Source organism: Anabas testudineus, chromosome 7 (assembly GCF_900324465.2).
Source record: "Anabas testudineus chromosome 7, fAnaTes1.2, whole genome shotgun sequence".
NCBI classification, from domain to species: Eukaryota; Metazoa; Chordata; class Actinopteri; order Anabantiformes; family Anabantidae; genus Anabas; species Anabas testudineus.
In genome coordinates, this window is record NC_046616.1 from 816252 (window position 1) to 960430 (window position 144179).

General features: G+C 42.4%; 4 protein-coding genes across 8 annotated transcripts; 2 read left to right on the forward strand and 2 right to left on the reverse strand.

The window, feature by feature from the left end:
* Nucleotides 1–16277: 16277 nt before the first annotated feature.
* On the reverse strand, nucleotides 16278–43947 carry ptpn18 (protein tyrosine phosphatase non-receptor type 18). The gene is made up of 16 exons (XM_026367953.1): nucleotides 43597–43947; nucleotides 34197–34305; nucleotides 33708–33784; nucleotides 32137–32232; nucleotides 31622–31660; nucleotides 31324–31392; nucleotides 28946–28959; nucleotides 28061–28252; nucleotides 27573–27639; nucleotides 26945–27022; nucleotides 26544–26636; nucleotides 22456–22502; nucleotides 17454–17570; nucleotides 17133–17335; nucleotides 16913–17002; nucleotides 16278–16576 (listed from the first exon to the last, which is right to left on the reverse strand). The coding sequence occupies exons 1-16, from the start codon at nucleotides 43666–43668 to the stop codon at nucleotides 16503–16505; spliced, it is 1437 nt and encodes a 478-aa protein (XP_026223738.1). The 5' UTR covers nucleotides 43669–43947; the 3' UTR covers nucleotides 16278–16502.
* Nucleotides 43948–44957: 1010 nt separating this feature from the next.
* gripap1 (GRIP1 associated protein 1) lies at nucleotides 44958–71896 on the forward strand. 3 transcript variants are annotated; one of them, XM_026367431.1, is made up of 29 exons: nucleotides 44958–45103; nucleotides 47407–47473; nucleotides 49624–49685; nucleotides 49845–49871; nucleotides 50512–50619; nucleotides 50820–50982; nucleotides 51175–51341; nucleotides 51786–51825; nucleotides 54162–54328; nucleotides 55296–55343; nucleotides 55457–55488; nucleotides 55761–55808; nucleotides 56203–56302; nucleotides 56461–56538; nucleotides 57241–57333; nucleotides 58376–58510; nucleotides 59027–59122; nucleotides 59889–59999; nucleotides 60357–60458; nucleotides 60536–60649; nucleotides 61043–61120; nucleotides 62901–62996; nucleotides 63562–63618; nucleotides 63854–63953; nucleotides 65760–65890; nucleotides 67093–67209; nucleotides 67503–67596; nucleotides 68967–69130; nucleotides 69564–71896. In XM_026367431.1, the coding sequence occupies exons 1-29, from the start codon at nucleotides 45056–45058 to the stop codon at nucleotides 69639–69641; spliced, it is 2721 nt and encodes a 906-aa protein (XP_026223216.1). In that variant the 5' UTR covers nucleotides 44958–45055; the 3' UTR covers nucleotides 69642–71896. The 3 variants fall into 3 exon arrangements, with proteins under 3 accessions (XP_026223216.1, XP_026223218.1, XP_026223217.1); XM_026367433.1 differs by having other exon boundaries at nucleotides 54258–54328; XM_026367432.1 differs by lacking the exon at nucleotides 57241–57333.
* Nucleotides 71897–89273: 17377 nt separating this feature from the next.
* Nucleotides 89274–137899, forward strand: kcnd1 (potassium voltage-gated channel, Shal-related subfamily, member 1). Of its 2 annotated transcripts, none has more exons than XM_026368961.2 (10): nucleotides 89274–89466; nucleotides 95068–95137; nucleotides 95919–97086; nucleotides 100348–100593; nucleotides 102609–103321; nucleotides 127214–127376; nucleotides 128762–128845; nucleotides 131083–131178; nucleotides 131612–131862; nucleotides 132785–137899. In XM_026368961.2, exons 3-10 carry the CDS (start codon nucleotides 96931–96933, stop codon nucleotides 132990–132992), a joined length of 1917 nt encoding a protein of 638 aa, XP_026224746.1. In that variant the 5' UTR covers nucleotides 89274–89466; nucleotides 95068–95137; nucleotides 95919–96930; the 3' UTR covers nucleotides 132993–137899. The 2 variants fall into 2 exon arrangements, with proteins under 2 accessions (XP_026224746.1, XP_026224747.1); XM_026368962.2 differs by having other exon boundaries at nucleotides 95924–97086.
* A 3632-nt stretch (nucleotides 137900–141531) lies between these two features.
* On the reverse strand, nucleotides 141532–143275 carry LOC113166862. Of its 2 annotated transcripts, XM_026367043.1 has the most exons (4): nucleotides 142950–143275; nucleotides 142673–142901; nucleotides 142062–142363; nucleotides 141532–141969 (listed from the first exon to the last, which is right to left on the reverse strand). In XM_026367043.1, the coding sequence occupies exons 1-4, from the start codon at nucleotides 143192–143194 to the stop codon at nucleotides 141858–141860; spliced, it is 888 nt and encodes a 295-aa protein (XP_026222828.1). In that variant the 5' UTR covers nucleotides 143195–143275; the 3' UTR covers nucleotides 141532–141857. The 2 variants fall into 2 exon arrangements, with proteins under 2 accessions (XP_026222828.1, XP_026222827.1); XM_026367042.1 differs by having other exon boundaries at nucleotides 142673–143275.
* Between the last annotated feature and the right edge of the window lie 904 nt (nucleotides 143276–144179).

Below are 144179 nucleotides of genomic sequence, written 5' to 3' on the forward strand. Positions count from 1 at the left end.
AGTCTACTGTACTCTATTGTAGTCTATTGTACTCTACTGTAGTCTACTGTAGTCTATTGTACTCTATTGTAGTCTACTGTACTCTACTGTAGTATATTGTACTCTACTGTAGTCTCTACTGTAGTCTACTGTACTCTACTGTATTCTATTGTAGTCTCTACTGTAGTCTATTGTAGTCTACTGTACTCTACTGTAGTCTATTGTACTCCACCGTAGTCTATTGTACTCTATTGTAGTCTACTGTACTCTACTGTAGTCTATTGTACTCTACCGTAGTCTCTACTGTAGTCTATTGTACTCTATTGTAGTCTACTGTACTCTACTGTAGTCTATTGTACTCTACCGTAGTCTATACTGTAGTCTATTGTACTCTATTGTAGTCTACTGTACTCTATTGTAGTCTACTGTACTCTACTGTAGTCTACTGTAGTCTATTGTACTCTACCGTAGTCTACTGTACTCTACTGTAGTCTACTGTAGTCTATTGTACTCTACCGTAGTCTATTGTACTCTATTGTAGTCTACTGTACTTTACTATAGTCTATTGTACTCTATTGTACTCTACTGTACTCTACTGTACTCTACTGTGCTCTACTGTAGTCGAGACAATTTTCACCTCCCTTTTAAAACTGTCACATGATTTATTTTTACTCTCAAATACTTTTTCTTTTTTTTAGATTTCAGATTCAGGATTTTCTTTTTTCAGATTTGAGGACGTTGTTTCATCGATACTTTAACTTCACTATAAAACAGACCGGGCTGAACAACCTGAGTCCAGACTGATGAGGAACACGTAAAACGTCCAACGTGAAATCATAGATTAGACGCAGTAACAGTGGGGGGGGTCAGTGCTGGCAGATGGACTCAGGTCAAAGGTCAAGCACAGACACACAAAACTGAACACGCTGATATCAGTAAAATAGACGAAGAACAAGGAAATAGGAAGCAAGGAAATGAGGAGAGAAAAGAAACTGTTGTTATGGTGCTGTGGAGCATCATCATGGTAACGTTGTCTAGCAGCTATCTGTCAGTGATGTTGTGAAACGTTTGTCACCTGTCAAGAGGTTGAAAAGGTCGATGTCTTCATGAGTGAAGAGTCACGGCTTTAAGTCTGTTTCTGAGATCAGCCACAGGCCTAGTTACCATGTGAACAGTTGTTGTGTGTCCAGAAAAAACATGATGAAACATGATTAAGGTACGATTGAGACTATCAGTCCTGATGCTGCGACCAGCAAAGAGAATCAGTGAGACTAACACAGGACCTCGGAATCTCCAATGTGACGCGACTTAGTTCGAGTCTGGATCCTGTTAATATGAAGCACTAGTAAAAGGTCGTCAGCACTTTGTTCCTCCATTGATTCATTCTGATGTGTGATGGAGAGACATCACTGTGTACAGCATCACATTAAACTATGAAGCTCCTTGAAGAGCAGAAGGATCAGATCTCAGTCCGAGGATCGTTCTAGTGAAACGAACTCAGCTGAACTCAGCTGAGCTGGTTGTTCTGCGGTGGAACCAGTAATCCAGCTGTTGACTGAACAGCAGCCTGCATTTAGACAGAGCAGCTCGGAGGCAGCACACTCAGTGTTTCCAGCAGCTGGAGCCTAAAATAACTTGTTCGTTCTCAGGGCTGGGTTCAGGTTCAGGTTTAGACTGGGATCTGGGCTGCAGGCGGAGGGTTCACCCTGTAATCAGCTCTGAGTTTGACAGTTCTGGTTTGGCCTTCCCTCCCTCTCTCTCTCTCCCTCTCGCTCAGTTTCTCTCTGTAATTTTCCTAATTGAAGCCACTCGAGGGGTCGGACCCTCGCTCCTCTTTTCATCTTCTCGTCTTCTTTTCTTTTAACTTTATTCCTTTTACTCGATCTCATACGTGACTGAACACTGCAGGGATGGATGTCAGATCAGCTGAACTCTGATGATTCTTTCTTCTCTCGTTTACTGATCCCTCGCTCTCTGATGAGGTTTCTTCCCCCCTTGAATACACCACAATCTCCTCCTCTCTTTTCTCCCCCTCCACTTCACCGTCTTCACCTCCTTTCCATCCACGGGCCCCACTTCTCTGTTTGACCCTTTGCACTTCCTTCTCCTTTATCTGCCCTTCTCTCCTCTCTGTTCTTCCCCCCTCCCTCTGACTGTTGAGTCTCCCTCCACACGAGGAGAGGAACTAAACTAAATTAAAGGAAATGAAAGCAAAGGACCGAAGAGTCTTTTATCCATTCGTGCTGAGTACGAGCTGCTCAGCAGTACGTCGTCTGATTGTCCTTTACACGATGTTTCCACTGTGTATTCTCCACCTGACACGAGAACCTGGCTGTGTTTCTGCACAGAGTGGATGTTTGGCTTCCTTCTTACCTACCTAACAGAGTGTCAGCCGCAGACCGTGTTACATGACTATTCTCCAAACTTTTCCTGAACCCATGTGTCTCTGTTCATCACAGTAGGTTGGTGGATGGTTTCCTGAGCAGTTCCACCCGAGGGCTCGAACATTCACCAGTTTCCATTTGTCCTTAGGATTCTTAAAGGAGCTTATGTCACAAAATGAGTTAGTTCTGTGAAAACAAGGTGAAAATCTTGTTTAAAGTCGTCTGATAGATGAAGGTTCCAGAGAATAAACAAATCACAGACGATAGCTTTTAATGAATTTTTCCATTCTTAAGAACATTCTCTGCACTCGTGCTGCTGATCGTGTGAAATCCTCAGTCATAGATCCAAAAAGACCTTTTTTATTCTGCAGTCTTTCTCCTCAGTGTTCGTTCCCTTCCAACCAAACCACAACTGCAAAATACGTTTTGTAGGAAACATGAAACATGATCACTGGATGGATTTTGTTCTGATCCAACATATTATTTGTTTTTATCAAAGAAACATGAATCACACAGACGCGGTGGACTGGAGATTCTCTACTAAAACATATTTGCAGTTATAAAGGAGTCAGAGTCAGATTCAGAGCAGGCAGTTAACAACAGAAGCAGTTGAAACAAAGTCTAAACCACATCCACCTCCCGTTCTCCACCAACTGTTTTTGTTCTCCACCTTCTCTCAGACCTCACCTCCCCCTCTGCCTCTCTCTTCAGTGGAAATTGATACCGATCGCCCGTTAATCTCTTTAAGTTGGCGTGAAACAGCCAGCAGCATGCATGACAATGGGCTCCTGTGTGTGTGTGTGTGTGTGTGTGTGTGTGTGTGTGAATGACAATGGGCCTGTATTCGTGTGTGTGTTCCTGTGTTTGTGTGTGTGTTCGTGTGTGTGTTTCTGTGTTCGTGTGTGTGTTCCTGAGTTTGTGTGTGTGTTCGCGTGTGTGTTCATGTGTGTGCTTCTGTGTTGGTGTGTGTGTTGGTGTGTGTGTTGGTGTGTTCGCGTGTGTGTTCGTGTGTGTGTTTCTGTGTTGGTGTGTGTGTTTCTGTTTTGGTGTGTGTGTTCGTGTGTTCGCGTGTGTGTTCGTGTGTGTGTGTTCGTGTGTTTGTGTGTGTGTTTCTGTGTTTGTGTGTTCGTGTGTGTGTTTCTGTGTTCGTGTGTTCGTGTGTGTGTTTCTGTGTTTGTGTGTTCGTGTGTGTGTTTCTGTGTTCGCGTGTTCGTGTGTGTGTTCCTGAGTTTGTGTGTGTGTTTGTGTGTTTGTTTGTGTGTTCGCGTGTGTGTTCGTGTGTGTGTTTCTGTGTTGGTGTGTGTGTTTCTGTGTTGGTGTGTGTGTTCCTGAGGTCGTGTGTGTGTGTTCGTGTGTTCGTGTGTGTGTTTCTGTGTTCCTGTGTTCGTGTGTTCGTGTGTTCGTGTGTGTGTTCCTGTGGTGGCAGGACCCACTGCATGCTTCCATTTTTACATCCTTGCTACTATTACACAACACATCTGGACCCTGTGTGTGTGCAGCTGTCAGTGGAGTTTATGAGCTGCAGAGCAGAACAAATTCTCTGTCTCTGTCTTTATTTCTTTTTATTTCTCTGAGGTTTGTCTGATTTCCAACACATGTCAGTGTGTGTGCGAGTGTTTCACTTTTATTATCCAGAACCCAAACTCATAGAAAGCAGAAACACAGCTGAACGCTCATCGTACTTGTCCACTGTCCACTAACATGTCAACATGATGATTCCTGAGCTGTGGTTTGTTCACCTCCACCACCTCCACCACCTCCTGAAGGAAACAGTTACACTGCCAGTGAAGCTTTAGGCAGAAAAGAAGGAAAGCCTTTAATCATCATATGTCACAATGAAATTGGTCCTCTGCATTTAACCTATCCCCTGGGGGAGCAGTGGGCAGCTACATATAGTGCCCAGGGAGCTAGCATGGAGTGTCTCACTCAAGGACACACCTGGTGTCTGTGGCAGGGTTTGAACCCCAAACATCCAAAGCAGATGATCTACCCACTGAGCCGCCAGGCCACCTGACACATGAATTATTATTAATTAAAGCTAAACCATGTTGGATTCTACATATCAGCCGCAGGTATTCTGCTGCTGCAAACACACAAGTCCAAATGTGATCCTTTACCGACAGACTGTATGTTAATCTGAAGACCTGGTTGTGAGGATTGGTTGAACCTAGTCGACGGTCACCTCGGTCGTCAGGTGAGAGCTGCTTCCAGACCGAGTCTAGAAATCTGTGACTGTCGGTGGAAAAAGTCTTTGAATGTGAACAGTAAATCAATATTTCACATATGTTCTAGTGTCACTCACTCTGAATTCTCTGTACAGTCTCCTTCTGTATTCCTACATGGGCTCAGTTGGGTCATGGGACTTTACTGATCTCTGCAACAAACAGTAGATTTTAAGAAGTAACAGTCGTTTAATGTGCGGGCAGACCGACTTGGACGTTTGCATTCTCACATACAGCTACAGCCTCTGGGTGAGACGCAGAGATGTTCACGGCTCCAGTTCATGTCTGAAAACAGCTTTAAAGTGTCCATGTACAAGAAAACCACCAACTTTCTGTGAGTCTGAGGGACTGTGGAGTCTGAGGGACTGTGGAGTCTGAGGACTGAGGACTGTGGAGTCTGAGGACTGTGGAGTCTGAGGACTGAGGACTGTGGAGCCTGAGGACTGTGGAGTCTGAGGACTGTGGAGCCTGAGGACTGTGGAGTCTGAGGACTGAGGACTGTGGAGTCTGAGGGACTGTGGAGTCTGATGACTGAGGACTGTGGAGTCTGAGGACTGAGGACTGTGGAGTCTGAGGACTGAGGACTGTGGAGTCTGAGGGACTGTGGAGTCTGAGGACTGAGGACTGTGGAGTCTGAGGACTGAGGACTGTGGAGTCTGAGGACTGTGGAGTCTGAGGACTGAGGACTGTGGAGTCTGAGGACTGAGGACTGTGGAGTCTGAGGACTGAGGACTGTGGAGTCTGAGGACTGAGGACTGTGGAGTCCGAGGACTGTGGAGTCTGAGGACTGAGGACTGTGGAGTCTGAGGACTGTGGAGTCTGAGGGACTGTGGAGTCTGAGGGACTGTGGAGTCTGAGGACTGTGGAGTCTGAGGGACTGTGGAGTCTGAGGACTGAGGACTGTGGAGTCTGAGGACTGAGGACTGTGGAGTCTGAGGACTGAGGACTGTGGAGTCTGAGGGACTGTGGAGTCTGAGGACTGAGGACTGTGGAGTCTGAGGACTGAGGACTGTGGAGTCTGAGGACTGAGGACTGTGGAGTCTGAGGGACTGTGGAGTCTGAGGACTGAGGACTGTGGAGTTTGAGGACTGAGGACTGTGGAGTCTGAGGACTGAGGACTGTGGAGTCTGAGGGACTGTGGAGTCTGAGGACTGAGGACTGTGGAGTCTGAGGACTGAGGACTGTGGAGTCTGAGGACTGAGGACTGTGGAGTCTGAGGGACTGTGGAGTCTGAGGACTGAGGACTGTGGAGTTTGAGGACTGAGGACTGTGGAGTCTGAGGACTGAGGACTGTGGAGTCTGAGGACTGTGGAGTCTGAGGACTGTGGAGTCTGAGGACTGTGGAGTCTGAGGGACTGTGGAGTCTGAGGACTGAGGGACTGTGGAGCCTGAGGACTGTGGAGCCTGAGGACTGTGGAGCCTGAGGACTGTGGAGTCTGAGGACTGAGGACTGTGGAGTCTGAGGACTGAGGACTGTGGAGTCTGAGGACTGAGGACTGTGGAGTCTGAGGACTGAGGAGTCTGAGGACTGTGGAGTCTTAGGACTGTGGAGTCTGAGGACTGAGGACTGTGGAGTCTGAGGACTGTGGAGTCTGAGGACTGTGGAGTCTGGGGACTGAGGACTGTGGAGTCTGAGGACTGAGGACTGTGGAGTCTGAGGACTGTGGAGTCTGAGGACTGTGGAGTCTGGGGACTGAGGACTGTGGAGTCTGAGGACTGAGGACTGTGGAGTCTGAGGACTGTGGAGTCTGAGGACTGAGGACTGTGGAGTCTGAGGACTGTGGAGTCTGAGGACTGAGGACTGTGGAGTCCGAGGACTGTGGAGTCTGAGGACTGTGGAGTCTGAGGACTGTGGAGTCTGAGGACTGAGGACTGTGGAGTCTGAGGACTGTGGAGTCTGAGGACTGAGGACTGTGGAGTCTGAGGACTGAGGACTGTGGAGTCTGAGGACTGTGGAGTCTGAGGACTGAGGACTGTGGAGTCTGAGGACTGAGGACTGTGGAGTCTGAGGACTGAGCACTGTGGAGTCTGAGGACTGAGCACTGTGGAGTCTGAGGGACTGTGGAGTCTGAGGACTGAGGACTGTGGAGTCTGAGGACTGAGGACTGTGGAGTCTGAGGGACTGTGGAGTCTGAGGACTGTGGAGTCTGAGGACTGTGGAGTCTGAGGACTGTAGAGTCTGAGGGACTGTGGAGTCTGAGGACTGAGGACTGTGGAGTCTGAGGACTGTGGAGTCTGAGGGACTGTGGAGTCTGAGGACTGTGGAGCCTGAGGACTGTGGAGTCTGAGGACTGTAGAGTCTGAGGGACTGTGGAGTCTGAGGACTGAGGATTGTGGAGTCTGAGGACTGAGGACTGTGGAGTCTGAGGACTGAGGACTGTGGAGTCCGAGGACTGTGGAGTCTGAGGACTGAGGACTGTGGAGTCTGAGGACTGTGGAGTCTGAGGACTGTAGAGTCTGAGGGACTGTGGAGTCTGAGGACTGAGGACTGTGGAGTCTGAGGACTGTGGAGTCTGAGGACTGAGGATTGTGGAGTCTGAGGACTGAGGACTGTGGAGTCTGAGGACTGAGGACTGTGGAGTCCGAGGACTGTGGAGTCTGAGGACTGAGGACTGTGGAGTCTGAGGACTGTGGAGTCTGAGGACTGTGGAGTCTGAGGACTGAGGACTGTAGAGTCTGAGGGACTGTTGAGTCTGAGGACTGTGGAGTCTGAGGACTGTGGAGTCTGAGGGACTGTGAAGTCTGAGGGACTGTGGAGTCTGAGGACTGAGGGACTGTGGAGTCTGAGGACTGTGGAGTCTGAGGACTGTGGAGTCTGAGGACTGTGGAGTCTGAGTACTGTGGAGTCTGAGGACTGAGGACTGAGGACTGTGGAGTCTGAGGACTGTGGAGTCTGAGGACTGAGGAGTCTGAGGACTGTGGAGTCTGAGGACTGAGGGACTGTGGAGTCTGAGGACTGTGGAGCCTGAGGACTGTGGAGTCTGAGGGACAGTGGAGTCTGAGGACTGTGGAGTCTGAGGACTGTGGAGTCTGAGGACTGTGGAGTCTGAGGGAGTGAGGACTTTGGAGTCTGAAGGACTGTGGAGTCTGAGGACTGTGGAGTCTGAGGACTGAGGGACTGTGGAGTCTGAGGACTGTGGAGCCTGAGGACTGTGGAGTCTGAGGGAGTGAGGACTTTGGAGTCTGAGGACTGTGGAGTCTGAGGACTGTGGAGTCTGAGGACTGAGGACTGTAGAGTCTGAGGGACTGTTGAGTCTGAGGACTGTGGAGTCTGAGGACTGTGGAGTCTGAGGGACTGTGAAGTCTGAGGGACTGTGGAGTCTGAGGACTGAGGGACTGTGGAGTCTGAGGACTGTGGAGTCTGAGGACTGTGGAGTCTGAGTACTGTGGAGTCTGAGGACTGAGGACTGTGGAGTCTGAGGACTGTGGAGCCTGAGGACTGAGGAGTCTGAGGACTGTGGAGTCTGAGGACTGTGGAGTCTGAGGACTGAGGAGTCTGAGGACTGTGGAGTCTGAGGACTGAGGGACTGTGGAGTCTGAGGACTGTGGAGCCTGAGGACTGTGGAGTCTGAGGGACAGTGGAGTCTGAGGACTGTGGAGTCTGAGGACTGTGGAGTCTGAGGACTGTGGAGTCTGAGGGAGTGAGGACTTTGGAGTCTGAAGGACTGTGGAGTCTGAGGACTGTGGAGTCTGAGGACTGAGGGACTGTGGAGTCTGAGGACTGTGGAGCCTGAGGACTGTGGAGTCTGAGGGAGTGAGGACTTTGGAGTCTGAGGGACTGTGGAGTCTGAGGACTGTGGAGCCTGAGGACTGTGGAGTCTGAGGGAGTGAGGACTTTGGAGTCTGAAGGACTGTGGAGTCTGAGGACTGTGGAGTCTGAGGACTGAAGGACTGTGGAGTCTGAGGACTGTGGAGCCTGAGGACTGTGGAGTCTGAGGACTGAGGAGTCTGAGGACTGAGGGACTGTGGAGTCTGAGGACTGAGGGACTGTGGAGTCTGAGGACTGAGGGACTGTGGAGTCTGAGGACTGTGGAGTCTGAGGACTGAGGATTGTGGAGTCTGAGGACTGAGGACTGTGGAGTCTGAGGACTGAGGACTGTGGAGTCCGAGGACTGTGGAGTCTGAGGACTGAGGACTGTGGAGTCTGAGGACTGTGGAGTCTGAGGACTGTGGAGTCTGAGGACTGAGGACTGTAGAGTCTGAGGGACTGTTGAGTCTGAGGACTGTGGAGTCTGAGGACTGTGGAGTCTGAGGGACTGTGAAGTCTGAGGGACTGTGGAGTCTGAGGACTGAGGGACTGTGGAGTCTGAGGACTGTGGAGTCTGAGGACTGTGGAGTCTGAGTACTGTGGAGTCTGAGGACTGAGGACTGAGGACTGTGGAGTCTGAGGACTGTGGAGTCTGAGGACTGAGGAGTCTGAGGACTGTGGAGTCTGAGGACTGAGGGACTGTGGAGTCTGAGGACTGTGGAGCCTGAGGACTGTGGAGTCTGAGGGACAGTGGAGTCTGAGGACTGTGGAGTCTGAGGACTGCGGAGTCTGAGGACTGTGGAGTCTGAGGGAGTGAGGACTTTGGAGTCTGAAGGACTGTGGAGTCTGAGGACTGTGGAGTCTGAGGACTGAGGGACTGTGGAGTCTGAGGACTGTGGAGCCTGAGGACTGTGGAGTCTGAGGGAGTGAGGACTTTGGAGTCTGAGGACTGTGGAGTCTGAGGACTGTGGAGTCTGAGGACTGAGGACTGTAGAGTCTGATGGACTGTTGAGTCTGAGGACTGTGGAGTCTGAGGACTGTGGAGTCTGAGGGACTGTGAAGTCTGAGGGACTGTGGAGTCTGAGGACTGAGGGACTGTGGAGTCTGAGGACTGTGGAGTCTGAGGACTGTGGAGTCTGAGTACTGTGGAGTCTGAGGACTGAGGACTGAGGACTGTGGAGTCTGAGGACTGTGGAGTCTGAGGACTGAGGAGTCTGAGGACTGTGGAGTCTGAGGACTGAGGGACTGTGGAGTCTGAGGACTGTGGAGCCTGAGGACTGTGGAGTCTGAGGGACAGTGGAGTCTGAGGACTGTGGAGTCTGAGGACTGTGGAGTCTGAGGACTGTGGAGTCTGAGGGAGTGAGGACTTTGGAGTCTGAAGGACTGTGGAGTCTGAGGACTGTGGAGTCTGAGGACTGAGGGACTGTGGAGTCTGAGGACTGTGGAGCCTGAGGACTGTGGAGTCTGAGGGAGTGAGGACTTTGGAGTCTGAGGGACTGTGGAGTCTGAGGACTGTGGAGCCTGAGGACTGTGGAGTCTGAGGGAGTGAGGACTTTGGAGTCTGAAGGACTGTGGAGTCTGAGGACTGTGGAGTCTGAGGACTGAAGGACTGTGGAGTCTGAGGACTGTGGAGCCTGAGGACTGTGGAGTCTGAGGGACAGTGGAGTCTGAGGACTGAGGAGTCTGAGGACTGTGGAGTCTGAGGACTGAGGAGTCTGAGGACTGAGGGACTGTGGAGTCTGAGGACTGAGGGACTGTGGAGTCTGAGGACTGAGGGACTGTGGAGTCTGAGGACTGAGGGACTGTGGAGTCTGAGGACTGTGGAGCCTGAGGACTGTGGAGTCTGAGGGACTGTGGAGTCTGAGGACTGTGGAGTCTGAGGACTGAAGGACTGTGGAGTCTGAGGACTGTGGAGTCTGAGGACTGTGGAGTCTGAGGACTGTGGAGTCTGAGGACTGAGGACTGTGGAGTCTGAGGACTGTGGAGTCTGAGGGACTGTGGAGTCTGAGGGAGTGAGGACTGTGGAGTCTGAGGACTGTGGAGTCTGAGGACTGAAGGACTGTGGAGTCTGAGGACTGTGGAGTCTGAGGACTGAGGGACTGTGGAGTCTGAGGACTGTGGAGCCTGAGGACTGTGGAGTCTTAGGGAGTGAGGACTTTGGAGTCTGAAGGACTGTGGAGTCTGAGGACTGTGGAGTCTGAGGACTGAAGGACTGTGGAGTCTGAGGACTGTGGAGCCTGAGGACTGTGGAGTCTGAGGGAGTGAGGACTTTGGAGTCTGAGGACTGTGGAGTCTGAGGGACTGAGGACTGTGGAGTCTGAGGACTGTGGAGCCTGAGGACTGTGGAGTCTGAGGGAGTGAGGACTTTGGAGTCTGAGGGACTGTGGAGTCTGAGGACTGTGGAGTCTGAGGGAGTGAGGACTTTGGAGTCTGAGGGACTGTGGAGTCTGAGGACTGAGGGACTGTGGAGTCTGAGGATTGTGGAGCCTGAGGACTGTGGAGTCTGAGGGAGTGAGGACTTTGGAGTCTGAGGGACTGTGGAGTCTGAGGACTGTGGAGTCTGAGGACTGAGGGACTGTGGAGTCTGAGGACTGTGGAGCCTGAGGACTGTGGAGTCTGAGGGAGTGAGGACTTTGGAGTCTGAGGGACTGTGGAGTCTGAGGACTGTGGAGTCTGAGGACTGAGGGACTGTGGAGTCTGAGGACTGTGGAGCCTGAGGACTGTGGAGTCTGAGGGAGTGAGGACTTTGGAGTCTGAGGACTGTGGAGTCTGAGGACTGTGGAGTCTGAGGGACTGTGGAGTCTGAGGACTGTGGAGTCTGAGGACTGTGGAGCCTGAGGGAGTGAGGACTGTGGAGTCTGAGGACTGTGGAGTCTGAGGGACTCTGTTCCCAGCGTTTGAAGCCTGGGAGACTGAACTCGGGGCAAAAACTTCTGCTCGTGGGCACTTTGACAGACCACGCTCTCTCTCTTTCTCACCCGGGGGACGGGACGGCCGCCAGGCGTGGTGCTGAGGTGGTTGCTATGGTTACTGCTGAGCCTCGCTCTGACCTGATTGTTGAAAAAAAAAAAAAACAATGAGGGAAAACTTCAAAGAGGAGCTGCGCAGTTGCCTAGCAACAAGGCTCAGTGTCAGGACTGCTCTCTCCACTCATCCCTCTCTCTCTATCTCTGTCTCTCGAATCACTATCTGTCTTTTCTCATCACTCTATCAGTCCCCATCTCTCTCTTTTCATCACTTTCCCTCCCTCTCGCTCTTTTTTCTTCTCTCTCCAGCTTACATCACTCTCTTGTTTCCCTTTTCATCTCTTCGTGCTCTGTCTACCATCAGATTTCCACTTTTCTTCTCCATCCTCTCGTCACCTTCGCACTTATCCAGTGTCGCTCCCCTCTGTCACTTTTGAAGTTTTAGTGACATTTACAAGTGAAGGAAACGGCTGCTAGAGAAGTTAAATAGGATCTGATGTGGTTGTAAACAGTTAACAGGATGAAAACCATTTTATAGTCGGTGCATCTTGATTTTAAGGAATAGTTCAACATTTTATTGTCTTCTTCGCTCTGGTGACACTACAGTAAACACGAAGCCTGCAGCGTAGCTTAGCTTAGCACAAAGTCTGGAAACAAGGGGACAACTGTCTGTGTTCAAAGAACTAAATCCACCAACCAGATTTAAAATGGTGATAAAATCAGACACACCCAGTTGATAGCATCTCATAAAGTTTCGGTCAGATCAGATGAGTGTTAGAGGTGATACCAACTGTCAGGAGGTGAACAGGAAGCTTTCATAAAACTGTCACCAGCTCCAGTGCCAAATATTACAAGTTAAAATGAAGAGAAGGCTGAGAACTGCTCTACTGACAGGAAGCTAAGTGATCAGACCGTTGCTGACAATCACTGGTCCAACCACCCTGCACATGTCCTGATGAATTGTGGTACTGTAACAGTTCAGTAAAGGATCTGGTCCCAGAGAACGCTCAGCACCACAGGTAGGTTTTAAAATCTTTAATGAGATGAGTATAATAAAGGTTGAGTGGAAAAGCAAGACTCAGAACTGGTCTGTAAGTGGTGCATGATCGAAATACCCGACTGGGAGAGTGTAAGCAGCTCTGGAGGAGGTTGGAGAGTCAACTGCTCCATCTCTACAAAGACAAAGCACCAGCAGAGACTGTGAACAATCATTTGGTCTATTCCCTGATCAGGATTACCGGTGCACAAACACACTGAACTGTCTCCAAATCCAAGTGTGAGAAACCTCTGAAATCCAGAATCGACAGTGAGTCCAGGGTCAGCAACACACAAACAGAAGAACACAAAGTAGAAGCAGGGAACCAGGCTTGAGTCTAAGTCTGGGTGAACGAAGCAGAGTTTCCCCCTCTGCACCGGACTGAACCCCCTGCAGAGGGGGAAACAGGAAGGAGGCAGGAGCAGAACCAAGACACCTACAGCAGATTCAGGAGTCAGGAGCACTGAGAGCTATCAGCCATCTAAAACAGCAGGTTACAGGACGTCTGATCTGACTGGATGTAATTCTCATCACGTAATGCTTTTAGTTTTCCTTGTAGCATTTGAATGCTAATTATTAAAAAAAGAAGGACGATGACCTCAACTCTGTTCAAGAAGTTATGACATCAAATTCACCGTTTCCAAGAGACACAGCTGCAGGTACCAGAACAGCAAAGGGCAGAGAAGATTCTGTAATGAACTTTGAACTCGCCAGAGACACCGTAATAAATCGTGGCGCGAAGACAATGGATTGACGGAGGAGGTTGATGTCAGTGTGAACAGCAGCGTTCCTCTGTCCACGGAGGATGAACATTGTGGTTTGAAGTGCACCGAAATGTTTTGTTAGCAAATATTCAATCACATTTGGTTGGAGAAATGTATGTGTAAACACTCGACTGCAGGATCAATAATGAAAAGAGAATCTGAGGCTACAGGTCTGGACTGATTCAGGCTCTGACAGAGACGTCACTTTACAACCTTAAAACATCTGCAAAAGGATTTTTGATGATATGTTTTTAAATGTAAAGACAAGCAGGTTGAAAGTCACAGAGCTCCTTAAAAAGAAGAAAGAGGAGAGATGATGACAAAACCAGAAATGAGGCGAGTTAATTCACACATCTGAAACTCACAGGCAGGTCACGAAGCATTAAAATAAGAACAAAAGAGATGAATAAATAGGTCAGAGACGTTTAATTAAAGTTTAAACAGAAACACGTAAAACAAATAAAGGCGGTGGATGAATTCAAAGTCCATCTCTAGCTTAGTTTCATGTCAACCAGCTTTACTAAGTGTTGCTTCGACATAAAGTTTCTTCTTTAGAAATTTAAAGAAGCCAGAATACTGATTCTATTACAGCTGTCTTTAAAATGTAAATCTTAATCGTAATTAAGTGTCCTACACTCAAGATAGGCACTGATAGACACAAAAACACTACAACTGATGAACAGTTCTACAGAGAGCTGGACGATAAACAGACACAGAAAGAGTTAAAAAAAGAACCCGTTATCAAAAAAAAGACAGAAAACAGAAGCTGGAAAATGTCAAATGACCAAAACATCTGAAAACGGCCAAAGAAACGGAATCGACCACAAAGAGACGGGTTCTGATTCAAACTACTAATCAGGTGCGTGGCTCTAAAACATCCAAACTGATCCTTTCATTTCCACCGTTGCTCGTCGTCTTCTTCTTCTTCTTCTCCTCTCTCTCTCTGGATGCCTGTGGTCTCTGCTCCATTCGAAGAGCCAACACCCATGACTTAGGTCTGTGTGTGGAAGCTGGCAGTAAGTGGCGTGTGGCGAACAGCACACACACACGTAGGTCTTATTACAGCTGTTAGGACACTTGGTCCCTCCGACCTCAACCTGAGCTGTCACAGTGTGAGCGTTTGGATCTTGGCGAGTCAGGTGATCAGCCATGATGTGACGCTCACACAGATTTGTCCAGTGCTAAAGTTTATTCCAACAAAAAGAGACACACGTGCAGAGAACTAATAGATCCAACAGATCAATCCAGAAACCAGACTGAGTCTTCAGGTAATCTGCACCAGCTGCAGTATGATTCATCTGGTTAATCCCATTCCACACCGAATGAGAAATGGAAAGTGGGTTCCTCATGTGCCTGTTATGTCTGAACCCTGAGGTCTAACTCCTCGTTTCTGAATTGACCCCAACATGAAATAAGTTTGGAGCTCGTTAACAAAGCCTCTGAGAGCTAGTTCCACAGGAAGACACCAGTAACTGAAGCTACTGGAGGAAAGAAGTACAAGAAATGTGTGTGGACAGAACTGTCTGTAGGACCAGGTCATGAGCTCCAAAGTTCAAAAAGTCAGACAGTGTTGTGCTGTGATCAGCAGGTGGTGCTGCTAACAATCAGCTGTCTGCTGCTGAGCATCCGGTGAAAAGTCAAGGGGACTCGATGCTTCACTGCAGAGAGGAGTTCCCACGAGCAGGAAGTGAACCGAGCACTGTGACAAAGACAGAACAGACGCTGTGGTGGTAAAATAGGGAAATAATCAGAGTTTATAGGTCAAGGAAGTGTCTTACTGTCGGTGTCTACTAGTAACACCTCTCTACAACATCACCTCATCAACATCAGACTTCCACTGAGGTGCAGCAAAAGGGGTTTTTTATGTTTCTGTAGGAATTCATGAAGCAGAACGAAGTGCTGCAGGACGTCCTGTGTAGTGGAGACGGAAGACTGTATGTGTCCGAGGAAAGATCATTATAATCATTGAGACTCTACATAGTAAAGAAGAATTCTAAATCTCATTTCATTTCATTTGTGACTGTTGGGAAGTAACAGGATACAGCTGCACACACACACACACACACACATACACACACAGACAACCTGTTCAGCTTGATTACTGCGTGTGTGCGTTTTAATCTTTGCAACCACAGGACATTGCTGTGTGCCCATCATGCTTTGCTCTAATCACAGGACTCTTTATTACTCACCCTGATTCTCACAAACCACTAAGTGCAGCTCTCTCCCTGCAGCTGCAGCTGTCTGTGGTCGGTGGATAAATTTTAGTTTAATACCAACGTCGAGAGGAGATTTCATCTGGTCTTGTTTGGTTCAGTGTGTGTCCCACTTCACTGAGCTGTGAGTTCATCATCATCATCATCATCTTCTTCTTCCTCATCACTGGTTCACACTCAGAGACTCGCTGCTGCTGTTTCATGTTGCTCTGCTGCCTCCTGCTGGTCGACACTGAACACCTGTGACTTCACCTGTGCATCAATCCACCTGTGCTCTCTTAGAGATGAAAAGGCTAGCTTGCTAGTCCCCAAGTCTTATTTTACAAAGCTAACAAAGTAAAACCCACAAATAATAATTTTACAATGAAGATATAAAACGGATAAGTGCTGAAAATCATCACGTTTGAGAAGCAGGAAGCATTCAACTATTAAAAATGACTAAAACTCAGTTTTAGGCAAAGTTGCAGATTTCTTTTATGTTTTCATTTTTCATTATTGCAGCTTTAGTTATAATGAGCATATAAAACAAAAGTGAGCCTTCAAACCGTCTAATTGTATAATTTTAAACGGTGTTCAGCGGTTTAGTTTCCCGGTGATACGGGGAAACACGGGTTTAACTAATCTGACTGTGAGTCTGTGATTTCTAAAATAAAAACAAACCAGGTTCCCCTGGGTTTTTCTGTATCAAGCTGCAGTTTCATACTTTGGACGTTTCTTTATGAACGTTATAAAGACATGGACAGACTCTGCTCAAACATCCACAGGAACTCGTAGATGAACTGATTAGAATGAGTCTGAAGCACCTGCGTGAGGTTATGTTGTGTGTTTTCTTACCAGTGTCTGTCGCTGACCAGGCTACGACTTACACAAAATCAATACTCAGGTAAAAGTAAAAGTACCATCCGAAGAAAATATTCACAAGTACAATAGTTCTTGAACAGTTTCTAAAATAACACACACGCTGAAAATCAAACATTTATTAAATGCAAACACACGTTTTTCCATGAAGACCTGCTGTGTAGAGACATTTACACAGAGGAGCAGTTTTCACCAGAGAAACTCGTCAGATCACACAACGGTCAGTTTAACCAGCACCACACAAACCAACCACACACCGAACAGTCTCACTCACATCTTAGTCCAGTCTAACAGTCTAATGTAAACCAGTAAAGCCCAGTTGGACCAGTTCATCTCTCCAGGTGGCTCCACTCAGCAGGAGGGTCTCTGGGTCCTCTGGGTTTCTGAATACGACAATTAAACCCTGAAACATAACACAAATAGGTTCAGTCACACAACGTCACAGTGTCATATGTAGAGAGTTAAAGGAGCAGTCTGAAATTTAGGGAAACTCTCCAATAACGTTAATCTTTTTGTACGATGTTGCAATGACAATAAAGTTTATTTTTTCTTTTTCTTTTCTGATCTCAGGGTTAGCCTAGCTTAGCATAAAGAATGTCTGCTGTCACCAGTCCATTGGGTAGACAGCTGGTTGACAACACTTTGAATCACAGGGAAGGAGGAAAGAGTGGGCTTTAAAATATTTCTAATGACACCTGCTTCTTTAAGAGTTGGGCACAGATTGTGCAGGTGTACTGACCGATACCTCCAGCTGAACAGAGGCTGGTCTTGTCAGCGACTGGAGAGGAGATGTCTTCATAATCATGATCTGTTGATGAAAGATGTTCAGCTGGAAAAGAGAAGAGTCACGTCAATGTCAGTTTTTACTTTCTTCTTCACTTCCTTTCATTGTTTTTAACTTTGGTGTGGACATTTCTGACTCAATACGGCTCTACTTCCACCTGAACTCTACCTCTTACCTGACACCAGGTGATACTCTCTGTTGATGCCTGATGGCGCTCCCTCTCCTGGACTGTGACTAGACAGTATTGTATTGTCATAGAGACTTGTAGCAGAGACTTTTAGGCTGTGAGGTTTAATTCTGGGTTTGACGGTGCTGTAGACAGGAGCCGCTGATGCTCCTGCAGAAGCATTATCGTAGTGGGTAGCCAGAGGCAGGGACCTACAAGGAGGACAGCAGGTGGGTCAAACAGAGTACGAAAAGAAGCAAAAGCAACCCCCCCTGCAGAAATGGTAAATTGAAATCAACTTTTTATTTTGTTGTTCTGTTGTTTCTTTACCGGGTCTTGCTGGGCTGGACTGCAGCAGGGTGGGCTGGGTTTGTTGGAGGTGGGTGAGGTTGTTTGGGCTTGTTGACCACAGCGTACGTATCGTTCATGTCAATCTGGTCTGATAATCTGCAGAGAGCGAGATAAAGAACCGTTATCTGCTAAACAGTGTTAACTCATCTTAACACTGGTCCTGTAAACACCTCCATCACGTACTGTCAGTGTACCGAACGGAAAACGCTGTCATTTCAACTCGTCTGCTTGTGTTCAGACTGAGGAAAAAGGCTTTTAATATGTTTTTGGAAAGGTCTGTCATTATTATTTGGTTTGATTAATTGATTTTTATCATTGTACCTTTCTGTTTCAAATGCCCAGCCCACGTTGGCCAACAACACATCAATACAGAAAGATACTCACAGCTAAACTTCTTCTTTTGAAGACGTGTCATAGTTTAAAGTTTAGCTAGTTTAAAAAAAAAGAAACAAAATTAAACAACAACTCCATCATTTCTTCATCTAAAAGGTTCATCATTGTGAGTGGAGGGCTGTATCTGGAAGGAGAGTACGTAAGTAAATAAGAAGAAGAAGAAGAAGAAGAAGAAAAGAAGAATCACAAGAAGAAGAAAAGAAGTTATATATCTCTATCTATCATATATAGATAGATCTATATATCTATATATCTATATATATATATATATATATATATATATATATATAGATATATAGATATCTATATAGATATCTATCTATCTATCTATATAGATATATATATATATATATATATATATATATATATATATATATAATCTATATATATAGATAGATAGATAGATAGATAGATATAGATATAGATAGACAGTGTCTGCTCCCAGAGTACCTAAATTATTTATATCTAAAACTAACACAAGAGGAGTAATTCATAAAAACCTAATAAAAATAAAGACGACTCCTCTTTCAGAACAAAATAACAAGACAACAATCAAATGTGGACTGTTAAATATCAGATCTCTCTCATCTAAAATCCCTGTTAGTAAATGATTTGATAACTGACCATCAAATAGACTTATTCTGTCTTACTGAAACCTGGCTGCAGCAGGATGAATATGTCTCTCTGAATGAGTCGACCCCCTCAAGTCATGTTAATTATCATGTTCCTAGAAGCACAGGTCGGGGTGGAGGAGTAGCAGCAATCTTCCACTCAAGTTTGTTAATCAACCCCAGACCTAAACATAGTTTGAATTCATTTGAGAGCCTCACTCTTAGCCTCTCTGATCCTAACTGGAAAAATCCAAAACCAGTCCTGTTTGTTATTGTGTACCGTCCTCCTGTCCCTTACTCTGAGTTTTTAACTGAATTCTCAGAGTTTCTATCTGATTTAGTTCTTAGTGCAGATAAAGTCATTATAGTGGGTGACTTTAATATCCATGTAGATGTTGATGATAACTGCCTCAACACTGCATTTAATTCACTATTAGACTCTTACCAAATGTAAATAAACCCACTCACTGTTTTAATCACACCCTTGATCTTATTCTGACATACGGTGTGGAAGTTGATCAGTTAATAGTTTTTCCCCAAAACCCTCTTATATCTGACCATTTCTTAATTACATTTGAATTTACAGTACCAGACTTTACTAAACCTACAGATAAGATTCACTACAGTAGATGTTTATGTGAAAATGCTGTTGACAAATTTAAGGAACTGATTCCATCTTTTATTTCAGAGCCATGTACCAACACAGAGGAAGGCAGTTATTTCAACGTTACTCCAGCACAAGTGGACTATCTTGTTAATAGTACTGGTGCTTCACTCTGAACAATACTTGATACTGTTGCTCCTCTGAAAAAGAAACTAGTGAGTCAGAGGAAGTTAGCTCCATGGTACAATTCACAAATCCGTAGCTTAAAGCAGAAATCACGTAAGTTGGAAAGGAGGTGGCGTTCCACCAATTTAGATGAATATTGCCTAGCCTGGAAAGATAGTTTAATAATATATAAAAAAGCCCTGCGTAAAGCTAGAACTTCATATTACTCCTCATTAATAGAGGCAAATAAGAACAACCCTAGGTTCCTTTTCAGCACTGTAGCCAGGCTGACAAAGAGTCATAGCTCGGTTGAGCCTAGTATTCCCTCAACTCTCAGCAGCAATGACTTCATGAATTTATTTACAAATAAAATCATAACTATTAGAGAAAAAATTGATCAGATGATCCCTGCATATAGCATGGATTGTACAACAACTCTAGATCCACGCTCGTACTTAGACTGCTTCCTCCCCGTAGATCATTCTGAATTAATTTCAGTAATTAATTCCTCTAAACCATCAACATGTCTCTTAGATCCCATCCCGACTAGACTCCTCAAGGATGTCTTACCTTTGATCAGCACGTCCATATTAGATCAGATCAATCTATCTTTACAAATAGGCTACGTACCACAGGCTTTTAAGGTTGCTGTAGTCAAGCCCCTACTCAAAAAGCCTACTCTGGACTCAGGGGTCTTAGCGAATTATAGACCAATATCCATTCTGCCCTTTATCTCTAAAATCCTTGAAAAGATAGTTTCTAAGCAATTGTACGACCACCTGCGCAGCAATAACTTGTATGAAGATTTCCAGTCAGGATTTAGAGTACATCATAGCACAGAAACAGGACTGGTAAAGGTCACTAATGATCTTCTATTGGCATCAGACAATGGTCCACTCTCTATACTCGTCATGTTAGATCTTAGTGCTGCATTCAACACTATAGATCACAACATTTTATTACACAGACTGGAACATGTCATTGGAATCAAAGGAACAGCACTAGAGTGGTTTAAATCGTATCTATCAGATAGACTTCAGTTTGTACACGTTAATGATGAGTCTTCCGTGCACAGCAAAGTCAGCTATGGAGTTCCACAGGGATCTGTGCTTGGACTGATTCTTTTCACTTTATATATGTCCCCTTTAGGCAATATTATTAGGAAACACTCTATAAATTTCCATTGTTATGCAGATGATACCCAGCTATATTTATCTATGAAACCAGGAGAAACTAATAAATTAGTCAAACTTCAGGAATGCTTAAAAGACATAAAGACCTGGTTGTACCTCCAATTTCCTTCTCTAATCCGGACAAGACAGAGGTTATACTGTTTGGGACCTAAAATCTCAGAGACACTATGTCTAAACACATTCTCACCATTGATGACTTAGTTCTGGCCTCAAGTAAAACTGTAAGAAATCTCGGAGTTATCTTTGATCAGGATATCTCCTTCACTTCATACATAAAAGAAATCTTTAGAACTGCCTTTTTTCACCTAAGAAACATTAAAGTTAAAATTAGGAGCATCCTGTCCCAAAGTGATGCTGAAAAACTAGTCCATGCATTTGTTACTTTCCAGGACTGGACTATTGTAATTCATTATTAATAGTTTGTCCCAATAACTCATTAAGAGCCTCCAGTAAATCCAAAATGCTGCAGCCAGAGTTCTGACTGGAATTAGCAAGAGAGATCATATTTCTCCAACGTTAGCTTCTCTCCATTGGCTCCCTGTAAAATCCAGAATTGAATTTAAAATTCTTCTCCTAACTTATAAATCCCTTAATATCAGGCTCCATCTTATCTTAAAGACCTCATAGTTCCATATCTTCCAAGCAGAACTCTCCGTCTCAGACTGCAGGTTTACTTGTGGTTCCTAGAGTTTCCAAATGTAGAATGGGAGGCAGAGCCTTTAGCTACCAGCCCCTCTCCTGTGAACCAGCTCCCAGTTCAGGTTCACCCTCTCTACATTTAAGACTAGACTTCAAACTTTCCTTTTTTATAAAGCTTATAGTTAGAGATGGATCAGGTCACTCTGAACCATCTCTTAGTTCTGCTGATATAGGTTAGTCTGCTGGGGGACCTCTACTGACACACTGAGCTCCTCTCCTCTCTCCTTTCTCCTCTATCCATTCAAATTCTACCATTTCATGTCATTAACTTTGTGTCTTCTCTCTCCTGTAGTTGTGTTCCTCCTCCTCTCTGTCTCCCTCTCTCTGCTGTACATCTCCAGAATCCAGTTCATCTGCCCAATGTTCTTGCTGCTTGTTGTTGTCTTTATTCCTGCTGTTCTTTTTCTCTCTTCTCTTTCCACTCACCCCAACCGGTCGAGGCAGATGGCCGCCCACTATGAGCCTGGTTCTGCTGGAGGTTCTTCCTCTAAAGGGAGTTTTTCCTCTCCACTGTTGCCTAAAAGCTTGCTCAAAGGGGCTTTGTTGGTTTTCTCTATAATTTTTTATATAATATTTTCTGTAAGGTCTTAAACCTTAACAACTGTAAAGTGCCTAAGATAACTTCTGTTGTAAATTGGCGCCTATACAAATAAAATTGAATATCTATATATAGATATAGATATAGGATATAGATATCTAGACTATAGATATAGATATCATATATAGATATCTATATCTAGTATCTTATTATTATAGATATATATATATCTCTATATAGATATAGATATTCATATATAGATATATATATATCATCTATATATTCTCTATATAGATATATATAATAGATATATATATCTATATATAGATATAGATATCTATATATAGATATCTATATCTATATATATATCTATAGATAGATATAGATATCTATATATAGCTATAGATATCCATAATCTAATCTAATCTATTATATATCACACCGAGGACGCTCTCATCACCTTGTCTCCTCTTCTCACCTCCTACACTTCCTCCTTTGTCTCCTAATTCACCATCATAATTACTCATAGTTTTTCTCCTCCTTCCATTTCCTCTTGTTTCTCTTCTTCTTCTATTTTCATCTCCTCTTCCTCTTCTTTGGCCTCGTTCTACTTGGTTTCCATGGTAACGTGTTAACATATGGGGATGGAGAGATGGAGGAATGGGCCACGAGGGTGACAAAGTGTAAATTTCACACCTCGGGGTGAGACATTCTGTCTCTCTGCAGCTGCACAGACAGACAGATGGATGGACAGACAGACAGGCAGACAGACAGATACCTCTTGGAGGAAGCAGGTGTTGTGGTTTTCTTCTTTGGTTTCTTCAGCTGATGAACAAACACAAGAAAGTTTAATTCAGTTTCCTCTAAAAATAACAGACTTGATGTTTCTGAGTGAAACTCTCCACGACTTTACCGTCAGCTCACACTGATCAGTACAAAGATCATCGGAGGCTTTAACTAATTATTCATCCAGTTTTTAGTTAATGATTAATTAGAAACAAGTTGGAAGATCTTATAACAACAAATGTAATGAATGTAAATTCCAACCTCTGGTTCTAACTGGTTTTTATTCACATCTTTTATATCTGGGTTGACTTCCCTGGTCTGGTACCATGTTGAATTAGCTTTTAAATTGTATTTGAAATTCTGCATTAAACACAAACTAAGTTTAACTTCTTTTTAACAGCGAGTTTCACTATTTGACATAGTCACAGTGAACAATTCAGCAGGTTTATGATCAGTGGATCAGTTTTGTTCTTTAAATAATTAACCAGAAAGTAACACGTGGTGACTTGGAGAGTAGTACTTCATAGTATCATAGTAGTGGGAGTATATGTACACTATAAATACTCATTAACTTCATTTTACAGTACATGAGTTGAAAAACTGTGAAAAGTGGAAAACCTTTAATTCGTGTTGTTCACCTACTCCCGAGTTTAAATAGCTACAAAGCTGTAGTAATGAGTACTTCATTTCCTGTAAATGTACTCTAGATGAATATTTAGCACGTTTACACAGTGTTAAGATCTGGACTGACGGACGGCGACGAACAAACAGGTAGGAACCAAAATGAGGTTTATTTAACAAAAGGCAGGGGACACGGGGAACTAAGACAAGGACCAACAAAGTAACAACTTAAAGACACCCCAAAACACAGTGGGTAAACACAGGCACAAACTTTAACCCTAGACAAACATACAAAGTGACAACAAGAAACACTACAGAACGCAGGCTAAACAGGAACTAAACAAACTAGACAAAGTAACAACGTAAAAACCACGCACGAATGCAGACAGGAAACCAACAGACAAACTAGACGTACAAGGTAACAAACCAAAATCACTGCAGGAGGCAGGATGGACGGGAACAAACATACAAAACTAACAGGACAAAGTAACAACTAAAACACACTGCAACAGGCAGGCAACTACACACTCACAAACATAAACTCACGAATGAAAAACAATGTCCAACAAACAAATGCAGTCCAGGGTGATCCAAAAAGGCAGAGTGGTCTGAAGACATGAGCCAACAAACGAACTAACCAGGGAGAATGGGATGAACAGCATGTATGATGTCAATGACAATGAATGACCATCAACAAACCAGCACCAAACTGAGGACTGAGGGGTGCTTATAACACAGAGTGATGCACAGGTGAATCGAGTCAGTAATTAGTCCGGTGAGTGACAGTGGAGAGTGAAGGAAGTCCATACATGTGAGACAGGAGGGTGAGACCAGAACAAAACAAAACCCACAGACAGGGGCCGAGGGAGGAACTGTAACACACAGTTCCTTTAGTTTTTAGTTGTTGAAACCCTAAAACTGTTTTTATACAACTAAACTTTGTTCATACACGTTTGTTGGGAGTGAAAACCTGATTCTGTGTTCTATTAACATCATTAACATGATGATCATCCGTTCTACTACAGTGTAAATCACCATTTTCTAATACGATGATAATCATGAACTGTTCATTTCTGCAGTTTTTTAAAGTTGGGTTAAAATCAGGGAAACTAATAAATAAGTTCATAAAGAAAAATCCCTTCACGAACAGCAGCTTTACTCCCTTTTGAGTGAAGACAACATCTTTCTCTAACCAAAGTGTCCTCTGCACACACCCCCTCCATCCACCCCCCACCCAGCACCAAGTCGTCTCACAAATGCAGCTTTGTTCATTGAATAACTGATTCGCATCGAAAATGTGATCACAGCCACAGTTTGGTAAAACCACGTGGACAGATCTTAAAACGGTGAAGTGACTGTTTCTCATTTAACAACCTTCACCTAAATCTGTGATTTCATCAAAACCAGTAACACGAACACTGTGTTTGATCCTTCTGTACCAGGACAACGATTGTAATTTACAGTATTTAGTTACTTTGCACCAGTGGCTAACAAGTCGTGCTCAGTGTGAACAAACAGTTTCAGCTCAGTGACGATCTGAGGATGGTGACAATAAACAAGGGGACAAACTGAGCCGACTCTCATTCGCACTGTTTGCTTTCACATTTAGATGCTGACGGAGCTGCAGTGGAACTTTTTACTAACTGTGTTAAAACTCTCTGTTACACTGGACACTGCTTCACACATGTCGATCTGGGATCAGTGAGGCTGTAAAATGACATCACTTTGGAAACATGTTCACTTCCCCTTTAATAAAAACAATCCTCATATTGTTTCACTAGTAAAACCACGTCTATGCTGTTTCTATGCTGAAACGAATGCCTTTATTATTTAAATACATTATTTCCTAATGCAATAAACGTCAATTAGAAGTCATTCATAAGAACAATGTTTGGGTTGTGGGAAAGCTTCGTCCTCCATGATTAAATGGACTGTCTGAGCGCTTGTCTCCTGAAAAAGAGCTTCACATTATCAGAAGCATCATCTATTGCATTAGATTAGTTATTGTAGAACATCTTATTAAAAATGCAGTAACGGTGGTTTACCACCGTTTATAAATGCAGTATTACTGAAAAGGAAGACAGTATTGTCACTGTCTGCGAGGCCAAACATGCAAACTGGACACAACTGTGCTTTATTTAAAAAGCAGAAATTAAACTTCTTCTTTACAAAGTGGCCCTCAGCGTTTCTCTACTGTGGTCTCTTCACACCTCTTCACACAGTTTTTAAACGTAGACATTCAGTTAAACTTAAAAAATACGTAGCAGCTGTTCACAGTGAGTTTTCTAAATATGAATAAATGATTGACAGAGTCAGACTCACGTCTCACTCCTGAGATCATTGTGTATGTGGCTGCATGGTGTAGAGGTCAGATCACTGCCCTCCATCTGATAAACGACTAAATGTAAATCGTCATTGTCACAAAACCAAAAGAAGCAAACAAAGCACCTTCACTTTATGAGTTTATACTTGTTCACATCCACCAATAAATAATCAGTCTTAATGCTGAGGCATAGGACGGCAAATTGCTGTGCTGAAAGAGGATTTTCCACAACCTGGCAACCCTAAATAGTTTTTATTAACAACTTAAAAACGATCAAAACCTGTTAATTAACCCACGCTTTTAATTTTCTAAACTGAAGAGCACCGACCAGCTTTTCAGGGAGGTCTGTGGAGGCCGACCGCAAAACGTGTATCCCTCAGCTGTAGTTAGTTTGTAGGTTCTGTTCCACACCAAGTGTCCACAGTACCACAGGTCTGGACTAAACTTGTGTGTTCATTTGTTTTTAGTAGAGTAAATTAAAGGTTTAGTACTTTTAATTTGAAGTGGTACTTCTATTGGCAGTGTAGTACTTTACTTTTACTTGTGTAGTTCTACCACCTCCGTTAACAAGTGGCTAATCCATAATAATATACCACCTTCTAGTCAAACCATCACACTTTCTACTAAAGCATTTCGCAAACACAGAAACTAAAGAGACTTGGTCCAAAGCAGAAGCAGCAGAAACATGTTGCTAAATGTCCGAGTTTCCTCTTCACACAATAATCTGCTCTAAATGTTGTTTCTCCAGAGATAAATGCAGCGTTTTACTGATTCACTGTTCACACACAAACAAATCAGTGACAGAAAAGAGTCACAACTGGTTCCGCTCATCTGGAACTGGAGTCTAGAGGGAATCACTGGCTGGTGGGAGTCTGAATGGTTCTGATTGAAGCGGACCTACCTGTCGGTGAGTGTCGATCATCAGTTCGGCTTCAGTTTCTGTGGACTCCCCCTCGTTAACTATTAATCATCTGATCAGAACAATCTGCAGCCTGGCTGTGTACAGCAGTGAATTTACATACAGGAAATCTGCTTTACTGAGCGTTTCCTCTTTCTGCAGCAGCTGCCATCTACTTCCTCCAGCTCACTTGGCATTAACACAATGTTAAATTTAAGTGTGACTTGTCTTTCTTTACCTCAGACACATTGCAGTAGAGCTGACTCTTGGCTGACTGCAGGACTTGTTCAAACATACAGGCGACAGCTGTGAAGATGAACTGATACTGATCCTGCAGAGAAGAAGAAACATGTTTTGTTAGAGTCCACCTGTTGGTGGAAGGTTTTTCTGTTTCCTTCACACAGACGGTGCCGTTCAGTGGCCGGACGTCAGCGAAGCAGACAGAGCAACAGAACAACAGGGAACTGGACATCACTCCGTCACACTCATCAGTTTTACTTTATCATGAGAACGAGACTAAGATGAGATGAAGCAGTGCTGAATTCTGTCTCTGGGGTAGTTTTAAGTTTCTTAGAAAATATACAAAGTCCAGAACTGTAGTGACAGGATTCATTCATTCTAATGCTGGGAATCACCTACTTTAGTCTGAACCGCAGCTGGTCTCTGTCTCCTCAGCTCCAGGACGATCTTCTTGATGCTGAAATCTGATGTGATCTGCTGCAGAACAAACAACAACACTGACCGTCAGGGCTGGTGTTGAATCAATGAAGAATAGAAGCATCATTTTATCCTTCCTAATTTTACCACGGTGTCCTCACAGGCTCTGAGCACTTCCCATTTTTAATGCAGGCTTAATCAATTTACCACAAACTAACTGAACTGAGTGAACCCTTCGGGGGTCTGGGACCTCTCACTACTGTACAATCAGTCCCCTCTTTTATTGATCCCACATCAATGAAAGCTGTTACTAACCCTAATAGATCCTGCAGGACGACGCAGCTTTGCACAGCTACAGCTTTAGTAAGAGTCACACAGCAGAGCTTCAAGTGTGTTATCTAAAACTGAACTAACCAAACAGTCAGGGTGGAACATGTTAAAGTTTAAAACTATAGATGAACAGGTTTTAAAACCTCGGATAAAAATAATAAACTGAAATGTAATGAAGTTAAACTAAATCAGATCCAACATCTGGAAGAGAAGCTTCAGTCAAACAGAACTAGTGCAGTCGCAGGATTTCTCTGCCTCGTGTTGTGTTATCAGGCGTTACCTTGGTAACCAGCAGGTCGTGGATGTAGTCGAGAGCGCAGATGACTCCTGTCCTCCCACAGCCGGCGCTGTAACACACGCAGGAACAGATGCAGCGTGCATGTTAACTGTGCCATCGTTAGCAGGTGTTACCTGCTGCATATTCACAGCCTCCTGCTTTCTGTGTGTGTGTGTGTGTGTGTGTGTGTGTTGCCATTGTGAGGACCAGCGTGAATTTATAACCACTGGACTGAGGACATCTTTAACCAAGTAAGGACGTTAGCCGGTCCTCACAAAGACAAGGATTAGGACGAGGTCAGGATTAGAATCAGGTTCTGGTTAATGTGGTCTACGCAACAGTGTGTGTGTGTGTGTGTGTGTGTGAGAGATACGGCCTGTTGAATGTTAATGACCATCTGACCTGAGAAGACGAAGACAGTGAGGACGAGGAGCTAACAGGCTGTCTGTCTCTGTCTGTCTGTCTGTCTGTCTGTGTGTGTGTGTATGTACCTGCAGTGTATCAGCACAGGTGAGGTGTGTGTTCCCTGACTGTTCCTGGCTCTCTCCAGCAGGTCCAGGACTCCTGTAGCCTCGTAGGGAATGTCGTGATCTGGCCACGACAGGAACTGGTACTGAATCAGAGAACGGCTGGTCTGGAGGAGGAGGAGGGAGAAGAGTTCATGTATGAAATTCACAGTGTGGCTTTTATCTGTTGGACCAGATAATTAGAACCAATATGATGGATTAATAACATGGATCCATTTCCATGGAAACATGTAACATCATCACAACATCAAACGTAGAGACAGGTTTAAAAAAAGATGTTTAAAGGTTCTAATCTGATCTAATCTAATCTGATCTGATCTAATCTGATCTGATCTGATGTAAACAGATCTAATCTGATGTGATCTGATGTGATGTGATGTGATCTGATCTAATCTAATCTAATCTAATCTAATCTGATCTGATCTGATGTAAACAGATCTAATCTAATCTAATCTGATCTGATCTGATCTGATCTGATGTGATGTGATGTGATCTGATCTGATCTGATGTGATCTAATCTGATCTGATGTGATCTGATCTAATGTAATCTGATCTGATCTAATCTAATCTAATCTGATCTAATCTAATCTAATCTAATCTAATTAATCTAATCTAATCTAATCTAATCTATCTAATCTAATCTGATCTGATCTGATCCTGACTGTCTGATCTAATCTAATCTAATCTAATCTAATCTAATCTAATCTAATCTAATCTGATCTGATCTGATCTAATCTAATCTAATCTAATCTAATCTAATCTAATCTAATGTAATCTAATCTATCTAACATGAGCTCTTACCGCTGGTACGTGACGTCAGCTTTCTGCTCACTGTGTCTTTGTTAGGACATGGTCTCCTCCTGCTGCAAACACACAGTAACAACACGTGGTCAGTTTATTAGGAACACCTGCAGCTTCAGTTTGTGCTCACTGAGGATTAGTATTAGGATTATTGATCACTGAGGATTAGTATTAGGATTATTGATCACTGAGGATTAGTATTAGGATTATTGATTATTAAGGATTAGTATTAGGATTATTGATTATTAAGGATTAGTATTAGGATTATTGATCACTGAGGATTAGTATTAGGATTATTGATCACTGAGGATTAGTATTAGGATTATTGATTATTAAGGATTAGTATTAGGATTATTGATCACTGAGGATTAGTATTAGGATTGATCATTATAAATGACTTTTTTACATTTATAATATCATGTTGTGTAGAATATTTAGACTCTATTGCAGGCTGTTGCCCAGATATATGTTTGCATGCAGAAAATTCAAATGTACAGTTACTCATGGAGTGTAGATACAGTTTCTAGTAATTACGGTGGCAAGAAAAACTATGTGAACCCTTTGGGATTACGTGGAGTAACTGGTTGACCCTTCTTTGGCAGCAATAACCTCAACCAAACGTTCCAGATCAGACCTGCACAACGACCTGGAGTAATTTTGGACCACTCATCTTCACAAAACTGTTTCAGTGTAGAAATATTCTTCGCATGTCTGGTGTGAATGGCTCTCTTAAGGTCATGCCACAGCATTTCAATTGGGTTGAGGTCAGGACTCTGACTGGGCCACTCCAGAAGGTGTATTTTGTTCTGTTGAAGCTATTCTTTTGTTGAATTACTTGTATGCTTTGGGTGATTGTCCTGTTGCATCACCTCCATCCTCTGTGGAGCTTCAGTTGGGGACAGATGGTCTTACGTCTTTCTGCAAAATGTCTTGATAAACTCTGGAATTCATTTTTCCATCAATGACAACAATCCGTCCAGGCCCTGAGGCAGCAAAGCAGCCCCAAACCATGATGCTCCCTCCACCATGTTTTACAGTGGGGATGAAGTTTTGATGTTGGTGTGCTGTGCCTTTTTTTTTCTCCACACAGTGTTGTGTGTTTTTTCCAAACAACTAAATTTTGGTTTCATCTGTCCACAGAATATTTTGCCAGTAGTGCTGTGGAACATCCAGGTGCTCTTTTGCAAACTTCAAACGTGCTGCGATATTTGTTTTGGACAGCAATGGCTTCCTCCGTGGTGTCCTCCCATGTACTCCTTTCTTGTTTGATGTTTTCCTTATTGTAGATGTGTCAACAAAAATGTTAGCATGTGCCAGAGATTTCTGTAAGTCTTTAGCTGACACTCTAGGATGCTTCTTTACCTCATTCAGCATTATGCGCTGTGCTCTTGCAGTCATCTTTACAGGACGACCACGTCTAGGGAGAGTAGCAACAGTGCTGCAACAGTAAACCCAAAACTGGTGTGTGTTTTTAAAGAGGCAGTACAGCTTTCAGCAACACATCCAATATCATCACACTGATTGGACTCAAGGTTGGCTCACTCCTGGCTCCAATTAGCTCTTGGAGAAGTCATTAGGCTAGGGGTTCACATACTTTTTCCACCCTGCACTGTGAATCTTTACATGTTATGTTCAATAAAAACATGAAAAAATTGCTATAATTTCATTTTACATGTTGATCAATGCTGCTACATTAAATTACTGAGGGAAAGACTAGACTTTTTATTCCACTACATTTGTCTGACAGCTGCAGTTTATAGATTATTACATTACATTTAATAAACGCATATGATCAGGTTAAGATCAGACTTTCTGAATCAGAATGAGTTTCAGCACTTTATAAAGTGAGAAACACGACCTCCACCTTTACCTGCTGCAACATTAACATGATGAAACACTAATATCTTTAAATTCTAAGCACAGTAAACTGTGTAGTTCTTGTCGTGTGCAGTGGTTGGAGATGTTTGCAGTGCACATTAATAACAGTTCATATAATCTAAAATCTGAAAATCTGTGTGTTGTCTTATTGGTTTGGAACCTTGTTAACAGCTTCTCGTCTTTACAAGTAACCATTATACTGTAGTAGAAAAATGAACCATGACTGAAGATCAATAATAGCAGCTATGAGTCACACTATAGTCTATAATATATAATATATAGTCTTTGATATATAATATATAATATATAGTCCATAATATATAGTCTTTGATATATAATATATAATATATAGTCTATAATATATAATATATAATATATAGTCTATAATATATAATATATAGTGTAGTGAACAGTCGGTGAAGTTCCCCGGGAGCTGAGTCATTGTGCTCGACTTAAAGTTCATCAACCTCCTAGTTTGTGTTGTAGTGGGTAAGAAGAATGAGTATGAAAAGGAAAACGTCGAAGAGGACGTTTGTGTTTCTTCTTACGTTACTGACAGTGAATGGTCCAAACGCAGCCGACTGATGAAATGGAGCCCAGTAACACTCACACTTCTTCTGCAGAGGACAAAACATCACCACAGCTCATGTTCACAATCACTGACAACACTGATCGATCAGTAAGATAAAAAGTCAAGTGCACAGTTTAAATGAGGTGTAAACACACATTCTAGATTTATTAATATGAATGAACGGTGGTAGCTTTTCTGAATGTGAGTGAAATGAGGAGGAACAAAACTATCAGGGTTTGTAGAGCAGCTGGTGAGAACAGAAACTGAAGTTTTACCTTTCCCATCTCGACCTCTCTGCAGGCCATGACTATCACCTGAAGCAGGAAGTGAAGCATGGAGTTCATTTAAGATTTTTTCACATATTATCTTAAAAATAAAAACAAATATTCCTGTGTGTGAAGGTGATGATTAAATACTCAGCTGTGCAGATTCTGATCTGACTAAAGGTTTTTTATGTGTAAAATAAATCTTAATCTAAATGTTAATAAAAATAAATTCTGTGCATTAAAGACTGCTGTGAATGTTATCAGGGTTATTGTATGACTTATTCACTGAGACTTTAAGGAGCCATTACTTGGACAAATAAAAGATATTTTCTGGTTATCATTTTGAGTCAGTCAGAGAACATGTGAATCTAAGGTCATGAAATGTTGTGATGCTGTAAAATGATAGTGACATCTGTAAACATCAAGATAAAAAGTAAAATATAATTAAACTAATATGGGGGAGGTGTAATAGTGTAAATGTGACTCAGACTATTTCCTGCACATTAGTGGTTGATGTGTTTGACCTTGACGTCATGCTGCCAGATCATCCGCCAGAAGTCGATCACGGTGGAGCTGAGGGGTCCCTGAGAGGCGATGTACTTGTTGTCTGCTGTCACCCCCTGCAGGACAAACGGTAGCATTACAGCGACTGCAGCAGAGTCCAGGAAATAAACACGTCAGAGAGAAAAGTGCAGGAAGCTGCAGCAGGAACCAGGAACAGTTTGGTGATGTCAGTGAGTCACAGGTTTGATGCTTTCACACCCAAACAAAGGGCGTGAAACCAAATATCATCTTTATAATAGATATAATACTAATTAATATGATTGATTTCTTTGTATTTTCATGTTAGGATTTATTTGGGCCACAGTCAGAGACTCTCCTGGGATCACTCACAGCTTTAGAAATGGTTTTACTTTACTAGACTTTTCAGGTCTTGGTTTTTGTCCTGACATGAAGAGTGTTGTTGGATCAAGTTCTAGACTTGTCCCAGGGTGAATTAAAACAAACAGGATGAACCAGACCAGTTTGTCAAAACGTGTTTTCTGTTGATTTTGTGTCACTTGATGAGAAATATCAGCAGTTTCATCCTTTAACATTTCATTTAATCTACTAGTCAGTAAACACTTGAACTGGAATCATGCTGGATCTACTGATTAACCTAATGGTGTTTTACACACAGTGATGGTTTGTGACTCCTCCTTTGTCTTTTAATATACACAGCTCATCCAAAAAAAAGAAAAAGTCACACACTCTAATATTTCGTTGCCTTTAACTGTGATTACAGCACATTCACCGTCGCATTGTTTCAATCAGCTTCTACAGTGTTTCAACATTTATTCTTCTCCAGAGTTGCAATAATTTTTCTCCAAGATCTTGTTTTGATGAGAGTTGGACGCTGCACAAAGTCTTCTCCAGCACATCCCAAAGATTCTCAGTGGGGTTAAGGTCTGGTCTCTGTGGTGAAGATGATGTGTCATGCTCCCTGAACCCCTCTTTCACAATTTGAGCCTTATGAATCCTGATGTTGTCATCTTGGAATATGTCCGAGACATCAGGGAAGAAAGAATCCATTGATTGATAACCTGGTCATTCAGTATATTCAGGTAGTCAGCTGACCTCATTCTTTGGACACATAACATTTCTGAACCTGGACCAGACCAGCTGCAGCAACCCCAGATCATAGCACTGCTCCCACAGGCTTGTACAGTAGACACTAGACATGATGGGTGCATCACTTCACCTCCTCTCTTCTTACCCTGATGCTCCATCACTCTGGAACAGGGTCAATCTGGACTCATCAGACCACATGACCTTCTTCTATTGGACAGTTCTTAACCCGGTTTTAGTAGTTTAGGGTTCAATAACTTATCTGCTGAATAATAATCATCCATGCAGTAATTATCCAATGGGAGGCTCTTACCTATTTGCTTAGTTAAATCCAGGTGGTGACTTGTTTTTTTTTTGGACAGGCAGTGTAGTTTGTAGTTTGTAGTTTGTAGTTTGTCTCTGGGTCAACAAAGATTCAGTTCGAGCTCCTTCAAACTATGAAGGAACAATTTCAAATGAAAACATGGAAGAAGAAAACAGTCGTCACCTTGATGAAGCTGGCGTTGATGTAATCAGAGTCAGATTTGGTGGTGAGCAGAGATAACAGCACCCGAGACTGGTCATCTACACACACACACACACACACACACACACACACACACACACACACACGGTACTGACATGAACACACCTTTAAAATATTCACAGGTTGTTAAAATAACTTCCAGCTTCTTTACTCTTTGCTCACTGTCTGCAGAATAAAGTCCTCAGTCTATTTGAGTCTATGTTATATTTGAGGATGATGAATGACTTGTTGATGACATCAGATGCTCTTTTAGTTCAGACAGTACCTGTGCACATTTAGCAGGATCTGTGCTGCAGAAATCAAAGTGAAAACCTAATGAACCTAACTTTGTTGTTTTTCAATTCATCAAAATCCAACATTTTTGATGGATGGAACAAAGACGAAAGAGAGGATGGATGGAAGAGAGACAGGAAGTGAAGCAGGGAAGAGAGGAGGGTGGTGTGTTCGTACAGGGCAGGATGTCTTTGTATCGGTTCTTCTTGATGTTTTCCTTCAGAGCTCCAGCCTCAGTCGTCAAACTCAGATCTCTCTTTAACGTCTGTGTCTGCGATCGCACCATCTGTCGCATACAAAAATGAGCAGTTAGTAGTGTGCAGCAGCAATAATATGTGCCATCAGATCTTTCTGGGGGAGGTGTACGTGGCCCTGGTGACTGATAAATGACACGATGAGACAGATACGTTCATGTTAATACAGAATTTAAAAGCTGGAGCTGGTTTTAACAACTTTTAACAAAGTTTTTCTGCACAAACAAAGCAAAACCTACTTTTCTCTGTTTTACAGAAGTATAAAGAGATCGTTTTAAAAAACGATACCGTCCCAGTGTAGGGACGTCGTTTCCTGTCTATGGGGACAGGGATCCCAACAGGTGTTTCTGCACTTTAACAAAGTAAGAAGTAGTCATCTAATCTTTAATCGTATATAAAGCCAGAAATCTGACATCAAATAAAATCTTCATTACTGTTTACTTTCAATTAGATTGAAGTGTCCTGTCATTGTGCAGAGTTCGTGTTCAGAGCCAGTGAAAGGCAGTCTAACCAGAAGTGCAAAGAAAGTATTATTATCTGCTGATGTGCAGGCACCAGAAAGCTTGTACACAGTGAGCAGTTCAGTGTGTGCAGAGTTAGAAACAATGTTAGTCTCATGGGGATTAGAGCAACGGATAGTCATGTAACACCAGTTGGACAGTACATGGTCATGAGAGATGATACCCTTCAGTTAGAATTACTGAACAACTTCACCTCACTTACTGTAATTAAAACCCTGTGAGTTTCAAGAGGAAATCAGCCTTTGGTGGAACAACGACATAAAGACATCTGAAAGCTGTAGCAGAGGAAACTTATTTCTTTGTAATGAAAAAGCTTCTTCTATTGTTTGAAACCTGTAAAACTGTTGCATCAATATATTGTAATAAAACCTTCATCTCCCTTTGAGATGTATTGAAGAATAAAGTAGCATGAAGCAGAAATGTTCAGGTAAAGAGCAGCAGCATCATTTGTTACTTTCCAGGTTACTGAGCTCACAGGACTTTGTTTTTCTACGATCTAATGTGTCTGATAGGAACTCACGTCCTCATTTTCTCTGTTCACACTGTGCCAGTGCAGCGATAACCCACAGTGTGAGCTCACCCTGACAGCACAACTGTAAATGTTCTGCTTCCTGTTTCATCTGCTTGGTGCAGAACAGACACGTGCTGGTACAAACACCATGAAGAACCACGGAACCCCAGAGAGTCAGATCACTGATGAACGCACAGATGAAAAATGACCACGGACTGTTCAACCTCTGGACTCAAAAGGTGTTCACAACTATGTTCATCAGCAAATTAATCCACACACGTGGTTCACTATGAATCACGTGGATCACCGTGGTTCACCGTGGATCACTGTGGTTCACCGTGGTTCACCGTGGATCACTGTGGTTCACTGTGGATCACGTGGATCACCGTGGATCACCATTGGTTGAGTGTGGATCACCGTGGTTCACTGTGGATCACGTGGATCACCAGGGATCACCGTGGATCACCATTGGTTGATTGTGGATCACCGTGGTTCACTGTGGTTCACCGTGGATCACCGTGGATCACCATTGGTTGACTGTGGATCACCGTGGTTCACGTGGATCACCGTGGTTCACCGTGGATAACCATTGGTTAACTGTGGATCACCGTGGATCACCGTGGTTCACTGTGGATCACCGTAGATCCCCGTGGATCACCGTGGTTCACCATTGGTTGACTGTGGATCACCGTGGTTCATGTGGATCACCGTGGTTCACCATTGGTTGACTGTGGATCACCATTGGTTGACTGTGGATCACCGTGGTTCACGTGGATCACCGTGGTTCACTGTGGATCACCGAAGATCACTGTGGATCACCGTGGATCACCGTGGTTCACGTGGATCACTGTGGATCACCGTGGTTCACCGTGGATCACCATTGGTTCACCGTGGATCACCATTGGTTGACTGTGGATCACCGTGGTTCACCGTGGTTCACTGTGGTTCACCGTGGATCACTGTGGATCACCGTGGATCACCATTGGTTGACTGTGGATCACCATGGTTCACTGTGGTTCACCGTGGATCACCGTGGATCACCATTGGTTGACTGTGGATCACCGTGGTTCACGTTGATCCCCGTGGTTCACTGTGGATCACCATTGGTTGACTGTGGATCACCGTGGTTCACTGTGGTTCACTGTGGATCACCGTGGATCACTGTGGATCACCGTGGTTCACTGTGGTTCACTGTGGATCACCGTGGATCACTGTGGATCACCATTGGTTGAGTGTGGATCACCGTGGTTCACTGTGGTTCACTGTGGATCACCGTGGTTCACCGTGGATCACCATTGGTTGACTGTGGATCACCGTGGATCACCGTGGTTCACGTGGATCACCGTGGTTCACTGTGGATCACCGTAGATCACCGTGGATCATCGTGGTTCAAGTGGATCACCGTGGATCACCGTGGTTCAAGTGGATCACCGTGGATCACCGTGGTTCAAGTGGATCACCGTGGATCACCATTGGTTGACTGTGGATCACCGTGGTTCACTGTGGATCACCGTAGATCACTGTGGATCACCGTGGTTCACGTGGATCACCGTGGATCACCATTGGTTGACTGTGGATCACTGTGGTTCACTGTGGATCACCATGGATCACTGTGGATCACTGATGTGTTTCATTTTTTAGACCAACATTAACTGCTTATGGATCTTACAAAAACATCTGTTTTCCAGTTTCCGTTCATGTAATGAAGTCACTGAAAGTGAAGTTTAGTGAAAAAGCAAATGTGCAGCTGATGAAGAATAATCTCCATCTGCTTTATTTACTCATGTAAACTAACTTTGTGGACCCAGAGTTTCAGAACAGAACCGACCAGCGAGTCTATCGTGAGGTTCTGGTTGGTGTGTAAACATGTAACTGTGTGTAGGGGATTAAGATGGCGTTCAGGTTTAGGATCCATGCTTTAAAAATAATCCAGCAGTGATTCAGGTCGTCTTTCAGTTTCACAGGATGAGTCATTTCAGGAACAGCAACAACAAGGAAGCTGCTGTGTGAGTTAATAAAGAACCAACCTGACAGACTGAGAGAATGAGGAAGCAGGATTATCGACTAACCAACCGACCAGCAGAGCACAGAACAGGCTGAAACCAACTCTAATGTTTCTGACTTCGCTGTGCGGCCATTATTCAGATGAACTGGATGAAAACCAGCACAGTTGTGTTTATTTGAAAAAATCTCCCTCCGGCTGTGACATCGTCTGACACTTTATAGGAAACAGGATATGAAAATGATGCAAAGTGGGACGAGCTGTGTGAACCGACTCAGTCGAGAAGAGATGCTAACCCTGTGATTTAAAATAACAGAGGCCACGAGATGAGCAGGAGGCTGTAGAAGAATAAACTGTGGAAAAGCTCTTTAAAGGATCAGTTCGCCCAAATCACAGTAACAACTATACAAACAGACATGTTTAATGCTTCACAGGACAATGACGTCTCGTCCAGGGGGGTGGCAGGAGTTTAACCGGCTGGGCTTCAAGCTTCAGAAGCACGTTGTGTATGAAGTGACTGTTGTCTCCATTAAGCCACAGTTTTCCTCTAAGTCAACCAGGAGCTTGAAGCTGACGGACTGTTTTTTAAATCAAGTAGCTGAAATGACTAATCAGTGTGTAAAATAATGTTTGGTAGAGCTGTCGGCAGCTGATTCAGACACAAGCCCCCAGGTCCTCACTACGAACACTACTTTATATATGGTGTGTGGTTGTTTCTTTACTTTAAAATAGTCACATGCTGTGCGTGAGGCGACCCATTCGTTCTAATGAGCTGCTCTGCTCACAAACACGTAGTGAAGCTTCATCTCTGACTGAGCGCAGGTTATTTCTACCTGTTTCTAATCTTTCGTTAACCACGCTGCCACATTTAGAACGTGTTGTTAGGTAAGGATGAATAAAAAGGACGACCATGTGGTTACTGCTTATGATGCCTTGCTTCATTTTTGTACGACTCGGCGCTGATTTTTAAATAAGAACATGGTGCAGCTCTAATTCTGGACTGAAACTCTTGCACAGCCTCACTGACAGTAAAATGGAAAACATTTCTGTTTTTACTTTCTTACAGTAAAGTCAGAAGCTTGAAGTTTAACTATTAAAAACAGTTCAGTGTTAGGCTTTGTGAGGGGAATTTCTCCTTATTTTAAGTTTTACAAATCGAACAATTAATTAATGGAAACAATCATCAGAAGAAACCGTGATGAAAACTGTCCTCAGTGGCAGCTCTGGACAAAACACTTGAAAATGTACCTGCACCTCAACTACAGCTGTAAATAACTTCAACATTTAAAAGAAACCAACACTCACAAATACACTCCCGCTCAAAAATTCTGTTTTCTAAAGTAATATATTTTCATGCAATTCACAAACAATTTTATCCAATTCACAGACTATTAAAATGAATCCTATGTTTTTTAAAGTATGATCTACACTTTTGCTTGGCCTGTTATTAATACTTTGTCATTTCTCCGCATCAGTCTCCTTGTATGGCTGCTAATTCAAGTTAATCATTTTATAAGGCTAATTGATTATAAGAAAACCCTTTTGTAATTGTGTAGCTCAGCTGAGAACAGTTGTACTAATGGAGGAGACAAGGGAGCATGGCGTTCTTTAGGTCAGTTTAGTATCTGAACATCAGCAGTTGTTTGTTTACAGGTTCAAAATGGGCAGAAAGGTAGAACTTTAATTAGAAAGCTGTCAGTCTATTGTTGTCCTTAGAAAGGACGGCTACTCAATGCTAGAAATTGTAAGGAAACTTTAAATTTCTTATGCTGTTAACTACTACCTTCAGAGAGCAGCGCAAACTGGATCTAACAGGGACAGAAAAAGTAGTGGGAGTTCCAGATACACAACTGTGTAAGAGGACAAATATCTGAGAGTGTGTAGTTTAAGACTAAGACTCCTCATAGGTCTTCAACTGGCAGCTGCACTAAATAGTCCACGTCAAATACCAGTGTCAGCATCAACAGTGAAGAGGAGACTTCAGGACGCTGGAATTCATGGCAGAAAAAGCCGTATCTCAGACTGGCCAATAAAAACAGACTTTTTGATGAAGGAAAAGTTCATTTAAAACCAGTGGTAATAAAAAGCTGGACATTCAGTTGTTATAGTAAGGTCACAGTTACTTTTAGCTGCAGCCCCACCACTCACTTTAGTTATAGTTATACTCTGTTAGTTTCAGTGCTCTGACTCAAAAAAAGCATGTGTGGAGTTTATTTTTATTGCAATCTAGGTGTAACGTTAGCTGAAACCCATGCATGGCCATAGTTGAAAGTTGTTATCTTCTGTAATTTCATACCTGACATATACTTTAAAGAAAGCTTTCCTACTATAGACACTGCTGCAGTTGTCCTGTTGTCATATGAGCTGAGTTGATGTAGAGTGAATAGATTTTCACAAATATTAAACGAACACTGTCAAATGTGACCAGGTTGACTTCATGTGATCATCATGTACTCTACATTTTGTCTTTTATTCAGCTAACTGTGAATAACATCAGAAAAGCTTCTCAGCTGTCGTTGCGATGTGCTTTGACTATTTTGTGTATTAATAAAGGTGGCGGCTGCCGTGAGAGCAGACGTTTGCTGGCAACGTGACCCAGTTAACGAGAATCTCTCCAACCAGTGCGGTCTTCTTCTTCTTGAAGGACGACAGCGGGCACAGAGCTATGAGAGGAAACTCTGCAGCGAGAAAGGAAACTATTCTGTGCACAATAAAAAAGCAACATGGTAAATGTGTGTTTTTATTTAGTAAAGTATAACCTAGATAGGCGCAGGGTACAAAGCCACAATGATCCGTAGTCATGAATAATAGAAAGAACAGTTTGACGTTTGTAGAAAGATGCTGAGCAGCCTCTGTGGAGCAGCTGCACCTGAAAACACAGCAACAGTAAAATGACTGGTTTTGTACTTTACATGTACAAATACTGCAGTTCTTTTTCATAAACATATCTTAAACTACTCTTTGTTACTGTAGTTCTTTATTTCCCTCAGAAAGTGTCAGTGTATTAATAACACAACCACTGACGTTCTTTTCGTTTTATTGATACCACAACCTCTGTAACTTCTGCTAAACTGCACAGACACAATTGTGGAATGGTGCAAAAATAACAATCGACTAAATACTGGCTCTACTTTTGTAGTTCTGTACTTGTATTGTTGTCTTGAGTCTTTCTGGATTTATTGTTGTCCTGACAACAAATCTTCAACAATAACCAAAACATGAGCAGCTGTTGGTCAGCGCTGTGAAGACTAACGAGCTGATCTCTATTTCCTGGATGAGAAGTAATAAACTGAAGATAAACTGATGATGTTATTGACATGCTATCAAACGTTTGGCCAGACGACTTGTATTGATCTGCTTCTACTTGACTTCTCTTTTATGTAATTACACTGTAGTAACACGAGAACATGTAGTTGTGGGTCTTATTTATCCTGCATGTTGTAACACTGTGCTCAGGCTGCCGTGCACTAACTAACTGTAAAAGAGGGATGGAGCCATAAGTTGCCAGCTAAGCTAAATCAATTAAACAACAAACAAACAAACAAACAAACGCAGAGCACACTTACCATGTGACATTTCTGCCAATCGCTGATTCTGGTGAATACTGACGGAGGATGAATCTCTCCTGCTGTAGTATCTCAATACGCAGAGAGATATCACCTGTCTACCTGGGGAAGCAGCGCAGGTAGGCGGGGCGCAAGGTACCCAGTCGATTTGCATATTAAATGATTCATGTTTCATGGAGTTCACCATGAAGCAGACGGACCAGACAAACATTTTACCAACATGTTTTCCACAGCAGAACATTTTTATATCAATTCTCATGTTACTGTTACTTAAGTAACTTTTACTTGTAATAGACTATTTAATGGCATCTGGAGCCTTTTGCACCACTGACTAAACTTCAGTTTATGTACCTGCGAAGCACTTTGAATCATGGGACACAGAAACCCAGTGAATGATTTCAGTCTGAAGCATGGACTGTGTACACTGTACAGTCTGCACAGGTTGGTTTTGAAGTGTGAAGCCTGCAGAATGTGTTCCCACTGTGACACAACATTTCTTTCTGGTTCAACATCAAAGTGTTTCTTTGTGAATTGACTGTTGATTGAACTCCACGAATCCAGTTCACCATCTTTTGCTGGTCTTAACCCAGTGTGATCATGAGAACTGTTGTTGTCAAAACTGAAATATAAGATATCAGATATGAAGAAAAGAAAACAGGATGTTGTAAACTGGATCTTTTACCAGACAAAAAAAGATTGAACTGACATGTTAAAAATCATCATCTACGGTATTTAAGATAATGTTCATCCTGTTATGGAGGATTTAATGGAGTTGCACCTACTTCCCCCAGACAGCAGTTTATTCCTATAGAAACATGATTTATAGAAGACGGCGTCACACAATAAGGTGTCATGGTCATTGTCAGGTCTTATAATGTTACCCTGGACAGTAACCTGTGTTATCTCACTGAGATAAAGATCGTTTATAAAGTAAGTAAGAACATGTTTGTGTGAGATGGAAATGTGTCTGTGCTAATTCAGGCACAAATATAATCATAGACAGACTGTATGAGGGCCGACTGGAGAAAAGAAGCATTTGATTCTCCACAGAAATTCCCTGTGATTTCATAAAGTAGCTTGATGTATCTGTTGTTAGTTAATATTAGTTCTGTTCGTACAGTAAATCATGAACAAGCTGCTCTTACAAATCGTAGACACGTATATTCTGCACTTACACTTCTAGTTAGATGCTTAACTGCATTTTGTATTTGCATAATGACAATAAAGTTCAATCTCATCTAATTCATTTCATCAGAGCCACATATTGTTTTATGTGCAGAACAGAATTAGTGTGGTGTATAAAACAGCATCATCTTAATATACACTGAGTGTCGGTTTATTAGGTACACCTGGACTAACAGTGCTGCAGTAAATTCTCCTTAATGCAGGTGATAATGTTGAGCTCCAGAGGAGTTTATTTAATTTTAATTGATGATGACACAGATAGAATTTGTGCTATTTAGCATTATTGATCTAAAGGCAGTAAAACACCTTCCAGTATAAAGTAGCTTTTGTCCACTACTGGTATCAGAAAATCAGGAGTTGGTTCATTCAGTCTGAAGGTTTTCACAACTGATGTTTTTCATGTACGTTTGCATTTCTCAACTCATGCAAATAGACAAATATATTAATATAATATATGCTGATATGACAACACAAATGGATAAAAAAAACAAAAGATGCTAACACCGTGTTGTTTCTGTGGTGACACAAACTTTTCTCATTTCTTTCTATATTTCTCCTGGAAGGTTTCCTGTTTGCAGTATGTGGTGGTTTTGTTTTATATACTTGCAGTATTTTCTTCTTTTGTTCGATTGGTGAAGACATTTTCGTCATTTGGTTGTGTTATGTCCATTCAGAGCCACCGTACAGTTTGCTCCGACTCCGAGCTTTTCCACTTCAGCCAAACATAAAAACTGTTTTGTGATTTTGATTTTGTTTCAGATTTTTTAGTTTCCAAAAAAATGTCCTTCATGTGCAAAGTAAAATTGAAAAAGTTCATAAAACCAGGTGGATAGAAACATTCGTTTTGTCACATTAATGATTGGTAAAGTGAAAAATTTACAACATGCATTATTTTAAATATGAGTGATGATGTCATCTAGACGTGTGACACGAACCGCTGTCTAATAAAAAGGCTTTGAGTCCTGTGCAGACTATGTTTAGCTTTGCATATTAAACACAAAGCGGTCACTAAACTCATGGCGTTTTATTTGAGTATTGGCTGCAGCTCATTTGAATAGTGAGATCAAACCACAGTTGTACCAGAACCTTTTTCCAGGAAACTGCAGTAAACAATTCACAGAGGACGAGCAAACAAACACAGAGGAAATGTAATGAAATACACTTGAAAGACTACAACGTACAGAAGTTTGCATGTTGAGTAAGTGAGTGTACTTCAACTCTGGCTCTAACCTCAAGCCTCGACTCTGACCACAAGATTACTCAAGCTTCAATGAACTCATGTTTAGGTCCAAAAGGTTTTAGTTTGATTCATTTGATGAAATATGTATGAGTCAGATATCAGTGTGATAGCGTAGAAGAGTCCAGTCTACATGGTGTCTTCACTCTGAAATTGTAGAAACTGACTTAACCACGCTCTAAATTTAATCCTAACCATCAAACTAAAATTAAACCTGCTAGAGTGTGAAAATTTCCTCATTTTGCTGAAGTGTACTTATAAAGCTCTTTAACTCCCTCACACACTGAAAGCAGACACTCACACTGTACTCCTGATCCAGAGTCCCGGGATCCAGAGTCTTCAGGGTGGACAGCAGCGAGGGCAGCAGCTCCATGTCACATCAGATAACATCCAACAAACACGAGCGGACATCCAGCACCTGAGCTGAGCTCCTCTGACTGACAGACTCTGAGCTGGGGCTGCAGTCTGACCAGCCCCAACTGAAATTGAAATAAACTCACCGCTCTCTCTCTCTTGCTCTCTCTGGTTTCTCTCTACCTCTCTTGACCTATCTCTTACTTCTCTCTTTACCTCTGTCTCAGTGTTTCACTTCTGCTCTCTTGATCTAGTTAATCATTTAACGGCAGATAATTGAGCACCTCTCTCGTTGTCTGTGAGTTAGTTGCAGAATGAGGAAGAAGCGTGTAGCAACACTGAATGACATAATTAAAGGCTGAGGAAGACTTAGGTACTGTTGGTGCCACTGTGGACTTAATCAGACAACTGACTGCATAGAGCTGAGTGTGCTCTCAGAGTGGTTCACACACAGTTCACACGTTCTTTTACACTGATATCAAAAATAAAAATGTGCAGAAACTGTAGAAGCATGATATAACAACAGGAAAGTAAATCTTTTCTGTAGAACCATGTGCAGAAGAAGAAGTTTTCACGCTGCTTTTAGAAACCTCAGTGTTCAACTTTAAGTTACTGTTTAGTTATTGTTGTTATATCCATAGTTATTTAATGTTCTCATGTAAAGCAGATATTTAGTTTAATTAATATAGCAAATGCAGACCTGTCCTCCAACTGTACGGTTTGACTACATTCACATTTACAGATTTTATGGTGCAGTCAGACAAAAGTTCACTTTTTATTCATGCAAATGTGAAACAGGTGGAGACAGAGTCCAAAGTGACTCAACTGTGACCTGTGACATCTCCAGGTTCTCCAGCAGGTTAGAGAGAAGAGAAGCAGCTCACTGAGGAGGTCTCATTCAGGAAGCACCGCCTGTGTCTTTTCTTTTTTTGTAGTTATATATACATAAGCTTCAAGGTCACGGTGTTTGGCTGCAATGGCAGAGAGGAAAGGGACTCTAGTCTTTACTGAAAATAACATATTCAAAACACAAAATAATCATTTTCAAAGTCTGGTCTCAATTGAAAGTTGACTGTCAAAATTAGTCTGAGTGAATTAAACTGACACGTTTTTAAAATGTTTTATCTGTAGAAGGAAATGTTCAATTATTAATAAAATTAAAAGAATAAATAGCGTTTTTCTTTTCAAAAACACAAAAGAGCCCCGTTAGAGACTTCAGACATTTACAGTGGACAGGAAATTAAAAACTACTAAAAACTGTGAACCAGCCCTTTAGACACAGCAGCAGCTCACCGTTCGTTCTCGGAAACTGCATCAGAGTGAGAGCTCCTCTTTGTCTCCTCCTCTCTGTGAGCAGCTCCGTCTCCTCCGCTAGCTTAGCTTGCTAGCTGGCAGCCCAGGTAAACATGGCCATGTCACAGGCTCTGTCAGAGGAGGAGTTCCATCGGATGCAGGTAAGAAAAACGCGGCGGTTGTTATTTCAGGTCGGTGGGCTCACATGCACGTAACTGTCAGTGCTGTGAGGAACACCTGTCAGTACGTAGTCAGCCGCGGCATCACTGCCGGAGACGTTAGCTCGCTGATGCTAACCGTTAGCCGTTCATTATTAAAGCTAGAGATGGTCATTAATGTAATAAAGTCAGGCCGCTGACGGCCCCGTGGACTCGGTTCTGACTGATGACAAACTGAACAAGAACCATCCTCCGTTGACGGAGCAGTCCAGTGTCGTAACGCTGGCTCGGTGTTCAGAGCAGTTAGCTTAGCTCAGCCTTGTCCGGGCTAACGCGTATTTACATTCTGTCAGTTAGCCTGCTAGCTAACATGTTAGCATGCACGGGATCCTCGCCCTGATGAGAGTCACGGGGTCTGAGTCAGGCTAACATCGTTGATCTGCAGGGCTCAGTGTTGTCATTAAATGGAAAGACACACACAGTCAGTCACCAAGTGTGTACAAATAAACCTGAATTAGCTCAGTGCGGTCACACTGTCACCTGTTAGCATGCTAACTGCTGACACTGATGCTGTTTACACACAGGTGCCAGTCTATTAGGAACAGCTGGCACAAAGCAGACTAATCCAGCCTGAAGCACCTAAACTATTTTAAAGAGGTGGTAATTATTATTATTATGTTTATTATGGAGGAGCACCCAAATACAAGGTCTATTTGGAAAATGTCTGCAGTGTTGCAGGACCAGGAGGGAAGGATGGATCAGGTAAAATGGATGTTCAAAAAACTCCTTAAGAACTATGGACCTAAAAGGTTTTTCTGTTACTAAGCTGCAAAACCTTTGTGAAAGCCTGGCAGAGACACTGATATTAACTCTTCATTAGAACTGAATAACTCTTTGTTTTCAAATTGATATTGTGGTTTAGTGTGAGATTTAAATGATTTTAAATGCTGCAGATTCTAAACAGAAGTTTCCACAAACTTCTTGAGTAACAGTGGAAAAGAAAATTCAAGAAATATAAAAGTTTGGTCAGCACAAACAAACACTGAGCTAGAGACAACAGTAGTGTCAAAGTGAAACAGTACATTACTGTCATGTCTGTCATTAGAAACTACAGGATTTTGGTTTTAGACAGTAGGAGGGGGGTTCTGCTCGGTGTCGGCATAAGGCAGCAACACGAAAAAGAACTTTCAGCATGTGAAGAAGCTCAGTCGACTGTGTTTGAGGACATATTGAGGCTGGTTTGGTTGTAATAACTCTTTTAACTCTCCTGTAAACTGAGTACATTGGTAAAATAAAAACACACTTCAGTGGCCTCTTCTCTGTGTGTAAATGTGACCTGGAAAATATTTTTGGCCCGTGTGTCTTTTTTTTCATGCAGTTTTAGGTTTTAGGCTCTGAGCACCTCCAACACGCCTCCTGTGTCCACACACGCTCAGGACCAAAGCTGCTGCTGTTGCTCTGCTAATGTGCTGTTTATGCTGCGCTTGTTGTGGAGGAAAGGTCTGCTCCCTAATGTTAATTTACACGGCCTGGTGTTTGCTGACAGCTGTTAGGTAGTAATTTAATGTTAGGCCTCCAATATGGACAGAGTAAATAAAGCAGAGTACACCTTGAACTTCTGTCACCTCACATGGTGTAGTCAGAGATAAATTCTTGAATAAACCGACTGAGATCTGAGATCAGCCTCTCCCTCTCTCACACACAGAGGTGTTCTGTAGATCTGCTAAGATAGTCAGAGTCATCTGTCCGACCTGAGTGGCGACTGTCTTGCAAACTGAGATGGTCTGCATAGATAACCGTTAACATCATGGTTTACACGACTCTATCAATCATCTTGCTGCCTAATTTAAAGTAACCTGTGCCTGTGGTAATAAACGTTTTTCCACAATATAGGTGTTTTACACATTGTACAGCCTGAATTGAGAAACCTACCGCAAGTATCAAATAACAACTGCACACATGGCTCACAGGCACAAATGCAAAGATTGTTCTCTGCATTTTAAGAATCAACTAAAAAAAACGGCTAATTAGGATCAATTCAGGACGTCTTAACAAGAGACAGCTGGATGAAGCCTGGGGCTCACTAGGTAGTCTGTCATCTGTCAACTGTTTGTTTTCATCTCATTCTCTCTCTGACGTGTTGAAACACAGAGTTGTATGTTCGACGTCGGTCACACCACATCTCTTTACGTTTATCTAAGTGATACTCACTCCTCTTAAACCATTTTAAAAACTGGATTATTAAATGTGCAGCGCAGTGAGAATGATGTAAGGTGATAATGTGAAGTGTGTGTTTGTGTTTTCAGGCTCAGCTGTTGGAGCTGCGGACTCAGAACTATCAGCTGTCTGACGATCTCAGGAAGAACACGGCTGGTAAAACACCTCAGTACTTTCCAGGTTTACTGATTATGTGGGTTGACGGTGCAGTGAGCTTTAATTACTGGTCTTAGGTTTTTACAATAGTGACACTTACGACAAGGAACACAACACAGCAATTTATTAAAGCTGCACTATAACGTGTAAAGTGGTCAACTGCTCAGCAAGAGCATAAAAGTCTCTCATCTGAATTCATAACTGTCTGAATAGAAAAGTAAAATCAACCAGTCCTCAGTCCTGTGGCCCCGGTCCTTTAGAGGTATCTGCTGTTGGTGAATCAAACGTCAGAAAGTAGTGAGAATGCTCAACATTGTTCCCTGAAGGTTACCTGTGTAATTTCTTTTTTTTCCACAAACACCTAAATATCTTAAGAACTGTGAAAAAGCACTATGTGTTTCTAATCGTTTACAAGCCTTCTTAAAGATTTGTGTAGCTTTAATAGTTAGATGCTGTGTGCTGTCTGTGGCATCTCCTCATCGCCACACTGATGGTCAGAAATTCTCTAAATACCACAGACTGGTGACAGATTTCAACACACGTCTGAGAGACCTTAGATGAGGAGTAGGTGATTTTGCTTAAAGAGAACATTACAGATGATCTTTCTGCCATTGTGATAATAGTTCAGTAAGGAGCAGCTGTGATTGGTCGGTTGTTTCTGTCGTCTCTAGACACACCAACAACGTCGGTGATTTGTTTTTACAATTTCTACATTACTTTCCCGCCATTAAACATGTTAAATAATCAGGAAGCCAAGACAGAGCGCTTTTTAAATTGATTCATGTTGGAAGTTAATTGTCTGTCACATGACTGTTGCCCATTGACATCACTGCATATTTGCATCGAGTGAAGCTTGTGTCAGTTTGAATGTCACAATAAACAATTTATACTCCCAGCCGATCCAAATACTTCAGGCCTGAACTATAAATACTCTGCAGAGTGAGAAACACTGTTGAGTGAGGTCATGCACGATCTTTATCAGAGCTCATGAATGAACCTCACTCTGAATTCAGTATGTTTGATGAAGTCATACAGTTCTAAAACCACATGTTACACTACAGTAAGTGAACGTGTATATTGCAGCAGCAACAGCGGAGTTTTATTGTTGTGGTGAAATGATGACGGAGCATGTAGCAGCGACGGTCTGGTATCATAAAGAACACATGTTGAATAGGTCCACTGTATGTGTAGTAATAAACACTGAAGCAGATGCAGGTCGGGGCATTTGCAGTGTCTATGTAAGGACAGGGACATGGGGTTTGTAAGACAGCGACGGGATGTTCAGTGTAGTGAAACTGAGCCACACTGTTGTAAAACAGACAAAACGCAAAAACGCAGTTGCAATAAACTGAGTCACTGTGACAACTGATGGGTTTTATAGACCGCTGGACGGAGAGTAGAGCTGTAACCACTCTCCAAATCCACAGATCAGGTCTAACCTTGTCTCGGAGTTCTGGAAGACATAACTGTGGGTGCTTGTGTCGTCGTTTTGGGCTTGGCTTCAGTTACACCCCGAAGGGGAAAGAGGCACAGCTCCAGTGGTCGAGTGTAAAAATAATCAATTAGAGGCAAATGTGGTGCATTTGAAGTCTCACTTAAGTAAAAGTATGCAAGTATAAGGAGTAAAATGTATGAAAAGTATTAAAGTACATTAAATGTTAATTATGTAATATTAAAATAATAACATTAAATATTGAGTGTTCATCTGTCAATAAAGTGTTGATGAAAAGTAAAAGTAGTTAATGCAGAACAATGTCTCTGTGACAGCTCATAATAACTCAGTTAGTCAGAAGACATGTGGTAGAAGTTATGTGGTCTGATGGGAACAGAACTGAGCTGTCTGGCTCAGACTAGAATCTGACTGGGGAAGAATCCAGAAAACGTTTTCAGAGTCTCTGGTGTCTCTGTGTCTGCCCTCACTAGCAGAGGTGCTAAGTCACATAACTACATTTACACAAGTACTTTGCTTAAATACAGTAGACCTGCAGTGAAGTAATATTCTGGGAGCTGGTATCTGAGTATTGAGTTTGTGTACACTCAAACTCTGTGCTCAGTAGTCCCTCCTCACACGGTCACTGGGTCCTGAGGACGACCTGCTGTAGGTGTCATATTCCTTCTGACAGATTAATGATGATGTCTCTGTGTTACAGAGCTCAATGTCGTCCGTCAGAAGAACGTGGTTCTGGAAAGAGATTTTGTCAAAGCACAGAAGGTAAAAAACAGTTTGTAGAGTAGTTTGAAATTCAGGTGGATTAATTTTATCTGAGTCTGAAGGTTTGACTCCAGAATGTTCAAATTGGTTTGAAATAACCAAAAGTTAATTGTTTTACTTTCATTTTATATTTTGTGTTTTTCCTTTTTGTCTCCTCAGGCTCTGAATAAGAGTAAAAAAGCTCAGGTGAGTTTTTACACACACACACACACACACACACACACACTGCACAGATAAGAGAACCTGAAGAAGAACAAACGTCTTAGTAATGTTACATCAATCAGACCTTTATGGTTCGATGAACTCTCAGTTTGTTAAACAACCGTTAAAGACTCTGAGAACATGAGGACAAAGACTCTGTGTGATGAGACAAAACTAAACTCTTCAGGCTCAAACAGTCTGAAGACATCAGTCACTGGTCATCACCTGATAATACTTACTACTAGTAAAAGTATAAACTATCCTAACAGGAAAAAATACTTGAGTACAAAATGTAACATACTCTTTGAGAAACAGTATTTAAAGTTCTACATTCTCATTTTATACAAGCTTGCAGATACTTACTCTATTCAGGAGAATTAATGGTCTGAATACTTATAATACTTATTAAGGAGAGATTTTGGTTTTTAATTGTAATTAATTCACTTATTCTGAGGTGAGTTGTATTAATTACATTACATTTAAATAGTTTCTGAACTAACTGTCTATTTGTATGATTTTTTGCAAATCCCTAAATGTTGTGAGTCTAAATATTTAAAGCAAATTAACCATTTTGTTTTTGTGCAGTGACAATAATTTAACCATAAACGCTGGTTGTTTTATCCAGGAGGTGGATGCACTGCTGAGTGAGAATGAGATGCTTCAGGGAAAACTCCACAGTCAGGAGGAAGACTTTCGACTACAGAACAGCACACTGATGACTGAACTCTCCAAGGTAACTATTACAGTGTGTGTTTGCAGAGAATATTTCAGATTAACACATAAAATAGAGAAACTAAGTTTTCTGTCTGAAGTCTAAGCAGGTTTGACTTTATTTTCTGTTTCTCTTCTTGTCCACAAATCCCATGTCTGGGACTATATTACTGTGTAATGTGCTGACCGCTAATGTTAATACTATGATTCTTTTATTTCCAGCTGTGCACACAGATCGAGCAGCTAGAACAGGAGAACAAGGGCCTTAAGGAGGGGCGAGAGGCGTCGGCATCTAGTCCCCCACCCAACCCAGCCTCCAGTCCTGTTGATGAAGAACTGCTCCACCTCCAGGCTGAGAACTCCACCCTCCAGAAGAAAATGAAAGGTGTGTTGCTGCAGGCTGCTGCTGGTGTAATCAGGATGGTGAAACCGAGACGCAGCTACTACAGATGGCAGCTGGAAGCTGTGGTAGCTGGTTTCTGCATTAATTAGTCATAAAATGTGATCTGATCTTCATCAAGTCAAGAATATTAACAAATATAATGTGCCTAACAGTTGAGGTGTGATTCTCCTGCAGCCCTCCAGGAACGTTTTGACAAAGAGATGCAGAGACACGCGGTTGTCCAGGGCAACCAAAGTGCTACCACGGAGACGGACGGGCCAGGCAGCACCAACGGAATCTCTGATGTTACAGGGAGAGGGGAGGAACCAGCAGCAGAGGGAACCAATGAGAGACTGGAACAGGTGATTGACAGGAAGAGTTGCATATAGTTAATTTGCTGCTCATTCCTATTGGTCATGATCACACACCTTTAAACACACCTGTAGTGGAGTCACTGCAGATTGATTTGTTACCTCTAGGGGGCCATGGGGCGAGAGGTTTATCACAGGGTGGGAAACACACCTGCACATGACACAGCGCTATGCTTGAAAACGGTCTTTGGCTGCTGTCATGTTTGCTACAGTGCGTTAGCTTGTCCAAATAAAGCTGATGTAAGTTTGTTCAGAGGCCAACAAAGTGGTGGTGAAATCATTAATTTAGTCGAGCGTGTCTGGTACCTGTTCTGTGTAAATAGAGAACAGGTATGATGAGAAACTGAGAATCACAGACAGGATAGAAAATGTCCTTGGAATCATCGACATAACTGTGTAAATGTAATTTTAATGTTTTTACTTCTGTTTTTGCAGACGGACGCTCAGTTGGAGAAGAAAGAGGAGCAATTACATGGTGAGTGTCTTCATCTCACTGCAGACAGCGTCTTCTTTTAAGACAGTTATAATTCAGTAATGTGTGCATGTGTTTGTTTTATTGTTAAATATGCTGAGAAGGAAGGTGCAGTAAAGAAGAAGTGTTGAACAGTAAACATGAAATATTTTCACAGTTGTAGAAATATGAGTTATGTTCCCTAAGGTCACATGAAGCTTTGCTTTCTGCTGCTTGTTCTTTTTAACCCTTCCCTAAACACACACTGTACCAATTCATTCATTTTAAAGGGCTGTGTGTTTTTTCTTTGCTTGATTTTTGTCAGATTATATCCCCTATCAGATCATTTCAGCATCATTTGGATAATTTTACAGATTATTAATAAATACGAATAACAGTAAATAATAATAACAACAACCATCCATGGACACATCTTCCTTCTACAATGATCAAATCTCAGGTTCAAATCAATACAGGCTGAAGATGTGGATCATAAGATAAAGCATAATATTTCAGGCTCTGTTATTACACATCATTTAGTGCTGGGTTTGAGCATGAGAATGGGATTTATTATTCATATGAAAATTATAGACTGTCCCCAGTTCTTCTTTAACATGCGCAGTGAACTGATGTGTTGTAACGTGTATCTCAGAGACTAAATCATGGCCAGGCTTTATTTACCTGTTTCATCTGCTCACTAACGACCTTCTCACATCCTTAAAAGGACCAAACTAGTTAGTCTGAAAATAATCTGCAGAGACTTAATCCAGCACAGTCACCATCTAAACATGTCAGCGCAGGTTGTTTGTGCAAAAACCCAGAGTAGAAAGCAGTTTAGTTTAAGTTTTCTTTGGTGTTTTGACTGTTTCCACTGTCATTGTGATGACTTAATGTGGACACCTTCAAGTTTCCTCTGTGTTAATTACATCACAGAAAAAAAATGGAGCAACTTGATAAACTATAAACAAATGAGTCTGAGTTTAACGCTGTCACTCTAAAAGACCAGGGCCACACGGCAGATGATCCAACATCAGCCTATTCAGTTCTCTATTGTAGTTTTGAGGCAGTTTAGATTGTGTGGCGACACTTTGAGTTGTGGTGCTATGACGTAAAGTAGAAAATATCCACATACAGGCCGAGCTGTGCATCGTGTGGAGGATGTAAATAAAAGCCATAAGGGTGACTTACAGACTTTATCTCTGCAGAAGTTTGTTGTGACAACATCAGCTTCCAGGAAGGAAATCAAATTTAAAGCTGATGTATGATTTGTTTGTTGATGATTTGTAAGACGTGTTTGTAAGAAGCCGACCAGTTTGGCCCTTTTATATGTACATAATATTTTATACATAAATTCTCAAATACTTGCCTTTACTCTGTTGCCTGTGGAAAGGCTTTAATCTGTTTTAGTACAGGTAATTCCACGTCTTAAAGGTTTTTGTTCTTTCTGGCCATTATTTGGTTTTTATTTGGGAATTTATGACAAACCCGCAACCTGTCATTATTTAAGCGTAGAGCAGCTAGATGGCTCAGGGCAGACACACACTACAAGCTGAAGAACAACTGAACATCAGCAAACGAAGCATTAATGAGGCTTCTAAGAAATCTTCCCACTAATGTACTACATAAGGTACCATCTGGCAAAGCTGCAAAACCAAAACAAATTCACACATTTTATTGTGCTTCACTGACCATTTATCCAGTGTTAAGTAGTTTAATGACGGTTGGTGGGGTGAAGGTGAAACATTAAACAGCACTAACTTTAGAGGTTAAAAGGTCACAGCTGTAGAAGGAAATCTACTGTTCGTTGAAAGGGTTAAGGGTTTTACTACATAACACTGATTCCTAATCATTACTTAATGAGTTTTGCTTTTAATGCTCAGAATCAATGGTGACAGAGATAATTGGTCATAAATTGAAGTACACTGTGGAGCCAACAAAGCTTCTCTTCACATGTTCCTCACCAGAACATGTCGTGTATTCAGCTGTTACCGCTGCTTCATTGCGACATGTCACGCTCCACAGGATGCCTTTAACAACAAAAATGAAGTGACTGTGAACATCTTGAGTCATGAGTGACACACTCATAGCTAGACAAACAAAACGATCTGCATACAGAAACTCTGAGCTCAGAGCGCAGAGCTCAGATAAACCTGCTGTCAGTGAAGGCACCTGAACACACCAGTAAACCGAGAGGTTTCACAGCCGTGTTTGACTTTGCAGCTCAGACAGAAAATTCCCAGATTCTAACCTGGTCAAACTCGTCTATAGAAAACCTTACAGACGTCATGTAGCGTGAGGAGCTTGTGTAGTGTGTGTCTGGCCTAACAGACTGCCCCTGCTGTGTGCGGCGCCCCCTTTAGGCCTGTCAGAGAAGAGCGTAGAGAAGATTGTAGCTAAGCAGGCAGCGCTAGGCTGGTCGGCTGCTCTCTGTCCAATAACTCACTGCTTTGGACCAGAGCTGGAGATGGCACTGAACACCGAGCAGGAAGAGAAGAGGCTGCTGAGGGAGCAGATCCACCACCTGGAGGTACGAACACCCACACTGAACATCCTGCAGAGCAAGTCAGCTGGCTGACAACATCTGCACTCAGTGATATTTGAATTAGTTGACCAACACGTTTACTGGGGAATTTATTGAAACTGACATATAACTAAGACTAAATATTAGTTAATTGTAGCTCTGTCCAGTCACATTATTAACACAGTTTCATTTTCATTCTGCTCCCTGTTCAACATCAAAAATAACCTGCAGCCTTTTTTAAAGATTTACATTTAGTTATTATTAGTTATTATATAAATAACCTGACCAAACGTTTAAATATTAATCATACCAGTAGTGTAAATGAAGTATCGTTGTATTGCTGCAGTCTCCGGTGAGTCAGAGCAAACTGAAAAGATTAAAATCTAAGCAGCTGCAGATGAAATGACCACATGTTGTCTGTGAAAGAGAAAACGAATGAATTCATGACAGGAAGCAGTGGTGAAATGTCAGCGTGTACCAGACAAACAGACTTCTGCAGCTCTTTAATAACGTCAGCTTGTGTCCTTTTCACAGTCTTTTATTATTCAGAGTTTTTAAATGTTCTGTAACATTTAACTAGAAACATACTTTCAGATAATTGCAGACTCTTGATCGTTATGTTAAGGACAGTTAACAGTTCTGGTAGTCATTAACAGACATGGGGAGAGGGAAAGAATTCTTTGAAAGACTGCCTAAAGGTTTTCACTTCCACTGAGCTGTTTGCATGATTATTCATCATAGAAACACAGAATCACAGTAATGGAAATGTCTTGTATGTTGTTAAATCTCGGTCTTGGTGTTGTTCTAGTGTGTTACCTAACCAGGAGTTACTGTAGTACTAGTGTGTATATTATTATAACAGTTGTACAGAGTACCTAATGAAGTGTGAAGGTTGCAGTAAGTTGGATAATGAATCCTTTCTAAATGTGATTCACTGTGAGACTGTGCTGAAAGTCTTGATGTTTGCCTGCAGGCGTCCAAACAAGCTGAAATCACCAAACTGCAGGAGGAGATAACAAAGGTAAACTTAGTCCTGGCATTGATTGATCTTTCTACTGATCGAATGTTTCTATTGTCACAAACTGAAACCTTTACCATATGTTCTAATTGTTTTCCTGTCTGTGTCTCCTGCAGCTGTCTGACAAACTGAAGAAGAAGCAGGAGAGGTGAGATATCAGTAAAATTTCTTTGTTGAATTCAATTCAATCTTATTTGTATAGAGCCAAATCACTACAGAAGTCATCTCAAAGCACTTTACAGTATTTAAAGTTTAAGACCTTACAAACAAAATAAAAAATCAGCATTGTACAAGTTAAAAGACCACGAAGAAGATGTTACACAGAGTCTCACAGTGTTTGTGTTGGTGCATTTCAGACTGATCACAACTGAAACAGAAACAGTGATGGATGGAAATGTTTGTGTTTCTGTCTTTGTGCAGTTTTCAGCGTCTGCAGGGAGAAAAGGAGGCGCTGTACAACGACAGCAGGTCAGAACCACACTTATACTGCACTCACTTCTACTGTACTACTACCAGTACTACTGTCATAGTACAATATAAGTAGTAGTATTAGCTCTTACTTAAGTAAAATGTATCAACACTTTTTCCACTTTCCACCACAGGTTACAGCTACTTCTACTGCTAATACATCTCTTTCTGCCACAACTACTGTGACAGTTACTGTAAATACTGCGACACAGTACTATTAGAACAGCTGCTAGTATTAGTATTAGTCCTACTGTTATACTTTGTACTCCTTTATCACTACAGCCTCTACTGCTACTACTGGTACGATTATCACCACTTCTAACCAGCATATTTAACAGCTGCTGTCTGTTGTATGTTTCTCGTGTCGACCTGTTCTGTTTCTGTTTCTCTGCAGGACAAAGATCGATGAGATCAACCAGCGGAAAGATGAGGAGCTGAAGGCCTTGAACACTCGAATCCTGAAACTGCAGTCGGATCTCACGTCAGCTAATCAGGTCACAGTTCAATGACACCAATTCACCTTCACGCTTCACTATGACTATTGATGATAAAGTTGTTCTTCATTTTTACGCAAACTGCCTCTTCTCCAACTACAGGTTTTAACTTTAGTTGAAATCCAGAGATCCTAACCTGTGTTTGTGTTTTGGTTCAGATGGTGGCAGAGCTGACCGAGCAGCAGCAGAGCAAAGAGAAGGAGCACGAACTGGTCCTGCAAACTCTGAAAGACCAGGTAACACACACAACAACATAACGAGGAAATACTGAAATTAAAAGAGAAGGAAGAGAGGTGGAAGGACTGGAGCTGACCAAGGTGAAAATGAAGACTGTGGGCAAGAAACTGTCGGACAGAGTGATAAAGGTTGAGAGTGCAGATGAACAAGGAGCCACATGTTTGTATTGTGTTCAGGAGTTTTAGCAGAGAGCTAAAGGAGGAGCAATAAGGTGAAGAAGGTGACAGTTGGAGGCAGCGGGGAGGACTGGTTGGTTGGAAACCAAAACAAATCACTGGGCCTGTTCTGTGTCGAAGTGATTCGTACTGACCAAGAACAGTTTTCAGAAGGTGAAACAAATGTGGTGTAAAAACAGAGGGAGAGAGAGCTCGATAATAAACATTGATTTTTCTTACTCGAGCCTTTCATGGGATGGAAAAAATACAAATGTGTTTTCCAATATCCCTCTGGCAGTGGGATCGCCCGGTGTCTGCTGCTCTGTTTCTGATCTGCTCTCTCCTTCTCTCTCATCCCTCTCTTTTGTCTTCCTGTTCTTGTTTCACTTACCTGTAGGTTTCTGCTTTTAATTCCTTTCTACATTAATGCCTATTTTGTACTTTTATTGGTATGTTTATTGCTCCTTTTTTCCGGTTCCTTTTCCGACTTCATGTTCCTTTTGGTTCTGTCCATCCCCTTATCTCTGGTGTGCGCTGGTACTGCAGGTAGCCAATCAGAGTGCAGTCAGTCAGGAGCAGGTGGACAACATCCTGCAGGAGAACGATGCTCTGAGGACAAACCTAGCTGCTCTAGAACAGGTAATAAAGCAAGAGAACAGCACTCCTGCTAAAACAGGAAATGTACTTTGGGAACATGACATAGAACCCTAACACTGTGACACATCATGTAGAGGAGGACTAACATAGCTGCCTTAATACATGTAATATACAGTGAGAACATTATGTAGAACCCAGCATGTTATCTACACCATAACGAGACCTAGATCCCTGCTCTAGAACATGTAGAACACCACAGAATGACCAGTTTTTATAACAGCAACACTGACCCCTGATCATCTTGATTTTAAGAACCCTGACCAGAACTGCCGTAGAACTGGTCAAATGGGTGTAAACTGACATAAAGAACCCTAAGAACACAACACTAGAACTGTTCATCATCATAAAGGAGTTCAAACCCAGGGACTAAACATGAATCGCCTGAACAATTTTAGCTGAGTCTTGCTCAGTATGAAACTGTAACCCATCTTACAGGAGAACAGTGCTCTCAGGATTAACCTGTGTTCTCCTCAACAGGTAATTATTCCTCTGATGTTACCCCGAGTCCTTACCTAGAAGATTCATTTTAGACTGATGGCCTCAAACTAATTTAGGTCTCAATAACATTTCCTAGTTGCCGTTCTTTAAAACTGAGCTAGAGCCTTAAACTTCCTCTCTGAGAACCAGGGACAGAACATTTAATATTGTCTTAAACCTCACACATAGTGGATCTATTCATGTTCTGAGTCGGCCTTCAACTGTCTCCATCTCCTGTGCTTCACTGCTGACTTTACTTACCTGCACCCTGTGGACTGGTCCAGTAGATGTGAGACTCTATTGTCATCGTTTGTCTACTGTCAGTTCTCTAACATCTGCTGCCTCCTGCTGCTGACTAGAGCTGTTATGAATTACACTTACTAATTCATCTCTTTGTTTCTTTTGCATTAAATGTCTACTGTACACACTGTCTGTACTCTGTGGCTCCATACTGACTCACAAATAATCTCCATTATCACATTCTGCACTGAAGGCTGCTCACCGAAATGAAAACTAAAGATAAATAAAGGTTTTAAATCATGTTTAGATCCAGACGGTGAAGACACAGGAGATGAATCTGTTGCGTGAGCAGCAGGAAGCGCTGACGACCGAGCTGCAGCAGAGACGAGCTGAACAGGAGAGTCTGTTAGCTCAGAGAGACGACCTCAACTCACAGCTGCAGGTAAACACACACACACACACACATATAACATGAAAGCTGCTTTATTCAGTGTTTCCACGATACCTGAATTTGGGGCCTGTAACACAAATATAGTAGTAGTATAGTAGTATATAATAGTTGTCAATATTGGACTGCATCATTTTTTCTTTAACTGATGCAAACTGCACTTTATGATCACACATGCATTTTACTGCACATAGAACATAAAATACCACAAACAGAAAACCTAAACTGGAGGATGTGTACACGATGTGAGGAGGTTCATGTTAAAATAAAGCCAGTGTGAGCAGCATCAGCAACTTTTCTGGGCCATTTTACACAAACTTTTAGACTGTACCAAGACACATTTTCAGGCATGCTGGATTTTCAGCGGGTCAAATGAGTCCCTGAAACATCAGTGGAGCTTTAACCTGGACTGTCAACGCATTGTACCGGAAAGCCTGATTTGTGTTGTGACACAATATATTGGACCAATTTCATCCCTAGTAAATCCTTTATTTATTCTATTTCTTTAAGGAGTCAAGTTTTTCTAACAGGAAGTTGTTGGAGCAGTTAACAGAAGAACAACAAGAGAAGGAGAGAACACTGAGAGAACTGGACGAGGCTAAAAAGGTAGTGTACTGTTTGTTGGCGGAGCTCAGTGGGAGACAGGGTCTGTAGACCTGGATCGGGGAGCTCAGGTACAGAGCTGCTGTTGAGTTGTTCATCAAACATGCTGCTGCATTTTGGATCATCAGCAGGGCGTCGATGGCAAGCATCTGATCAAGGAACAGGATGGCACATGTTGGTGTTTCTATAGTTATGAGGACTCACTGATATAATGCATCCACTAGTCCCTCAGCATAACCCTAACCTGAGTAGACTCATAACAAACACATGACAGCATTAAGCTCATAAAGATGATAATTTTCATCCCAAACATCATGAACAGGTGAATAAATAATAATAAAGAGTTCACACAAGAAAGAGGAAAAGACTAAATCCACATACAGTCAGAAGAGTAACAGTAAAATAAATAATATTGAATTAGGATTAATATAAATAATCATAACATGTTGAAGAAACTACTTCTAATGCTTCCTCTTCAAGATTTGTTAATCATCACAGTAAATGGATAAAATGCAGGAAGAAAAGAAAAGTCCATATTTAGTTGTAGGTCTTAGCTCCTGGGGGAGCAGACTCATTTTACCTAACTGTGGTTGGATGTACACACTTTCTGCCTTTTAGCAGTGTACTTGTACTACAAATGTGGTAGTACTACCATTGTGGTAGTACAAGTACCTCTTTACTCAGTCACACTGTGGGAACTTTTCTTCCTGTTATTGGGCTAAGTCTGCAGGAAATTAATGTGTGTGTGTGTGTGTGTGTGTGCGCGCAGACCGCAGAGAAGAGGAAGGCCATGTTGGACGACATGGCCATGCAGTTAACCCAGGAGAAGTGTGACCACAAGGAGGCGCTGTCAGACCTAAAACTGCAGCATGAGAAGGAGGTGAGACAGAGCTGCTGCTGCTTGTCTTTGTGCTCCAGCTGCAGATGTTCATCTTGTCTTTTCCAGGAGGTGTCTTCGATGTGTCCTTTCACTGCTTTACTTCACTTTGTCTTTGAATCTTGTTTTTTTAGATGCTCCCTGACTCTTGCTCTCGTCTCTTGAGCTGTGTTTTAAAAATGTGTGTAACACCAATCTCCTCCCCCTTCACCTCTCCTTGTCTCTTCTCCTTTCCTTTTCCTCCCTTCTGTCCTCTTCCCTTGTCTGTTTTTCTTATTCCTTTTCTCCTTTATTTCCTCTCCTTTCCTTGTTTCCTTTCCTTCTGCTGTTCTCTTTTTCTTTCCTCTCCTCCCTGCTCAGATCCTCGGGGTGAGGGCTCGATATGAGAAGGAACTCAGAGGACTCCACGAAGACAAGAATCGCTCTGAGGAAGAGATCCGACAGCAGCTTAGGGATGAAAAGGTAAAACGGGCAAACATCCTCATGACTCATTTTCTACTGCTAACAGAGTTTTAGATGTGTTGTCGTGTGTGTTTCAGGCTCGTACGAAGGAGTTGGAGGGTCTTCAGCAGAAGGTGGAGGAGCTGCAGGCTCAGGTTCAGTCTATGGAGGGAACCAAAGGCTGGTTCGAGAGACGTCTCAAAGAGGCAGAGGTCAGAGTACTGGGTGCTCAGTGAAGTAGTGACTGAGTCTTTGGTACCAGCTCCTTCCTTGTGTTTCCACAGTTTTTTATGCAGCAGGAAGTTCTGGACACAGTGTGTGTTTCAGATTTGTACAGTGTCCACAGCAGACGTGCTGTGTGTCTGTTTGTGGTCATTTTATCCAGCCTGTGTTTATTTATTTATTTACTGTTTTTAATTTTTGGATTTTTCTGTTTTGTGAGTGTTTTCCTTAAACCTCTAAATCTGTTCTTTACCTTTTTAAACTAAATAATGTACTTCCTGTTAAATGTCTTGTGTATTTCACCACCATCTATTCACATGGTTAAAAGTTTGACTGCTGTTCAGCACTTTGATCAGACTTTGTCTTTCTGTGTGTGTGAGCAGGAGAACATAGAGAAAAAATCACTGGAACATCAGGAGAACATCAAACAGCTGCAGAAAGAACACGCATGTCAGCTGGAGGTACGCACACACACACACACACACACACACACACAGATCAAGATGTTATATGTGTGTTATGTGTGTATAAAAATAAATAAATGTGTGTGTGGGCGTTTGTTTGTACGTGCACTGTGTGTAGGTGTATTGTGCATGTTGAATCTGGTCCAGCTCTAATTGAATGTGTGTTTCTAATTAAAGTGTAGCTGTCTCCATGGCAACACAGCCAGGCTAAATCCTGTTAACGGCAGATCAGAGTGGAGGAGGAGGAGGTTCATGTGAGCACTGACAGTCTGTTAGAGACTCAGAACATTCACACAATCTGTCAGCATGTTGGACTTTCTTCCTCTGCTGCTTCCTGTCACCACACTGACCCGTTTTTTATACAAGCTGACATCAAAAGTGTGTTGGAGGTTTGACTTGGAGGTGGGTCGGTCACCAGAACTCATTCCTGAACTCTGTGAGCCGTGGGTTCTGTTCTGTTCTCTACAGCCATGTACCATAGTGTTCAAAGGGGGCACACCGTGGGATCAACATTCAAAGTGCAATAAAATCCTAATTAATTAATATTAATTAATGGACACTGATCAGATGACCTCCTGGTGATGAGTGTTGTTGTTTAACGATGCCTAAAACTTTCTGACAGGTGGAGAACTAAGAAAAGTAGCAGTAGATATTCAAAGTTCAGACACCTGAACTTATTAAAAGGTCCAACAGTGATTAGGTTCACAGGTTCTTCAGGTGATTTAAAGAGTCTGATAACCGACCAATAAAGCACAACCTGCTGTGCATCATGGGACATATCTTTGGGGATGTAATGAGTCATTTCAGCCAATCAGATGTCCAGGCAATTGTTGCAGTTCTCTGAAATTCTATAGAGACAAACAGTTTCCTCAGAGACTGAGTTTGCTGATAACTGGTCTGTGTGTGTTATCTGCTGGATAACGGCCTGCTGCTACGAGCAGAACAAGGAAAGTTAATAACAACAGTTAATTAATGGTGAGAGAAGTCTAATTAGCAGGCAGGTCAGGGGCTCGTCAGGTACTGCGAGTTTGAGTTGATCAGTTATCAAACTTCAAACGGTAACAGCGCTGTCAAAAATAAAATAATCAGGTATCTTCAGGATAGTTTTCATGAGTGCACAGAATAAACCTTTCTTTTGTTATTTTATCTGCGTCAGATTTGCAATAACTTGCATCTCAGTCAGACTTGAACCAGGGACGCAGCAGAGCAGTCATCCAACGCCCCTCAGCCACCAGGGCCCCAGATTTTCTCCTTTTACTGCTCGTGTTGCTCGTTTTGCTCTGTTGCTTGTATTTCAGTGTAATAAAATCTGAACGCCTCACCAATGAACACAAAGCTCATTTCTGCCTGATGAGCTCTGACTGTGTGTTGGTGATTAAGGTGTGTGCTATTACAGGGAATTAGCAAACTTGGATGTTTTCCTGCAGAATTACATGACTCTTTCTCTCTCAGGTGGGCGGCTGCAGCCTGTCACTGTTTTAATGTAGATTTCAGTTAAATTAATTACCAGCAAAAGATTAGCAGAGAATTAAATGCAGTTTTTTTTTTAAATTAATCCCCTGGTCAGCTGGATTAAGAGTGCAGGGGTGGATGATGATGTAGCTTGTTTTTAATATTTCTTTCAACCTTTACTCCCAATGAGAGGAGAGAGGGCAGTAGAAGAAAAGTTTCTAAGAAGGGTCTCTCTCTCTGTCTACGCTGTTTTGATCGTGTGTAGCTGTACAACTTGTCTTATTGTTGTATAAATAAACTGTCTTTGACCGTTTGTGTCCTTCAGGAGAAGCAGTCAGAGATAGAGGGATTGAAGCAGCAGCTGGTGGAGGTGGAGAAACAGAGGGATGAACACAGCGACACTATCGCGAAACTCAAACAGGTAACGTGTAATTTGTGTTTGTCAGCAAATCCCATGTGAAAATCAGTTTATTCCAACTGTGTTCCTCAGAGCTCCATAGTCAGTGACCCACAACTCTGTAGTTTAGTTTGACTCAGTCCTTCATTCCCCATCCTGCTGCCACAAATAATCACTAGAAGATAAATGTTGATTAATTCGCCACTGAAAATAGTTCCTCTCCTGTTTGTTTGATCAAAGCCACAGTGAGAAGCTTGTAGGAAATCAGCCTTTGTTCAAAAATAAAACCCAACTTACTGCAGCGCTGTGCTGCACCTGAGCTTTGGATTTACACGTCACATCACTGTGAGAAAGTTTGGGATTTGTATTTGAAAGAATGAGCTCTACATCCACACATCTAGACTGACAGAGTAGGGGAGTCAAAGAGAGAGAGACAGACTAATAACATGATGTTGGTTACGTTTCTCACGTTCACTACTCGGTACTTTCTGTCTTGTGTTTGTATTATATCCCATCAGGAATAAACTTACCTGTAATCTTGAACCTTTTTATAATGTGTGACCATCATCCATCTGCTCTGTCTCTGCAGGAGATAAAGGACACTGTGGACGGTCAGAGGATTCTGGAGAAGAAGGGCAGTGCGGCGGTGAGTTGGATGTTTATCTGACTGATGTGACTGGATGGATGAGTGGACTGATGGACAGAGCGATGAATGGATACTCAAACAGTGGAGTTTGAATAGAGAATGAGGGTGGATTTTACAGAGTAATTTAAGAGCAGCCATGCATTGAAAATAATAATTAGAAAGTAAATCCCTGTGTGTGTGTGTGTGTGTGTGTGTGTGTGTGTGTGTGTGTGTGTGTGTGTGTGTGTGTTCGCAGCTGAAGGATTTGAAGCGGCAGCTGCATCTGGAGAGGAAGCGAGCAGACAAACTGCAGGAGAGACTACAGGAGATCCTGACCAACAGCAAGACCAGGACAGGTACACTCGCTGAACAGGTGGCTCCGCCTCCGGTGTATTATAAGATCAATAAATGAGTTTGTCTGCAGAGAGAAAAGTAGCTGGATGAATGTTAGTCCTTCCTAAAATCCCAGAATCTTTGTCTGCAGGTCAGTAAACACTGAAAACTGCTGATAATCTGTGTCTGTGTCCACGGTGTGAGGAGCTCTTCTTCTTCTGCTGCTTCTTTTTGTTCCTGTTGTTGCTACTGTCCAGAGTTGCCATTATGTTTTGTAGTGTTCATATGGGGAACATGTCCGTGTGCACATCTGTCGGAGGGAATACACAGTAACCGTACTTTAGGCTTTTGTTGGTAGCAGACTTTCTAAAGCTGTGGTGTTCTGCTGCTTACTAATCACGTAAAGCAGAGTATTTAAACACCCTAAGTGGACGGTGTTCCCTTTTAAACGCTCCAGTAAGGAGAGACAGCAGCACTTCGCCACTGTGTGTGTTTGTGTGTGTCCTAAGTGGCTGAGATGTGATTGTAACGTGACCGATGGGTACGATAATCGACGCAGTGCTAATCCTGCATCAGGAGGTTTTGGCTCAGCCCAGAAACTTCTGCTTAATATTTAATGCAGCGCTCCGAATCCCAGAGCTGAGGTGGACACACTGGCGTCTGCAGGCAGCACGCACACACACACACACACACAGTGTTTATTTTTTGCTGTTTCTCAGATAATATTTTTCTTTGTGTGTTTTCTGGGGCTTTTCTTTCTTTAACAGTGTTTCCGTCACAGTTTTTACTCATTTTTACACAACACACACACACACATACACACACTCACACACACTCTGTCCTCAGCATCATGTATAATCTATGAGTAGTGATGAATGTTTAAAAGCCTTTTCTGCACAAACCTGAGAATCAGACATTTTAAAGTAGCCTACTTATCTTACTGCCCACTTCCAGCACCTGTCTTAAAGGGACGGTCCACGGGCTTAAAGGGACGGTTCAGTCTTCAGGTTTCCGGCGTTAATGAGACGTAGCAAGAGTTCACAAATATATAGAGGGAAAAGTACAAATAGTTGTAAGCAAGTAAAAGCAAGTACTATTTAACATTTTAATTAGTGCTAAGTACTAATTACTGATTAAAAACAAGTACAAAAAGCAAAAGTAGTCATTATACAGGACGGAATATGTTTTAATCATTAGTTATTGATGTTAATGTGCTCCACTAATTTAGCAGAAGGTAAAGGTGGAGCTGATTTTATCCTTTATGTTCTGTTTCATCTGGAATAAAAATCAGCATTTATTACTTAATTAGATTCAGCTTTAGCCATCAGCATCTGGAAAGTTACTGAAGCCGTCAGATACATGATGTAGTGGAGGAAAAGTACAACATCACTACTTTGAACTGAGAATTAAAAGTAACAAGGTGGAAAGACTAATAAACTGGTAAAGTATAAGTACCTCATTTTTTTCCATGCTGCTAAAGGAACAGTCTGCTCTTTGATAACTGTTCATCCCTTTAAACCTTAACTCTGAACCTCGAGCAGACCGCCCCTTTAAACCAGGAGAACATCCAGTGTGCAGAGGACTGAACATATCCAGAATTCATCAGGGTCAACATAAATCCTGGATATATCCTCTAAATATAAGTCAGAGAATGTTCCCTAAAAGCCAGTGGATCTTTCACTGCTCTCGTTAAGGGCTCAGCGTTAAGGATCATTGGGTTTGTGTTGATTCTCCTCTCAGGCCTCTGTTTGACGTAAATGTCTCCTAATCACACAAATACGTTTATATTCTACAGCCTTTCATCATGATGCTCTTCCCTTGTCTCTCAGGTTTGGAGGAACTGGTTCTGTCTGAGATCAACAGTCCCAGTCGGACTCAGCAGACTGGAGACTCGTCCTCTGTCTCATCTTTCTCCTACAGAGACATGATGAAGGAGGCTCCGCCGGCCAATCAGAACAAGGTGGGTGAAGACGCTGCAATAACCCTCTTCAATCCGAAACTGTTCGACTTGCACTGCACAGTTCGATCGACTGGTGATGTGGAGTTCCCACTTTTCATAAACGCTCTTCAGCTACAGAGGACGTTGGATGGTTAAACTGCTCAAAGGACACAGTCCAGTCAGAAATCATCGTGTCTGTCATGTCTGACATTGAATCGTCGATTCGGTCGACCAATAACGCAGTAGATAGATCATCTGTCATTACCCACAGTCTTTTTCCCCATTTACAGAGTCGGAGCTGCACACATGAGGTTTGCTGAGAACAAACGCTGGATGAACAACTAGAGAAACATTTGCTAAATGTGACAAACAGTGTAATTCCTCGCTCGATGCTCACACACACACACACACACACAATGCCTTACAGAGATGTGGGAGGTGCAGTAGCTCTGTGAGACATTTACATGAGCACTGTCTGTAGAGAAGCAGAATCCATCCCATTCACCTCTGTGGCAGGGTCACAACCTCTCGAACAGACCCCTCTGTCTGTCTGTTGCTGTTACCATGGCGATCACAGCCGTAATGTCCCATTGTCCTCTGTAACAGACCGTTTTCCATTGATCTGGTCTCTGAAGTTCTCTGCTGCTATTCTTACCTCCTGACGCCGTGCGTGTTTCTATTGATAGAAACTCTGTAAATAGAGTCGGCAGGTTCTGTCACAACATGAAACTCCACCGACAGGTCGGCGTACGCGCTACATCATCACCTGAGAGAGAATCAAGCGTGATGTGCGTGACTTCTGACAACGGTTTAAGACGCCTGTCAGACCTCAGTGAGGTCTTATCACTGAGGAACAGCTCCACTCCGATGTACCACTCACAAGTTCAATAGCTGCATGTGCTGCAGTGATCCCAGGGGCGGGGGCCAGGTGGCTTGATAGTGTAGTGGTGAGATCACTGTTGTCCATGCAGAAGGTCGGGGGTTCTCATTCATGTGGCCTACCTCCTTACACGTACCCTGCTTTTGCCTTGTACCTCACTTGTAAGTCGCTTTGGATAAAAGCGTCTGCTAAATGTGTAATATACAATATATTATATTATAATACTGAGATTCTTTGTTAAGCAGCTGATGTTCGGAAGAATGAAAGTATTTTACCTCCGTTAAACTGTGGTGAAGTCTGAGCTGATGTTTGATGCACCAACATGTCTCTGTGTGTCTGCCAGTCTGGAGGAGGCAGTCCTCAGTCTCAGCGCCCAGGTGAACTGTCCGATGACGAGGTCGGAGAACTGTTCCAGCGACTGGCTGAGGTTCAGCAGGAGAAATGGATGCTGGAGGAGAAGGTGAGGATGTGTCTGTTACCACGACCACTATTTAAATGTCCCGTTTCAGTCAGACATCACAAAGTCTCCAGAACGATCATAAACATTCGTTATGTCCTGCTCCAGTGTCTGTTCTGTTTTTAAGCTTGAAGCCTGTTCGTGTTGTTGATGATGCATCATTAATGTGTCAGTATTTCATCTGTTAGTGTAGGTACACCTTCTCTCTGTCTGTTTGGATGAAGGTTCAGAAATCAAAAGATAATTTGTGTTTTTTTCTTTTTTTTTCTGGAACAAACACACTGTTTGTTCTGCAGGTGAAACATCTTGAGGTGAGCTGTTCGTCGATGGCTGAAGACATCTGCAGGAAGAGTGCCATCATAGAGACGTACGTGATGGACAGCCGTAGAGGTAACATGTTTTCTCACTGTCACGTCAGCAGCTACAGTTTGTCTGATGAGTCAGCATCAACCCGTCTGTGATGGTTGAAAGCACGAACACATTAATACTAATAAGTTTGATCACCTGCTTGATGTTTTGGCCATATTGCAGTTAGGACTCTCAGTTCCTGGTCAGAGCTCTTTAAACTGCTCAGATGATCTTGATTCATGTCCTGATTCGTGTCGACTCAGCTCGTCTCTAACCTGTTGGTGACACTTCATTATAACCACTCTAATCTGCGGCTTCGGCTTCCTCTGAGTTTATCTACAGGAGCAAATGCTCAGAGAAACGTCCTGTGGACAGTTCACGTTTATTCTCTGTTAATATCTGAACTCTCGTGTTGCTAAAACCTCACTGCTGCCTTAATTAAGTGAACATATTAAACTAACTGCGTCATGGAAAAAATTAAAACTCTGATTCTTCTGGTGTGAATACACTCAGAACTGAAGAATCAGCAACAGGAAGTTTGAGCTCTTCAAATCTAAAACACGAGCAGTTCATTGAGGACGTGAAATGGATTCAGGCTCCAAACCACCTGCAGTCTGACTGGCTGTTCGTTTGGACTCGGAACCTGGTACCGATATGAGACGTGAACTGTTAATATAACCTGCTGCAGGTTGCTAGGCAACAGTTGAAGGACTAGTGCCTTGCTCCAGAGACAAAGTTCAAAGGTCATTACATTTTGACACTACTACAGAAAGGAAATTTTCATTTAGAATAAATTTAGACCTGAGCAACGGAGTCGGAGGCAACGAGTAGAAACAAGGTCGACCAGGACAGCAGAGGTGGTTGATCAGGCAGCTGTTTGCAGCTATAATCCAGATGTTCAGGTGTTAAATATTTACTCTGCACAGTCGGTGTCCTCCGCTGCTGCTGCTCTACTAGAGAAACCCAGCAGCTCCAGGTCTTTTGGCAGCTGTGCATGCCCACATCCTGACACCGCCTCCACCTGCTGCACCGATGATGTTTGAAAAGTCAGAGCGACGTCTCCGCTGCCTGTTTATTTTCTAAAGATGTGCAGATCGGGTCTGATCGGGGCCTGAGTCTGGTTCACTGACCTCAGAATGTGTGTGTGTGGATGCAGCAGACGGAGTGGCTCCCACTACCCTCCTTGTGTTTTATCGCTGTACTGTCGCCCCTGTAAAGGCTTTTAGTGTTTGCTGTGGAGGGTTAACGTGCAGCTGGTGGCTCAAGTGTTTTTAAAAAGGCCTCAGAGCTGCTGTAAAAAGTCTTCAGGTGAATCAGCAGCTTTATTCTCTTTAATACGCAACCAGTGTTCAACAGTGGAAATGAGACCAACACAGAAGAACTGACTGTAGCAGCGTCTCCTCTCTTCTCAGACGTGTCGGGCGGTGCTGTTGGAGGATCTCAGGGAGACAGAGGAGGTCTGGGTTCCGTCCTCAGAGATCTGGTCAAACCAGGAGACGAGAATCTGCGAGAGATGAACAAGAAACTGCAAAACATGTTGGAGGAGCAGCTGACGAAGAACATGCACCTGCAGAAGGTAACACACACACACTCTCTCCCTCTGATAAAACACAGTCCTGATCTTTCAAGTCTTTGTTGAACACAACCATTAAACATAAAGTTTAGATCTATGGTGACTGATAAAAACACCCAAACACGCAGCCGCATGTACGGCGCACCTTCACTCTGTATGTTTAGTAAAGGACACGAAAGATCAGGACTCAACTGGTGAAGATCAGATCATGTTTAATGACCAGTTCATTCAGAAAAGCAGGAAATTCGTTAGTTTTACTTCATCATGATCAGCATAAAACGGAAACTCTTCAAACTTTAAAGATCCAAAATATAAAGTTTCATACAAACAGAGAAACGGCAGATCAGAGAACAAGCCAAAAGCAGGTGATCATCACCTGCTGTCAACAGTATCATTCTCATCCGCCAGTCTACTAACCGTATCTCTGTCTCTGCAGGACCTGGAGCTTTTGTCCCAGGAAATAGTCCGCCTCAGTAAAGAGAACAGTACTGGTGTTGCACCTGGCTCGGGGTGAGACTATCACCTGAATCCATCCGTTCATTCCCTTCCTTGTCACTACTATTGTCCAGCTGGTGGGAAGGTATGGGTTGTGCTCCGACTAACACCTGGAACAAACTCTTCTTTTGCCATTTGCTGCATTCATTATGTGAGACCTGCTGTGGGCTCAGACTACTGTCTGGAGCTGTTGACATGTCACTATTTTGATCTGCCTGCAGGGCTTTGACTAAATGTTGGAGAAACTAAGACTCATTTATGTTGCTGTGAATGTACTGTATTTAGACTGCACCACTGACTCCTGGCTATCACCTGGAAACACATTATGACTGACTGTGTTTGCTTCCACTGGTTTCTTTTTTTTTTTTACATTATGAGGTCTGTTTGATCCCTGGCTATGTCCTGGACACATGGCTTATGTCTGTATTATTGGTTTCTATGTAAAGTTTATCTGTGGTGACCTGGCTATTTCCTGGACCTTCTGTCTGCAAATGTTAATATTCCATCTAAAAAAAAAACCCTAGGGCCTGTCTATGTCCTGGATTGTCTTAGTGTGCAAGACTTTTCTCAGATTGCAACTGTAGCTTTGGTTCAGTTTGACAAGTCAACGTTCGTCTTTTTAAGCTGAGCTTCAGGTCACATGCAGGGGGGGTCCTCATCAGTCGCTCTAGCAGTGGGTCGGCCTGGAACTTTGTGTAGGCATGGATGTGACTATGTTCTGGATTTCAGGTGGGGATGATTCTTCAGCTTCTATCTGAAAAGAAAACAGACGTAGAAAATTTGAGATTTGTAAGAAATGGAAACTTTAACATTTAGTTTGAATCTGACCCGAAACATAAACTACATCCAGCAGCAGTCGAATCTTAAACTGTGAAACCTGATTTTTACTGATTACTGTAAGTAAACGTAACGTAAATGAACGCGATTGTTGGTCAGAAAACTGAAAACGCACCACAACAAGCTACAGAGTAGATGAACAGATGGTCCAGCAGGACAGGGGGTTAACACCCAGCAACGACCTCCATGAAATGTGAAACACAGGACGAAACAGCCCCCACCTCTTAAATCACCCTGTAAAATCAAACAGCCCCCACCTCTTAAATCACCCTGTAAAATCAAACAGCCCCCACCTCTTAAATCACCCTGTAAAATCAAACAGCCCCCACCTCTTAAATCACCCTGTAAAATCAAACAGCCCCCACCTCTTAAATCACCCTGTAAAATCAAACAGCCCCCACCTCTTAAATCACTGCTTCCATCTTTTAACTCTTCCGGATTTTCAATTCATTTTTCCCCCAGTTTTTATGTTTGTGTTGGGCCGGGGCTATTTCCTGGACTAACAGCCTATCATCAGTTACTATGTGAAGCTTTCTTCCTGTAGTCTGGATTTAAAAAGAGTTCTATTCAGATGCTCTTTTGGGTTTTAATTAAAAAAAAGAATGTCAAGAATTTATCTAGTTTAAAAAAACTTGAGCTTGTTTAAGTGGAACGTCTTTTACTCGCTGGGATTGTTCTGGATAAAACCTTTCAAGTGAAAAGCAGCTCACTCACTCGGTTTGTGGATAATTCACCGTTTTTTATTTTGGATTACTTTAACATTTTCGCACACTTTAGTTTTTGGGACTATTCTGATCTGCTGCAGAACAAAGTCATGTTGTGAGTGTTGTGTCCGAGTAACTTTGAAAGACGAACACTTCCTGTCTGCTTTGCCTTTCTTCTCCTGGACTTTGGATTCAGCTTTAGCTACATGGCCTCTGACTACATCCTGGAATATACTCTGCACCAGGCCCTGACTACGTCTTGCACTCAGTGCTTGCAGCAGACAGTTTTATGTTGTAACTGCCTGTAAATCTGCTTCATTTTTGTTGGACATTGCAGAAAATCGGATGTTTTAGTATTTTTCAGTGGAGCTCCACTCGTTTATGGATGTTGTGAAGAATGAATTTCTTTCTGCAGCCAGAGATCCTTTAATAACTATAAGAAGTGTCAGTTTAAAAAATCTTAACTGGAAAAGATGAATTCAAAGTCTAAATTTTCATTTCAGTACCTGATAAAAGTGTTGAGAGTCAGATCGGACTGACTGAGCGGGATCAGTCTATGTACTGGGCAGTGAGTCGGCCTTTTGCTTTTTGTTTGACATGTTTAAATCTGTATATACATGCTGTGATTTGACTTCTAACTGTACGAAGAATCGACTGATCTATTTATGACACTGATGATCATGACGCTAATTATTGTAACTATGAGAAACTATAAAATACTGTCTGACAACGACGACGTGTTTGTGGAGTTCTGTGCTTCACTTGGAGTTTTTCTGTCCTATAAAGCTCGTATTACAGTGTATTCAAGTTTCCATTCAACGTCCTTGAATCTCTAAAATTAAACTGAAGGCGACATTTATCAAGAAATAATGACGTAAACTCGTGTCTCTGAAATTTCAAATGTTCCTGTGAACGTAAAAATCAGCAAAAACTTGAATGTAGTTTGGTTCTGTTGTTCTACTTTAATCCAAACATGACTGACTGCACCTCCTCCATCCTTCCCACCATCCTCTCTGTCAGTGTTTTGTTTTTTCTTTTCAGAATAAAAGTCTTTCTACTCTCAGTAAAGTTTGAAGAGGAAGGATGAAGGTTGAGTTTGGAGCTCTCAGTGGGGAGACGCCGCCTCGACCGGCACTAATTAGCTGTCTGCTGCTTTCTGTCCCACAGAGAGACCGACAGATTAGAGAGGTGACCCAGCGCCGCCGACGGGGTCCGCCTTAACGAGATAGCGTCTGATTGGCTGGGCCGAGGGTTAATTGAAGGGAAGGAAGTGATGAGTTCTTTTTAATTGAAAGGAAAGCTCAGAGGGAAACAGACTTTCTGTTCCTGCAGGTAAATGTCCACCTGTCTGTCTCTGTCTGACTGTATTTAACCCGTCTGTCTCTCGGATTAGAACCAATGTTTTCACCGGAGGTTTGTTCATGAATTTGGATTCAAAAGGATTCTGAAGTGGATTCAGATTTGTTAACAGACCCTGTTCCTGGCTGATGTCTTTCAGGACTCCTCAGTACTACGTACTGACTGTCGTTTCCCTTCAGCTCGTTGGCTGTTATTCTGGGGGGGAAACTACCTGGATCAATGTTTGAAGACATTAGGCTTGTCAGTTTTTTTCTGTCTCTTTCATTTGCATCATTCATAAAATAAAAATGTTCACTGACTCCAGCGAACTCTCAAATCTTAGTTCACTCTGACAGCCTAAACTCAGATTCATGTTTTCAGGGGTCGTGCATTGTGTCCATCACCTCATCATCCAGAGGACAATGTCAGAACTGTCAATGGTGTCAAATGAGATATGAAAAGAAAGAGGAGGAAAAGTTATAGAAGAGAAACATGAGCAGGGGTCAAACAGGAAAGAGAAGGAGGAATGAGACCGGACAGTGGAGAGGACCAGGGAGGATTAGTGGAGGCTGAATGACAGGAGGTGAAGTGAAAGAATAGAGGAGAGCATGAAATGAGAGCAGGGATCGGGGGGGGGGGGATGTGATGATAGGAGAAAAGAAAGAAAGGAATTAAAATGAGAGGCTGTGAAACAGTAGCAGACAGGAGGAGGAAGAGGAGAGACGAAGACAGATACCTGAAATCAGAAACCGACTCGTTCTCTTTACTTTCTGATCAGATTCTGTGCAGCGCCGCCGTCACTGGTGAGAAGTAATGAAGTTCATTTGTAGATCTGATACACAACTAATAGTATTTTCCATAAATAAACAGATTTTAACATAGTTCCCACCACAGATACTTAAACTCTGCATGTGAAAAACCACTGTGATCATCTCTGACTGTTTCCACGCAGGAGTAGCTCTGTGTTTTTGGCTGCGTTGCTACAGCTGTGTAGGCTCAGTGTGAAGCTCACTCATTAGAACTGAAACCTGTTAAAACAGTAAATAGAGAAGATCAGAAGCAGCTACAGGCCCCAAATCTAACTCATGAGGTTACGCGCAGGCTGCATGCTGGGAAAAATGTGGGTAAGTAGATAACAGCTGACAGCAGGAAATCTGTCTCACCTCAATAAAGCTCAGTTATTAGGAATCTACTGGAAGAGACTAAGGGGGGGGGGGGGGGGGGGTCAACTCAGACTGAAGTCATCAGTCTGAGTTGACAGGGTTAGTTTTATCAAACAGAACAAACTAAAAGCAGTCGGTAACTTTTTCACATTGGTGTTTTACATATTGAATCATTTTAATATGAAACTTGCTCAGGTTGTCTTCGTTTTCTATTTGATTCAGTTTAAAGATCTGAAATTGTTTCAGGCACAAGAAGAAATGAGTCTGTTTGTTGAGGTATTATCTCTGGCTGCATGTGGGTTCAGTCTGACGCTGTCAGGCTGATGTTACAGTGCAGGTGAATTACTGACTGTCATTAAAGTGAATATCATAATAATAATAATAATAATAATAAGAAGAATAACAATCTATCATAATAATCTATTTGTCTTCATTAACAAACATGGAAACATAACGATGAGCTTCTTTATACACAGTCACTGACACCTGAGCATTGCACCTATGAGTGTCCTCACAAGTACAGAGGTCCTGATGTGATGATGTAACGGGGCTCTCTAATCGCCCCGGGAAACCAGGGGGTTACCACGGCGATTCCAACATGTCTGACAGGAGAGGAGAGAGACAGAAGGTGGAAGTCGGGTCAGAGTTTAAAAAATTCACGAGTTTTCTCCTGCAGCAGTCGCTAAATATAGACCAGCTGAGTGTGTGAGTGTGTGTGTGTGAGTGTGATGACAGAACCTGTCGTTGTGTCTTCACAACATGTCTGACAACACACGTCCCGAAACCGAACACTCCCACTGTCGGCTCTTCATCACCAGAGGACATTAACCCGTGAGCAGGTTTGTTATTCAGCAGTGGTGCTGGTGTGTGTGTGCACGTTCGCCGGGATTTACGCACGTTGCTGGAGGAAAAACCTCGTTTCCATCTCCTTCAAGGTTCATGTCCAGTAAAAGGTCCAGTAAACAACTTCAGAAAAGAATAATGAATGCATCACCAGAGGAGAGCGCAAACTCCTGGTTTCACAGGACAGTAAAGGCATCACTGGAGAAGACAGTGAACACACCATGTGACAGGACAGTAAAGGCATCACTACGAGGAACAATAAAACAGGACGAATGAAAACATTATAATCACTAGAATAGAAAGTAGAGATGCCGACAGATGAGGTCAGACAGGAACCTCTGTTGACTATGATGTTCACAGATGGCACTGATGTGTGGTGAGAGCAGGGAGCAGGTGGAGGAAAATCTAGAGAGGTGGAGGTGTGCTCTGGAAAACAGAGGAATGAAGATTAGACGCAGCAAGACAGAATACATGTGTGTGAATGAGAGGGATTAAAATGGAGGTTATAGGGAGCTGAGGGAAAGAAGGAGCCGGACTTTAAGGACTGAGAGTCAAAGGTTCAGAGCAACGGAGAGTGTGATAAAAGAGCTGAACAGGTGGAGAAGGGTGTAAGGAGTGTTGTGATAAAAGAGGATCAGAGACCAGAGAGACTGTTCCACAGATCAGGAATGAGTCCATCAGAGACAGACCAGGTCAGACGTTAGAGATAAAGCCAGAGGACAGGTAGAGGTGGTTTGTGAACACATCAGTAAACATATGATGAGGTTGGAGCTGCCAGGCAGGAGGTGTAGAGGAGACCAAAGAGGAGGTTTATGAATGTAGAGAGAGAGGACATGGTGTGAGAGAAGAGGATCCATAAACACCCCACCACAGAAGAAGACAGTAAAGGCATCTCCAGGTAGGACAGCAGAGAAGAAAGATGAGTCACCTGTGTCGAGGTGAACGCATCAAGACATGAACTCTGAAGAAAAGACAAAGGCGTCACACCACCTTAAACGCATCACCTAGGAACCGTCGTCGCGACAGTGAATCCATCACAGGAGGAAACACAAACGCTTCATAAGACAGGACAGTGAACGCACCGTGAATGTGCAACAGTGAAACATTAAACACAGCAGGATTTAATATAATGAGAGAGGCAGTGAACGCATCACTGTGTGCTGATTTGTTTTGTTGCTGGTAATTTGTATCAGAAAACAGACTTAAGTTATAGCTTAAACACACACACACACACACACACACATACTTTCTCTGAGTGCAACGGGGCCCCCAGAGGCCTCAGCGTATTGATTGGACTCTCAGTGTTTGTAATGAGAGCCGCTGTGTTTGTTTTTAGCTTCAGAGTGGGAGGAGAGAGACGTGGCACTGCGGCAAAACACACATATACATTCTTACACACACACGTACAATAAGAAGAAGTGTGCACGACGTCATGTAGACACACACTGAGCAGCGTAGGAGGCTGTAATTGAGAAGAAACAGCCCGAGGTCTGATAACACCACCACTCTCCACTTTTCAATTTCTTTCTTCTTGTAATTTGTCCGTTTCTCTTCTGTCTCGATTCCACTCGTTTTGTTTCTTATTTAGTCCGTTCGTAGTGTGTCGGGGTCGGTTGGTGTTGTTCAGTCTGTTCAACACTTTGCTCCAGACAGAAATTCCTCGACACAGCTCCGGTGTCCAGAAACCGAAACCAACAGTTCAGAAAAGACCAAACGCACAGAATCAAGTCAGACAAGAAAGGATCCAGTGGATTGTGGTGAAGTGTGTTTCAGACACTGACTGATTCCTACTGGTCCTAAATTAACTAATCAGTATTTCTGTAAGTTCAGTTTGAGTCGACTGATGCGTTCTGCTCACACTCAAAAGTCCGACACTGACAAAAGCTTTCTCCCTCCCCGACCCTCCCAAATATTATAAAATTAACTACCAGCGGTCTGAATAAAAGCATTCCAATTTTAAGAAGCACAACTCATAGAGAGAGTGGATTTAATCAGTGCAGTAAGGTACAGTCATGTCACAGTACAACAGACATGTCAGCTGGTATATTAGTGTGAACTTAATGTACAAAATACACATGAAGCAATTGTCACATAAGACAAGAATCTGTTTTTCTTCTCACAATACTGTGAGTCAACACATTCTGAAGCCCTGAATTCCCATTAAACTTGAGTTTCATACTTCAGAAATGAATCCCGTATCCTCTATTATCTCTCCACAAACATTACTCCTCAACCCTCCTCGACTCCTTCAAGGAGGATGGGAACAACCCCCGGGGGATCCAGGTTGGAGATCGGTCAGATAAGAGACCTGGGACGTGGCTTCAGAGAGACGGACAGCTCAGCAGCACCTAATGTAATACTGGGATTGAAACAGTAATAGTAGTACTAGTAATAGTAGTACTAGTAATAGTAGTACTAGTAATAGTAGTACTAGTAATAGTAGTATTACTGTTGACAGGTAAACATCTAGTATCTCCTGGACAAAGTTCTGGTTCAGAGAGCTGTGCTGCAGCATCCTGATATAACCGACAACTGAGTTCACCTTTAATCAATAGTAAGGTTCATTTAATCAGGCAGCAGCAAAAGTCAATGATTACTGTGAAACAGACAGGAGAGCAACAGACCCGACAGAGCAACAGTTAGGAGAGCAACAGACTGACAGAGCAACAGACAGGAGAGCAACAGACTGACAGAGCAACAGACCCGGGAGAGCAACAGACAGGAGAGCAACAGACAGGAGAGCAACAGACTGACAGAGCAACAGACCCGACACTTTTGAGACAGTGAAGCGGAACAGGAGCCGTGGTTCTGCACGGTTCAGCGCCGACGGGTTTGTTGGTTCTTTTGTCGTGTGCTCAGACATCGGGTCACATGACCCCGCTCTCCGTCTGGCTCGCTCGCTCCTCTCTCTCCTCGTTATGTGATCTGATTGGTTTTAATGAGGCTTCATTAATGCTGCAGGATCAGATTCCCGTGGTAAAAGAAAACTGATTTCCTGCTGCTGCACAGACTCAAATTCTTTTCCTGTTTCACTTGTCACATCAGAAAACGTTGTAGGTTCCTTCTCGTTTGTCACATTCATTGAAATTTCTCATCATATCATTGACTGAATTACAGGATGATTCAGCCACAGAGTGAACCTGCAGTAAAGGAACAGAACTTTTTAATGGGTCAAGATTCCAGGTTCCGCTCACAGTATCCTGATAAATAACATCCTAACCCCTGTATCGTGATGCACATTGTATCGTGGGATTCTTTCCAACACACAGTCCTGCTGGGAGCTAAGAGCAGCACCACAGCTCCGGTTCTGTTCACAACCAGTAAATGCAGCTCGTTCATCCTGATAGTTTGTTTGGTACGTTGGGTTTTGTCTGGATACTGCAGCTGTAAATGAACTCATTATGTTAGTTCTACTTTAGAATTCATGTAACATGGTGTTTACCTCATCTGTTCCTTCAATTTCTAATTTATTGATCCTCTCAGCAAACAAAGGTTTCGTCAGTGGTTCAACACATTTCTACTGAAGAGCTGTATGTCATAAATCTGGGTAATTATCTTGTCTCAGTACGGCAGACAGCCGGCTCTTGAAAACTACACAGTGAAGCCAAGTAAGTGTTTAGTAAAACAAAACGGTGCTGAAACAGGCTGACAGCCCAACACAAACCGAATCTGGGGATGAAGCCAGAGCTCCGCAGTACACAGACAGACTGCCGGCTCAGCGTGTCGCTGACTGATCCACAGGTAGATAAGGACGACAGGTAGAGTGATAGACACACTCTGAACATAATGAAGCTGCCTCGGGCTGAAAGAGAACGCTGGCCCTGAACGCCTCGCAGACAGATCCACAGCTGAACACAAAACCAGACAACTGATCATACACAGGATGCAGACAGGAGAAGAATAACAGCTCAGTACATGATGAGTGAATCAAATACAAGACTCCTGTCCCGTATTCCTGATGTGGCTGTCTAACATGAAAAACACAGGACTTTGCACCAACTGGAAAACCAAACCTGTACTCGAGTTTCTTTTGAGTCAGTCCCACACACTCACCGAAGGCCAAATGTTGATAAATCTGAAAACAGCCTCCAATAAATACTCTGTGTCTTTCTTTAAATTATTTGTGGGGTGTTTTTAGACCTTTTTGTAGGAATGGGTACAAACACACATCTGTTGAATGACGTGAACTGTTCAGAGAAATACTGCCTCATATTATAGTTGGTGTATTTTGTGTATAAGGTGATTTATGAACTCAACCACTGAATGAAGGAACCAAATCAGCTTGAATTCATGTGCAGCAGTTTTCTGTTCTGTCCCTTAGAATTGAGGGAGGAAATTCGGATTAAAAACAGTGCAGATATGAAAACGAGTGCAGCAGCGCGACTGATAACTGAAAAGTAGAACTGTTGAGTTGACCTGTCCCAGCATTGACGTCTAAACTGTCGCTCTGTCTACTGTTTGTACAGTTTGTCCCACTAAGAGACAGTGAACAGGTAGATAGAGCAGGAGGGATTGATGGACAGGTAAGTCCCAGCACTCATGTGATCACGTTGCTGTGGTGTGTGACAGTACAATCTGACAAAAAGACCGGATCAGGAAGGCAGACAGGCAGAACCACAGTGTCGGGTTTCTACAGGCCCACAAAGTTTCCACAGAGAGAAAGAGGGAACGACAGGAAGGACAGAGCTCACTCTGAATACCACAGTCCAACTCCAGCCTCCGAAACAATCACTGCTCACTCAGGTCCTCTCTCACCAGTTCGAACATTTCCCCTTCAGGAACCAGGTTTTACTGCAGGACCGTCAGATTACACAAACTACTAATAAACCGACTACAGAGTGTATTTAAATCCAACTTCTGCATTCAGTGAAACCTTGTCCCAGCGCTCCTGAGGATCACCTGGGCCTGCAGCGGAGCACCTGATTGGTCATCCCTCCATCTTTTCCACCTCTGTAGGTGTTCATATGCACGAAGCTGCCTGAGCCCCGTTACAAGCTTCACCACTTCCTCTCCTCGGTCTACACCCTCTCCTCTCCTCTATCAGCTGGAAGATCACTAAGCCGACAGACCAATAATTACTTGTCTCTTCCTTTACAGTTCACTGGTGTGAAGTACCACATTATCTGTCTGCTTTTTCTCTCTGACATTTTCTTTAATCTCTAATTATTTTGTCCTCGGCTGAAACCACTGTCCACTTCTCTTTATCTCTGCTTCTGCCTCTCGCTGCATCTTCTAATGCACATGACCAACATCACCAATTACCAGTTTATCATCGTCCTGTTTCTACGGTATCTTCACTGCCTAATAATGTTGAACAATTACTTGCTCTCAAAAAAGCGGACAACATGTTTTGATTTAAGACGACGACGATGGGCAGCAGGAAGTTTAGTTACGATAGTGACTATCCAAGGTAACAACCTTTAACAATGCACCATTAGGACAAGTTTAACAATCTGATGATACAAACTGCATCTGCTGGTGCAACCCAACCTAAGGCTGCCTACCTGCCTTAGACATCAGTGGTTGATGTGTTTGGGAGTATCTGTGCATATGCATGCAAATCAAAACACCACAGGGAAATTAGTCTGATGAAAGCTGAGTTTATAAAGCAAGATATGAAGCCGCTCAACACAGTGAATAAGGTTGGATTTAGGGCCTTGGTGAACTAGTGGGTCTGCACCGCGCTGCAGAGAGCACAGCAAAAAACACAGACAACAATTAACATTTCAATATTATGCAGAGTTGATCTAACAATGCAAACACTGCTCTAAAATCAAATCACATTTGATTAATTTTCATGTCATTCAACTTTACTGTGCAAAGCACTGAAAGGATAAGACCAGCGATCTTCTAGTTTCCCTACTGTCATAACATCATTACTCACTACAACATATTACTGCTTTTAATAAAAGTGGTGACCCATTAAAAACCTGTAGTGAGCAGGTTTAATATGCATCTGACTTTGCTTAATAACTGATGTACATACAATTATGTCAAACTAGGGAAACCTGCTGACAGACTGGTCAACAGGTTTGAGTCAGATCAATATTAACTAATATTCTTTAACTTGGATAATGATACGTAAACATTTCCAATTGTTCAAACTATATTTACATATCACATAATCCGAATTATCCATTAGGAGTTCCTTTGTGCTCTAAACCTCTGGATGAACACACAACTCTCACTGAACGACTGGGATCCTGGAGAAAGTCTAAAACCTTCGTGATTCTCAATGAAGTTCTGCTGTTAAAAGTAAGAAAAGTTATGTACAAATATTTGACTGGTGTAGATTTGACTAAATTAAAACTGTGACTTTTGACACGAGTTTCGGAAATCGGGCGCTGAGGGATTTAAGAATGCTAACGTTAAGTAATTTACAGAGATAGAAAAGAGCTGTTTGACTTACAGCATCTGAAGAAGTCACTGTTCTTTCTTCGTGTAGAAACGAAGGATTCCTCCATTAGACTTAACGTTAGCTAACTAGCATGGGGCTAGCTGTTAGCAACACTTGTTTAAATTGAAATGGATCCTCGTTAGTTAGCGGTAACTTTCAATGGTTTGTTCAGTGTGATTCCAGAGAGCAACACTTTTCCATATTTCCAGTAAAATATTCCCAGTTTTCCAGTAAATTGACCACATCAAATTAGCTTAATTGGCTCATTAGCTAATTGAAGTTCACCTGCTATAACCGTCAAAGTGCAATACCGCCAGTGACCACAGGGTCACAGACAGTGGAGAGAGGGGGGCGCTGTTTCACCCATTTGAAGAAACGTGATAGAAACAACAGTGAGTTCAAAATAAAAAAAAGATTTATAATAATTATTAATAAGCTTAAAGTCCTGTTTCAGATATTAAACCATTTGAAATGTGTTAAATTCATCCATTACTACTTCCTAAGTAGAAAACCAAGTAGACAGGTGACTAACATGCAGTATTCAAGCTTTTATTTCCAGTCTGTGTTACAGTTTCATATATATTTATCATATCTCGTGCATGTGTTGAAGTGGAAATATTCAATATTTGTGTACCTGGCAGACATGTGTCTTCAGTTAGAAAGAAAGGTGAAAACATAACAAGACCTTTCTCTGGACTCCGACTCTGGATCCTGGTGAGACGGACTGAGACTGTTCAGTTCCAGATCTGGATTGAGGAGGACGCGTGTTCCTCCAGCTCTGTACACACAGCGTGTGTGTAACAGTAGCTGGTCGCACAGGAAGCACAGGGTTGTGTCTCGTGCAGCTGCAGTCTGATCCTAATTATAGAACAAGCATGTCAAGATGATATCTGCCTCTGTCTGAGGCCCAGTGTGTGAGTTGTTAAAGATACAGCATCTAACTTGTTTTTAGGATGTCCTTTAATAGAAATATGTTACAAAAACCTACATATAAAAGCTTACTTATTTATTCTCATTTGATATAACTCTGACCTTATTGGCTGTGCAGCACATAGCAGAGCGTAGCACACAGTAGAAGAGCATAGCAGAGCAGGCAGAGGGGGGGTTAGTGGAGTTTAAGTTGCATACTGTAGCTTTAACTATAATTTCTGATGTTGTTGAGTTCCTGTATAAACCTCGTGGTTGTGTCACCTCTAACCAGTTTCTACTAGGATTTAAAATGTTTTTACTTTACATATAAAAACTTTATTCTTATTACACATTTCAGAAGAAATGTCTTGTTAGAACCCACTTACACAGTTTTCATAAGGATTGAAAACTGATTCTCCAAATCAGCTTATTTGGGATTTGTTCTTAGGTAAGAACAGGACGTGCACAGGTGTGTCCTGGACAGTTGTATAGATGAACTTTAATGCCATCATCTTTTTGTTATTACTTTGAATATACAGTATTTTAAACCGCTCCATCATCCTGACACATTTATATGTAGCTCAATACACACAGCAGAATCATTTACAGTCATACGAGTATCTACAGTCAAACCAGTGTGTTGTTCTTTGAAGGAAGCAGCTTCACCTGCTGTGTCCTTCCAAAAGGGAACGAACCTGACAGACTGTGTCAGGACATGAATGAGTGTGTGTGTCACACGGAGGGTGAATGGTCGAGGAGTGTGTGAGGTAGAGAACATCGCGTGAGAAGGAAACGGCTACTCACTCTCTAATGTAACTCAGCCACCCGCTGACCTTCTCCTGTGAGTGTGTTCAAGCACTCGTCGCGTGCAACGGGAGTGTGTGAGGTTGTGCATCTGTTCGCATGATTGTGTGCCAACATCTTGTGTTGTGTGTGTCTGCTCCTGTTCATTTACTCTTAGTCTCTATAGCTCTGTTGGGACGACACATGTCCTCTGTCTCTCTCAGGGTGTGTTTGCTGTCTGCAGCTGCTCCGTCCCACATGGGTGGAGACTTCCAACAGCTGAATTTTTGCAGCTTCTGTCTCCACATGCAGCGTCAGCCTCAGAGGACTCCCCCTGTGATCTTTCCTCTTTCCTTTTCCTCATTTCCTTTCCTCACTTCATCGCGGTTTGCGTCCTTGCTCTCTCCACCTCCTCTCCTCCATTTTGTCCTTCTTTTATTCTCTCCCTCTGTCTATTGATCCAAACCTTTCATCACCCTTTTCCGCTTCCATTTTCCCATGCTCTCTTCCTCTTGTCTTCCTCCATCTACGTCCATTTTTCCATTTCACTGTTTACACCTCTTTCTTGATTCCTCCTTCATACATCCTCCTCCTCCTCTGTCCCTTGGCCTCTCTCCTTCACTTCCTCCTGCTTTTAAATACATAAATGTGTCTTTTCTCCTCCTCTCAGTTGATATATTCTCTCCCTCTTTATCTCAATCCATATCTTTCTCCCCTCCATCCCCCATTTCTCCTCTCTGTTGCCACTCCTTCTTTCAGCTTTTAAATGCAGCGCTTTGTGTTTGAATTAGGGTTGTATTTTGTGTGTGCGTGTCTCATCTATGATGCATGAGTGTTAAATTATAAACTCTGGGTCACTGCACCAGCCTCTTCTAACGTCCTCTACCTCAGAGAGAGCGAGAGAGGCATAGACAGACACAGGAAGAGAGAGAGAGTTTACAGCAGACGATATCAGGTCTTGATGTTATCGGGGAACACACAGAAGTTGTTTGTCCTCCTTCTGTCCTGCAGCTGCAGTTTATCCCATCATCCTGCAGCTCCTCTCTACTGTACTCTGAGCTGTAGAAGTTATGTCACAAAGCTGCTGGTCTCTATTATCATGATTGGGATTTAATATTATTTATTATCAGTATCACACACACACACACACACACACACACACACACACACACACATTCCTCACACTTCATTCTGTAACACACACTCATTTAATATCATCCAAACCATCCTGCAGAGCCCTGAAAGTCCTAAAAATCACTCTCTACTTTTATCTCAAATATACAAGATTAAAATAATGTGGAATTTCCTGTGTCACGATCCTTTATACAGTAATCCTGTAACTTTCTATGTATCTAATAATATCGGTAAAAACAACTGAATAAATCCAACTTAATTCACATTTGTAACCATTTTATTTATTTTGTATAATTAAAAGGGAACTTATGTGCTTTGTATTAAAATGCAAACACACACTCACCAACAGCGAAGACATTTAGAACCACACATTCCACAGAAACACACACATATATGAGAAAGTAAAGTAAAGTAATTGGCAATTAATAATGTTATTGTAATTATTGTAATGTTTCACCTGGGTGAGTAGTCAGTGTCTGATATGATGGATTTATCCTCATGTGTGTAATTTAAATTGGACAAACCCAGTCACAAACTAAGCATTTACAAGAACAAACAGAAAAAAACTGTCTGATTTTAATTAAGCTGCAAAAACATCTTTATCTCTACACAAAGCATCACATTTCTTCTATAGTGAGATCCTCAGAAAACAAAGACACATGTAACAGCGAGTCATCTGCGTACAGGTTTTAGAATACAGTATATTTCCTTATTATGTTCCCAAGCAGGATCATGTACAAACCAATACTTTGGACTATGACCATTACGGGCCGCTCCAGGTTCTGTTTTCTCTTCAAGCTCCAGGTGTTCTTGCGTTGTTGAGAGACAGGTGATCTCTGATCCACCTGGCTCTCAGGTGTGGCAGGGCACCACTCAGGTAATCCACACTAACCTTTGAACAACTATTTACACTTCAGCATGAATCATTCATCAGAAGGAACTCTTATGAATTAGACATAGAACATCGCTGCTGCCTACGTTAGCATCACTTTCTCAGTGTTTGTAGGCTCCGTTCCACTTCAGACTCACCATGTTGGCTGCACAGAGGAAGGATCAATGAGCTGCTGAAATTATTATGGCGTTTTAAAAAATAACATCATGTAAGTGGCGATCTTTTCTCTCTGCTGCGTTTTAATGTTCAGAAACAAGCTTCACTTCACTTCTAACATCATCACTACGTCACACACCAACACAGTCAGAGAGTTTATTAGAGTTTCTCTCTGGAGGCTTCAGACCAGACTATTAGACAGGGAGGATAATATTGGAGATGATTCAGCGGGGAGGGCGGCGTGGACTCGTGAAGTGTTTGTTGATGAGATGAGTTTTTAACTTATGACTGATGATGGGGAGTGACTCTTTTATTGTGGAGGAAAATGGAGAGCTGATGGTGTTATCATGGAGTCCCTGAAAGGAAAGAAAAAGCCGATGGTGGTTTTCCAAAAAAACAGCGGATACTTTACCTCAAATGTTGCTGCTGCAAACAGATGGACACGAGTATGACGTAGACAGTGTGCTGGTTTATTGATGTTCGGACTGGATGAAAGAGGCACAAACTAAACACGTCACAAGTTCAACATGAACTAGAAACATCCAAATTCCTCAAATCCAGCTCAGATGGAATGTTTTTTAGCAGAATCAGACGTTACTACAGCTTCCTGATGCAGCTCAGGATCAGCATAGTCACATGTTCAGGTTACAATCTGACTGGATCTAATTTCAGAACCTGGTTCATCTGGTGGAAACACAAAGGAACTAGATTCCAGAAAGGTTCCTGGTCCCCTGGAAAAGTTCCTGCAGTGGAAATGGGCTTTTAGTGCTTCACATGCTGCTTTCTGTGACTAAGACGCCGTGTATCATGGTTCAATGGCCACTGTTTGGACCTGAGCCAGCAGCGCTATGGTTCCTTGTTCTGTGTAATGTTAAATGTGTAGGTAGAGAGAAAAAGAAGTGGCGAGCGATCAACATGTGTCCACAAAGAAAGTGTGTGAAAGGCAGTTGGAGAACAAACGCATCAGAGAACAACTCTAAACTAAAACTAAAAATACTTCACTACAACTAAAAGTACAACTTCTAATAGTTTACTTATTAAAAGTACTAAGTACATGCTCTAAAAGTTAACCGACAAGAAATCAATTAGAATTGATGCTGTTGTTAAATTTTAAGTCTCGTCCACCAGCGTTTAAAGTGACGAATGTGACGGAAAACATTTGTAGTAATGAGTAAAAACTAAAAGCTCAGCTGTGTGTGTTCGCAGTCCAGGTTAGTTTGGTTGGATCAGCCGGTTAACTGACTCAGTGAGACTCTCGGTGAACTCTGAGGACGTCTGGGAGTCCCCTGTTTGTCTGGGAAATGTCAGTCCACTCAGCACTGCTGCCTATTTATAGAAACACACACACACTCGGGGGGAATATCATCGGTTGTGTGTGTGTTCTTCTGGATTCCTCCTGCTTTTCGTTTTCTATCCTTCACCCTGTTGCGCCCTCATCCCACACTGCACCAGGCCACTCTGAATTATTAATGAGGTCACACACACACACACACACACAGACACAGTCAGAGTGTGTCTCCACTTACGATCAATACCTCCACAAAAAGCCTTTCCTCTGACCCTCCCTCCTCAGCTTCCTTTACTTTCCTTCGTTCCTCTTGAAGCAGCACTGAAGGAAAAACCTGTTTGCTCTGCGATACGTGTGATTCTGTTTCACTGTGTGATTATTTTGACCCATATTTTATTGAGATGTCTGTTGTTGTAAACTGCATTTATCTTGTGACCGATCCACAATGTCAGGAGCAACTTCAGTGTCTTGTCCAAGAACACGTGACATGTGCACAGGAGCACACAGCTGGGCATCGAACCACCAACACTGTGATTAGTAAGAAATGATCAGTATTCATTTAGTGGCATGTTTTAGGAAGGTGTCCATTTAAAAACCAAGTGAAGAGCTTCTTTCTCTGGGATTTTTATGGAAACTGATATTTATTTAAATACTCAGCTGATTAACTATGATACAGGACAGAATGTGATGAACAATGTTTGATGCTTCCTTTATTGATCAGTTAATCCTATTTTAGGATGTACTGTGTCTCTGAGAGAGACTCTGTGGGACGGGAAAGACTGCTGACGCCTGCACATGCCACCAAATGTATTCCAATAGACATTTCAGTGCCGTCAGCGCAGAGGGTTCCAAACCACACCTACGCCTTTCTTTACGTCGTCTTTTCTTCTCTCCGGAGGAGAAAATGGAGTTGTAATTGCGTTGACTTACTATAGCGGAAGACGGGAAAAACACACATGCACACACTCAGCAGTGGAAAAATCGATGGTTAATCGGGTAGTGAGAGGGGCGTTCGGACCCCGGGGACAGTTTGTTTAAGTTCTCATTACTTCAGCAGTCCCCCAGGTAAACTTAACACACATACACACAGTGGGTTGGCGTGTTAGACGTGGGATTAACTTGAATCCATAACCAAACAGCAGAGAGATTCTACATTTTCAGTAATTATAAAACAAATGGATTCCAGACACAGGTCTGGTTTCAAGTCTTCTCTGTTTGGTTTCGAATTAATTTAAAGCAACACTGCACCTGAATCACCAACAAACTGATAAGTGAATGTAAAAAATACAAATTCAACCTTCTCCCTGCTGGTTCTGTTTCCAGATTCTATTTTACAGTCTCGAGCTGGTTTGAGAGAAGAGGAGGGACAGTTACAGTCCTCAGGAAAACTGTTTGGACACCACCCGCCAATACTCAGTGGACGACAGCGTTGAACTGTAAAAGTCGGCCGTGGAACGATCAGCTGATCATCAGTTGTTGGATCTCTTCCCTTTAAGAAGTTCACGTGTGAGCTCGGCACAGCGACTCGCACATGAAATCTTACACCTTATCAAAAACCTCTGAGACCCCACAATAAATCAGCTCAACTCAAACTAGCTGCTTTAAAAGATCAGGACCACAAGATGGAGGAAACCAACACGTTCTCACCCCACAGTGTCACGATGATGCTTCTCACTTGGCGTCTCAGTACCAGGGGTCAAAGTACTCTTTGACGTCAGTACAAGGCAAGGTGAAAAGAAAACTTCCTGTGATGACACCAGGGCACCGTACAGTAGGACGCACAGTTTAAATTGAGGTATCATTTAACAAGTTTTGTAGACACATAAACACAGAGGAAATGATGCTTTTAACCACGTGATCATCTGTTGTCAGTTCTGTTCCCTTTGATGGTTTGAAACTAAAAGAGAGAAAATAATGTAGAGACAGAAGAGAAGAGAACTGAGGAGGACGACAATAAAATGTTTACAGCAACATTAAACTGTAACGTGTGGTCCAACAGCTGATCCACGTGTCTTAACATCCAGTATTAACATTTATCTGGATCTGGACGCTTTGTGTGTGTCTGAGGGAACAAATGGAACCTGACCTCAGGCTCATTATGAATTTACAATTTTTACAAGTTAACAAGTAAAAATCAGGAAATCAAATTAAAAGCAACAATTCAAATATTATAGAAATATTATTTCATAAAAATAGTTCAACACACACAGACCAAAGTCCTTTTAATGTGGGAAATGTCAATATTAATGTAAAATAGAAGCTTTAATTATGAGATTTATACGTTTTGTGTGCGTCATCATTTTACAGTAAGCAGTGATGATGATTCTCTGTGTGCGTCCGTCTTTACTTCCTAAACTCAGCGTCTGTCAAAGGGTGCGTTTGATTTATTGTTCTGGGATGTACATTTTTCTACATTTTCACTGGGACAGGATGTAAAAAAGAAATGATCCAAACCAGTGTCGTTTAAAGTGACAGTGTTTTCAGATGATGTCTCGCTCTCTGCTGTCGACTTTGATTCTCCTCTTGTAGTTTTGTGAGTTTTGGTTCATGACCCGTGTTTTCTAGTTGTCTTCATAGCCTCATGTTAGTTTCTAGCTCGTGGTTTCAGTTAAGCTTCTTTTTCCCTTCTTGTTCATTCTTCAGTCACATTAAAATCCTTTTTGTCACCACCACCTCTGCTCCTGTGAGCACTTTGGCACTTTGGCCGGTTATTTTGTGTAAATCAGTGAACTGAAATTCAGCTTACATCCACAGTTTTCTTTTTTTTTTCTATGTGAAACAGTTTAAAGTCTCTTTGTTGTGAGCTCCTGCAGAAATTCAAACTCTCTCTGTGTCTTTTCCTTTTTCACACTCTCGCTCTTTCTGCAATGATTTGATGTTCCCGTACTTTATCAGCTTCCTGTGAAATTCATCTTACATCTAAAGTTCCTTCTCTCTCTCCTTTCTCCCAACATGAAACTCCCATCAGTCTGTTTAATGTGGAGCAGTGTGTGTGCAGAGAGAAAAAGGAGGGACGAGAGGAAAAGAGGAAGAGGAGAGCGAGAAGTGACAACGAACAGAGAGACCGAGAGAAAGAGGAGAAAGAGGAGAAAGAAGGGGAGGGTCGAGCAAGCAAACGAGAGAAGGTGGAGCCAGAGAGAGAGAGAGAGAGAGAGAGAGAGGAGGGATGACAGGAGATGTGGCTGTTGCCGCGGCAGCAGAGCAGGACAGATCTAAGACAGTTAAACAACACTCCTCCTCCTCCTCTTCCTCCTCCTCCTTCTTTTTCTTATTATTCCTGTGTCCTCCTGCAGCTGGCCGACTCATTTCCACCTGGAAAAACCTGCTTCTGCCTTCTTCATCCTCCACTTCTTCCTCACCTTCATCATCATCACCATCATCATCATCAGCAGCAGCTGTGGTAAGTAGGATGAAAACTGCTCCAGATAGAGCGCTACTGCTGAGAATAGAATAAGAAGGGAGAGTAGAAGTTGAGCGGAGAACAGGAGCAGGACGGGACAGCAGAGAGGTGGAGAGAGGAGAGGGAGGAAATAGAATCAGAGTAGAGTCACAGTCAGAAATGGAAGAGACGAGAGTGAAAGTACAGGAGGCACAAATAGAAAGAAGTGGAACAACAGGAGAACAATAATAGAGCTACACAAGTGGAGTAGACACCAAGAAATGTGTTTGTAGACGTACGTACACGTGTGTGTGTGTGTGTGTGTGTGTGTGTGTGTGTGTGTGTGTGTGTGTGTGTGTGTGTGTGTTGAGGTTGACGTAATCCAGCTGTATGAATTAGTGATGAAGTTCTGTGTGTATGCTATTAATGGTGGTTGGCATCAACACACACACACACACATAAACTGTGCTCATTAATATTCACACACCTTCTGCTCGTGTCGTCCCACCACAACTAAACACTTTTCTATCCTTATTCAATATTCATCTAATGTTCAGTGTATGTTTTAAACTTTAATCCATATGTTGTGTGAAACAATGCTGCAGAGCATCAATTATTCAGCGTCACTATTTTCATGTCAGCTCCTGATGGACGTTGGATGCATGTAGTCTCAGGACTTTCTGATTCACTGGTTCCTGCTGAAAACACCAAAACCAAACAGATCGTTTCATTTCTAAAGAGCAGCTCAGTCATTTCCTCAAATTTAAACAACACCTGGTGTGTTTGTTGGGGACTATTTTCAGCGGCGGATTATTTCAAATGTGTCTCTGATGAGTTAATGAGTATTTAAGTGCAGTCATGAAGGACCGTGTGGATCGCTGATGGGTTTAACATCATGGAGTCCTGGGACACAGAGGGAGATGTATCAGCAGTGATCAGTTTCCTGATGACATGAAGAAAAATAGACCCACCAGAAATATTATTTCCTCAGCTCAGGACAGAGCACTCAGTGTGAAGTATTTAAGAAGCACTGTGCTGGTGTAAACCGAATTTGTGAGTGGAGGAGACACATGAAGCAGTCAGGACTCTGCGACTGTTGAGCTGATCTCAAACGTGACTTGGTTGTGGTGACTGGTTGGATAAAGTTGGATCAGTTCTGTTCCAGTCTGGGTCAGCTGGTGTCGGTTCCCTCTGTAGCAGCAGATAAACGGAGCCGGCTCTCGGTTTTGGTAACAGAATGATGTTGCAGAGCGTGATGGTTCATTTCCTGCTAGAACCTCCAGTCCGGTGTGAGCTCCTTCAGGTCTATAAAGACGTTTGTCTGGTCTTAGTTCATCAGGAGGCGAGAAGAAGCCAAGACCCTGAGACGTCACTGTGTTTAGACTGAAGCTCTTTAATCCCTTTATCTGTTCCCACATACACAGAGAGAAAACCTGTGTATAAAATATTTAATGTGTTTTTTACACATTTACCATCAACTGAACTCCGATGAGCAGATTGTGTTTAGTTAATTAATGATTCATTGACAGTCAAACTGGATCCAGGCTGTTGGTGTTCCTGTCTGTGCTGCATGGATCAGGGTCTGACACAGTATGTCCAGTATCAGCAGCCCTTTAGTTCCTCACTGTACTCTTTGAATGAGTGGGTTTCTCACTGATGGCTTCACACATACACTGAAGCACCCTGAAGAACCATGTGCTGCTCTTCATCCCCTCCCGTTACAGATGGAGAGTGGTTCTTTAGTTTAAAGGAGCAGTACGCTATTATTTTAGAACATGTCAGTTCAAAGGAAGCATTGTTCTTCTCACCTATTCTGGAGAAGAGTTCCTGAAAATACACATGGGTTCTGCTCAGGAGGTGGTTCTGGACTCGTTGATAGCAAAGGTTTTGGGTTGTAGTTCAGTGTCAGTTTCCTCCTGTTTACTGGGTTTGTTGGTTCTGAAATCTTTCTATTTATTTAAGTTCTTCCTGACAAACCTAATAAGTCATAGTTTATAACATGATGCAAAGTAACTAGTTAGTACTGATTAATATGGAGTACTGTATAAACTGTAAATAAATTCATTGTGAGATATTTTTAGATTAATACTACTACTATACAGTAGTAGTACTACTACAGTACTATTGTGAGCTAGACTTCTTTTGTACTTTTATACTATAAACATCATATATAACATAAAAAGAGAAGGAGAGAAGGCGAAGAGACAGAGAAGAGTGCAGCTCCGTTTCCTCCTGACTTCCTGTTTTCTTTGTATTGACCAGTGATCGATTAGCAGTGAAAAACATGTTTTCTGTTGTATTGATCAGTGATTGTTTTAGATTTTAGTGATTGACCTGGAGCAGGAGCAGATGACATTTGTCCTGTCAGCAGAAACGTCTCCTCTGAGTTTTTTATTCCAGTTGAGAAGACAAAAGAAATTTAAACATCTAAACAGTTTAGATGTTCCTGTGTGTTATTAGCTGTTTTTGGTTTCAGTTATTAAGGTATAAAGGGATTTATGATAAAAAAAAACAAATTGAACAAAATATGTAATTTCATTAGAAAAAAAAACTCAATATGAGAACAAAAAAACAACAATGTCAATATAAAAATTCCATTTTGTTTGTTGTTTGTTTATCAGAGACAGAAAATAATAATATGAAGCATTTAAAGCTGCGTTCGTGTCATAGTGGAGTTACCGTATCTTTCTGTCTCTAAGCAGTGAGGAACAGCCTTTGTACCACGTGTTCGCTCAGTACTGCAAAAACTACAGCATTAAAAATGTTGATGATGATGTTTCTCACACTCTCACACTCTGAGTCTCTTGGCTCTCTGCACATGGATGGAGATACGCTAAAACAATCATGCAGCTCTTCCTTTCCCGATGATATCGGAATGAATGGATCAGAATTTGAGAATAGACTCATTCTGCTGTGATTGTCGTTTCTGGGCGTGGTGAGAAGCTCAACAAGAGATATGTGCTGATGATGGAAAACTTTCCCATCATCGTCTTCAGCATAAACCAGATGAGAGCAGCACGTCCACGCGTCATCAGTCGTCCTGTACGAAGAGAATCACGGCACAAAGACAAAGAAGCTGCTCCATCGAAAGAGAAAAGTCTTTCACCGTGCTCAGTAGTCACACCCAGACACCAGAGGAACGTGAACACATCATCATGGATCCAGCACGAAACATCTGTCAGATGGCAAATGTTGAGGCAGCGCTTGAACACAGACGCACGGCAGCAGCAGCTGTGTTCACTGATGCTGCTCTATATGTTATGTTTACCGCAGCTTCTTCACTTCGTAATCACAGGCAGATGGATGTGGGAGGCTTTTCATGACCAAACAACAATCATTCAGATCCCATTAGAGGAGAAGTTTGTCTGGAGCTTTTAACTGACGGATGGTGAAATGAATTAGACATGAAGTGAGTGTACTGTGCAGCCTGAACGGGAACAACACAAACTGCACAGAGCCACTGACTAATCAGAGCAGGAGACTCCGACGTGTTCGTCTGGAGGTGGAAACCACTCTTTCAAACTGCTGCCGTGACGTTTTCAAAAGCACCGCGCTGTTTGTCTCGAGGAGAGTCTTTCACTCAGCAGTGAGGCTGCAAATTCACTGACTCAGATTCAGCTCTCGCACAGTAATAACCATAAAACCAGCGGCTGGTCCATTACTGGAAGATTCCAGAGCTGAAGCCCCAGCGGCAGCAGCTGCGGTGGCTCGAGCTGAGCGAAACGCTGATCCAGAGCTGTGGCTGCAGGTTAAAAGCATCATGTGGACGCTGTGAATGTCTAATGTCTGCTCAGAAACGTGATGTCAGCAGGGAATCCCACAGAGGAACAGACACATGGACTTACTGGAAACAGACTTAAGTAAAGTACAAGTACTGCCCTGGTAGGAAAACTTTAATCAGATTAGAAACTGATGTTTGGGGAGATTTGTGACGTTGGTGAATAAAACAAATAGCCCTTTATTCAAAGTGAAAGTACTCATCATGCAGAATAAGATGTGTGACACTTTAAATAATAATAAAACTGTTCTGACAGATTTAATTTGTTGGGGTATTTTCTGACAGAAGCTTTTAAATTAATGCAGTGGTGTGAAATATAAACGTAGTAGAGTAATATATATATATATATATATACAGTAATATTAATATGCTGTATATATAGTATAGAAAAATAAATAATCATGACATGGAAATAATTTCATTACAACAGGATAAATTCACTGTCAACATTTCACAACTTAAGAATGAATTACTGCAGTAGTACTGTAAAGAAACACTCCTAATGATGAACTTACTGCTCAGACTTCAATGGAATTCTAAATGAAGCTCTGGGACAAACAGAAATATCCAGTGAAGCGGTTAAACTTCCTGATCAGACCTGATCCAAACCAAACTGTGGGTTTTATACAATAAACCCACAACAATAACTTTTCATCTGGTGAAGAGCAGCTTCACAGGAAACGTTATTGTGGAGCTTTATTGAATGAAGGAGGTGCAGGGAGAATTAAAAAAAGAGAGAGATGGCTGCAGACGCCGTCTCTCATAATCGTCATCTTCAACACATGAACGTGGCCTCAGCTGCAAGACGTTAGAAACAGGAAGCAGAGGATCGATGAAGCACATGTTCACGTGAGAACAGGGAGAGTTGAACACCACGTAGGCCTTTTAAACCCTTCAACATTTACAGCAGCATTTGAAGAAATCAGAGTTCATGGGAATAAAGATCAGACTGTGCCAATAATTTCCCAGTGTAAAATCTAATATCTATAAAAAAGTGTCAACTGTGCGTTGCATAAACTCTAAAGCTGTTTCCAGCTTTTCTGGCCGTTAAATAGTTCCTTTCTCCTCAGAAGTACGACTCCCTCGACTGGTGAGATATCACCAAATTTGGAAATTTTCCTCCAAATCATCCACCAGTTTCAGTCTCTTCCTCTCAGAGTGCCCCTGGTGTCAGCGTGTTTTCATGACTCAGCCTGCAGAGACTGGTGTTGAATGAACCTTGACAGAGCGAGCGGCACCGATTTGAGAACAGAAACACTCATGAAGCTGTTTAGTGTCTTTCTCAGGACTAGTTTCTAGTTTTATACCTGAAGGATCAGGATCCTGTGTTTAGATAAAGGTTCAGTCACCACATATGTGATGCCAATTTATTCACACTGAAATTCACCTGACATGTAAAGTAAGAGAAGAAATTGAAACAGCAAGCGTCCAGTTATTCATCGGGTTCATGTGCAGCGACCTGAGTCCACCTGGATCCTCACAGACTTTATCAGGAGGTGAACTTTCTTCTTTCTCCTTCTGAGGCAGAAAACATGACTCAGCATTTAGTCCTCACTGATTTTCAGCTTGTTTCTTTGGTTCTGACGCCGTTTAACACACTTTAGTTTATTTTGGCTCAACCGTACTCCGCCTTCCTGCCACAAAGCAGAACAGCAAATGTGGATTAATCCGCTGCTGGAAATAGTTCCCAACAAGAGGTTTTCCTCTCCATCCTTTTCTATTAAACAACCACATCTCTCCCTTTTCACTTTCGAACATCAGTTATTTAGAGCTCTCAATGTGGAACGTGCGACTCTGCTCCAGTTGATAAAAGTCAATGATGAGTTTCTTTTTCTGAAACACAGATGTAGTGAAACAGCAAAGGATTCAGGCAGAGGTGCAGAGCGGCAGCAGAACCACAACAAGGAGACACGGGTAAGCAAAGGAGCCAACACGGGAACCCTGTGGTACGAAGACACGAGTAGAAACAGGTCACTTGAGTAAGGAGCCGATCAGGAAGTGATGAAGAGATGGTTAAACGAGGGTTAAGTCCAAGTTCTGGCTCAGTTCTGATGTTTCGAATCATTCGATTTGAGCTTTTAGGTAGAAACTTGTAGCTGCCTTCACTGCTTCCTTCGCTACTTCTCCTTCCTCCCTTCATTATTACCTCACCCTCTTCTCTCCTTCTCTCCCTTCCTTCCTTCCTTCCTTTTCCCACCATCCTTTCTCTCTTTTCCTCTTATTCATTTTTAGTTTCGGCCCTGTCCCCCCTCCCTTCTCACTTTCTCCTCCTTGTTTCTTTCCTTGTCTCCTTTTCTTGTTTCCCTTCTTTTCCCCACCTACGTCGTTTCCTTTCCTCCGCCCACTTTCAATCGTCTTTACCTTTTTGTTTTGTTCTCCCTCCACCACGTCCTCTTTTCCTCTGCATCCTCTTCTCTCATTCCCACACTTACATTAATCTCCTCCTTTCTCTTCTTCATTCACCAGCATTGTTTCCCACAGCTCATCCTTTCTTTCAATTGTTTCCTCCTCCTTCAACTCACCTTCTCATCTTCCTCCTATTCCTCTTCTCTCCCTGTTTTCTCTTCTGCAGTAATTCTTTGCCTTGTCTGCTTCCCTTTGATAACTTAGTTCCTTTCCTTTTTCCCTCTCCTTTATCCTTTCCTTTCCTCCTGGTTTGTGTCTCACTCTTTTCTGTTTGTGTGTATTCTGGCAGGACAGCCATACATGGACATGAAGTAGTAAGAACGCCTCCACCTTGCTCTTCAAAACAAAGCCAGTGTCTCCACCACCACTACTGCTACTAATGCCTCACTGACTGCAGAACGACAGGAAGAGACAGTAAAATACAGAGGCAGGTAAAATAAAATTAGAAAGAGCAAAACAGCAAGCAAAAGCAGAAAGCGAACAAGAGGAAGAGGAAGAGAAAGAGGGAGGCTGCAGATCCATAATCTCCACAGCAGAGAAACACTTAGAGGGGGGAGGCAACACAGGCGATTCTGTCTATCTTGCAACTTCAGGGACCATCATCACAATTTAATAAGAATTTGAAAGGCTGTGGTGCTGCAACAAATCTGTCTTCAGAGGGAGAGAGGGCGGGCGAGAGAGCTACAGTCAGACAGAGACAGAGAGAGAGGGAGGAAGCAGCGAGCTGGAGGACGGACGCCGATGTTTTAACACTTTCCTTCCTGGATGTCCAAGCAGTCACATCCCAGCTTCAGTAAGCTTTGTTTTCTGAACTGAAGCATCTTATTATCTCAGAGAACTGCTCAAAAGCTGAACGTTTCTCATCTGAGAAATGTTTCTCATCCAGAAACTTCACTTCTGAGTTTCCAGAGACTTCCCCCGTCTTAAAGTGTCCCTTCTACCCCGGGCAGCGTCTCACAGCCCAGAAGAACCTGAGGTTTTATTCTGGAGATTCAAATCCAGCACCACGTCAGAAACCCATCAGAATAAAAGACGGGACACATACCTGTCCGATGCATCACCTTTCCCGCTCTTTTGCTGTGTTTTTTTCATGGCTTGACACCTAACCTCTGCCCACCTCTTCCCTTCCTCCCCCACCAACATGTCCGACCACCTCATCTCTCGCTGCCTCGACCACTCGAGGAACCAAGAGCAGGACAAGAAGTGAGTGAGGACTTGGTTAAGGCACCTACCTCCGCTCCGTCAGCTCCGCCCCTCTCCAAACCTTGACTCTCTGCGCAGGTGAGACGTTCTGATGCAAGATGGCGGCCGGCGTGGCGACGTGGCTGCCGTTTGCTCGGGCAGCAGCAGTGGGCTGGCTGCCGCTGGCCAAGAAGACGATGCCCAAACCTCCGGTGGACAACTCGTCCAGATCAGATGAGATCCTATATGTCAACGTCAGCGGGGTCAGGTTTCAGGTGGGTGCTACTGTCTACTGAGCATGCTCCAAAATATGGTTAAATATGGTTCCAGGATTTCCAGAAATCCCTAGTTTACTTTTGCAGCTCAAAAAGTCACAGTTACAAATGTTTTACCATCTTCAGGTCTACGCTGCCTGATTCACATTTATCTACAGAGATACAGACACATACTGGATCCTGAATAATCTCCGTACTGGAAATACATTCCTGCGTGCATGGTTTTCCCTCCTGCAATAAATAATTCTGCAAAGTCATAGATTGGATTGTTTGCCAGCATTCATAAAATGTGTTATAAAACTGGCTATTTGTAGTCATTAGGCCACCAAGCTTAGTGTGCCAGACACAGACCACACTGGCAAACACTTAAATCCACAGCATGAACAGTGGAGAAGACAACAATGACGAGGCAAAGAGCTGCTGCAACAGGAAGGAATAATTACTGCCTGGGATGATGAGGAAACTAGAAGCGGGGGTGTGGGAAGGTCAGGTGACAGGACTGGTGGGAACAGCCAAGGGAACGTGGTGGCTGAATGGAGAATAGATGTTTTCACAGCAGGCAGTTTTGAATAGTGAATGGCAGTAATCAGGGACAAGACAGGAGTCAGAAAAACAAATGTTACCAGATGGGGAATTTCTTTCAGTACCAACAGTTTGAAGACCACAGTACGATCAAACCACACCAGCACAGTCTCACAAACTCAAGGTTAAGTGAACAGAGCACTCTGCACTCAAACTTGTGCCTCCAGTGGGAAATCCTGCAGTTGTTGGCCCATGCACCCACGCCATCCTCCTCCTTTTTGACCTCATACACACAGACATGGCTCTGGACCCGGTTCAGACACGATAAGCCCGATATAAGCCCGGTTCTAGGCACTAATTTTGAGAAGCTAATTTAATTCATTTAAATTTACATTACCCTCCTGCTGTGACACTCTGATGCCAAGAACGCCTCTGTCGTGGTGTATTTCTAGAACTGTATCACCGGCAGCTCTGCTCTGTGCACATACAGAAGATCTGTAAATGGGATCCAGTCTGAATCATTCTGCATTTCACTGACCTGCTTTTAGAATTGGAATAAAGTAAGATGAACATGTTTTCTTTTTAGACTAATGGTGTGAAAAGCGGAGGACACCTCCACTAATGACATAAGTCCCCATAAGTCCCCATCCACTGTCACTTTTGTTCACTGCAGTTCACCATTTGTTGAAAAGGTTATACTTAGCTTCTAAGTATAACAATAGTTCCACATTAACTCTGCAGGTCTTTCCAAAGGAATGTTAAAGATCCTTGGTTTTCATTGTTTACGTGTTAGAGCCGATCTTTGCGTGTGTGCATGGACAAATATGTAAAAGTTGTGATTTGAAACGTGTTGTATGATGTTTCTGATGAACCGTTGAGCCACAGCCTCGACATCAGGAATCGTACTGCAATATTCACTTTGTAGCTGCAGCCATGAGGTGATTAAAATATATTTTCTAAAATTCAAAAGTAGATTGATTCACAAAGCTCAGATTCTAGTTTCAGCCGTGTAAGTGCTTTAAAACAACCATCACCTGAACGCTGTTACTTCCAAAACTACTTTTATTAAGTAATTCATGTGGCTCTGAATGAGTCCAGCTGAAGTTGTAAATACTGTAAATTTAATCAGGGCATCGATGTGCATTTGGGCAGCAATAATAGCAAAATGGCTCTAAAATAAAATTGGGTTTGGTGGCTTTTTGCTGTACTTTGCTGTGGCGGCACAAAAAGAACAAAGTTAGTCTTAAAGAAAATGCAGCAGCTTAAAGTTGCAGTAAAAATAGAAACATACGGTAACGCCTGCTCTTAGAAAGACACGCTAAACATCACACGGAGTCAGGAAATAAACTGTACGTCACTGTTACTGTTAGTGACGGTTCAGAGCTCCCATCTTATTTAACAACTCAGTGACTCCTTCAGATGCAACTTGTGTGTTTGTGTTTTTAACGTGGTAAAAGTTTCGTGCTCTAGATGACTGAAGTTAAAGTGGTTAAACTCGGACACTTTGATAAGTTATTTTCAGCAGTTAATGAGATGTAGTTGACACCAGCCAACAAAAAAAAAAATACATAAGATCTACAGTAACATCACCTGTGTCACTTTCACTTTTCCACTTATCTTAAAAACACACATCGACCTCTTAACTAGGTTTGATTTCTAATTTTTTATTTCTATATTCTTTGTTACTCCCCAGAGCTACATTTAAGGCAGTGAGAGTTCAGGGTTTGGGGCTCATTAAGTGTAGGAGGCATGAAGCATGATATAAATGATTTTACTGTATTAGACTGATTAATTAATACATAATAACACGTTCGCATTTACTGTAGTGGAGTAAAAGTAACAACATTTAAAGTAAAATCTTACCTGGTCACACTCACTCTGTCCCTCCCACTTCCTTTGTCCATTCTCCCTCTACCTGGCCCGCCTAGCCCCGCCCACTTTCTCACCTGCATTTAATGAGTTTAATCACAGCCACTATTTAAGCCAACAGCTGACACAAGCTCATTGTGCTGCAGCACCTCCACAGCTAGTGCTTTTGTGTGTGTGGACTTCTTGTTCCTGGATCTGAGCTCTTTGTCTATTTCCTGGTTTGTCTGCTTCTCTGTTTTTGAAATCTTCTACACGAGCTGTATTTGATCCACTGAACCGGACTCTGAACCGAACTTTGACCACACTTACACTTTGTCTGCCATTTCGCTTCATGACACTCTCCCGCAGACACTGTCGGTCTGTTTTTGTCCCTTACTGCCATATTCCACGGAGCCACTCTGCTGCAGTGTTTTACTCCAGCGGCATCACCGTTGCTGCCATTTTCCCTGCAGCTTGTTTCATTCAAGGTGTTGTTGCTGAGAGATGTATAATTCAGTGTCTTGGGCGTCTGCTGTCTCATGATGCACTGAAGTCACAGTGATAATTTGGTGATGAATCTAATTCTTAAAACGAGTCTGATTCTTTTGAAAGTTTTTCTACCTGAGACGTTAATTAAAAGTACTGTTTTGGAGCGGTGTCCCAGATTAATTCTTTAATGTGGACAGTTGGAGTATTTGGGAAATACCTTCAGAATTTAGCTGAGTGTTAAATGTACAGATTTAGAAAAGGTCACCATGAACTGAATGAATTCTTAGGGTCATCGGCGACTTTCTCTTTGACTCAAATATACGGGACAAGCTGCAGCTAAGCTTCCATGTGAGAAGCAGTTTGGTGGGTTTGAAAAGTGTTTTATTCTGCTGCACTTTCCAGACTTGGAAGAACACTCTGGATCGTTATCCTGACACACTGCTGGGCTCCTCGGAGAAAGAGTTTTTCTACAATGAGGAAACACAGGAATACTTCTTCGACAGAGACCCTGAAATGTTCCGGCACATTCTGAACTTTTACCGCACCGGGAAGCTCCACTATCCAAGACATGAGTGCATCCAGGCCTTTGACGAGGAGCTGGCCTTCTATGGCATTGTACCGGAGATCATTGGAGACTGCTGCATGGAGGTAAACCTCTAATCTGTTCTTAAAACGAACAGTTATTTATTCGCAGGTACTGCTGGTGAAATGTTTAGTTTTTAGATCCAGGGGACTGAGGGAACACAAGGAGACTCCGATGCTGACAAGCTGCATGAAAACAAAAAGAGGTTTTGTTTTAGACTTTGTCTGCTCAACTTTTTGGGCATTTAAACAAAGCAATGTTGTTTCAGGCCAGTGTGCAGCAGATTAAATCTGTTATATTCTAATTATACCCAACCACAAACACAATACCTCAACCTTTATCAACCAGTTAGCTGTGTGCAGCTGTTTCAGAGTAAAAGCCCTCACTGCTGCTGCATTCCTTGGTGCAGTCACATTTCCAGCAGATAGACTTTTACTGTGAAACAGCTGCAGGTGCTGTGCCTGACTTACTATCAGCACAGTTTAGAAAAAGAGCAGCAGCTTCCAGCTTTATGAACGGGTGTTGTTCTGGTGCTGCAGAGCTTTTGCAGTGTGCTCATGTGGGTGCTCTGGCCTTTGACTGTTGATTTCCTCCTGATGGTTGCTGGTTAATCTGCTGCTGCACTCATTAAGTCTCTCTGGAGGGGAGCATCATCTGCTAAATGACTCCAATGTAAAACATGGATGGATCTGAGGGGGGTAACTAACCAGTGCTGCACTCAAACGCCATTATGTAACTCAAACTCATTAAGAGAGAAGTGTTGAGCCCTGAGAAACAACTCGAATGCAATCAGATTTGGCTCCTTATTGCTTCTGATTTTGGCAGGCTCCAGCCCCACCTCTATGAGTGATTTCTTTAACGAGTCTTAAACAAGTCATTAGTTCCTTCCTCGGAAATCTTGCTCAGAGCTCCTTAGATGATCTTTTTTCTATCAGTCTTGTCTTTATATCTTTTTAAGTGGCCTGTCCAGTGACTCGTGAATGAGTAATTGTTCTTGGTTTCCTCACATTTGGCAGATTTGATCATGCTAACAAATGTTGATTCAGCTGTGAGATTTTAATTCCTGGATTTCTTCCTTTTTTACTCGTTCGACACTTCCCCCACAGTTTCCCACCAGAAACCATCCACGTGATTTTTATTTTTACTCTACTAGTAATTTCACAGATCTTTTTCATCATCTTCTCTCTGCTTTGTGTCCACACCTGTCAGATTAGGTTTGAAGCAAAATTTGACTTCTCTGCAGACTCATTTGTCACTGTGGTGATCACTCAGACTCTTGTTAACAATTACATATAAAAGCAGCTAATTGCAGTTAATGAAGTGAGTTTATGTCTAGGTGGGTCTGAGCCACGTGTTTCTGGTGATTTCCTGTGGTTTGCATTTAACTACCAAGCAACAGCAGCTAACAGGACATCATGTAATCTTCTGTTTATGTCAGTCTAGACTATAATTACAAGAAGCTGCTGATCTTCTCACAGCTAATACTCTGTCTCTTTTGTGTTAAAAGGAGTCTTAAGATTCTTGTTTTACTAGAAATAACCATGTCCTAAATATTTGGACTGCACTGCAGAAATGCACAGTTGCACATCACTGCAAAGAGTTTTTGTTGGGGTTCTTCTACAAACTGCAGTCCAGCTTCTAGGCTACGTCACTACTGGAAATAGCCTAGCTGAGGAGTTCGAGACTAATCATTAGAACTAGTGAACGCTGCGACGCCATCCCCACTCCCCAGAGAAAACCAGCTACTGAAGCTGCTGTGGCCACTTTTTGCTGCTTTTTCGAAAACTGCAAAAATCCAAACTTGGCTCTTGTTCAGTTGCAGATTGAAGAACAGCTTCTTCCTCAGAGCTGTTGTGTTTCAACGGAGACCCCCCCCCCCCCCCCTGTAATGATCATTATTAACCAGAACTGATTCTGAATCAGTGGTTGAGAATCCACCAGTTCAACAGCTACTCGTAGACCTGGTCTTCTTTAGTCTTCCTTTGCACCTTTTCTTCCTGAGAGCCTTTCAGTCTGTATTAACAGCACTAACTGATGAGTCATGATAAATTAGCTGACTAATCCTCTCTCTACTGCTAAGGAATACCGAGACAGGAAAAAGGAGAACCAGGAGCGTCTGGCAGAGGACACAGAGGCCAATGAGGCGACAGACGCCCCCCTCCCTCCGCACAGCACCCCCAGGGAGCGTCTGTGGCGAGCCTTCGAGAACCCCCACACCTCCACCATGGCGCTTGTCTTCTATTATGTCACCGGCTTCTTCATCGCTGTCTCCGTCATCGCCAACGTGGTGGAGACGGTGCCCTGCCGGCCCCCTAAAGGCAGAGTCAAAGATCTTCCCTGTGGGGAGAAATACCAGCTGGCCTTCTTCTGCATGGACACGGCCTGCGTGCTCATCTTCACCTTCGAGTATCTGATGCGTCTGTTTGCTGCACCGAGCCGCTGCAAGTTCATGCGCTCGGTGATGTCGGTGATCGACGTGGTGGCCATCATGCCCTACTACATTGGCCTGGTGATGCCTGAGAACGAGGACGTGAGCGGCGCCTTCGTCACCCTGCGGGTTTTCCGCGTCTTCCGGATCTTCAAGTTCTCACGTCACTCTCAGGGTTTGAGGATTTTGGGCTACACCCTGAAGAGCTGTGCCTCCGAGCTTGGCTTTCTGCTCTTCTCCCTCACCATGGCCATCATCATCTTCGCCACCGTCATGTTCTACGCCGAGAAGGGCACCAAGGGCTCCACCTTCACCTCCATCCCGGCCTCCTTCTGGTACACCATCGTCACCATGACAACACTGGGGTGAGTTAACATCAGTTTCATGCTGTGATGTTTGACACTGAATAGATCTTATTTTTGCTACTGATGACTGTACTGCTGGTAATGTCATCACCATGGCAACAAGTGTGTTTTCTTTGTTGTAATGATCCTGCTCCGCATCGGGACACGGATACGTCCTCATTATTATTACTGAGGAGCAGAGTTTTACTTTCCACCATGAAAAGAGATGAAGTGTGAACAAACATGTGCATGTGTGTGTTTTGCTTCCCACTCGTTGCTTCCCGAGTACGGTGGTGTATCTTCACCCTATTGCCGCCCACACGCTCCCTGCTGCCGTGTGGATGGGAGAGCGCATGTGTTAGTGTGTGTGAGGATGGTGTGTTCACCCTGCAGCTCTCCAGCACCGATCTATTATCTGCCGTTCAAAGAGCCTTTGGAAACATCAGAAAAAGCTCCGACTGCACAACCATAATGTGTTCAACATGCGCACACACTCTTTACGTCTCCTCTCTATACGAGTTCTACTCCTACCTGTCTGTGAATGAAGACGTGTTCTACCAGTTCAAAGGTGTGAATGGGGAAAGTGTGAATGACTGAAACATGCAGTGAACTCTAGTAAAGCAACAGCATCAAACTGTACAGAGAGAAACAGACGTCGCCTTGTTTTACTGACTGAATAAAGAGGGTTGGTACTGATCCAACTGCTGCCTCCACAGCATGGGGGTCTCCCTCAGTCTGGTTCAGTTATCCCAGTATCCATTGTTGGGTTTTAGTCCTTAATACAAACAAACCACGATGTGTGTAAATGAAGTCCCACATCTTAACGGGGCTGTTTGGAAATGTGAGTTTTTACACTTGGAGCTGTGTTTGTGTTCGGTACTGAGGTGCAGAGTCGGGAAGTTCATGCTCAGCATCTTTTCTCTGCCACCATTGAATTTAAAGTTTCAGCTGTCTTAACCTTTTACGTACCGGCTCTTTCCCTTAACTCCACACATGCTGCAGTTTTACAGATGAACTGTGCTGTGATTTTTACCACATCCTCCTTCGTACTATACAACAGGAAACTTTGTCTCCTCTCCTTTCAATCTGCTGGTCCATTAGTTATCAGCAGGGAGAGGTCCGGCTCTAAATGGATTCTCCAGGCAGCAAAACCCAACCCAGGCTTTTACACCCCCCCACCCCCCCCCACCCCCTCCCTCCTCCTCCTCACCTCTTTCTGCTCTGTTCCTCTGTTTCCTCCTTGGTAGTGTCCCCCTGTTTATCCTCACCTCTTCTCTTTCTAGTATCAAAAGGAGGTTTTGCTTCTAGATCACAGTAGAAATGAAACAAATACTTTCCTGTCATGTCTTCCCAGAGAATTTGATCTTTGTTGTTGCAGATGCTGCTGCAGGTTTTTACCTGGTCTGATCTACTAAATTACTCATTTGACTTATCGTGAACATGAACATCAAATTTAGACCTATTGAACTGCTGAGGGTGTTGACTTTGATTAATGTTACATCATGTGCTAATGCAGCTTTGAGTAGTCACTGTTTTAAAAAGCTATGAATTATTGAAGGATGCCTGCTCCATTCTCGATGGCGGGTGTTGGCTGCAGAGGAAGAAGCCACAAAGCCACTTCCTCGTTTAAAAAGAAAAAAGCAGACTGTGCTGGCTCCACACACAGGACCAGGTCTGAACACCAGGGGTTTACAGAGAGCACAAGAACCACAATATGCTTTGTTTTGTGCCCTGTGACAGTTCTTGGTTTTAGTTTAAAGCCAGTATCAGGAACAGGCAGAGGTGACAGAGTCCCTGTTTACAGGATGTTTTTAAGGTCCACAGTGGTGATCTGACCACATACTGTATCTGCTGTAGTGTCGATACTGATGAATCCTGATACGTCCCCAAAAGACGTCACAGGAAATTGAGCAATCAATGCAGGACGCGGTGGTAGTTTTGGTAAAGTGCATCTTGGGGTGTTAAAGCACTGCTCCACAAAAATTTGAATCTGCTGACTGCAACATCTTCTTTTTAGTAGCTGTATGTGACCGAGTTCACTCTGTTCCTATGGTAAAAAGCTCCAGTTATGACTTCAGGTAACAGGTTCAGTGAGGGAGCTTAACAATGTTAATTACACGATTAATTACCCTGCGTGATATGAAATGTTCCTGTTGCATCACATCCACTAACATTCAACATACTGCTCCTTGTCAGGACGCTTTAGGACACGTTTCCACTAAACTGCACCTTGCTGCATGTTTTGGTGCAGAGTCCTCGATGGATCTAAAATAGGAACTGGTTGTTTCACATTTTTCTCTTTTTAGAAAGTTACAGAAATGTATGTTTGGTCCTAATCAGGACATGAGTCCCTTAAAATAACCCGACGGGCTTCAGGAGCAGAGACTGAAGGTTTTCATTTAATTTAGAACCCAGTGGTCAGTGAAAAGCAGCTGTGGACACCTTACCTGTGCTGTTTCCTGCACAGGTAAGGTGCAATTCCTTCCTGAAAATGAAGCAAACTAAATGTAGATTGATGAAACAGGTAATTAAATAAGTTATCGACTGTCCAGGAAAAAGGAAATCGATCTAAAAAGTGAATTTCTAATCATGGAAAAAACATCAGTTTGTAGTTTGGTTTTAATGGAGAGTTTCAGTGTCATGTTTTTTGAATGTTGGTAGTAAACGTTTTAGAGCATCGTGATCAACTTTCAGAACTTTTACTGAGCTCAAACCATCTTCTTCTGGTTTCGCTTTCCGTTGTTCTCTCACCTTTGCTCATTTGTTTCTCTTTGTTCTGTTTGTTATCATAGTTTTTCATCATGCTGCGTTTATTGCTTTGCTCCTGTGTTTCATCACTCTGCAAATAAACTGGAAGTGAAATCATAAACCTATTGCAGCTCCTCCAGAAGCAATATATGTGAGGGGAAACCTAATCTACTGGAGCTCATTGAGAGAGCTGCTGCCAGCAAAACATGTTGACTTTTTGTATCTGGCCTTCATGGAATCCTAAAGTTCCTTCAGGCGGTCGGATTAAAAAATGTTCAGTTCAACAATTAATAGTTAATTTCACAGGGGAAATCTTTGATTTATCAGATGAAGTTCTCTTAATGCCGACGATCTAAAACATGATCTGAAAAATACGAGGACTGTGCAGATTTTTTAAGCACATTCAGAAACACAAAGTTGGTGAATGTTGTTGCTTCTGGCAGTTTGTTGGAGGAGCTACTTACACTAGAAGGTGGATTTACAGCTGCCTCCTACTCAGCAGTTATAAGATGAGAGAGCCCTGTAATTTCCTAAAACAGCTGCTCAGGGAAGTTTTTAACCTAGAGCAGAAGATTCTGCATTTGCTGGGGACTATTTTCAGCACAGTTGGTGCCTTTGTGAGTACAGCAGTGTTGGCAGATTGTGACTGTTTGACTAAATGAGAGAAGTTTATTGTGGGCTTAAACTAATCTGTTTGCCAGCTTGTTGAACACATACAGATACTAAGTGATTGGTGAAGCGGAGAAGGAGAATACGTGGGTACTTCACTGGTTTATCGTGCCAGTTGTTACTGCTACTGGACCTTTTGGCCGTAGATTCAAATATGTTTCAGTGACACGAGTCTGATGCCTGTAAAGATGTTAGTTTAGGAGCAATATATGAAGGTGTGCCTGTGCAGGTTGGTAGGGTAGCGTTTCAGATACGTTGCCTGTAAACAAAGTCTGATCATATTCCAATTCTGACTCAAAAATAAACTGAACCAAATAAGATATGCAGAGAATAAATGTTAGTATGGTAATTGTCCAGGTTCTATGGTCCAAACTGGCAACACTAACTACAATGTGTGCAGCTTGTACTGGGCCCAGTAGGGACCTGGACCTTGATCTTCTGTTGAGTTTGTTGTTAGCTTGTTCACTCTTCTGTGAACAAATCAAAGAAGTGACCAAGTCTTAACATGTTCATCTAAAATACACGGACTAGTGCACAGGCGCGAGCCGTACTGCAGCTGATTACACTTGTTCTCTTCCTTATGATGTCTTTTCTGTATTTTTTTTTTCTTGCATTATTTTTTGTGAAACAATTTCCCTGTGCGATTAATAAATTTTCTTTTAATCTTGAATTTGTTTGTAAAACAGATCTAACTAACACCCAAGAGGCTCAGTATTTTCACTAACTGCACGTTTCAGTCGTAGTGTTTCTTGACATGACCTGAGGATCTATCCAAAATTAGAACTGTGGTTGTAGTAGTGACCAATCATTTGGTTTTTATTGGCAAGACGATCTCAGAAGTGTCCAACAAAAAGTTAATTGAAAATCCAAACCTATGGAGAGACCGAGTTCAGTGTCCTGTCTTTGTGAATAGGGAGTTCATGGTGCTGCTGCAGAGCACTTTAACATCCAACATTATTTATAAGAACAAGTGGGGAAGCAGCCATTTCCTCTGAGGAACAGGATGTATATGAGCCTGAGAGCGATATCAGCAGCAGCCTTATAAAGCAGCCTGGATGGAATTATAGACCATCACAACGCATGGCTCACATAATAAGAGAGAGATATGGAGGAGTAAAATGTGAAAGAGGAAGGAACAGAGACGGAGGGGTAGAAAAAAGATGAGTGGATATAAAAAGAAAAGGCAAAATCTAATCAGAGTGATGCAGAGAGGACGAGATGATCCGATGCTGCAACATTAGTTTATTAGCTTCATTTCCTGTCTGGACACTAACTGACACGGAGTGGCCCCTGAGGTCCTCGGGCCCTCACATACCTGTTGAGAACTCGGTCATGGAGATTGAGCTGTAATGGGACTGTTTCTGATCAGTTTATCCATCCAGCCTCTTCTCCCTGAAGACGTAAACTGCTGAAGCTTTGTTAAACCTGTGCTGCAGCTGCACGTTGTACTGAAGAACGAGGAGCACAGCTCATCATCATCTGACCTGCACACTGACGTTAGCGTTAGTTTGTCCAACGAGCTGCAGGAGCAGATGGGGGTTCATGTTCACACAGTCAGATAAGCAGACATGAGCTGGACGCCATCAAGTCTGTAGCAGCAGTGACTGTGGCTCTGAGACCACAGTGTTTCTCTAACCTTAACCAGGTGATATAAGAATCTAAACAACTATAAAACCATTAAATAACAAAAAACAGATGAGATGTTTGAGCAGGAGGTGGGAACATTTCAATATTTTTGATTTTCAGCGACCATACATCTAAACCTGCCCTCAAGAGACAAATATAAATCCCTTTTTGCAATTAAAACAGCTGCTCGACATGATTTTACTCTTACTTTCTAAATTGGAGAATCGGGTGAGAGTGGACATGACTCTTTGCTTTTTTTTCCTCCTTTGTGAAAGAAATGGAATAATAGCAACATGTCGAATGCTCCTGGAGCTGATTGTGGTGTCTGTGCTGCTCCTGTTTATTCACTGTATAATAAAAAAGAGGGAAAGTAGTTCCTCTTTAAGGAACTGCAGCGCACACAAACAGACCAATCAGCAGGTGATTAACTTGATAAATGTTGGACTGTGGATGGAAACTGCTGCAGAGATGAAAGTGAGTCTCTGCCAGTTAACTGAAGAAGAAGAATTCTAACATCGTCTCCTAACGACTTTAGCGCTTCGATTTTTATCTTGTAGACCAGAAACTCTCATTACGCTGTTTGTACAAGCGTCCCTGTCTACCACCCTACATGAACACAGTCAGCCTTGAAGAGATTAATGAGCTTGAATTCTCAAAGTCAGGTGTTTACTGTGTGCTGCAGCGACGGGCCGTGAAACCTTCCACACACCAAAGCAGCGTCGCAATACAACAGTTCTCAGGTTAATTTGTAGCTTAGTTTTGACTGCTGTGTAAAATGGGTGAACTGTCCCTTTAAGGAGTCAAACTGTTTATCGGTTAAAGACACAATGAAACGGTTCCAACGTGTCACTTTTACTGCCAACGTGCCTTTAGGCAAGGCACTGTAATGCTGACTGCTGCACTGGCAAATAAGGGCGACTGAAGAGAAGGAGATAAATAGTGTGTGTGTGTGTGTGTGTGTGTGTGTGTGTGTGTGCGTGTGTGTGTGCATTAAAAGAGACATTTCATCACCTCCATCACCTTACTAAAGCTTCTCCGTGGAGAAATCGTCCACTCTTCTTTACTTTTTTAAAATGTGGCCGAGCTGGAACTGAACCAGGTTTTGATGGAGAAGGAGAGTGAGGGTCATGTGGGGTCATGTGGGGTTGTGCGATCAGCAGGTCGCAGTTTTGCTGATCTGTGACTCTACATCTATCCTCTCCTCCTCTGATGGACTGAGGACTCCACCACAGATCCATAACTGTGGAAATCAGGACGTCCGAGGGCCACAGTGTGATCAATAACCTGTAATGAGTCTCTGATCTGTCGCTGTACAGTGGGTCTACACGGGAGGTTGGGAGTGTAAATGACTCTTTTAGGGCAGGTCCAGAACCACGGCTGTGTCGGACCTGTTTCCAGTGTGAGAACGGTAACGAGTGAAGGAGGCTCGGATCAGTAATCTGAGCGTTTCTCACCATCAGCGGTGATTACGTTTGATAATTTGTTGTTTGGACTGTTGAAACTTGTCACGTTCAGCTTCAGCTCGGTCTCATTTGGATTCAGGTCTTTACTCTCGTGCACTTCTTTTGTCACCTGACCTCTGTTCATGGACGTGTTTTCTTTTCAGTTTAAATTGTAGAAAAGCAAAATAACTGAACACAGAATGTTCTGCTAAAACCACTAAATGTGGTTTGTTACGTCCACCAGAGTCCAGCTCTGCTGTTGGTTAATATGAATTCACATAGTGCAGCGTGTGTGTGAGGTGACCTTTGACCCCCTCAGTCTCTATCGTTGGTAACAACAGAACAGCATGATTTCTTTTACGCTGACCTTTCTGAACTTCACTGAACAAGAAGTGAAATGAAAAGGCCTTTTTGTCTTTACCTGAGGCATGATGGGAACGTGAGTCCAGACTCTTCTTGTGTTGTGTAACAGGTCACGGTTGTATAACACAGGACTACGACATTTACCAAGGCCCAAGTCGTTATGTAGTATGCTAATTACCAGGTTGTTGTAGGTATCAGCGTATGCTAATCGAGGCATTATGGTCCCACTGAGGTGCACGCTGCAGGACGTGCTCAGAAATGATTTATTCAGACAGATTAGAGGTTCTGCTGTGTCCAAACCAGAGATACGAGGACAGAACGTTGGACTTGATGTTTCCTCAGAGACCAGTAATTATCATGCTCCAATGATTCGGTGAGGACTCGAGTGGACAGAACATTTATACAGTGAGCACAGCTCTGACACTGAACCAGTTGGTTGGGAACAATTCTACTTTTCTTTAACTGACATTTACATTTAGTCGTTAAGGCAGAGTCACTGTAAGGAGGTCCAGTCTCCCCCATGGAGGACGGCAATGTGACCAGTACTAATTCAAAAATCGATTATATCCACAGAGGATTTGTGGAATAAGAACTAACTGATTATACTCATAAACCTCATAGTTAACATAACTAGTTCTGTCTTCAGCTCTGTGTCACTTCACTTCACTTCACTTCAGTTCTGAACTGAACTAATATTTAACATGACGCGGTTCTGTCTATCTGTCTGATCTTTAATGTGGAAACATTTAAACATCAAAAATTAATAAATTCTACCTCCAATCTGCCAAAGAACCATATTTAAACCTTAAACATGTCTGGATTAAAGAAAACATATTAAACTTGATCAGACTGAGCTCTGCAGCAACAGCAGGAATTTAAATGACTGTTTTTGCCATTTTTAGCTCAAAGTCAGTGACCTTTTTGTGTGTGTGTGTGTGTGTGTGTAATGATGTTCATCTTTATTCATATAATAATCATCTTTCTTCCACCTGCTTCACATTCAGACCACAGTCTGCTGCTCTCACACGCATCTTAACTTAATAATGAACTAAAGACACTTTTACACTCTTTTACAAAGTTACCTGCACACTTGTCATTATGACCAGTTTTTTAATTTGAAATAACCGTATTGTTTCATGATCCTGTTTATTTAAGTTCCACCACTGACAAAGCTTCTTCTGTTAAATACAAACACGTCTCTAGGACATGATGCTTCACTGCAGTCCTGCCTAAAGTCTTTTTTTTTTTTCTCCAGCATGGTTTAAATTCTACATCTAATGTGACCATTGACATGTATCTTCTCTTATCCTGATCTGAAACCGGAACGTGTGCAGGTTGTGGAGACTGGAGGTAGATCTGTAGAAGTAAAGGAGACTGAAGCTGGACGGATTCAAATAAGACGTGTGACACAGACAAGTAGGAAAAAAGCAGTGTTCACTTTCACTGATGTACATGTGGACACAGCAGAGCTGCTGTCCGGATCCAGATTTATGTCGATTTTTGTTTTTGCACACACGACATCACAACACGACATCACAACACGACATCACAACACGACATCACAACACGACATCACAACACGACGGTGACGGTCTGGAGCAGACCAGAGGACACACACGTTCTGCCCTTCAACAAGAATTACCAGGAACTTACTGCAAAATGTAATTAAGGATTTGATTCTTTACTTTTACCCTGAGACACACACACACACACACACACACACACACACACACAGCAGTTACATGCGTTTTTTTAAGGTAATTTCAGTGCATGTAATCGGATTAAAGCAGTTTGATGTGTGAAGTTCTGGGACAGATGGTCTCTGACACAGTCACCAGCACATTGGTCTGGATATGGAGGTCGAGCTGGTTAATAAACACCAGCCTGTGTTAAAATAAAAACTAATATTCAAATGATGTTATGTTAGTCGTGATCCTGCTGGGATTAAAGACCAGTCCTGCTGTGATTGGTCTAGATTGAAGCCGATTCTCCACCTGAAATCTTCTAATATCGAACTGTCGCCTGCTGGGATTTGAGAGGTGAATTCTCTAAAGCTGCTCTTCAGACCTGATCTGTGTTTTATTAAAACTCTCACAGAGTGTGTTGTAGTTCAATGGCTGCAGGAAATAAAACCAGGAACATTAAAGTGATCAAAAGGGTTCATCAGGGTTCAGCGTCCATTATAAAATGATTTATAGGGTCAATGTTCTGATTAAAGGTTTATACAGTATATGGAATGAAACTATTTCAAACTATTTAAAACTTCACTCCTGACATTTAAACTGAGACATGGAAACGTATTACACTGATTTTCTGTCCATCATATAAACCTTACAACTGCAGAACTTGTCTGAATCATCATGTTTTCTTCAGAAATCCAGTGAAACCTGTCTGTAAGCAGCTCATCCAGCTGATACAGGTCATACAGGACCTAATACAGGTCACAACAGGTTCAAGCTGTGATTGTCCAAATGTTGCGTAATATAATAAATATTTGAGACCTTTGTTACTGATCATGTACATTTTTCATTTTTCTTCTTTTGCTCAGTTTAAAGCAAAGAAGAACTGATTATGTACCAACTCTCAAAGTGTTTCAGTTCAGTAAAATCATAACTTCTAGATGAATAGGACTCGGTCCACGGTATCCTCCATGAATAGTTATCACTCATAGATCTACCTCTCCGCTGTCTGTCTCTCTCTGCCTGCCTGTCTGTCTGTCTCTCTCTGTCTGTCTCTCTCTCTCTCTCTCTCTCTCTCTCTCTCTGCCTGTCTGTCTCTCTCTGTCTGTCTGTGTTCTTCTACCATCGACTCGTGTTTCTGGTGAAAACGAGATCTGGACTCAGAGGACCAGTTAGGACAGAACAGAGCAAATTAAATCCCAGAACTCTCTCTGCCTGTCTCTCTCTCTCTCTCTGCCTGTCTGTCTCTCTCTCTGCCTGTCTGTCTCTCTCTGCCTCTCATGGACTGTTGCTGTTGTTGAGCTGAAGCTGTTCACCTGAGATCTGAGTCCCACCTGTTTAACTCCAGCACCTGACGACCAATCACAGGGCAGCATCCTCAGCACAGACCAAAGCGTTTGTCCCAGTTTAGTGGACTCTGCAGGGACCGTCTATCTGTCCACTCCTCCCCCTCCTTCTCCCTTCCCCTCCATCTTTTTCAACTTCGTCTTGGCTTCAGTTCATTTTGCCTCCATCCCTCCTTCTACTCCTCTCAGCTCCTCCTTCCTTCCATCCCTCCTTCCACTCCTCTCAGCTCCTCCTTCCTTCCATCCCTCCTTCCACTCCTCTCAGCTCCTCCTTCCTTCCATCCCTCCTTCCACTCCTCTCAGCTCCTCCTTCCTTCCATCCCTCCTTCCACTCCTCTCAGCTCCTCCTTCCTTCCATCCCTCCTTCCACTCCTCTCAGCTCCTCCTTCCTTCCATCCTTCCTTCCACTACTCTCAGCTCCTCCCTCCTCCTCTGAGTCTGAGGTTGGACCATCGAGGTCACCTGGTCCCAGTCTGAAGAGTCTGTGTAGTCCTCCAGCTGTCAGTGTTCTTTTAAAATGAGAACAGAACTATAATGTAGTTTTTCTATTTTTCACTAAAGTCCTTTTGGTAAAACAGAACAATTAGAAGTCGTCTGTTCTCGTCGTGTTGGTTTTAACGACTTTACACCGAGCAGGAAATTCTCGGCAGCGTTTGAGGATGAACTTTGACACTACTGTGGTTTTATTCTTGGTCATTTTCCAGCTGCACGTTTTATCATTTTCATTCATTTTAACGTAGTTTATCGCCTTGATGCAGACGACACTCAGGAAACAGGTCTGCCGTGGGAACCTGCATCAAACTTTAGTTTACTTAATCGATTAACATCTGATTAACATCTAATGTGCTGAGAAACTGTCTTCACACCTTCGTTGTTGTTTTTAATTCCATTTTAGGCAAAATTTTAATTTTCTCCTTTTTCACATTATAAGGTTTTGAAATCCCTTCTACATCCTTTCCTTTTCTCCTCTCCTGTTTCCTCATGTCCTTCCTTCCTCCTCTTTAAGATTGATTTAATAAGTATTTCTTCCTCTTCCTTCCTAACCTTTAACCTTTTCTGCTCTCCTTATGTCCTTATGTTATTAAATCTGTCCCTCCCTTCATCCCATTTCTCCGCCCTGTCTTCCTCCCTTACCGTCCTCCCCTCCTCTCCCTCTCCTGACCCTAATTGCTGCAGCTGCTCGTCTGGCCGAGCGAGCTTCAGATAAACAGGGAAAAAAAGAGCGAGTGCAGCGTGAAGGAGGAGAGAACTTTTCCTCTCATCAATTATTTCCTCTCAGCGTCTGAGTGCTCCATCCTCTTCCTCCGTCCTCCTCCTCCCTCTCTTCTCTCCACTCTCCTTTCCTCTGCTCTGTCGCTCCTTGTCTCGTCCTACACTCTTTTCTTTCACCCTTTTCCTCGTCTTATCGTTCTTTCTTCTTCTTTCCCACTAATTCTTCTTTCCTGTTTTCCTTCTTCCTTCTTTACTTTCTCTGTTCCTCTGTTCGTTTGTCTTCCTCCTGTCATCCTCCTCCTCATCCCTTCTTCCTTTGATCTTTATATCTCTCCTTTCCTTATTTCCTCTTTTTCCTACTCTCTTCTTCTACTAATCCGTCTCTCTCCTCCACCTCTTCTAGTTTTTATAAATCCATCTCTTCATTTTCTGTTCTTTCTCCTCTCTTTCCTTCCATCCTTCTTTACTTTCTTTCGTACTTCTCCTTTTCCTTTCTCCGTGTCCTCCCTCTCTCCTCTGCTCTTCATCTCTCCTCTTCTTCGTGTGACTATATCTGAAACATTAACAAGACATCATGTGATATTTAAGCTCACACACAGATGGATCATTTCTGCCACGTGTGTGTGTGAAGTAAAAATAAACACAGAATTGTGGATTATGCAAAATGAACAAATAAAAGACATCAGAGAGGCTGTGAAACAACGTGAGCCTCCTCCCAGCGACAGAGGAGTTAACAACAAAGAGATAGAGGGAGGGGAGGTGAGGACGCGCTACTGTAGAAGGGAAAGAGCGTGGGAGATGTAAATACAGGAGAAAATTAGTGGGAGGGAAACGGGAAGAGAGAGAAGAAACAACACCAGCTGATTTTATCAACTGAGGCCAGAACCGAGTGTGTGGTGGGTTTTCTTCATTCGTTGGGATCTATCCAATAAACAACTCTCCATAACTCCTACTTTATATGTTGTCACTCCATTAAAGGGTTATTATCAGTTTGTCAGCAGTAGGCTGTTCTCACCTTCAGCATCATGGTTACAATAATAAACCAGACATAACTGCACCGTCGAACATTCACCCTTGACCTTCTCCTTATAAGACATCACACTGATATGCATCTTCTGGTCTCCTGGTAGGTGCAGTTTACACCAGATCACCCACAGTTAGCTAAATTATAGTTATAGGCTAGACAGTAATGGATTATTAGAGTACTACTGTAGGTCTGTGTCCTGTAGACAGACTTCATCAACACCTTAATAAAGACAGTACATAAAGATTATATAACGTATGCCTTATTGATGAAAACACTTTCCTTCAACAGCCTGTGGGGGCCGTTCCATCTGTCTTAGGGCTCTTAGTTCTTCCCGTCACTGAAGCTGGTGCTTTATGACCCCGGATGGATGTTTATCCATTTTACATTTAAACACAATCGACTCGGTAAAGTGTGATAGAAGGGCAGGGGTCTGAAAACTGTCTGGAGCAACCGTATATCAGCAGGGTGTGTGTGTGCTCGGCTTTTTAAAGATCACTGTGGGTTTTTGACTCCTTGTAATCAGAAATAGAAAAGGGATAGAAAACAAGAAGACAGAGAATGAATAATTATCAGTTTTACCACAGCATAAGCACAGCATGAAGTTGACCTCCGTATGAACTAGAAGCTGTACAGAACTGTCCTAAGTGGTTGATCACAGGTGATGATACACTAGTTAACAAAGGGAGTTGTGGGGGATGTGAACGTCTCACTGTGTATTTACAAGCTGAAAAACTGGTTCATTCTCTTCTCAGGATGTGGGAACACTTCAAACTGTACCTGAATGAATTTCTTCCTTGAGCAGTTACTGCACACTGGCTCCAGTGAACCTCGCACAGTTCTCAGCTCTAAAGCTGGAGAGTCTCACCAACTCTGTCTCCTCAAAATGATCTTCTTATGCAACTAAACTGGAATTAAGTCTTCGTAGTGAATGGAATCGTACTTATGTTGCGATGCAGCGTATTGAAGATTGACTGAAGCTGCAGGTACAGAATAGAAGTCACGGGGAGGGGGTGGATGGAGGGTGTATAATGTGCAGCACTGACAAACGGCAGAATCGAGTTTGAGCCCTGTGTCAGGTTGGGTTTAGGCAACAAAAGCACTTTGTTTAGAGTTTTGAGAAAGTTTCAGTTTAAATTGTAACAGAGACGTGTGTGAAGGATTTTTACTTTATTAAACCAGTCTCCAGTCAGTGCTGTGAGTGTCCGAACCCAAGAAGAAAATGTTGAACTGCAAGATCAGATATTTTAGCAGAAAAGAAAATGTTAAATAATTTGACAAAGACGTGGCCTGTAAAACTGAACATGTGATCATGAGCAGAATGTTCCAAACAAAAAGGTTTGTGATTAGGATGATGGGTTTATTCTTGTCAATTGGTGAAAGAGCTCAGTGTAAAACATAAACAGTATCACACACGCACACACGCACACACACGCTTTCATTGTTATTTTAGGAACAATCTGTCTTCAGAGTTTTATTTTTAGAACGTTTGGAGTCTATTATTAGCCCTGCAAAGCTTCCTGCTCACGTCAGATTGATGCACAGAACATATTTATATTCCAGGTTCGATTGTCTGTGGAGCAGATGAACCAGAGTCATTCCATCATCCTGTTGTGTCAGACAGAGTTTCATAGTCATAGCTGCTGTTGTAAATATGGGTTATGCTCTTGGTCATGTGCAAACTGAGAATACTGGCTGATGCTGACATGCAGCAGGTTTGTGGTCAGAAGTACCTCAGGTCCATTATCATGTCTAATGATTTACTAACATCCAATGGTTATATTGGCAGCAATCTCATCTCCTGTCTGTACTGTATGCTGATTCATCCTCTGTGCTGATATGAACAATCAGGGCAGTGTCATCAGCATACAGGTGGAGGTTTATTTTTGGCCGCTCACCTAAGATCAGTTTAAAGCTGTTAGAGACTTTGTTGTTTACACTGAACCACTGAAGTGAAACTGGACTAAACTCAGGAACAGTGAAGATGTTTGTTTCATCTGTGACGTGTAACTGCCTGGTCCTGCTCGTATATTAGTGGGTGCATGCAGAACAGTGATAAGCTGCTTTCAGGTGTAGTGTTGTTGCACAAAGATGTAAAACACAAACTGGAGAGAAGTAAGAAAACTGTATGTGTGAATCTACTGTACATAATGATAATGATAATACGTCTCCTGGGAGCCGGCCTGGGTTCTGCAGGTCTAGCAGCTGATGCTAACTGATGCCATATGTAAACAATGCTGTAACCATAGTAACAGATGCTTCTGACACAGTCACCCAACAGTTCCCACACTAATGAGAGAATGAGAATGATCCCAGTAAGTCCACGTCTCGCCGTTGCTGCAGGAACTGAACAGCACAGCAGGAGAGGGTTCAGCTACAGACCCTTCAGACTCTCGTCAGTAAACAAACCTCTTCACAGCTGCTGAAACACGTTTGCACTTTAAATCACCTATTAGTTAGATATTTATTCTAACAGTTAAAGGGACAGAGAGATTTCCACGTGGACAAACCAACATCTGGTAACACGGCTGAAAGCTGAAACCTGGAGCTGGAGAGACCGACACCTCTCACATTAGCAGTAAGGCTTTGAGAACAGGAGTTCTGAACTCGTTTCCTGTAATTAGATCAAAGTGAGAACTTTTTGTTTGTGAGTATCTGGACGTGACGTCACAGCCGTCATCACTGTCAGAGTTTGATGTGCAGTAATCCAAGTGTTTGAACCTAAATAAAACCTGAACCTGATCTGATGCTGAAAATAAACTCTCTCTATTTTTAACTCTTTTCTTTTTATTGTACCTCGGCTGCTTTTCCACTTGCAGAAGTTTCTGCTGTCTCTCGTTTTCCTTGTTGCTTAGTTTCTAGTGGTTTCATCATTGGACTTTTGAAAAAACTTCATCATTACTGTTCATTTCACTGCCACCTCTGTCTTTGACACACCTCATTTTATTACTCTTCACTCATTTCTTTTATCCTTACTGACAGATGTGAAGGGTTTTTGTTAGTTTCTTTTCGTTTTCCTTTATTCAGAGCAGAGAGCTTCAGTTACAACTGAAATCCAAATGAAAGACATGAAGTTCTGCTTTAGGATGTTGTTTAAATCTGTGGTATCATCTTTGGATTTGTGTGGTCACCACTGCTCTCGGGTTCATGGCTGTATTTTAGGATGTGTCAGTCAGTGTGGGAGTGACAGCAGCTTGCAGCCCTGCCTTGTTATTTTGGACATGGTTGGTGCGACTCTCACATCACGTGGTGTGTAAATCTATGATCTGCAGCGTCTTTTAGAAACGTGACTTTATGTACGATATGAAATGGGAAGGAGGATTTAGGAGGAGAAGAATAAAAGAAAATCAGAAACAAGGGGTAAAATGGAAAAAAGAAGGAGAACATGGTGGAGAAACGAGACAGAGAGGCAGGATTTCAGTTTAAATAGTCAGATCTCCTTCACCAGAGGAGGAGAAAACATGGAACAACCATCCCTCCTCCTGCAACTTTCATCATCCCTCCATCAATTAAACATGGCCGTGTATTACACTGGAGGAGGAGAGGAGGAGAAGGAAAAGGCAATGAAGAGGCCGGGAGGAGAGGAAAGGGGAAAAGGAGGTGGAGGAGGAGAGAAGCTTTAGGAAGAGGAGAGCCAGAAAAGGTGAGTGAAAGGAAGGGAGGGGGGAAGGAAGATGAGAAGGAGGAGAGAAAGAGGAGGAGAGCAGGGAGGCTTTTAGCAGGCTGCTGTAACCCAGAATAGAAGTTTTCAAAAAGGAAAACAAACTGAGCTGAGGATCAAACCCGTCCGGTCGATACCGGTGTCCTTCTGAAGAACGAACCCAACTCAAACAGTTTGAAGTCGGAGAGGAGCTTTCAATTTCCAATATTCCACACCCTTCACAGCTTTCCCTGAAGCTCTGTGACAGATTTAAAGCTAAGACACCAGCGTTTCTTCTCCTTTCAATCCACTTACAGATACCTGATGGTCATTTTTAGAAATCCTCCCGGGCTTTTCCTGTGTGTTTGGTACACAGCTGGAGTCGGGACACGGTTAGCTTAGCATAAAGACTGCAAACATGCACTTGGTGTTTCTGGTTAATATCTATTCTTTAAATCTGCAGAAAAGTTTGAAACAACTGAAACAGATCAAAAAATATTCACATACAAAGACTAAAATGAAAAGTAAAGTAGATTTATCTGCTCGACCTGTAATAAGAACTCCATTAATCTACAATCCACTGATTCTAAAGAGACTTCCTGGCCACATAAAGTTGAACTAAACAACCAGAAACTTGAGGTGACTTTAGTTTTTCCTGTTTTAACCTGTGTATCTGATTCTCTGAATCTTTCTCCTCTGATCGGAGGGATCACCCTGTAGCTTCATTGTCCTTCCTGCTCTCCTCTCTAAACTAATTACCATTGGCTGTCTGTCCCTCTATTAGATTGTGATTGGCTGGCTCCCCATTACAGGTGGGAGATAAGGATCGGTCGGTGTGTTCGATTGGCTGACTCAGCACTAATGGATTCCTATCTGCCCCAATCGGGGGAGACCAGACGACCGTCTCTGTGTCTGTCCAGTGGATGTTGTGTGTTTTTTAATTCGGAGTCGTCTCCTTCACCTCCTCAGATGTTGCATTCACTCTTATCTCATCCGGATTCATCTGTTTCTGTCTCTCTACTCGTCTCCGTCTGTTTCTTGGTGTGGTTGCTCGGTGCAGGATGACATAATGCCGATCATGAAATATTTAACGTACTGAGAGCGGCTCAGAATAACTGGGCTGACCCGGGCCTCGTGAGAGTTCCCCCTTTTGTTAAACCTTTATTTATTACAACGGCCGGCTGGGGGGTCGGATGCCTTGCTCAGAGGTTTGTCAGCAGGATTTGGAGCAGTCTGTCTGCTGAGGAGATGTTTGTACAAGCCGCAAAGATGATGAATGTTTCAATCCATTCAGCCTTTTTCAGTTCTTTCTGTTGGGTCGTGCTCTGGATGTGGACGTGTCTCAACACAATGTTTCAGGTACAAAGGCCACAGATGCTGCAGACACCACAGGCAAAGAAGAGAAGAAGAAAACAGGTGATTAATAAGAAATGAGAGAACAGGCTGAGTTAAGGCCCAGAAAACCAGAGGAAGGTCAGAGTCCAGGCGCTAGGAGGAACACCAAGAACAGACAAGGTCCTCGAGTTCAAGCTCAACGTTCAGAACTCGAGAGGAGTGGTCACAGAGGGAGGGCTGGAAAACGGCAGCCTGATATGTAGTGAGGAAAGAACCTGATGGAGATGGAGCCTCGTTAGTCAGAATGAATCCAGGTGGGTTTGTGTGTAACTGGGAGCAGAGAGCAGGTGATCTAGGACAGAACTGGGACTGTCGAGCTCCAACTCCGAGGTTCAACCTGGCTTCTCGTCATGTTCACACGACTTTCACTTTGCATTGAACCCCTACAGTATTTCAATCCCGTCCTTCTTTCTCCCACTTTGTCTCTCTTGATGCCTTTGTGTTCTTCTCTCCTTCTCCTCTTTCCTCCTCTGCCCTCCCTCAGCCTCCTCCATCCCTCCTTCCCAGCTTCTCCTCTTCCTTCTTTCTTCTCTGGCTTCGTGTCAAGCTACCACTCGATGCGTTGTCCTGCTCTCTCCTCCTGCTGCAGGACGGAGACTTGGCTCCAGCCGCTGCAGATAATGACCCAAGAGAAAGAGGAGGAGGGAGAAATGGGAGATGGGAAGAGGGATAGAGGAGAGAAGAGAGAGGGCACGAGAGGGAGAGGAAGTGTACAGAGGGAGGGAGTGATGAAGAGAGAACGTTCTGCTCCCTCTCTTCCTGCTAACAAGCTACAAGCATCTAATGCTGCCGTCCATTATTTAACATTAGCACACACACACACACACACACACACACACACACACACACACACACACACACTCTCGGTTTAATCACCTCTCCACAGTCACAACCTCCAACATTTTAAAGACTAACTCAGCTCCGAGCTGGAAGGTTTCACTTCAGTGACCTCTGCTGGGAAAACGTGTGCTCCGATCTCCTCTGTAGAGTTAGTTTGTAGTTCAATAACAAACTTCAAACTTCAATCAAACTTCAGCTGTAATTTACTTGAGACTGTGGAACAACTGCCCAGTTAATATTATGGGATTAGCTCCAGTTCAGTGGGTTAGCGATGGCTCCGTGTACTGGTTCAGATATGAGCAGTGTGTACTTTATAGTACATATGCAGTAACGGGTAGAGTTTAGATATTTTTCAGTGAACAAATCTCACAAAGAATCAATAACATCAAGAAGTTCAGAAAGATTTTAGCAGCACAAAGATTAAACACATTAGTTTGTTCAAAGTTTGTTTGTAGTTAGACAAGTCTGCGTCATCACATTACTGTACACACACGTACACACACACACACACACAACAGCAACATCATTAAAGATAATTTAGTGTCCATTAAAGGTGCATTGTGTGTAATGTTTGGCTGTAGACTGAAGGCGGCTGCAGATTTACTGCTGCTCCCTGACAATAAAACCACAAACAGCAGGAGTGTGTTGTTGTTGTTGTTGTTGCTGTTGTTGTTGCTGTTGCTGTTGTTGTTGCTGTTGTTGTTGCTGTTGTTGTTGCTGTTGCTGTTGTTGTTGTTGTTGTTGTTGTTGTTGTTGTTGTTGTTGTTGTTGTTGTTGTTGTTGTTGTTGTTGTTGTTGTTGTTGTTGTTGTTGTTGTTGTTGTTGTTGTTGTTGTTGTTGTTGTTGTTGTTGTTGTTGTTGTTGTTGTTGTTGTTGTTGTTGTTGTTGTTGTTGCTGTTGTGTCCGTTCAGAACGTCTCTTTCTTTGTTTTACATTCAATCTTTTCACTCTGTGTTGGATTCTATTTAAGACCAAACACAGAAAACAAGCAACAAAACTGAGGTCCTAGTGTTTTGTGTCCTCTCCAGAGTCAGATTCAAGATTCAAGATTCAAAAAACTTTATTGATCCCAGAAGGAAATTGTTTTGCCTCATTACCGTTGTTCTCAAAACAGACAGAAAGAAAAGGAACCAGAACCAGGAAAGATCCAACACCAACATAAATACACAATAACATCAATACCGAAAAACTCAATATATATACAGAATACGTAAATAGATAAATGAAATTGGGTCAATATATTCACAGCAAGTATATGAGTTTATTTATAATGAGTCAAATCACAGCAAAAATGATCTCAAGGTTAAGATCTTACAGAACTACGTAGAGAACCCAACAGATCCTCGATCTCTCTGTACTGATTTATTTAATTCATTGAATCAAGTGGTTCAGAAATGTTCTCAGATTGGTTCCTCACTGAAATGACGTGAATCCAGTGGTGTACCGAGGTTCACTGTCGTCACAGCTGATGATGTTGCTCATCAGGTGGTTCTACCTGTTGAATCCAACAGCACAGAGAGAACTGCGTCTCCAAAAAGTTACAGTGGAACTTTACAGCCCATAAAGTCCCAGATCCCCAAACTGCAGACTGAGGCTGATGTTCCAGCTGCACTGAGAGCGACACAGCTGTCACTGCTTCACTCATTGACATTTATATGTAGATTTACATTGGGAGCGGCTGCAGCTCTGTCTTCTGCTACAGCACGAGGTGAAAATGTCTGACTGTGTCCATCTGTTTTTAAGTTAATGCTCTGAACTGTTCTGTTCAGTTCTAGTTGGAGAGTTCTGTACATGGAACCCGAGTCGACAGCTGTTGCTTTCAGGTGAAACCGATGAATCTAAGCTGAACTAAGAAACTAACATTAAAACCTGTTCAGTGAAGAGGACGTTTTCATCTTTCAAACTCTGATGAGACTGAGAAGCATCTTGAATAACGCTGTGGTGAGATAACAGCTGTAAGATGAGAGTGAACATGTGTCAGGAGCGATATTTAGGTTGAGCTGAGGTTCCAGCACAGATTCACGACTCAGATGAGGCTGTTTGACGCCTCTGTCGATTCTTTTCAGCAATTACAGAGGACTTCTGTTGCTTCTGTTATCTCCATTGATCCGCTCCCAGCTGCCAGTTCTGCTCCCCGTTGAGGATTCTTGAGGTTCACAAGAACTGACTTGAGAAATGTCAGCTCCCAGTACGTGGACCTTCAGCAAATCACTGCTCAAGATACTGTCTCTGCCATGGAAATGCAGAAACATATGAAAAGGAAGGCGACTCATTCAAAGCCACACTGACATTTTACAAATCGTCTGGTGGTACCAGCACCACACAGTCGACACCAAGGAAAACTGTTCAGCTCAGTGATCCCACGATGGTGGAATGAGCTGCAGAACTCTGCACGCTCAGTGACCTCACTTTAATATTTAAAACACTGATGAAAACAGAACTCTTCATCATCTTCCTTTGCACAAAAAATGTCATTCTCAAAAAACATTTCTACTCTTTCGTTCTCACATCTCTTGAAACAGAAACACTTTTTTAACAGCACTTTGTTCTGATGTTGTTTCTCCTTGACTTAGATTTTGTTTGCTTGCCTTGTTCCTCACTTGTAAGTCGCTTTGGATAAAAGCGTCTGATAAATGACTAAATGTAAAATTTAAACTGAAAATGTGAAAATCAACTATCCACAGGTCTCAGTCAGTGCTTGGTTTAGTTCTCCACTGTTCTTACAGAACAGTGGAGAACTGAACCCAGACCCAACCTGACCCAACAGAGGCGCTGGAGGATTGTGGATGTTTGAACGTTTGACAGAGGAAGTGGTTGAACTTTGTTCACTTACTACACTGCTAGCAGCTATTTTCAAAAGCAGCAGTGAATATTTGTGCTGGCATTGATGGATGATTATAAGAAAATGGGCTCCACAACCCTCATAGATCTGGACCCCTGACCTGAGACTGGTTTGTCTCTCTGATTGTTTTACGTCTCTTTGTGTTTTTAACTTCTTTCTTTTATGTGATGACCTGACACAAAACTAGAATTATGAACTTTAAAAGGAGGTTCTAGCCCAGGACCTGACGTGTACTGTGCAGTAGTGTAGTATATGGTATATAGAGTTACATTCCAGGTTTGTAAGCACCGAGCAGATTCAGTATAAAACTCTATGCAGGGTGACGCTGCACAGCCTTGAAATTAACTTCATGGTTTAAGAGAAAAAAGTAAATTACCTCACAGATATGAGCATTAACTCCGTCGACTGGGTCGCGGCCTTATTTTGTGAAGCACTGAGACATAATCCACTGCAGCAGGTACATGAGCAGGGAGCTGCAGTCTATTACCTGGATATCTGATTTACTGTCACACTCTGCAGTGATTTGCATATTTGAATATAACGAGTTTAATTCCACAGTGACACAGACCTGTTCTTTCACACATTAAATAATTTACTCACCATGAAAATGATTCATATGGGCATCAACAGCAGAGTGATTTAATGATGGTAGGATTCAGGTTTAGGTTTTAGGACTTTCTAAAACAGTACTTCAGGGGCCTCAACAGAAACTGAGCTCTGGGATTCATTCCCAGATATCAGCCAGCTGAGCCTCAGTGTTGGAGGAACTCTGTAGAGTTGTGATCAGTCTGCAGGTGAGAGATGCTGTGTGAGACACCTGTGTGCTGGATGTTCAGTGGCTGTAAGATGAACCTCTAAAGCATCAGTAGTAGCTGATGCAGCTAATGTAAGATGTACACTGGTACCAGTCGTAGCCATCTTTTAGTATGTACAGGAAAAGGTAAATCCCTCAGTCTGGAGGTGGGTTTTCCAGCACATACACTATGAGCTGTGCGACCCTGACAGGTAGCAGACCTCTCTCTGTGAGTTCATCTTTAGTACCTTTGTTACCATCGGGAGAATCACAGAATTTGTTTTGTAGCTTTGGTGACGCTGCGCCCTCCAGGAAAGGAAATGTGTTTGGGATGTGGTCCCCCTGACCCCAACTGTTCCATTCAGAAGAACCTTAATCTGTTCTTAAACCACTTCCCTGGAACAGAGGGACGTGCAGATGGAGCTGACTGAGGTGCAGTGATTCTTTCTACAGTCTCCAGCAGCTCCCACACTCACAGTTCTACAGGGGTTTGGACGAGTCCAGATTTCCCCAGACGAGGCAACGTGCCAACATAATGCTCTAGTTTCTTGGCTCCATATACAGGCAGTGCTGTGCACAGGGTTAGCCACTAAGATCTGATAAAAATAGTTCTTATCTATCAACTTCATAGAGTGAAGTTAGGACCAATCAGATGCCTCCGTCTTTCTACCTGTGATGGATAAAACTGAACAGCTGTTTTAAACCTTTTCCTCCTGTGGTCCAGACTGACTGACGCTCACCGTCCACCTGAAAGTGACTGTGAAGTACAGAAATAAACACCGATTTAAATCTGGATCAACTGTGCTTGATGCTGCTGCAGATATATTTAATCCTCATAACAAAACCCTACAGTAATTATGTCCTCAGCTGAGGTGAAGGTATTAGGAAACCATAAAATAGAGCATCACTGGAGCTGGAGACAGAACGTTGGCTTTTGGAACGGTGCTGCTCAGTGGTTTGTTCAGTAAAATGTGGATCAGTGCAGCTGTAGAGTGTTTTCTGTTCTGTGTGTCTGAGGAGAGTCTCACAAACCCTCCTGGCCTTCTGCCCACTATCTAATCTCCTCCTTTTCCTCGTCTCACTATCTGTGATTTATGGCTCTGTACAATGAAAGGTGAAGGCCGCACGAGGCAACAGATAGAAAGCTGTGTGTGTGTGTGTGTGTGTGTGTGTGTGTGTGTGTGTGTGTGTTTGCAGCTTTACAGCAGGATATGATGAGATCTCGTACAGCCTTTAAAACCTCAGAGATCAGCATCTGCTCCATCTCTCTATTTGTTCTGTAGTGTTTAAAGTTCATCAGCCGAAGGAAACAAAGGTTTGAATTGAAGTCGTAAAGATTTCAGTTTGCTTTTCTCCTTCGGGTAACATCAGATATAAGATGTAGTGTCCAAGTATTGAGACGTTTTAGGTTTTGTAGTGACCTCATACTGGGAGTGGATCAATCATCTTGTCTTAATTTAATAAGATGTTTTTTTGCATTTTTTATTTATTGATTACTTGATTTCCAGAGTAACTTAATTTCTGCAAAGTGAAGTTTGAGTATTGATCAGTTTGCTGATGAGATGTGTATGAAAAGTGCCACATGAATGAAATTTAAAGAGATGAAAACATCAGATCTGTGCAGCGTCTGTAATCGTCCTCACACTAATAAAGCAAACTAGCCGACATGTCAGATCGTATTTCCCGCATGTTTTTTTTTTTGACTGCAGCTCTTTTAATGACATCATCTTGGTGAATCCTGTTCTTCTGCTGTGGTTTAACGACGAGAATTAGTGAAGCTGCACCAGCTGTTTGTCTCCATCAACCCATATCTCCGTCAGCTCTTATTCACACAACAGGAGAAGATGGAAACAAGGTGTCAGTCAACTCTCAATGGCTTTAGACATTTTAAAGTCAGTGTGTGTGTGTGTGTGTGTGTGTGTGTGTGTGTGTGTGTGTGTGTGTGTGTGTGTGTGGTCAGGAACCTCCTGGTTGTAGCTTCAGTATAAACACTGACTGAGCTGAAATCTACAAATGCCAAAGTGTTGAAAACCCTCAAACTATTCTCTCAGAACGGCTTCAGTTCAGTTTCTATCACAGCTAATGACAAGTGGAAGGTTGTCGTTCATTAGCTGAGCTTTGTTCAGCTTCCATCTCTACAGACGATCACGTCATTGTCACAGCTTGGACGATGTGTCTGTAAACCTTTATACTCCTGTTTTACTGTTTCCAAGCTAAATAATTAACTCTCGGGTCTTAACCGATGACATTAAATGGATTTAACAGGTTTGTCAACTGTCTCGATCATCCTGCAGGTACGGTGACATGGTTCCCAACACCATCGCAGGGAAGATCTTCGGCTCCATCTGCTCCCTCAGCGGCGTGCTGGTGATCGCGCTGCCGGTCCCTGTCATCGTGTCCAACTTCAGCCGCATCTACCACCAGAACCAGAGAGCGGACAAGATGCGAGCGCAGCAGGTTGGATTCTGACAGTTTTCTCACATACAGAACATATCGGCTCTGTGTAGCGGCAGCAACAAGTTCAGCAACATCAACAATTTCCAGAATCTCACTTGGCAGCGTTGGTGTTATTACATGTTGGTGAACTGTTAGATCCTCAGTGTGTCTAATAAAAACCAGACTGGAGCACACGTTCTCTTCAGGAAGACACTCAGCGTAGTGAGCATTCACATATGAAGTGAAAGTTTAATAGTTATCGTATGTTCTCACCTAAACACGCTCAACCAGCCGCTGCCTGAACAATCAGTGTGTTTACCTGAACTCAACCAACCAGGTTACAGTCGTGTAGATTAAACACGTGACCAGGTTTCTAATCAGTGTCGAACACGAGCCACGTGCATAACAAAGGCTGCAGATACTCACCACTCGCTGACAATCACATTACTCTTCTGCTGCATGTTTACTCAGATTTCCAGTAACCCGGCTTCTTGAGTTCAGGTAAACTTGTTCCCTGTGTACATGTCCGTCATTATTTCTGTACTTTAATCATGTGACTGAACTGAGGCTGGAACTCATCATGTACAGAGAACAACTGTCCAGTCTCCCACTAACTAGTCATTTTTAAACGCAGCCTTTTGGTCCGACACACTTCTCAGTCAAAACAAACAGAGTTTACTTGAACACTTTGGAGTTGTGTTGCATAAAGAAAGGGACACAAATCAAATATCAAATATTCTCTTATTTCCTACTACAACATGTTGCTCACTACATTTAATAAGTCCAATAGTAATCCCAATACTTTATGTGAAGCCCCTTGGATATTCTTCTGTTCTGTGTTTCATATTATTCTGCTCTAATATTACATTCTGCTGCCACAATCATATAATTTCCCAGTAGAATTAATGGTTTGATCTTCCTTCATATTAAATTCTCTCCTCTTGATCTTTTGTTGTATTTTGATGTTTTTACTGTATCACACATTAATATTGTCTTAAATAACACAACACACATCTCTAGAAAACCTTGGAGGATCTGCAGAAGGCAGCACACGAACAGAGCAAAAATTCACATCTTACACGGACGCAACTTAACACGACTCATAATATTAAAACTAATCAGATATAATGAGGTGGAGTCTGTCTCAGTTTATATTCTTCACCTGAGAGGTGTTGAGTTTAGACAAAGACAAAGATGAAGTCTGACAGGATTCACTTTAAACTTATTGTTCCCATACATACACTGCCTGCCTCTGTGTGTGTGTGTGTGTGTGTGTGTGTGTGTGTGTGTGTGTGTGTGTGTGTGTGTGTGTGTGTGTGTGTGTGTGTGTGTGTGTGTGTGTGTGTGTGTGTGTGTGAGAGAGAGATATGCTGACGATGCTGTTTTCGTGTGTTGCTGTCCAACAGAAAGTGCGCTTGGCTCGCATCCGCATGGCAAAGAAAGGAACAACCAACGCCTTCCTCCAGTACAAAGAAGACAGAGCGCTCGGGGTGAGACACACACTGACGGTCAATAGTTTCTCACTATGAAGCAGGAAGGGTGGAGTACAGACCTCAGACTGTGAAGGAAACAGAGGAGAAGGAAGGGAAGTACAGAAATGAAAGAAAACAGGGAGAACAGAAATTAGGAGCTTATTTTCTCCACTGACTGAACAGTTCTTTTATCTCGATCCTCACGTGATGACTCACATGCATTGTTTACATTCACACGCCTCCTTATGATGATGGGCAGTGCATATTTTGGCCAACTTGAACATAAGTCGCCTGCACAGCAACGACCGAGCAGAGAAGCTGCAGAAACACTTTCTGAGACACCTGAACCTCTGCACCACAACTCAAACTAGCAGCTAACACGAGATTCTGGGTGGGACGGTGAACCGGTAGGAAAACAGAAAAACAGACGCACACTTATGGATTTTCACAACACGTGAAGATATGTAACATCACAACACAAAGTATAACATGGACCCTGTTCTCTGAGAACAGAGAGGGGAGTTAAAGAGGGGGAGTCAACGTGAGAGAGAAGAGGATCGACAGAGGAACAGAAACAGTGAGGCGCACTCAGACAGACAGATGAGGAGCTGCTGGTTCAGCAGTTTGTTGCTTCACTAATAATAAATCCATCAGAGAAAGTTTTTCCCAACAGCAGCTTAGTGAAACAACAATAGAACCAGGTCAGCTCCATTACACAGAGACAACAGCAGGCAGGAGGTGAACAGAGGGACAGAGGAGTTCCTCTGGTTGGACGGGGTCTTACTGTTTGGAGGGATGTCTGTGTAAAGAGCAGCCTCATTATGGGCCGAGCTGGCTGTAAAACACACTTACAGTGTCTGTTTGCAGCTGATTAAAATGAAAGGGCTTTGTGGATTGTCCCTCTGCAGCTGGGGTCATAAACCTCCATCACACTTTAACTGGACTTTATCTGTCTGGGTTATAGTCCACCACTGATTAATATTTCCCTCCAGCTGCTGCCAGAAACCTGAGCAGAAATCCTCCATCAGCAGAGAACGAGGAGGCACCGTGTGGTTTGTCATTCTTAACCGAGGTTTGTTAGTCGGCTCTAATAAGGGACCTGAAGGAGTCTGAGTTGTGTGTATGTTCAGCGTTAAGACACAGAACTGGAGCATTCTGAAAATAAACTGCAGGTGAACTAAAGATCTGTTTTTATTTTCCTCAGACATCACTGGGTTTAAATGTTTTATCAGTGAAATGGGTTCAAACATCAGGTCTAGGATGGTGGATCACTCTCACATCGCTGAGTCCTAATCCCTCGTCTACACTGAGCAAGAAAAAGGGCGAATGGGAAGTGGGTGGGGGGGTGAGGAGTGAAGAAGAAGAAGAAGAATACGAAGAAGAAGAATACGAAGAAGAAGAAGGCGAGCAAGTGTAAAATAAGAGGATGAGAAAGAAAAGGAGGAAAATCACTGTGTGTAATCTGAGAAAGAGATGGACCAGCAGACAGTTCTTATACAGGCAGAGAGAGAAGACTGATGAGTTGTGAGGATAAAATGACAGAAAGAGGTTTAAAGATGAGTCGGTTTAACTTTTGGAAGAAAAATTAAAAGTTTTAATCATTTTAATGTGTGTCGATTCTCCAGTTCTTTCTGACAACTCAAACTTCAAATCCGTAACATACTAAACTTCCTGTTGTTACTAAAGTAAAATGGTCTAAAATACCACATTACTAGTAGAAGTCCTGAATTTAGTCGTTAGTTGATTCTTCACTGGCTGAAGAGCAGTGTTGATGTGACCTTACCTGGTCCTCACACATTACAGGAGTCCCAGTGATGTCCTGCATCCCTTCATGCTGCAGCCTTCTTATTTAATAGATAGAGTTACTGAAAAACAAATGTTTTAGAATTTGAGGACCTTCAGGATTTGTCAGATTGCTCTTTGTCTTCTATTAATATCAACTATTGTGAGAAACTTGTTAAAGGCCCTGTTCAAAGAGTGTCCTCAAAATGATTAGGTCATTAAATCTGTCACCAGCTTTACTTAATTAACCCAAAGTAACATCATTTAAAAAGTACAGAACATCTTTAAATGGACATTTGAAGAAGAGCTAACACTGACTTTACCTGTGTACTTTACTCCAACTAATACTGAAACAGATCTTTTACAGGATTCTGACTTTATCTGAATGTGAAATTTTTAATAAACTTGATATAACAATAGAATTTAAATTAATGTGTACATCTGATGACGTCTGTGTGTGTGTGTTTGTTCAGGACCGGGACAGTGACAGCACGGCTCTGTGTGTGAAGAACAGATCAGCGTTTGAGCATCAACACCACCACCTGCTGCACTGTCTGGAGAAAACAACGGTGCTGGTTCAAACTCGGAGCATCTCCTCACATCTCGCACCCACACAGATCAGAAGTTTATGTTTGTTTCTGTTTCGACACAAGTAGAGACCAACAGTAACGTCAGTTTTAATTTTTAGCTTTTTAATGCACCAATAAAAACCAACCCTCTCCTGGGTCAGTTCATCTACTACATCCAGCTTTGCTCTGACAAAGGATCTAAGGTCCAGATGTTGTGTTTTTTTTTAATAATTAATTTAATGTAATAGATGCTGATGAATGAAATTCACAGCTCTTAAATATTATATCGCCCATAGGTAACAGAATTAGCTGGAAATAGGACTTTCAATAACTGAGTCTCCTCATTTGTCTTTGGAACACACCTTCTTCTTTTAACCCCTGAAGCTGTAGAAATAAAAGACACCGCTCTGTGTTCTTCTCCCTCTGTTTACAGAACCACGAGTTCACAGACGAGATGACCTACAGCGAGTTGTGTATGACTGAGTCCGTGGGCTTTAGGACCAGCCGCAGCACCTCCCTGTCCAGCCAGCAGGGGGCGCAGAACAACTCCACCGGCTGCTGCCCCCGCAGGGCCCGGAGGAGAGCCGCCATGCGACTGGCGAACTCCACGGTCTCTGTCAGCCGGGGGAGCGTCCAGGAGCTCGACACCCTGCACGTGAAAACCACGTCCATCCCACCACAAACGTAAACGAGATGTTCTCACTGAAGGGAAATGAACAAAAAGATAAAGAAATACACCAGAAATGAAGCACTCAGTGTGAACAAGACAAAACACAGCTTTAATTCAAGGGTCTGACAAACGCGGCATTAACCCTTAAGGAATAACAGCTGTTCTCATACACAGACCCATTGTGGGGGCTCATAAATCATGGAAAGAATGGCTGACAAGCAGTTTCATGACCGAGTGTGGCCTGTTCCCTCATTACTCCCTGAAAAATCAAACGGATAAAAGGTCCAGATGTGGTTCTGAGTGGGACATTTGATTTGTAACTGTTTACTGTTTTTATTATTATGTTATAGACAAGTCCAGCTGCCAACGGGACGGGCTCACTGTCTTCAGGATGAATTCTGAATCATATGGACTCTATGGTATATCCTTCACAGGCCACGTCAGTCACCTGATCTCAACCCATTTGGAGGCTAACTGCAAACAAGCAGCTGCAGTAAAGGCCTGACGAAGCATCTCGATGAATGCTTTGTGGCACCGTCATTGACTGCATGGATCTTTGCAAAGCACTAAAAGCAAAGCAATTATGTTTGTTCTATTATTTATGAGACCCCAAAATAGGGGTTGTGTGTATGACATCAGGGGTCAAATCCACTGAATTAAAGCTGAAGGTCTTGACTTCACTGACCTCTTAAGTGTTTCACTGGCGGTGGTGTACAGAGACGCATCGTCATTCTGTTTTTATGGATCTTAATGTAAATAAAACCACAGAAACTGAGACAGTTTCCACAAGTGCCGAACAACAGCTTTGCTAGTTTGTTGAGGAGATCACAGCAGGACAGTAGGAACGGGCCTTTGTCTTCTTTCCTACCTGTTGTTGTCACACTTCTATGTATGTGTCGTGTTAGCGTCTTTATTTGTGTGTTTCTCTGTTCCCAGTCGCTCCAGTCTGAACGCCCAGGCCGGTGACCTGAAGCTGAACTGTGGGGAACAAGATTTCACTGCGGCCATCATCAGCATCCCCACACCGCCTGCCAACACACCTGACGAGAGCCTCCCTCCATCACCTGCCCCAATTCCTGGCATCCTGCGCAACACCCGGGCAACTGCTTACACCCACGAAACCGTCAAAATATCGTCCTTATAACCTCTGACTATTCCTCCTCCCCCCAACAACCACCCAGTCGCCCCGCCAGTCACCCTCCCTTTGAATTCTAACTCCTTTGAACCTCTGATCCTGAACGTGGGGCGCTGCAGGCTGAAAGTTCGGGGACAAACACTACTGACATGGGTACTTCAGGTATCACCGGCTGTTTTGAGTTTCTTTTACAGTTTTGTGCATTACATGATGAAATGGACCTAAACTGGGGGGGTCCATGAAGAAGACAGAGCAAAGCAAGCAGGTGAAAATGGAGAGCAAGAAAAAGTAGGTACAACAATTGGTCTCCCAAAGACGTTACAGAGTCAGAAGAACCCCCCCTCCCCCATTCATATTAGACACTAACACCCACTTCCCCCACTGCACAACTTTGACTTGGATCTCATTGCACAAACCAAACAAAGGTCATCGAGGACTGAGAGTGGAAAAGATTCCAACTGAATTCAACATGAAACAGAATGGATTTGTTGGGTCCCATTGATCATAACACTTCACAGGAGGGGTTCAAATCACATCTGAGGGTGGTTCTGAGAACTACTGACCGTTTAGCAACATATCTGTGACTGGAAAGGACGAGATAACCCAGTTCAAGAGGGTTCAGATCCACAGCTCATCACTTTGTGACGACTACAGTCACAAAACATATCAAAATCAAAAAAATGATATGTGTTGATCAGTTTTTCTTCTTTTATTCAGACCCGGTGGTTTCTGTAGGATCTTTCAGTTTTCTTTACAGACTGGATCTTTGAAGCCTGATTTGAGAGAAAATGGTGCTCGGCTGAGTTCACTTACATTTTTAGATCGACAGTAAGATTGAAACTTCAACAAGGATTAAGTTTTCAAAGGTGAATAATCTCAAGTCAGTTGATTCTGATGTCTTAAAAGTTAAGGAGTTACGCTCAGTCAATAGTGGACCGTCTCTAAGCTGGTGTGAATTCAGCACTGGAAGCCACTTCGGGTCACGTCTTGGGGAAAGTCCGGAGTGAAAACTTCTGGAAATGAAACATCGTCTTCAAACAATATTCGTGAAGCTGCTGAAACACTTGAACTCTAACTGAACTGGGTCTAACTGATCTATGCTGAGCCTGAACACTGTTCACACAACTACGCTGAGCTGAACGCAACTTACCGGAGCTGAACTGGGCTAAACCAAGCTGGACTTAGCAGAACTGGACTTAGCCTGTTGTGTAAAAGGAGAGTAGAGAGAGTAGAGGGTTAAACCAAGATCCTGGATTGATCTGGTCCAATGTGAACTGTGTGCTCTGACTGTAGCTCCGACGTGTTTGTCAGTTCAATGCTGACGCCCAGAACGGGAACGAAAGCCTTTTACTTATCAAAATATGCAACATTACAACAAGCAGGAAAATAGCATCAACAAATGAACAGAATAAGAACAACAATAATAATAACGTGTGTGTTTCAAACCTACGGGGATTATTGCAGGGAAACATGTAAAGTAACGAAGAAACGAATCAGTTATGTGAACATAACGTATTCTGCAATAGATCTCAGTGGAAAAGGAAAAAACCAAACCAAAAGCTCCACAGCATCAAAGTTCTGTTTGTCCACATGATGAGTTTTCAACATATGATTCACTGCTTTTTATTTTTGATCCTCCTTTTTCCTCACTGCTCACACTTAAACAAAGCCCTTTTCATGCTGTATGTTCATATCTTACATCAGTGTAGTGGAACAGTTTACATGAAGCATTTGTTGGATGGAATCAGCTGAGTCAGCATTTAACTGGACAGACTTCTGGAGTGAAATCAGTTCATTTCTGTGGAACTGCTGCCATCTGCAGATCCATTTAGTGAAGGAGACTCATTGAAGTCTAGTTCCACATGAGGCCTCTGACTATTCAGCTGCCTTGACGGTGCTGAGCTCAGCTTGATCAGTGACTGGCGCCTGGAGCCACAAGGTTCAAATTCTTTCAAGTCATAAATGAAATATGGTTCAAAGTATTTTAGTGATGTTCAGCACTAGGAAGTTAGATGTGGTTTCTCCTACAAATCTCTAAAGTAGAGTGAAATGTGTGTTTTTACTTTAAATAGCACTTTAATATCAAACTGCACATCCTCCAGCAGGGGGAGCTGTTCACACCTGGCAGTCTGCTACAGATGCAGGTGTGTTGACGTCACTTCCTACAGAACAGAGGAAGAACAAATGATGCTCAGTGGATTAAAATTCCCTTTATGACATGAATACCTTTAGAGTAATATGAAATGAGTACACATTAGTTTAACGGTTCACTCTAACAGTCAGGGAGAAAATGAACACATACATCCATGTATTTATGATCTATACATTGATCTAAAACCCTTTCACTTCTAAAATCTCCTCCAGAATTGATCAAATATCTATCGCTGAGCACCTATGGGGTCTTTAAAAGTAGAGGCTTCATCAGTATCAGAACTCCTTTAACATTAGTCTACGTGGAAAACACAGATATCATCGGATACACACGACTTTAACTGTGAGCTTTTTGGCAGAGCGTTTCCTCGTCCATTCAGACGTAAGTGTGAGTGACACACCGACAGGAGATGAGACGTACATAGTGTAACATATTTTGTATCATAAACTTTCACCTGCATCTTCCAATCAAATCCTCAAACCAAAAAAAAAGAAGAAAAAAGATAGAGATGAAAGTCGTCGAGTATCTGACCGACATTTCTCCGTGCATGAGCCTCGTACAGTAGAAGTAGCACTACTGATCATAGGAACTTCTCAACCATAGCTGAGAAAAAACAAGAAAAAAACACAACTTCATCTGTTCTTTTGCATGATGGTTTTTATTGAGTTCTCTCCTATTAGTCGTACGTTTGTTTTTCCTCATCCTCCTGAAACTTTTCAGGACAAGTGTTTGCACCACTGAGACGTGTACATTAGATTATCAAGAGAAATAAAACAAATTATATTAATGAATTATTAATTTCAGAAATAAAGTTCATTCAGGCATGTTCCTCGCCAGGATGCAAAGTGTGTGTGTGTGTGTGTGTGTGTGTGTGTGTGTGTGTGTGTGTGTGTGTGTGTGTGAGGGTGTTTGTGTGCATTTGTATGAATCTGTGTGTTCGTATGATGAGCAGTCACAAATATGCATGGATACCGTTATAGGTATTTTATCTGTTTTCTCCAGCAGTAGAAAGAGAATTGACTGAAAGACGAGACGCAGCAGTATTTGTTCACTGGATGGATCTTTTCCTTTTCTTTAAACTCTTTATTATTATTATGGTGATTATTGGACAGTTCAAACCTCTTTACGTGGTTTAATTGACCTAAAGTCATCATCATAATATAAATACATTCGTAGTGTTTTGAATCCATTTCCTAAGCTTTAAACTACTTGTGATGGACTTTAGTTCATGTGTGAAATTGTAAAAAAGATAGAAACGTAGTAAGTAGTGAAATTATATTTACAAATAGAATTTCACTTTAGACTAACTAACATATGCAATCCTGTTTTTTAAGATTACTGTTTATTCTTTTTGTACATTTGTCCCTTTTGGCCTTCCGTACAAACTCTCTTTTATTTCCACAAACTGTAGTTTTAGCTGAATTTATTTATTATTCTACATCGTGAATCTAGTTTGTGTTTATTTAATTTATGAACTTTAGAAGAATTTCCACTGTCACTTGTTTCCTGTGCTGTTCTCTGCTTTTGTTAAAATCCACTATCATCTGAACAAAACATTTCCTTTAAAGGTTTGTTCATAAACAGGTTTGTAGGTGATGAATTCTGCAGTCAGCTGGGATCTTCTGTGATGTGGGGCCTTTTTCTGCTGCTGACATTCTTAAATCTTTCTAATCTAATAACTCGTCAGAAGCATCTGAAGGATCTTTGGTAAAGATGGATCCATATTCAAGAGGAACAAGTTACTGTTTTCACATTTTATCCATCAACTTTGTCAGTGATTTACTTTTAATGAATTTTGGAACAAATCATTTAGTTTGAGCCATAAAGTTGATAATCTTACAAATGAAGTGATGAATTGAATTGAAGGAACTGATTATCTTTGTGTCATGTGACAGAAAACAGCACACATGATAATAAGGCTAAGATATTAATAACTCAGAATATTGATCATTCCTTTGACGTCATATGATATGACAACATATCTTTTAATTGAAATTTCAAATTAAATTAGGTCCAATATTATTTAATGAATACTGATAAATAAACTCCTAATTCACAGCCTTATGTAGAAATAAGAAGTAACTTGAAACTAAAGTCAGTCTATACTTTCAGCTGATTGTGATTCTGTTCTACAGTTTCCTTTGCATCAGCTGTTCTCTGCTTCTTTTCCAGAGAAAGTCCAGTGTTCCTTTCCTCTAGTGTTGACTCGTGGCCCCTCACCACAGGTTGCACATCTGTGTCCGTCACTTAATTTAAAGACTGATTCTTCCCTCTTTGCTCCATCTGAATCAAAAAGATGAAGAGCAGCCACAGCAGAGTTCTAAAGAACAGGACCGGACTCTTGTATGAATCTGTGAAATGTGTGTTTTCAGAGTTTTAGCTTGCTGTTTTTATTTTGAGACAAGTAGCTGTTCATCTGAAGTGGTGGTTACACCACAGACGAGCTGCTGTCGTTCAGTTTAAAGGTCTCAACAATCCTGTGTTTTAATATAACACGAACCAACAAACAGCATTTTTCTGACAAAGCACAGATGTTAACCATCACTTCAGAGTCCAGCAGCTTTTCATCCAGTGAACTGACAAACAGTGATGTTCAGTCTCAGAGAGACGGAGAAAACAGCATTAAAGCACAGAGGTGTATATTCCATTCCACTAATAAAGACTACAGAAACCAGGACACGGGGAGCTGTGGTTTTTCTGGACATTCAGTCACTGACACATGTCCACTTCATGCATTTACATCTGGTTTGTTCTGAAATGAAAACCTGTAAGAGCTGCACCTTTAGTAACTGCTGTGACTTCCTTTTTCTGCATGATTTAGCCCTGCACACTGTCTTGCAGGAATTGTCTCGCATTCCTCCTGCAGAACAGATGTTGGTTTAGTTCCTGCATGATCCCACTTGTGCATTTAGGACCATTGTTTTGCTGTGTGAGCTTTAGTTCAGCAAGGACAAGGAGTGGCCATTGTTGTCCAAAATAAACCAAAGACCCAAACTTCCCAGACCTGAATACCTGTACCTGAATAAACTCAACTCACTTTGTGTCGTGAAATACACCAAACAGCACAGGACATCGACCAGTACAACTCCATTAGATGGGATAATAGACGGGTGACCTGACCTCAGCTGAAAGGGCATCATGTAAATATACAAAAACACACACTATAGGTTTTAGCAACTGTATCAACACATTAGACGGGTCCTGTGCAAACAGTCAATGACCTCATGAGGCAACCGCTGCACATATGATCGTGTTTCTTCAGGGTTCCATCGATGTCATACCTGATTTATAAGTTAATATATATATATATATATAATAACTAAGAACACTGATTAGCGTGTGATGAGCTTTTGTTCATAACCTTTCAAAAGGAGAAACTTGGAAACACGGTTCTTTCTGCTCCACTACATGTCGTTCATTTAATGACCCTCCAGTAAACATGAGCAGCCCTGAAACTGGTGACATCTATTTTTAGTTGTTAGTTATTTCAGAACATTTGGTTTTGTCTCACTGTATCTGAACTCTTGAACATTTTCAGTACAAACTCCACCAATTCAATTCAATTCAATTTTATTTGTACAGCGCCAATTTACAACAGAAGTTATCTCAAGGCACTTTACAGTGTTTAAGGTTTAAGACCTTACAGAAAATATTTATACAAAAAATTATAGAGAAAACCCAACAATCCCATTTGAGCAAGCTTTAGACAACAGTGGAGAGGAAAAACTCCCTTTAGAGGAAGAAACCTCCAGCAGAACCAGGCTCATAGTGGGCGGCCATCTGCCTCGACCGGTCCGAGTGAGTGGAAAGAGAAGAGAGAAAAGAACAGCAGGCAATAAGACAACAACAAGCATCAAGAACATTGGGCAGATGAACTGGATTCTGAAGATGTACAGCAGAGAGAGGGAGACAGAGAGGAGGAAACACAACTACAGGAGAGAGAAGACACAAAGTTAATGACATGAAATGGTAGAATTTGAATGGAGAGAGGAGAAAGGAGAGAGGAGAGGAGCTCAGTGTGTCAGTAGAGGTCCCCCAGCAGATTAAGCTATATCAGCAGAACTAAGAGATGGTTCAGAGTCACCTGATCCATCTCTAACTATAAGCTTTATAAAAAAGGAAAGTTTTAAGTCTAGTCTTAAATGTAGAGAGGGTGTCTGCCTCCCGAACCTGAACTGGGAGCTGGTTCCACAGGAGAGGAGCTTGGTAGCTAAAGGCTCTGCCTCCCATTCTACATTTGGAAACTCTAGGAACCACAAGTAAACCTGCAGTCTGAGAACGGAGAGTTCTGCTTGGAAGATAAGGAACTATGAGGTCTTTAAGATAAGATGGAGCCTGATTATTAAGAGATTTATAAGTGAGGAGAAGAATTTTAAATTCAATTCTGGATTTAACAGGGAGCCAATGGAGAGAAGCTAACGTTGGAGAAATATGATCTCTCTTACTAATTCCAGTCAGAACTCTGGCTGCAGCATTTTGGATTAACTGGAGGCTCTTTAATGAGTTATTGGGACATCCTATTAATAATGAATTACAATAGTCCAGTCTGGAAGTAACAAATGCATGGACTAGTTTTTCAGCATCACTTTGGGACAGGATGCTCCTAATTTTAACTTTAATGTTTCTTAGGTGAAAAAAGGCAGTTCTAGAGATTTCTTTGATGTATGAAGTGAAGGAGATATCCTGATCAAAGATAACTCCGAGGTTTCTTACAGTTTTACTTGAGGCCAGAACTAAGTCATCAATGGTGAGAATGTGTTTAGACATAGTGTCTCTGAGATTTTTAGGCCCAAACAGTATAACCTCTGTCTTGTCCGGATTTAGGAGAAGGAAATTGGAGGACATCCACGTCTTTATGTCTTTTAAGCAGCTTGAAGTTTGACTAATTGATTAGTTTCTCCTGGTTTCATAGATAAATATAGCTGGGTATCATCTGCATAACAATGTGCTTCCTAATAATATTGCCTAAGGGGGACATATATAAAGTGAAAAGAATCGGTCCAAGCACAGATCCCTGTGGAACTCCATAGCTGACTTTGCTGTGCATGGAAGACTCATCATTAACATGTACAAACTGAAATCTATCCGATAGATACGATTTAAACCACTCTAGTGCTGTTCCTTTGATCCCAATGACATGTTCCAGTCTGTGTAATAAAATGTTGTGATCTATAGTGTCGAATGCAGCACTAAGATCTAACATGACGAGTATAGAGAGTAGACCATTGTCTGATGCCAATAAAAGATCATTAGTGACCTTTACCAGTGCTGTTTCTGTACTATGATGTACTCTAAATCCTGACTGGAAATCTTCATACAAGTTATTGGTACGCAGGTGGTCGTACAATTGTTTAGAAACTATCTTTTCAAGGATTTTAGAGATAAAGGGCAGATTGGATATTGGTCTATAATTCGCTAAGACCCCTGAGTCCAGAGTAGGCTTTTTGAGTAGGGGCTTGACTACAGCAACCTTAAAAGCCTGTGGTAAAGATAGATTGATCTGATCTAATATGGACGTGCTGATCAAAGGTAAGACATCCTTGAGGAGTCTAGTCGGGATGGGATCTAAGAGACATGTTGATGGTTTAGAGGAATTAATTAATGAAATTAATTTAGAATGATCTACGTGGAGGAAGCAGTCTAAGTAGGAGCGCTGATCTAGAGTAGACCACAAATAGAATCCTCACTTTGAATTCTTTCCTGAAGTTGAAGCCAACATGTACTTAAAGTACAAAAGTACTATTACTACTACTAACTACTACTAAGTATTCCTCTAACTAAGTGTATTTTAAACAGTAGTGATGCTGAACAACTCCCGACTAGATTTCAAGTTCAAAAGTGAGAAATCTGACAAACATTTGTAGAAATAAATAAGAACAAGAACAGAGATCAGTTCTTACTGCAGACGGCTGCGTTTCTGTTTCTTTTAATGCACTTGTTTAATTTTTTAATGTCAGTTTAGCCTCAGTTGTTTTCTAGTTATTATAGTTTCTGCCCTTTTGGCTGTTTTTTATTTTATCACTGGTTTAATGTTCACATTTTTATTAAATTACAGCAATCCAGTGTAGTCATTTCAAGTTCTTTGTATGCCATTCTCATTTTATTATATTATATTTTTAGTTTTACAGTAGCAGTATGAATTTCTTTAATAATCTATTATTTTATTTAAAAGTCTCTTAATGGATGTTGACTGTAATGTGGAATAGAATATAACTCACATATTTGTAATACTGAATTAGAAGTCACATCATGATAACACAACAATAGTACATCTTAATTAAAATATATATTCTGTCTTTGATTTGTTTTTAGACATTTTAAATTCTGCAGTGAGGAAGAATAAAACTTTTTGATTGATTGCATTTGATAAATTAAATAAAAATGCTGTGAGACGTGTAAAGTTTCATATCACATTTATTACATATGTACGATACATGGTTAAGTTTCTTATTTTACATGTTGCCGATCACACTTCTAATACCGTGAAATGTGTAGACAAAAACAGTATAAACTGTCTTACAGTTGTCTTTTGCTTACAGAATAATGTTGAGTTTACTGAAGAGCTGAATAAAAGCAGAGAGACGTGATTCACTGGTTCAAGCTCAAACACCTGTGTGAGGTTTTCTGTCTGTTCAGGAAAATAAAACATTTGATACGAAGAATTCTCTAAAAAGAAAAGAAGTGGAACAGAGATTTGTTGGTTTCACATCCAGGTAACTTCTTCAGTCTGAAGAGGGTTGATTAGGATCAGCTGCTGGGTCTGAACTCTGCCCACCTCCGGACTGTGGAGCCTCGTTACTGCTTCTCTCTGGGTGGAGGAGTCTCTGTCTCTGACTGAAAAAACACAAACACACTCGGTTTAATCAGAACTGATCGACGTCACCGGAAGCTGCTCTGATCCTGTAGATACTAATGTAACAGCTCACCTGTTGAAAAAGGAGCTCAGTTTGCAGCGTCCTGGAGAGGCTGGTTGAGATAACAACCGTTGAACCAGTTCTTCACCTACATTGAAACAATTTTTCCACTCAGACTCAACATAAACGTTGATCTGCTCGTTCACTTTGCACTTTACTGTTTCTCTCAGTTTCTCTCTTGCCAGATTTTCTCCCTCCTCCAAAAGCATTTCCCCAGTAATAACAGCTGGTGATGAGCAGCATTTCGACAACTTTCCCAGTTTCTTAAAAAGAGCCACGCCTATAATGACAGTGAGTAAACAAAGGCCATGCATCTGAAAATAAAATCAAAGAGAGGTTTTATTATCTTCATGAACTTGTTGTAATTTTCAACAACAGGTAAGCAGACGACACTTTGGTGAACAGGTAAACATCGCAACTAGTTCTTGATGCAGAAAGACTCGAGCTTCCCCCACTGCAAACAGACTTTCAATAAAACTAAGGACGAAGATCAGTGATGTCAACAGAAACAGTTATTTCGTGTTTCCCCAACAAAGGTAGAAGTGAGTTAGAATCAGGAAAGAGAAAGTGAAAACAAAAGAACACGAGGAAGAATAAAAACTGAAATCATTATAAACACTCACCATCGACGTGGTTTTCAGCTGAACGATCTCCTTGAGGTTTTGCTGTAAATCAGTGTTTGAGTTGCAGGGTTTCACTTCATGAAAAGAAATCTGATGATAACAGCAGACAAACCAGTCTGCATCCAGTAAGACAGCAACAGGCCACAGCAGAGACACCAGCAGTGCACTGAACATGCGACCACACAAAACTGAACAAAAGTGACAGTTGCAGCAACACCTGCATGTCCATGTCCATGTAGATGGACGTGTACATGTACATGGACATGGACATGTACATGTTCTCAGAGTGAAGTTGCAGACTCTGTTAAAGGCTCTGTCCATCCACAGCAACAGGACAAATATCAAAGCAATCGGCAGAATCATGTAGGCCCAGCAGGCTCTCTGGTCTCCTGTGCAGGTACACTTAAAATTCTTGTCGAATAAAAACTGGAAGGTAAAGATCACGATGACTGTGGTGTAGATACTGACTTTATTAGACAGTTGGTGAAGAATCTTTTCCACTGCTTTTTTCAGGCTCTCCATGTTGGTGGTGGAAGATTTCACTGAACTCAGATCTGCAACTGTAAATAAAACCAAACCCAAACCCTTCCTGTTTTTAAAGAGGCTGCAATGAGGGGCGGTTGCTTTCTCCAAAATCGCTGCCTCGTTAACCCTTTCACCACCTTCAGTGTAACAACTGCTGCTGCAGCCTGAGCTGTGAACGGTGAACGATGAACGGTGAACGATGAACGAGTAACTGCTGCCTGAGCTGTGTCGGCTGGTAGAGGACGAGTGACAGTTTAACTTATTTGGATAATGAGTTAGACTTTTAAAGCAACAAGTAACAAGTTCCCGACAATATTTACATGGTGCATTTATTGTGTCCAAAACGCGACATTATTATTATTATTATTATTATTAGTATTATTGATGTTTTTGTTATTAATAATGTTACATTTTATTATTTTATGGAAGAGAATAACACAATTAACATGTTTATAATTTTCGAAAGTATTTATGTACAAACATAATTTACATTATTTACACAAAATCACTACACACATCTACAAGAATCAAAGACCACTAATTAACTATGATTCCATGAATAAATAATGTCTGTCGTCCGTCAGGTGACAAATAAATGAACGTCAGATATCAGACATCATTCATTTCCTTGTTTCTCAGCTCCGTAGCGGAGCTACAGCTGTCACCTGACAAAAGAACAAGGACCTGAGGATGGACTCACAGTTGAGTGAGTAGTGAACGAATCATTTCTGTTTCCTGTCCTGCTGACTGAGCTTATGGAGCTGCTGCCATGTGGAGAGAGAAGGTACTGCAATGAACTGGAAATGAACGAATCACTCACTGAGAGGACTCATTATTCTCAAGTCATAGAAAAGATTCGTTCATGTTGAACAAATCGTTCAAGACCGAAACATCGCTATAACGAAACATCTTTCTCGGAACAACCTCCTTGATGTCAATCAGTCTGGCTTCAAGAACGGTCACTCCACAGAAACAGCACTTC

What these genes read in the sequence shown, in the direction of transcription:
- kcnd1 (XM_026368961.2), top strand. Translation starts at nt 96,931, where the DNA reads ATGGCGGCCGGCGTGGCGACGTGGCTGCCGTTTGCTCGGGCAGCAGCA. An exon ending in ACAAGATGCGAGCGCAGCAG is followed by an intron (nt 127,377 to 128,761) that starts GTTGGATTCTGA and finishes GCTGTCCAACAG; the next exon opens with AAAGTGCGCTTGGCTCGCAT. An exon ending in AAGAAGACAGAGCGCTCGGG is followed by an intron (nt 128,846 to 131,082) that starts GTGAGACACACA and finishes GTGTTTGTTCAG; the next exon opens with GACCGGGACAGTGACAGCAC.
- gripap1 (XM_026367431.1), top strand. Translation starts at nt 45,056, where the DNA reads ATGGCCATGTCACAGGCTCTGTCAGAGGAGGAGTTCCATCGGATGCAG. An exon ending in TCTCAGGAAGAACACGGCTG is followed by an intron (nt 47,474 to 49,623) that starts GTAAAACACCTC and finishes TCTGTGTTACAG; the next exon opens with AGCTCAATGTCGTCCGTCAG. An exon ending in ACCTCAACTCACAGCTGCAG is followed by an intron (nt 58,511 to 59,026) that starts GTAAACACACAC and finishes TATTTCTTTAAG; the next exon opens with GAGTCAAGTTTTTCTAACAG.
- ptpn18 (XM_026367953.1), bottom strand. Translation starts at nt 43,668, where the DNA reads ATGGAGCTGCTGCCCTCGCTGCTGTCCACCCTGAAGACTCTGGATCCC. An exon ending in ACGACCTGCTGGTTACCAAG is followed by an intron (nt 27,023 to 27,572) that starts GTAACGCCTGAT and finishes TTTGTTCTGCAG; the next exon opens with CAGATCACATCAGATTTCAG. An exon ending in ACACCTGCTTCCTCCAAGAG is followed by an intron (nt 17,571 to 22,455) that starts GTATCTGTCTGT and finishes CGCTCTCTGCAG; the next exon opens with ATTATCAGACCAGATTGACA.
- LOC113166862 (XM_026367042.1), bottom strand. Translation starts at nt 143,194, where the DNA reads ATGGAGAGCCTGAAAAAAGCAGTGGAAAAGATTCTTCACCAACTGTCT. An exon ending in AGCTGAAAACCACGTCGATG is followed by an intron (nt 142,364 to 142,672) that starts GTGAGTGTTTAT and finishes TTTTATTTTCAG; the next exon opens with ATGCATGGCCTTTGTTTACT. An exon ending in CTGAGCTCCTTTTTCAACAG is followed by an intron (nt 141,970 to 142,061) that starts GTGAGCTGTTAC and finishes GTGTTTTTTCAG; the next exon opens with TCAGAGACAGAGACTCCTCC.